This window comes from Ammospiza nelsoni, chromosome 25 (genome assembly GCF_027579445.1).
Source record: "Ammospiza nelsoni isolate bAmmNel1 chromosome 25, bAmmNel1.pri, whole genome shotgun sequence".
In the NCBI taxonomy this organism is placed as follows: Eukaryota; Metazoa; Chordata; class Aves; order Passeriformes; family Passerellidae; genus Ammospiza; species Ammospiza nelsoni.
In genome coordinates, this window is record NC_080657.1 from 4,871,097 (window position 1) to 5,014,053 (window position 142,957).

Consider the following 142,957-nt stretch of genomic DNA (forward strand, 5'->3'; position numbering starts at 1 on the left):
GCAAGAATGATGAGCAGGACTCCATGATAGAAGGATTATATTATATTATATTATATTATATTATATTATATTATATTATATTATATTATATTATATTATATTATATTATATTATATTATATTATATTATATTATATTATATTATATTATATTATATTATATTATATTATATTATATTATATTATATTATATTATATTATATTATATTATATTATATTATATTATATTCGCTTACAGAAGGCTAAAAGATATTAATGAATCTTGTGACTCTCTCCATAGTCTGACACAGCTTGCCCCAGTTGGCCAATAAATCAAAACAATTCACAGCAGAAACCAATGGAACAATCACCTGTTGGATAAACAATCTCCAACAACAAAGCAGCAAAACACAGTAGAAGCAAATGAGTTAATATTGTTTTCTTTTTTCTCTGAGGCTTCTCAGCTTCCCAGGAGAAGAATCCTGGGCAAAGGGATTTTTCCAGAAAATGTGACTGTGACCCCCTCCCAGCCTTTCTCCTGCCCCAGCAAGAGCTGTGATGTGTCCATGTTCACTTCTCTGCTCACTCCTCTGCTTCCACCCTGTACACTCTGCCCCACAAACACCACAATGGCCCCTGGCAAGCACAGGAGGGTCCTGCAAACACAAGTGGCAGGAATTGAGAAACTGAGACATCTGCCCAAAAGAACATGGAGAAATGCAAAACACGGGGATCCAGAGCCAAAACTCAAGTGGGTGTTTCAAGCATTCCTTGGGTTGCTCAACCTCTACCACAGCTTCCTATTGCACAGAGCAGCGGGTGCTGGGGCCATTTGCTGCTTTCTCAACGAGGAAATTGTAGGAAGATAAACTCACCAGCATGCTGAGATCTCCAGGAATGCCAAGCACTTATTGACATCTGATTCAGGGTTCATTCATCTGGGTGAAAAGAGATAATGAAGGGCTGCATGTTTGCATTGCTTGGTGGCACTGAGGTGATTCTGAGTCACAGGGACCTGTCCCTGCACAAGCTCTGTGCCATCCACTGCCAGGGACAGATGGGGAAGGAAACCTTGTGATGGTTAATGAAACCTTGTGGTGGTTAATGAAGCCAAGGCATGCCATAATTACATCTGTGGAGGTGCAATCCAAATCTGCCAGGCTGAAAGCTCTTTGTGGGATTTCTCTTCAGGAGCACACCTTGGCCAGGTGTGCTGCCATGAGTGCTGCACTGAGGGCTGTGATTACACACTTGTTTACAGCCAGGGGAACTGATTGCCAAGGCTCAGATCATGTCACTCCACCTCCAAATGAAGGTTTTATTAATTCCTTCTCCATAACTGGCCTATTTTCAGTGACCAGTTTGTGAGAATCACTGCCCTGCCCCTGGTCTTCAACTGAAAGTGGTGGGGCTGACCCCTGGAGAAATTGCCTGCTTGATTCAGACCATTTTGACTCACAAATGTGAACACTCTGTCCATAAATCTGCTTTAAAAGGAAGTTTTCCTTGGCTTTAATGGAAGTTTTCCATCACTCTTGATGGAAGTTTTTGGTCCTCACTGATGAAACCTCTAGGAACTGTGTGTGTGAAGTCATTCCTGCTGGCCCCAAACCTGGGCTGACGACTGGTTATGTAACTGTGGTGTTGCTCTCCATGACTTTTCCACTTTTTCCAAAATTTTTCTCAAAATTGTTCTCAAAATTTTTCCAAAATTTTCTCAAAGAGCCCTCAGGTGCTGTTTTTGAAGCACAGGCAAATAGGACACTCTAGGGGCCATTTCATGATGTGAGACCCATCAAATGTAGAGTAATTGGTACCTGGATAAGAAAAGAATATTTTCTGGACATCTGGAGCACTGAGCTGCTGTTCTGCAGCTCTTCCAGCCTCAGTGCACCCACAGTCAGCACATTTTGATCCCTGCACAGGGTTGTTCTTGAGGGCCTCAACATTTTCCCAGTGCCATCCCTGCACGCATCCAGCCACCATGGAGCAGCCATGGAACAATGCCATTCCCTCTGCATTTCAGTTCCTGCAAAACCTGATCTCTGCACAGGGTGGAGCACAGGCAGCTGCCTCATTGACTAAACAAATGTCTGAGAGCTGCCTGGCCTTCAATCTTCCCCATCCCCAAAGTGACCCCAGCTCAGAGCTGCTCTGGCTCTCATGGGGGGGTGGACAAGGTCGGTGCTTTGCTGAATTCCCAGCACATGGATGGTTGGGCTGGTGGTGAGTCACTGCCTCGTACATTCTGTGTGTTGTACAGTTACAGCAAAGTGAAATAAACTCATAAATGTGTAGCAGATGAGAGGATACTCAGGGAGCAGTAACTTCATCATCAATCCTGCTGTCAGCTGGCCTGGCTGGTTCCTGAGTCTGACACCCCTGGTCCAGGGGTTCAGAACCTTCCTACAAAATGGTTTCTCTAAGCAGGAGGAAGGTGTTGGGACAAGTCACCTTACAGGACACGTCCTCACTCCAAAAAACTGAAAATCTGCTCCCAGCATGGAGGACACACAGCTGCAGTTGTGCACCTTAATTCACAACAACAAATCACAAATCTCTTGCACAATCAGGAGATGAAACCACCATCAATAGGTGGGGGAAAGCAGTGGGTGGAAGCTGCAAATGGCACCATCAACCACATCTGTGAGGGACAACTTGCAGCATCAGCGTCCTCTGTAACCACCACCAGCTGCCTAGCCAGTTTGCCAGGGATCAGTCTGGGACAAGTGCTTCCTATTCCAGGGAAAAGGAGTAGAAATGCTTCTAATTGCAAATATCAAAATATTCTGATGAAGGCAGAGACGTGCATGAACATAGTGCAGGAGTTTGGGGGAGTTGTGCTACATAATTAATGAGAGCCATTCCATACATCCATTGACAGATGAGGGGAAACGACCTCAGGTTTTGCCACGGGAGGTGCAGGTTGGACATCAGTAGGAATTTCTTCACTGGAAAAGTGTTAAAGCATTGGAATGGCTGCCCAGGGAGGTGGTGGAGTCCCTACCTCTGGAGGTGCCAGAGCAATGTCTGGATATGGCTCTCAGTGCACTGGTCTGGTTGACAAGGTGGGGATTGCTCACAGGTTGGTCTTGATGTTCTTGGAGGTCTTTTCCAACCTTAATGATTCTATTCTATGATTCCATTGCAACAAGAGAAAGGAAATGCATTTGAAAAGGTTAAATCTGGCACCAAGACTCTCTATCTCTAAATCAAGTAACTTTCCAGTGACTGACACATTCCTTGTTAAATTGGTGCTCCCAAGTCCCATAACCTCCAGGTGAACATCCCAGCCTTTCACACTGGGAGCCACTCCAGTGGACAGAACAGCCCTTGTGGCTGTGCCTCAGGGGGCAGCAGGGAAGGAACCAGCATGGGAAGGCGTCTCAGGGTCTTGGTGGAGGGGCTTTCACTTTCTCTTCACACTCAGAAAAGTTTTGCACCTTTGCACCTTGAGAAAAGTCACCTTGGCTTTTGCTGTGATAGGGGTGGGTGCACAGATTTGCTCCTTCAAGCAGAGGGGACAGAGTTCTGAAGTCATGTCCTTTGCAGGGCACAGCAAACCCTTCCACCAGCATCTGTGACATTTGGGCCATCAGGGCTGACTTCAGGCAATCCTGCACTTGGCAGGGACTCCCCAGCTCAGGACACACAAGAAAGGACTCAACAAAGCCAGGACAAATGATTTCTCACTCCAGACCAGGAGAAGTTTCCAAATGCTCTGGCACAGCCACTGTACAACATCCTCTATTCTCAGGAAAACATGAACCATCCTAATTATCTGTGCTGCCTTCCAATTAAAAGGCTGTTGCTCCATCAGCCTCATTTCCTGCTCTTCCCCCTGCTCAGACCCTCAGCAGGGTCAGACCCTGACAGGCTGCTGTGTCCTGCTGGCAAGGAAAAGGGTGGCTGCTTATTTACTTTGCTGATGGCTCTGCCTAATGTCCTCTGGTCTGACTTCATGTCATGTGGTGAACAGAAATGGTGACTGGAGAGTGTGGGAGGATCCAAGGAACTCAGGCCCAGTTTAACTGGAATTTTATCCTTAAAATAGAAGGAGAGGGAGGAGGAGAATATCCTCCTGCTCCATAAGTTAGGGTAAATCTCCCAGGGCATCTCACTCATCATGGGTACAGAAAGCATGATGAAGAGATAATGTGAGACAAAGCCACTGAAGACATACATCTCCCACCTCAGAAAATCTGTGTTTCTACATATCTATTCCTATCCAGTTTCCCAGACTGGGTGCAAATCCTTCCCACTCCCTTTGGGATCCTTCAATTTGCCTCAGCAACATCCAACACATCTCAGACTGGAGAGGTGAGCTGCAGCAAAGTTACAGCCCAGGTAACACAGGGAAAAAAGCCAGGAACAAGTCATCATTTCATCGGGTGTTGTTTATTTTTTAATTATTATACTCTCTGCAACCTTCCTCCAAGCCATGGAGATGGCTGCCTGTTTGCTGCTCACTTCCCACAGCTGGAGGGTGCTGGACCTGGCCGGTCCTCACTCCACAGGGATGCTCAGGTTGCTGAGCCGGGTAATGCCGGTGAGCACCTGGCCAAGCTAATCACATCCCCCTGATTAAGGGGAGAGACACAATTACCCTTATTTGTCTTGTCAGAGCACGGATGTGATGTGTGGCTGATAGTAACCGGCAGCCACTTTGCCTCGGGGCTGCCCCGGGTAATGATTTACATAGAGCAGCCAAACCTGAAAATCCCACTAACATTCCCTTCTAATGAAGCTCCAGGTATCTTCCTCAAAGCCGCGGCAAGGCAGTATCCAGGCAACACAGGCGGCTGTCCCTCCACGAGGAAGCGCTTAGATGAGCACCTCCAAGGCTAATTAACCCTTGGGGCAGCGCTGAGCCCTCTGCTCCATAACAAGGGCTTTGCATCCCTGCGTCTCGTCGGGCTCTGCCTCAAACCTGTGCTCCGGATCCTCGTGGGGAGGGGCTGGCAGCTTGGTTCTTGGAGCAGCTATCTGCTGACACGTGGAAGGAGTTCATTCAACCTGCCTTGAGTTTCCAGCTCCTGAGCAGCTCCAGAGACTGAGGGAATTGCATGTGACGCTGTTCATGCAGGGCAGGAGGAGCAGGACTTCAGGGAGCAGGAGCAGCCCTGCCTCTCACTCCAGCTGTCCCACCAGGGGCTCCCTCAGAGGTCCATGGCACAAACTCCTGAAGCAGAGGAGCACCAGACTGTCAGGATTGTTAGCTGGTCAGAGTGACCCTGAGAAGAGTTTGAAACTCTCTTTTCCCAGCCTGGCACTTGAAGAAGGAGTCAGGGCTCTTCGTTTCTCGGTCTCAAGGTTGTTCATTGTTTTTTATCTATAAAATTCTTTCTCCTGCCCTGTCGAGGTCCGTCCAGCAGGACAGTTCCAGGCACTCTGCCTGCCCCCAGGGCAGTGTTATGTCTTTATACTACAAACTACCTGTACAATATTTACAGTTACTTCCCAATACCTATCACCTATGTTAGACAGTGAGCTTCTACTCTAAAACAATCTCTGAGTGCCAACATCACAGCAGAAGATGGAGGCCAAGAAGAAGAAGGAGAAATGCTGGACACACCCAGATCCCTCCATCTTGTCTCCTGAACCCCCATACCAAAAACCCCAAAATCTACTTTTCCACCCCATGATAACTTCACTATTATTCTACCTAAACTGTTGTGGCTTGCTGGTCTTCATCTAAGGTTGGTAATTTGTTCCACGGGTCATAATCAAACCCACAGGTGTTTTGGGCTCTCTGCCAGGGTCTCTGAGCCCTCTGGCAGGGATCCTGGCCATCCTGGACAGCCAGAGGGATGTTCTGGGTTCCCACACCAGACACCACGAAGTCTGACCTGCACAGTGGCTGTGCAGAGCTTGGGTTTGATTGAAACTTGGAGAGGCTCCAGCAGTAACCAAGCAATGACCAGTCAGGATGATCCCAGTGTGTGCCATGTGCTCTGGGAGGACCCTGCCTGAGCAAGGGAGGTAGGACCAGATGACCCTCTGTGGTGCCTTCCAACCTGGACCAGTCTGTGATTCTTCGTGCTGTTATCTACTGCTGGATGGAGGATTTCACACCCCAGATACATTTTGGATGTACTTGTGGTTTTTAGAGTAGGCAGTGGAAGATGGACATGTGTACAGGAAACCTTCAAGTTTTGCACCCCTGTTGGCCATCTCCAGGTGAAAGCCTATCCCTAATCTCAGTGGATTGTTTTTCCTTCCAGCACTGGAGGAGAACAGAAGCAGCTCAGGAATTATATCTGCAGTCCTGCCAAGTCTTCAGAGCTGGATTTCAGTCACAGGCACTTACTTAGACCTAAGATATTAAAAGTTTTTCCGTGCAATCAGATAATGTCTAGGTGAATCACAGATGGAGGCAGAGATGATGTGATGTGCAGTGATGATGAGATTAGGCTGTACAAGTGTAATGTAGAAGCCAAAGGGGCAAATGAAGCTTGAACAACTTTTCAGTCAACATCTCTACACTTTCCCTGCTTGACTTTGCAGCCCTGTTTTCTCAGCACAAACTTAATTTCTTAATTTGGACTCCACAGTGTAGACATAAGGTGCGTAGGTCCCAAGGAAAGATTCAGCATGTGAAGGTGAGAATTTATTAAGGTGCTCACAAGAACAATCCTGCCATGGGAGGTGTTCCAGTTACTGCATCCCCAGATTTCTCTTGGAGAGTGCCATCATTGAAGTGACTCCTGGCTTGCAAGGTGACTTATTAAAGGCATCAGTAAACTCCTCAGAGAGCCTTGGGGGAAATCACAAGCAGCAGTTCACTTTCTCACACCTGGAAATACCTCCAGAGCTCAGCAAACCTGCAGTTCAGCAGGACTGGGTTTGATGTCGGTTTTGGGAGCGGCAGCCTGGGGGCACCTCTGCACGATGGAAGCTTGTAGCTCTCTCTTTAATTGGAGGTGAATTTAATTTCGGTAATGAGCCTGGCACATTCCAGTTCCTGATTAGATTTGCACAGTGATTAACCCAGCAGATATTCACTTGGCAAACTGCCCGGTCCATTCCAGTTGCAGTGGACTGAAACCACTTCTGCTGCTCCTCTCATACTGGGAAGGAAGGTCATCTGAAGGTCATTGTGGCAAGAGAGATATGGCAGGGCTCAAGCCTGGTTTTCTAACATTCTCCTTGGGAAGGGCCTGTCCAGCTCCTCCTGTTGGATCCCACTTGGACTGAGACCTGCAGTGGGCAGTTTCTGGTGCTCCATGGGACAGGAGCAGCTCCTTGGAGGAGGTTCCCAAAGACAAAGTTGGGCTTGCTGAGCTCCTGGGGATGCTAAGCATCTCTCAGAAAGTGCTGCCAAGCACTTCCAGATCTATGTCCTTAGGGTGTGCAAGAGGATTCCTCTTGTTTTCTGTCCTCACTGAGAAGAACTGGAGCTGTGGGTACCTCCAAGGATGTTCACACCCTGCGCTGACCTGGCTCCTGGCCTTGGAACAGAGCTGGATGGAGAAAAGGGATGAGTTGTCCAACATGTTTTGCATGCAAAGAATCCCACCCCAGGACTTCCAGGAAAATGTTCTTTACCTTTACTAATTGACTCCCAGAAGGAGAATAAACCAGAAGCTACTTTAAGATGTAAAAGTCACTTTAAGATGTAAAAGTCACCTGTGAGTTGATCAGAGCTTCCAAGTGATTTCCCCATTCTCTCACACTGCCCCAGAGCAGGACAAGGTGGTGGTCAGTGCCCTCTCTGTGGTCACTGCCCAGTCCCTCTTGGATAGCAGGTCCAGCTCTGGGCAGGTCATAGGGCAAACTAAGAACCACACACAAAACATCAAAGCATTTTCTCTGTTGTGATTTAATTTACTGGTTATTGTGTGTCTTCACTATGACTATTATCAGAGCAGAGAGTGAAAATGGCCAAACCTACTAAATTTATTACAAAAATCCATAGTTGGTTCAGGAGAGACACTGGGTGATGGCTCCACCCTCCCTCACACGTGGTTTATAATTTTATTTTGCTGACAAAAGACATTTTTTTCCTTCTTCCATGGACTGTCTGAAAGGGAAATAAGCCAGAATCAAGAGATTAACATGTGTGGCTCATGTTTATAATTTGGCACTGATAGGATATTATAATATAGTCCAGATGCCTGGGAAGATGTTTAATGTAAGCCAGAATGATTGACGTGTCTCCATACAGGATCTGAAGGCTGTCAGATCTGAGGTTATTGAGTGCCCCACTTACAGACACATATATACACCAGCTAAGTAGGGCACAGAGCACCAGTCCATCCTGCTGAGCTCAGGCCCTTCTCCTGGAGCTGCTCTCACAGGAGCTGTGAGGTGCTGATGGCATTAGCAGAGGATATTGGCAATTCCTAAAACCATTAACAGCCCCAAACCTACAACTTCTGTTGTGCAAAGGAGGTTTGGAAAGGGCATTGAGTCAGGTAAATTCAGTAACTCCCGTTAATCCCTGACCTTGGGCTGCAGCACAAGTATAGGAGATATTTTCACCCCCGATGATCAGAAGGCTAATTAATTACTTTATTATACTATATTAGTCTATACTATATAACATTACAACTAAACAGGATCTGCTAAGCACTCAACCCTGCACACACTGCACAGAATCTCGTGACTGTCACCCAACAGTCCTGACACACACACACCTGGCCCTGACAGGCCAAGGAATTCCCAGTTCCTTGGGGGGAAAAAGCACTGAGCTTCTGCCAGTAATTAACAACTTAATATAATTAATATATAATTAATAGATTATACATATTAATACAATTAATATATAACAATATAATATAATTCTTCCCAATTCTTCTTGGGAAGAATTGTGCCTTGCCTTTCTCTGTGAGGAGAAATGTGGGGCTGCACACTTGGCCCTGACAGGCCAAGGAACCAGAACCATCATTTTGGGTAAAAAAATCTGCATATTGCATTCTGCTTTGGCACAAACACAGGCACAGCAAATGAGATAAGAATTGTTTTTCCTTTCTCTGAGCTTCAGAGAATGTGAATCTCAGAAATATTCTTGGGAAGTTGTGCCTTGTTTTTCTCTGTGAAGAAAGGACTTTGCCCCTCTGGCAGAGGCCTTGGCACAGCACCAGTCTCCTTGGGCAGGGGCAGCAGGGGTGACAGCAGGCTCAGGTCACACCAGGCTGCCTCCATCTCCCCTGGCCTGCAGGCAGTTTGTGTTGGCCAGGCTCTGCTCACATTTGGGGGGGCCCCTGGGGTGCATTGCCTGTGATTTCTGCCTTGGGAGCTGCTCCAGGTGGCTCAGGAGAGCAGTGGAGCTGGCACAGAGGGAGGGGAGCCCAGCACCCACTGACCCTTGAATGGTGGGGGGACCAGGAGGGGACAGTGACCCCTCAGCCACACAGGAGCTTCTCAGGTGCACCAAGACCGTGATGCTTTGGGAATATTTCTGCACCTGGGCATCAAAACATCTCTGTTAGTGATGCCTTATGAAGCTACCTAAAACACAAGCTAGAGACTGTTACAGGAATAAAAGGCATCCAAAGGATACAGCTTGGGCAGTGCAAGAGCCCAGCCATGGCTACACCCAAGATTCACCACGGGTCATGAGTTTTCACACTTCTATAAGTTTTGGTCCATTTACATATTGGAGTTAATTGTCCATAATAACAGCTTCAGGTTATGAACTCCCATTTTCCCAGTTTGCTCTCCTCAATTTGCTGTTGTTTACACTTTTTGGGCCTGAAGCTGCAATGGTGTCCTTAGCTGGAAAAGGATTGTTCTGTCTACTAAACTGTGAGGAGAACTTGCTAACACTTTATATGAAGTTCAGAGTTACACACTAATGCAGCACAGAATCTGGAAAATATGAAAGCTAAACCTTAAGGCATCATTAGCATTCACTCACTTTTCTTTACACAATAAAGGCCAAACTCTAGGATTTACATTGTCCTAGAGATGTTTTTGCCTGAATCAGCAAAGCTTGGATCCTGCTCCCTTTGAACCCAACCAGATATTTGGGCAAGAGACATCCAAACAGATTTGAGAGCCATGTCCTGAGGCTGATGAACTGACCAGTGCTTGGTGGCTTTAACAATTATTCCCAGGCTGACTTTGCCTTGCTGCAGCTCCCACTCAGTGGGTTTGCCTTGGGCAGCATCTTTGCTGTCAGTCTCTTGGGTTTGCAAGACACACAGCAGCACCCTGTGCTTTGGATCCAACTTAATGGGCTCAGGCAGCATTAACTGGGAAATGGCATCCTGGGGATAATGAACAGGTGTCAGCCCAGACTCAGGGTCTCGTGTTGAGGGAGGATTATTTTATTATAATTAATATTCTTATTTCTTATATTGTTAATTACTGGCAGAAGCTCAGTGCTTTGGGGAACATGCAGTAATGCCTCCATCCGTGCTCCAGATGATCCTGCGGGCTTGGAGAGGACTTGTCAGAGCTCATCAGGTTTTGCAGATGACTGGCCACTACATAGCAACCAGAGGTGAGTGGAAATATTACAGACACACAGGGAAATCTTCTTTCAGACTAATCCCCATGAATCATTTTGTTTGCATTCATGACCTCTTTTATATATGAGTATTTGGTAGGAAAACACTTCCGTCTAAAGAAGGACTCGTGAAAAACAAGCATGTCCTAATTACTTGTGCAAATATTCTCATTTGAGTATTTATGCAAATATACTTGCCCATGTGAGCTGGTATATCAAACTACCATGAATATGTATTTTCTTGAGGAAACACATAAGCTGAAAAAACCTTTTTGTCCAACTTCCCTAAAATTCACTTCAATATTACACACTTTTCTTGTTAGTATTGATAAAACATGGGGTAAATTATGACTATGTGAGTTTATGTCTGTTTAAATGATTGTGCAACTGCAAAGGATTAACAGGGACGTGCCAGGGAAAGATCACAGTACACTTTAGCCACAATTTGGTGCAGATTGTGCAGCTAGGAACCTCTTCTGAAGAAAGAATTCATTTTCTTGTGCAGGCCTGTTGGCATAGCTGAAGTGCACTGTACCATGCTGATCCCAGCCCAATGGCCCTGTCTGCCCTGGAAATGAGATTTTTGTCCTGGGTTGGCTTAAAGAGTTTCCTGGCCCACCTCACATGAAACTCTCCAGACCCAGTGGGCTTCATTGAATCATTTAGGTTGGAAAAGATTGTTAAGATCACCAAGTTCAACCCTGGACTTAAGACTGCCAAGTCCCACAAAGCCACATTCCTGGGTTACACATCTACACATCTTTTTAACCCTTCCAGGGATGCTGGCTCCACCTGTGCCGGGGCTTGACCACCTTTTCCATGGAGAAATTTTCCTTAATACACAATCTAAACATCCCCTGGTGCAACTTTGGGTCATTTCTTCTTATTTTATTCTCTTTCATCTGTGAGACCAACCCCCACCTGGGTACAACCTCTTTTCAGGGAATTGTAGGGAGAGAGAAGGTTCCTCCATCCATGTCTCTCTGTAGATGGGCACCACATTTGAAAATCTAAAGTCAGCTGGGACCTCCACAATGAGTCAGGAAAATAATAATATAACAGCTATTTTTTGACTTCTGGATGAATTTTCCTGGAAAATTCTGGCAATTTTCCTACTGGAAAACAGTAGAAAATTGTCAACTAATTGTTCTTTCATTAATTTAAAGTATTAATGAATGTCTGTTTGATCTGTAGCCTTTACTGGAGGAACACTGGTGGATACTCACCTCCTGCAGGTACAAATTTTCATGGAGGAATTTCACATTTTGGATTTTGACTTTGTGTAATGTGATCCATGTTAGCCAGATGTGTTTTGCCTCTGAAGAGCTGAGTTTTGGGTCTGAGACAATGCAGCTGAGACATCACCAGCCCTGTTCTCTCCCCTCTGTGGCAGATAGGAGAATTTGAGGCACGAGGTCAGCCCATGGACAGTGCACAGCCCTGCCTTGTCTGCCTGCAGGAGTCTGTCCAAGGGGAATTTGGAGCTGAGGGAGGATGTTAATCATCCTTAGAGGGTCAGGTTATCCTGCACAGCACATCCCTGCCATGGATGCTGCTGAGGGCACACCAAGCCCCCTGACCACACAAGCTCTGTGGTGCTGTGGGAGCCCACAGGGCCACTCTGCAGCCCCCCATTTGGGGACACTTGGTCTCCTGCTACACCTGGCACTGACCATGGGGCACACCTGGCACTGAGCTGTGCAAGGGGGAGAGCCTCAGACACCAGCCTGGCTAAGCCAAGCTCAGGCTCAGACACCAGCCTGGCTAAGCCAAGCTCCTCTCCCCCAGTTGCTCCCTCCCCCACGAGTCTCTGAGAGCTCTCCCTCCTCTCTCCTCTCTCCGAGCGCGTTCCTGCAGATTGCTTTGTGGTAATTAGCACATCGGTGGGGCTGGGAAGTGGAACAGGAGGAGAAGCTAACGAGGTCAGAAGACAGCATGTGGCATCCCCGCGAGGAGAGGGAAGAGGATTCAAAACCTGCTGCAATCAAAGATGCACCTGCCTGGGATGAATCCCCGGGGCCAGGAGAGCAAAAGGAGAGGGAGAGGATTTCATTCTGCAACATAAGGCAGCAAGTCTTTCTCTCCTGTTTGTTTCAGAGACTAATTAGGTCAATGTTGCCCTTGTAGATTCAGCCTGGAAACCTGAGGTCTGCCTGCTCTGCAGATTGCAGGTCCTGGCAGGCTGGAGGGGATGGGGTAGGAGCATTGAGGGGTGGGATGGTGGGGATGGACAGAGAGCAGAGAGCTGCCAGCCACAGCTCAGAGCAGGGACCAGAGAAGAGAGGGGTAGAGAGGATGAGAGGATAAGAGAGTAAGAGAGCAAAGTTCCCGTTACAATACAATAAATCTTCTTCTGTGCTGAATATTCTCATTCTCACTGACCGATCTAGATACAAATCCTACAGCATTTCCATACAGCCTAGAAGAATCGTTACATTCCCACACTGGGTTACATTTCAAACCCTAAAAACTCCTCTTTGGGCCCCTTCTGCCAAGCTGGCAGGGTCTGCTCTGAGCCTTGGGCCTGTCTGCAAGCAGAGGGGATTGTTTGATCCAAAGGGGATCACCTTCAGCTGGCCCTGCCATTGTTTTCCAGTTGTTCAGTAACTGAGGGATCTCAAAGCTTGCTTTCATTTCAATCTGGCTTAGAGTTTCCATATTCTCAAAATCTTTTGCCAGGCAATCATACGTATAAGGCTTTCCTGTTTCACCTTCCCCAACAGAGGGGCTGGACTGCAGGATGGGCACAGCTGGTTCTGGATGTGGATGGGACTTTTGGCCCCTTTGTACTTGGTCGGTTTCAGATGCTTTCCACCCCCAATAACATCCCTGAGCCTCACACATGGAGATTTACTGAAAGGTAAAACAGATCTGGCTTCAAACCCACATTACCATTCGCAAGGTACCTAATGTGCTGTTCCCACCTTGCTGCCAGCCCTGAGTCAGCTCACTGCCGGCTTTAGCCACAGCCTCGTCCACCTGTTCCGTGTTTCTTATATACCACAGACATTCTGGGAAAGTTCTTAGGGATCATCTCCAGAAACCTGAATTTTGGGAGCATTTTGCTTCTGTGTTTGCTCTTAGTGGTGGAATGCTGAGCTGCACAGTGCAACAGTGGGTCAAGGAATGCAGCAAAATCAGGAAGGCCAGAAAGGATCAGCATGGAAGAGAGAGAAAAAAGATCCATCACCTCTCACCTCACCAGGATTTCTGCAGAAAGAAAAAGATAAAATCAAGATGTTACATATCCTGAACATGTTTCATAATTTTATTTGACAGCAATATACAAATATAAACCCTAAATCCCTGGGCATGAAGGTAGGAAGCAGCTGCAGAGGGAAGAAAAGAGGAAATTCTTTCTTACAGGGGTTATTATTGCCCAGAGAAGCTGCTGATGCACCATCCCTGGAAGTGTCCAAGGCCAGGTTGGATAGGGGTTGGAGCAACTTGGTCCAGTGGAAAGTGTCCCTGTCCATGGCAGGGAAGTGGAACAGAATTCCTCTACAACGGCAGCCCTCTGCCAGCGCAGCTGAGGTGGGATTTCCAGGGATAGTTCATATCTCCAGGTAAACAGACACACATGGAGGGGCAAACCACAGTAGCTGTTGAAATGAAGCTCTCACCAAGCTCCCTGGAGCACTGGCTGGCACAGTGAGCCTGAGGGAGGGGGAAGCTCTTTCCCATCCCTGGTGGGTTCAAGCTCATGTGCTCACATGGGGCCCATCTCACATACACCCTCCTGCCCAGCCCAGGACTCAGGCTGAGCTCCAAGCCTCCCAACCAGCCGCCTCTCCATTTCACAAGCCCTGAAACCCCTCCAGGGCACAGACTCAGGACTCCAATACAGTTGTTTCAAATCTCATCCACTCAGCCATGCAGCTTTTCTTCTGGCATGGTTTGTTTAGCCTGTCCCTAACAAGTGACCCATGAGGAGCCTGGCAGTGTTTATGCTACTGCTGATTAGCAAACAGCCCTGGGACCCACTGGGAAAATCCCAGCCAAGTCCTTGTCTGGCTGCTGACCCATGTAAACAGCAAGAATTACTCCTGTGGCTGCAGTGCTGCAGGTCTGGGGTCAGGGGATTAAGCTGCAGGGAGTGAGAGCTGCTTTGCTGCTCAGTGACAGCATCTGCACAGAGCTTTGGTGCCTCACACTGACAGACACCACCTTCCCTGCTCTGCCTAACTCAGCTCTCCCAGCTTGGCAGGCAAAGCCCAGAGCACCCCTCTGTTTGATCTGCTCTCCTCATGGGTCTGGGAAACCAGCAAGGGATGCAAAGGAGAAAAAAGAGGTCACAGAAGAAGCAGAGAGAGACAGCACACACAAAGGAGTGAGGGTCTCTAGATGTCAGGTGTGGGACATCAGTGCTTTGGGCATTTCCCACCCTCAGTGGCTGTCCTGCAGCAGCTCTAGTGACCAGATCAGGGTGAGCATGGTGGGGTCACTGGGGCAGAGAGTGCAAAAGCAGCACGAGCTGGTGTGGTGGACTCTGTGTGACAATCCTGCCATCCCCACACAGCTGAGGCCACAAATGCTGACTCCACTCAGGGTTTCTGGTCAGGTCTCTTGAACACTTACTTCCTACAAGTTTGCAGCCATGCCTCTGGCTGTGCCTTCCATCCTTTGCATGCTTGGAAGGAATTATTCCAGCCAAGTGGCATTTGTGGTTTTTCACAGAGCCCAGGCAAAAACCAGAGCTGCACATGTGAACTGACAGCTCTCAGAGGGGATGCTGCACCAGGGACACAAAAGAATCAGTCTCTGCTCCTCCTGTGCCTGCTCCACTTATTCCACATGAGAGGCACAGGGGCAAGGAGAGCAGTGGAATGATACAGGGATGATGGTGAGGTGCAGTTTTACTCTTTATTTCTTATTCCCATCTCCCTGTCTGGAGCTGACTCGAGGCTCTGCCCTGGAGCTGTTGCCCAGTGGGGAGCTCACTTCACAGCCCCGAAGTCAACAGAAACTTTGGGACCTCCAAAACCAAAAAAGTCTTTTTTTTCAAGAAGATGTTTCCTCTGATGTTTGCCAACAGAAGGGAGAATGGGCACATGAAGGGCCAGGGTGACCCAAACTCTAAATACAGACCAGGAGCAAAGGGACAGCAGGTAAAGCCCTGGGCCATGGCTGATGGTGGGGTACCCTCTCCAGGATCTTTGTTGGATCCAGTGAAGCTGTGGTGTCCCTGCTGGGCTCCCTCCCTTTGTCATGAGGGTGATGGTGGTTGGTGCCTCACCAGACACAGTTTGGTAACACTGAACTTTAACCTGCCCAGGAGAGGTGACAGCATGGTTTATGCTCAGCTGGATTTCTGTGGTTACATCAAATGGGAGAAAGGAACACAAACCATGGGCTTGTCAGCTGAAATTCATGTTTGCTGGAGAAATTTCCTCACTTCCACATGATGGTACCAGGAATTGCAGGGGGAGCCAGCTGCTGCGACACAGCTGCTCCTGGCATGGTGCCTCAGACAGAGAGGATGGATTACGGGGACCTGGGGGACATTAATAAAAGATAGTTGTCCTGAAAGAGTTTTGTCTATCTCCAGGCTCCATGCAAAGAGAGCTCTCCCTTCCCAGGCAGTGTGTCTGTAACAGGGCTGGGAACAGCACACCTTCTCCTGTGCACCAGCCCCAGGCCCTGCTCGTGGTGGCTCTGTGCTGCCCTGGGTCCTTTTCCTTCTCACTTGAACTTCCAACACCTCCCCATACTCAGGGGATAATTAATAAGACATGTTTTCCTTCATCTTCACTGTAAACTGATAACCCACCAGTGTCTCTTACAGTGGAAAGCCATCCTTCACCTGCCCCAAGGGCTTATCTGATACCTGCTGCTCACCTTGGCTCAGCACAGGACCTGCCAGCAGGACTATTCAAGGACATGGTTTTCTGCTTTTTGCTGATCTGGGTCACTCATCAATTTAAATTTGAGTTAAAAGCCGTCAGCTGTTTTGCCTGATAAATACATGCACATGGGATTTGCTTCAGTTCAAGAGAAAGCAGGAATTTCTTTGACTAAAAGTTGCTTGGAAAAACTGTGGCTTACAGAAATTAGTCTTGCAACCTCCCAGCTTCGGAGACCTGCTTTCTGCCCTGGTATCGCATCGCTTTGTTATTCACCTCAGCACTCCGGAGTTAATTGCAGAGCTCACACTTTCTCTTGGCTCGTTCGCTTCCTGCTGTTTCATGATTCATTACTTGTAAATGAGTCCCTGCGGTTCCCACAAAGCTGATTCCCAGCCTCACAAAACCCTCAGATGTGTCCCTTGGCTGAGCTTTCCCTGCTCACGCCTGTGCCTGCTACTGGGGAAACTGTCGCTGAGTTACAGGTACATTTGAAGAATAGCTTCATCTTCTTGAAAAAAAGACTTTTTTTTTTTTTTGTTTTTGGAGGTCCCAAAGTTTCTGTTGACTTCGGGGCTGTGAAGTGAGCTCCCCACTGGGCAACAGCTCCAGGGCAAGCCTCGAGTCAGCTCCAGACAGGGAGATGGGAATAAGAAATAAAGAGTAAAATTGCATTTCACCATGATCCCCATATAATGCCATTGGTGTCCAGTGTGGATTCTGGCCACAACTGCTCCCCCTAACCAAAACAGCACCAGTGCCCAGGCACAACCCAATCCTGTCTCTGGGAAGAGGAATTTAATCACCTCTGCACTAGAGCAGTGATTGTTGTCACCTGAGATGGACAGACAATAACCAACCCAGACCAGAAAAATGGGTTTTGTTGCAGATTGCAATAATCCCCCCAAATTTCAGGGTGAAGCACCTGCTTCAGTGCATATGGTGAGTTCCTGTCCCCCAGGGCATCAGAGCAGGCTGGGATGGACAGGCCACTAAGAACTGGCTTCTTCTGGACCAGTCACCATGCTCTGAGTGGGGAAAGCCTCACCAGGATTTGTGTGATTTATCCACAGCAGGACAGGCACAGCCTCACCATGTGCCCCAAAGTGAACTCCTGTCTTGGAGCCCCTGTGGGTGTGGGCAGGCCCCTGAACACTGCAGCTCCTGGTCTCTAGGGCTCAATCCATCCCTTGATCCAGACCAGGACAACAGGGCAGGGTAGGAGTGACCTCAGTTTCCCAGCTGAGGGGTCAGGATTGCTCCTGACTATTCACCAGCAAAGGATGAAGGTTAAGGATCAGTCAGAAGCTTGCAACACAACCTGGCAGTCATTTGGGGCATCTCCCCACTTCCTGGGGGCACATTTTAAAACAACCTGCCTAACAGAGGGGTATGCACAGCTTTGACAGTGAGTACCATGGATCACTGAATCCTTTCTCCTGGGCTGATGGTGGGGGACGCAGCCCTTAGTGCTCACAGCCATGTCCTGTTCATGGACAGCTGTTTCCCCTCTGGAATGAGCCCCAAGCAGCAAGCTGGCATGACAGGAATCTTCATCTCTGGACCCCTTCTCCTTTGTATTCAGACAATGACAATGATTTCATTTTTGTTGCACTTTCTTCCTTGTCACCAACATTTCTTTTGTCCCTTTCTTTCTTTACAAATGTTAATTTCCGTCTTTGTCTCAGCCCGAGCTGTTTCAGTGCATTGTCTTCTGCCAACTGAAATGAAATCCTCCTCGATAGACAGATCTGAGAAAATTAACATCATGCTGCAATTTGGAACAAGCACAGCTGCAGCAGCTGCTCAGAGAGAAAGAGAAGAGAAAGAGGCACAAGAACAAGAGGAGTGAAAAGCACCTCCAACCCAGGAGAGCTTTGTGGCCATACTCTGCCTGTGTTCATCAGAGTGGCATTCCTTTATGATTTGAAATCAGTAAAAATGCCTAGGGACAACGTCAGGCAGGGTTTTACATTCCTGCTGAATTTGCATCAGCTGGGGCAAGAAGAGGACTGGGAACTCTGGGCCAGTCACCTGCCTATGCAAAGATAGATCTTGGAGCTCATCCTCTTGGGGTCCTCATTCAAATGTGTGCAGGATGGGGAAGTGACCACAAAGAGCTGGAACACATTTACTGAGGGCAAATTGGCTTTACAGAAAGGCTGGAGAGAAACTTTGGACAAGGGCCTGGAGGGACAGGACAAGGGGAAGTGGCTTCCCACTGCCAGAGGGTTAGATGGGATATTGGGAAGGAATTGTTCCCTGTGAGGGTGCTGAGGCCCTGGCACAGGGTGCCCAGAAAAGCAGTGGCTGCCCCATCCCTGGAAGTGTCCAAGACCAGCCTGGATGGGGCTCAGAGCAATCTGGGACAGTGGAAGGTGTCCATGGAATGAGAAAAGCTTTAAGGTCCCTTTCAACCCAAGCTGCTCTGTGATTCTGTTATTTTATGAAAACACAGAGCTGCCTCTGCCTCCTTGTCCCATGACATTCCCATTAGCTTATTCTCATTCACACCAATTTGAGTAAGACCAGAATGCGCCTCAAAGGGTTAGAAATGATCACATAAAGTTTTTTGGTTTAAAATGTTATAGTTCAGGAACTCAAATTTAACAGAAATGCTGTTATTACCTTCCAGATTACATCTTACATCTCCAATGTGCACAAATGCACTGAACAGAGGTGGAAGTCTCTCTGGGTATTGTATGATTTTGAGAACAAAAGCTGAACATCTTCCCAGACCACCAAGACAAATGCCAGAATCAGAGCTAATGAACAGCACAACCAGCTGCAGCTGCAGAACCAGGACACGAAGGAAAAAAGACTTTTCAGCACTTCTGCTTCCAAAGTGAACTTTCTTCCTTGAGCTGAGCAAAACAGCACTCAAAGAAAGGCTGGCAAAAAAGGATTTTGATCCCTCAAGTTTCCAGCAGCCACCACTCCAGGGATTTTGGAGGAGGTTAATGGTATTTAGTTATTTACAGGACTGAGTCCAAACGAACTGGAAAGCTCCAACTCTGGGAAGCTGACTGCTAATGTTGTGGTAACCAGCAGAATGCCTCAATTAATTCCTCAATTAAATCCTCAATTAACTTATCAGATGCAGGACAGGCTGAGCTGGACAAGGCAGTTGATGCCTCAGCAGAATCCTTTGCCAGGATGGAAGGAATGTGGAAATCATTCAGGATTAAAATTCCTCTGGCCCATCCAGTTGCCCCTGTGCAAGCACAGCAGGAAGGCAGCCCCAGGGTGATGGCAGGGACAAAAGCTTCCCTGATCTGCCCTCATGGCACATCCCCTCCTGCTGCTGGACTCTTGAGGACATGCTCAGCCTTATACTAAAGAGATCAAGAGGGAGACTGTGGTGGTATTTGCAGGGTTCCAAGGATGAGATGAGAGATGAAAATATTGACTCCATGTTTCAGAAGGCTGATTATTATATTATATTATATTATATTATATTATATTATATTATATTATATTATATTATATTATATTATATTATATTATATTGCTATATTAAAGAAAAGAGAAAGGAGACATCAGAAGGCTAGAAAAGAAAGGAATAGAATGAATAATAAAATCTTGTGACTGACCAGAGTCCCAACACAGCTGGACCTGTGATTGGCCATCAAGTAGAAACAACCCACATGGACCAATCAAAGATGCACCTGTTGCATTCCACAGCAGTAGATAACCATTGTTTTTCTTTTCCTCTGAGGCTTCTCAGCTTCTCAGGAGAAAAAAATCCATGCAAAAGGATTTTGCAGAAAATATGTCTGTGACAGGAGACAACAAATAAAAATGGCAAATGCTTCCCTGTGGGGTGGGTATTGCTGATTTTACACTCCCAGAGTGATTTTACACTCCCAGGGCTGTTCACTGCTCCCTCTCTCAAACACAGGCAATGGATGGCACTTGTTATACCTGCAAACAACCCAGATGCCCTTCTGCAGAGCTTCCTTCTCTTCCTGACCCACCTTGGGTCAGGGTTGTATAATTTGTACTGCCCCTGCCTGCAGGGACTGCCTCTCTCTTCACACCTTCAGCCCCTTTGAGCTCTTCATGCTTTTGTGCCTTTCACTATGTTGGGCCTCTTCTCTGCAAGGATTTGGGTTTACAACCAGCTCACACCTCACAAGATCCCGTCTGTGTGTGCAGGAATGTTCAATAAAGGAGCTGGAAGCTTTAGCTTGGCTGCAGCACAGCAGGAGAGAGCACTCAAGCCCTTTGACTTGAGGGTTTCTTCTGTACTTGAGGGTTTCTTCTGTAATGACTCTCTTTGTGCAAGGAAATGTTATAAATGGAGGCAGGAATTTGTAGCACAAGTGTGTGAGTATTTCTTTATTGTCAGTTAAGCAAATCCAGTATAAAAATGAGCTGTGAAGTGGCCTCTCATCACATCTCCATCAGCCCAGCAGAAGCAGAGTGCAAATGGGTTTGTGTCAAGAATACAAATGGTTTTATTTCAGGAGTTTTGATTAAATGAAATAGAAGTTGAAATTATCCTGCAATTGAATTAACTGAATGTCACTGTATTTCTCACACATTTCATAGATTTTAAAGAGCACTTAGAGCAGGGTTTTGTGTCCCAGGGCTGCATGAACAATGAGTGATTTGTCCTTTTCCATGAAGTGCCTTTTGAGATATCTCACACCGGTTGTGTGACACTCTCACTACCAACCAACAAAGCATGTATGCACTCAAAAAAGGGCTGAAATCCCTCAAGTTTTTGCCTCTTCAAAATTAGAAACTAAATGACACACCAGGAGGAAGAGGCCACCTGCAGAATCAGGTTCAAAGTGCAGGAGTCCAAGAAAATCAGTGGAAGGGAGTAAAAGACCTTTTGGACTGTTGTCCCTGCACTGTGGAGCTGCTGTGTCCCTTTGGGTGGATTCAGGGATGTCACTGGTGGTGACAGGCTGTCCTCAGGGGCTGTGCTGCTCAGTCATACCCTGTGTTGTGCTACACCTGCAGTGCACACACCCAAATGTTTTACCCAGGGCTTTATGTGTTTGATCTGGTGGCTCAAAGCCCATCCAGCTCCTGAAACAACCCCCCAGTTCTGCTGGCACCCTGCTCCTGTCACCTGCTGCAGCCAGAGGCTGCTTGTTTAGAGGCAATGCTTTTTGTTGGATTTCTTTGACTGTGGACAGTGACAAAAACTCCCAACTGGATGCTGGGGTGCCCATGGAAATGCCATCTCCCCCTTGGCATGTGACCTGCATGTGGCTGGGGCAGAGCATGAGCTCAGCTGCTCTGTGAGGTTTCCTTGCCAGCTTAGCTTCACCTTTATAGGAGTCCATCCAGGAACCCCCCAGGGCATTCCTCCTCTCTCAGGGCTTTGTGTCATCCTGCATTTCCTTCATCCTCTCTCTGGAGCCTTTGTGTCTTTCCCCCTCTCACCCAGCTTGCCAGGAAGAGACTCAGAGGAGTGACACTGTGGGACCTCATCTTTCTCAGCCAGCAATGCTGCCCTGGAAACTCTTCTGCCTGCATGTTTGCTCCATGCTTCTCCACCTCTCTGCTCATGCTGCTTTCCTCACCCCAGTTCCTCTGTTTGCTTAGCACTTTGTCAGTGGAGCTCCTTCTGCCTGTGCTGAGCTGTGCTTTGCTGCTCTCAGGCCAAGGCTGGGTCCCACAGCTCCCACACATCACTGTGCTGGTGGCACACTCTCTCCTGCTGGTGGTCACATATGCTCTGCTCCTAAAATAGGATTCCACCTTTTTTTACAGACAAAAAAGCCCCAAAAATGAGGGAAAGGGACACTGGGTGTGAGTCTGTGTCAGCTGTTCTGTGCACGAGAGTGATCTTGTCAGATTTGTGTTGCAGAGTGAAACACGGAGATCAGTTCTCACCCCTTAACTCTGTCAGAAATTGTGACAGTGTTCACAGGGGTCCGAGGATGAGGGAAGAGACAAGGATCTGACTCCACGTTTCAGAAGGCTGATTTATTATTTTATTATATATATTATATTAAAACTATCCTAAAAGAATAGAAAAAAGGATTTCCTCAGAAGGATAGCTAAGAATAGAAAAAAAAGGAATCAATAACAAAGGTTTCTGTCTTGGCCAGAGAGTCTGAGTCAGATGGACTGTGATTGGCAATTAATTAGAAACAACCACATGAGACCAATCACAGATGCACCTGTTGCATTCCACATCAGCAGATAATCAATGCTTACATTTTGTCCTTGAGGCCTCTCAGCTTCTCAGGAGGAAAAATCCTAAGGAAAGGATTTTTCATAAAAGTTGTCTGTGACAAGAAATCCTACGGGACCTCCAGCAAACACTGAGTGCCTTCATTCCTAGATCACAGAATTACAGAGCCATGGAATAGTTTGGATAGAAAGGGACCTGAAAGCTCATCCTGCTCCACCCTCTGCCATGGGCAGGGGCACCTTCCACTGTCCCAGGTGCCCCAAGCTCCATCCAACCTGGCCTTGGACACTTCCAGAGATGGAGCAGCCACAGCTTCTCTGGGTACCATGTGCCAGGGCCTCACCACCCTTACAGGGAAGAATTTATTCCTGATATCTCATCTAACCTTTCCCTCTGTCAATTTAAAACCATTTCCCCTTTTCCTGTCACTACTTGCCTGTATAAAAAAAAAGTCTTCTTCTCTCTTTTTTCAGAGGCATCTACAAACTTTTGGGAGAATCTAACATTTTCTGAGAGCTTCCTGGCTGATCCTAGTCCCTAAAATTTACTTTTTGCACCCTGTTACCTGTTTGCAGCTCCAAACCTTCCTGTGTAGTATTGGGAAAAAGCAGCTCCCTTATGCCTTGAACAGAGCTGAGTCCCACACTGAGGTGAGACTGTTCCCAGAAAATGGGAAGACTCAGATATTCTCTGGTTATGCAGAATTCACCTTTGCTGCAAGGCAAATGTTGAGGTGAAAGCAGAGTTCAATCATTACAATGCAAATATTGTCAGTACAGATTTAAAGACAGAAAAATGAAGCACTTGAGCAGAGCTTTAAATGAACTCCAGCTGGGCTGTTTTGTGTGGTCAGTGAGCTGATGGGACACTCACAGTTGTGGCAGAGAAACAGTATTTTAAAAAATTCCAGTCTTTGACACATCCATAAAAGCATCTTGGATTAGGGACAGGTATAATGTCACACCCCCAAAGCTCCTCTGGGATCCTGGTGCTCCCTCACAGTGTTTTGCTGTGACACACAGGTCTCCTATGGATGGTCCCAGCTGATTTTCTAGCCATGGTGGCCTCTGTGTGTGATAACCTGGACTTGACCAGATGGTTCATAGTCCATGTGTGAGGAGAGGGCTCAGCTCTGTCCTGGACTTTTTCATATGTTACCTGAAAATGTCCTTCATGGATCAATTTTAAGATGTGCTGAGAGCCAAAAAGGTGCTGGGGGAACAATGGCCCTGGTGTGTGGGTGCATTTCTCTTCACAGAGAAAAGCAAGGCACAACTTCCCAAGGATTTTCTGGGATTCACATTCTGTAAACCTCAGAGAAAGGAAAAAACAATTCTTATCTCATTTACTGCTCCTGTGATTTAGAACAAGTAGGATACATTGTAAAAATTGTTTACCTAAAAGAAATTAGTAATTAAATTCTACGGTAAGTGTTTTAAATCATTAACCAATTAAATCCATGTATGTGTGTCAGGACTGTCAGCTGACAGTCACAAAATTCTGTACAGTAAAGTACTTAGCAAATTCAGTGTAATATAGAATAATATAGTATAATAAAGTAATTATTTAACCTTCTGATATCAATGGAGTCAGATGCATCATTTCTCCCTTCGTCAGGGTTGCCCTGCTTTTACTACACTGGTGTGTATTTTAATTCAAGGAAAATGCTATAGAAAATCACATTTATTCTTTTCCCTGACTTTTCTGTTGAGAATATGAACTCTGGGACAGATGAGACTCCTCCCTGTGTGTCTGTGCAGTGCCTCCCCTCCTGCCCTGGGCCTGGCACACTTGGTTGGCATTAATGTAAACCTTGGCCACACTCTGTTTATGTGTGGTACGTGGCAAATAGTGAGGCCAAAACCTGTTTTGCCTCTTGGCACCTCAGTGCTTTGCTGAGTGTTCCTGCCCTGCAGAGCCCTCCAGGTTTGCTGAACCTGTCCCTGCCTGGGTGAGTGCATTGTTTTTCTAAGCACTGACACCGTGTTCTGTGCCTGGCAGTGACATTCCTGCCCCCATGCAGGTCCCACCACAGCAATTCTGCCCATTTACCAAATGCCCAGACAGGCAACCTGTCCTGCACTTTATCACAACATCAAAACAGGTGTGACTGACAAGGTCACAAGCAGCAGGGATGGCTTGGGTTTGTTTGTGAACCTACAGGCACACCCTGACATCCCAGGGTGAGGTCACCTCAACAAATCTTCCTGCACATCTCTCACCCCATCCCTTCAGCTCTCTGGACCAAGCCTTTTCTTCAACACTTGGTTCATTACCACAACCATGACTGAAGAGCAGCTCTGTGAGATAATTTTATGATGGCTCCTTGCTGCTGCTAGAAAGACAGGGAACAATTAGTCTCCTTGGCCAATAAGAACAGAAGGTGCTACTTGACAGCAGATAAAATGTAAGACTTGAAAATACAAACTTAAGACCTGAAAATACAAACACAAGACTTGAAAATACAAACACAACAGTCAGTGAATGAAGATTTGAGTACCAGAGAAAACCCACAGAAAGTCAAGCTCACAGCATCAAAGAGGCAGATGAAAATGGACCTATGGAAATATGACAGGCTAAAAACATTAAAGGCAGATGATTGAATGGAAAAGCCAACCAGCATGCTTCCTGTGGGTAACAGGTCTCTTTTCCCCACACTATTCTTCTTCTTGGATGACTCACTACAGAGTCCTTGTCCCAGCTTCCCCTGGTCTCTACTAGAGGCACCCTACAGGCTGCAGGGCTCCCAGACCTGTCACAGCACTGCAAATCGTTACAAACCTTAATCTCATGGTTCATGTACAAGGGCCAGGCAGCTCTCCTGAGAGCAGAGGTAATTAAATTTTGCTCAGTCATGCAGGTAGAGAGAAGCAGCTCTTGATAACCCTGCCTCTTGTCCTTGCATGTCTTTGTAACACACTCTGTGGCAGCTGGCTTGGCCTCTCCAGAATGCATGAGCTGGAAATGCACTCCTGCAGAGCACTGGGGGAACTGAGGGCACTCCTTAGGCTTCAGATGGTCTGTGAGGCTTCTGTCCTCAGAAAAAAGGTGTTACAGAATCACAGAATTACAGGATGGTTTGGGTTGGAGGGAACTTTAAAGGACATCTTGTTCCAAACTTCTGGGCAGGGACACTTCCTCCTGGAAAGGGGGCAAAACCACCACCAGTACAGTCCCCTCAGAGAAGGAAACTTCATTTGTTAAAGGAAAACATTCTGTTTAATTAATTAATTAATTAATTAATCTCATTCTGTTTCTACAGCTTCTCCACTCATCAAATCTGCATGAATCTTTCTGCAGACATGAAGGTTCTGCAGAGCCTACACCCCCCAGCAGGCTGGCCAAACAGTGACAGCAGCTCAAGCAGCTCCTGTCACCCCTTCAGCAGCAGCTGGCTCTGGCACATGTCCCTTTGCTGTGTGCAGGACATGCAGCTCTAACTGAAATGAGGGAACCAGGAGAGTGCAGGCTCAACCCCCTGCTCTGGACAGTGCCATGAGTGGAATTAAAGCCTCAACTCCCCAGCTCCAGGTACAGAGGGCACAATCCCACCAGTCAGTAATGAAAACAGAGAGCTCTGACACCCAGTTCATTGTAGATAACAAAAGACTGTTCCCAAAAGGTCAGAATCCTTGACTCCATCTTACACAGGAGAAACTGAGGCACAGAACTGTGACATGACATCTCAGGGCTGAGGGCTGAGAGCTGATTTCAGTTCAGCACTGTGTCTAAGGCCAGCACTGCTCCATCACACAGACTTGAGAGCTTTAATCCCCATCACACATCTTCTGCACCTGCAGAACTTTTCCTCCCCACCCCTCCCTTTGGTGACATGCTGTCCTATTCACAGTCCTCCAGCCAAAACATTCCCTTCCTGGCACGGATGAGCTCTGCAGCACACCAGAGGGTTCACTCCTTGCCCCCTAGGAAAAAGGCAGCTCTTCTCCGTGGAGAAAAGGAAGTGGAGAGGAAGAGGCCTGAAGGTGAAATCTCCCTTTCTGAAAGAATCAAGACCTGTGGAAGGATCACAATTTTTTAGTCCCAGCGGCTTTGGGATGGCACCGCAGAGACTGATGGAGAGGGGTGCTCCCAAATGCCCCCCAACACGCAGGGCACGTGTGGTGCTCCAGGATCTGGTCCTGAGAGCAGCTCTGAGATCCCCACGGGTGCCATCACAGCCTCATGGTGTCCCTTTGTTACTGCACAAACTCTTTTACTGGCGCATTCCACCATCTAGTGGAGATCTCGGAGAGGACAGAGTGCAGCAGGGCAATAGCTGCCACAAGACACAAAACCACAAGACAACTAAAAATGGAAACGACCTCCAAGATCATCAAGTGCTACCTCTTCCCACCCTGTTCACAAACCATATCACGAAGTGGCACAGTTAATAATTTTTTGAACACTTCCAAGGGATGGTGTCTCCACTACTGCCCTGGGTGCCCTGTGCCAATGCCTGACCACTCTTTCAGTAAGAAATTTTCCCTAATATCCAACCTGAATCTCTGGCACAACTTGAGACCATTTTCCCTTGTTCTGTCACTCATCCTCTCAGCTGCTCCTCATCAGATTTGTGCTTCTGTACATGTAGTAACAGCTCTTGTTCCTACATAATTTTCTATCTTATTCAAGATCCTTTGGTTGCTCAGGATAACAGATGTGTTTACTTTGCACTTAGATGAAAACTTGATCCAGTTCAGAGCACAACTGTAGACTAGTAAAAGGATTTGAACATTTTCCACAAACCCTGATTAATCCTGCAAATGGAGACTTCAAGGAGCCATACAGAAGGCTCACAGGGAGCATCCTGCTGTGTGCAAGTGGGACTGGACAGTGCTTGACAGTGATTCCACATCACCCCTGTGAAGTTTATATTAATCACGAGGTGAAACCCAGTGATCAGCACACAGTGGAAACCAAACACAGAACAGCTTTCCCAGTGTGTTCAAGCACTGGATCCTGGCTTTGAACCATGTGCTGATGGGAGCTGCTTAGGAGAACCTAAAAATGGGGAGTTTTACAGTCACCTCTACAGAAGGAAGTCCCCTATCCTATCTCAGACAGTACACACCAGCATTGCTAAGAAAGAACTTCCACCCCAAACCCCTGAAGAAGCCTTTCAGAAGGCTTTGGGTCACAGCAGGAACTATTTCATCACCACTTCAGCAGTCACAGAGGGTGAATATGGTGATATGACAATCACCCCCACGCCTTGATTTTTAGCTGTTTGCAATATTCTGTACTTAAAAATCAGCCAAGATTTTGCAGCTTTTCACAGGTACTCAGAGACAGAAATGCCCAGCACATGAGATGCTCTGCCTGGAGGTGTTCAAGACCAGGCTGGACAGAGCTTGGATCAACACGGGATAGTGGAAGGTGTCCCTACCCATGGCAGGGGATGGAACAAGAGGACCTTTAAGGTCCCTTCCCACCCAAACCATCCTGGGATTCTGTGATTCCAAGTGTGCTGTCTGTCCTTGGTGATACCAGAGTTCTGCAAAGCCCTCTGCTGCTAACAAGGGATGGGGTCAGCATGGATGGAGATGGTGACAGGGATGTCCTCACCCACACTGCTGCCACCTGGGGCATGTGCAGGGCATTTGGAGTAGGAATCAGTCAGAAGAGCATGAGCTGACACCCACGCACCATGATATGAGTGTTAAATGTACACATCAGACACCTGTGGTGATAAGCAACACTGGTAACAATAAGGACAAAGTGTTTTCTCTGCAGTGCTGCCCAGTGGTGGGGTGGCAGCCCCACAGGGGTCTGCAAGCTCCTGGATATTCTGTCAGGAACATTCCAGTGCAGGAGTGCCACTTCTTTCACAGGTCACAGAAAGGAGTCACTGCCTGACAATGGTATTTCAGTCTCAAAATCTTGTTGCAACAGGTCACCCTGTCACCTTCAGGAGGGACCATGTAAGGGGAGGCTGTCCTGACTGTCATATATAATATATAATTTATTATTATCACTGTCATTAATGTTATATTAATGTAACATCACAATAAGCCTTTCCTTACAAATAGGCCCCTAAACTGCAAGGAAGTACAAGTGAGTGTTTGAGGATTCCAGTCTATTCATTCCTTGCATAATCCCAGTAACATATTAACATTCCCCCCAGCTATGCCAGTCCTCCCAGCAATGTTTTCCAGTTAAGTTGTTTTGTTGTGAATCAAATCCTGTTAAATAAACAGAGCAGATCCATTTCATCTCATTTCACATTTCTGAAAGGGAAATATTCAGTCTGTATTTTGCTGAGAGCTGAGAACAAGGCACTGCGAGGGCAAAACTTACTGAGGGAAAAATTAAGGGTGAAACACATCCACGTACACTTTCACCCACTTCAGCAAAAAGCAGATGTAATTTTGCATAACTTGAGATATTTGTGATCTGACTTTTCTGGGTCACTGTTATTCCACACCATTTAATGTTCACAATAGCTCCCACTGAGTGCAGTTCTCTCCTGAGCACCACGGGATGTCCAAGCCCTGAGGCCTTTAATGAGGCACTGAGAAGAGGATTTGTGTGTGCTGAAGTTAATGCTCCCATCGAGGTTACACACATCTCCACAAGAATGGACTTCCCTTCAGCTACAAGACACTTATCTTGTGCCTCACTCATGAAATGGGAAAAGCTGGGATGTCTAAAGGGAGAGCTCAGCCTCCCTGTGCCTTATCAGGATGTGCCACCAGGCAGTGACAGTGACAGCCCAAGCACACACAGCCCTTGCTGCTGTCACCCATCTCACTGCCACCAAACCTGTGGCCACCATTCTGCAGAAAAGGTGCTGGAAATGTTGTTTTGTTTTTTAATTTCCCACTTAGGAGCTACTTGTGGGACAGCAGAAAACAGGAAGAGTGCTTTGTGGAGGAACAAATGAGCATGGCCAGGTAATTCTGAAAGCAAACGCTTCCTCCAAGGGGGCAGCAGGCACTGCACTCCTGTGCAGGGTCACCAAGTGCCAGCATTGAGGGGACAGCCCCAGCAAGCAAAGAGACATCTCTGCCCACAGAGCTATCAACACCCAGGGGACATGTCCTTGGGGAAATGTGCTGGCAGGACACATGGACAGCAGAAAATGTGGCCAACAGTGACAGAATCCACCTCCGGCACAGCTGAGGGAGCTGGAAGGGTCTGGAGCCCCAGGAGGGGCTGAGGGAGCTGGGCAGGGGCTCAGCCTGGAGCAAAGGAGGCTCAGGGGGCCCTTGTGGCTCTGCACAGCTCCTGACAGGAGGGCACAGCCGGGGGGGTCGGGCTGTGCCCCAGGGAACAGGGACAGGAGCAGAGGGAACGGCCTCAGGCTGGGCCAGGGCAGCTCAGGGTGGATATCGGGAATTTCATTGCTGAAAGATTGTCCTGGCCTAGACTGTCAGGGCAGCGGTGGAGCCCCCATCCCTGGAAGCGTTCAAGAAAGGTGTGGATGTGGCACTTGGGGACATGATGAGGAGGTGTTAGCTCATAGGTCGGACTGGATGATGGTAAAGGTTTTCTCCACCCCACTTCATCCCGAGATCCCACGGCCGTGCCGGCCCTCCATGAGGCGCAGAGGGGGCCGGGGCGGGGCTATCCCGGCTCCGGCAACGCCCCCGCCCTCAGGCTCTGGACCCGCCCCCTGCCCGCCCCGCCCCGCGCATGCGTAGAGGCGCAGCTGGGCCTCATGCGGTTCCCAGTCGAGCCGGCCGGGACGCGCACCGCGCGCGTTCCGCACCTCCCGCCCGCTCCCCCCGCGCGCGCGCTGTCCGTGCGCCCGGCGGCCCCAGGTGAGAGCGGCGGGCGGGACCATCCGGGCAGCGCTGAGGGGGGGGACACGACCAGGGCGGGCGGCAGAGCGGGACTACGCGGACCCCGCGGGCCTGGCGGCGGGGCCACGCGGGCGGCGGTGGCGGGAATTTATGGCGGGAGGAGCGGGCAGCGCGCCGGCCCTCAGCGGCGGGCGGGACACGGCCTGGGCGTCGCTGTCAGGAGTGTCAGCGGGCAGGGCACCGGCCCTCAGCACGGCCCGGGGGTCGCTGTCAGCGATGTCAGCGGGCAGGGCACCGGCCCTCAGCACGGCCCGGGGGTCGCTGTCAGCGATGTCAGCGGGCAGGGCACTGGCCCTCAGCACGGCCCGGGGGTCGCTGTCAGCGATGTCAGCGGGCAGGGCACCGGCCCTCAGCGGCGGGCAGGACGCGGCCCAGGGGTCGCTGTCAGAGATATCAGCGGGCAGCGCACCGGCCCGGGGGCCGCTGTCAGCAATGTCAGCGCCCAGAGCGCGTTCCCCCGGCAGAGCCCGCGCTGAGGCGGTGCCGGTCGGTGTCTGTCGTGTTCAGGCTCGGGGCAGATGAAGTACATCCTGGTCACGGGCGGCGTGATCTCGGGCATCGGCAAGGGCATCATCGCCAGCAGCATCGGCACCATCCTCAAGTCCTGCGGGCTGCATGTCACCTCCATCAAGATCGACCCCTACATCAACATCGACGCCGGCACCTTCTCTCCGTACGAGCACGGTGGGTGCCCCGCGGGCTCGGTGTCGGCTGGTGCCGGGGCTGCCTTTCCTTGCCGTGAATCGTTTCCTTTGTACGAGCCTTTGTGCCTGCTCCTGAGCCTGCCAGCACTGCGGGCCGGCTGCTGTGCCCACAGCACAGATGTGCTCTGCCTGTTCTTGCTGCTGCCTGAAGGGGTTCGGTCCCCAGAGCTGCTCCTCTCGGTTATAAAGGCTTTCACTTCTGTTCGCTACTCCTGAACTTGTGGCAATCACGGAAGGAGTTTCCTTATGTTCCCGACACGTGTGCCTGTTTCTGTGCCTGCAGGGGAGGTGTTTGTGCTGGATGATGGAGGGGAGGTGGACCTGGACCTCGGCAACTACGAGCGCTTCCTCGATATCCGACTCACCAAAGACAACAACCTGACCACGGGGAAGATCTACCAGTATGTCATTAACAAGGAGAGGAAGGGAGATTATCTTGGCAAAACGGTCCAAGGTGATGCAAAACTTCTTTCCTGGTGCCTAGAAGTGCATTCTGTATATTTCAACCCTGGCTGGATGCTTTTGCCTTTCATCTTTGCTTGAGGCTCTGCACCATCCTGCCTGTGTTTGGACTGTGCTGGACTTGGGTCCAGCTGTCTAATGTACCCAGTGATAAATGTGAACAGACTTCAGACCAATACTGGGGTTGTTTTTTAGCTGGTTAAAATGGTAAATGCTTTTGTTAACTCATGTCATTAGAAAACCCAAAGGATTTCTGAGTATCAGATCAGTCCCTTTCCTTTTTAATCACTCTCCACAGCTGGTTGACATCAGGACTTTTACAAACAGTTAAAAAGAGAGTTACTTTATTTAGGGCAAAGAACAGTTTGTGCTTGACTCTTTCAGCTTAAAGGAAACGTTGCTTACGTGTGTTTAAATTAAGGCAGGGTTCAATTTCCTGCCAAGGCCCTTGAAAATCACAGCCAAGAATAATCACTTCAAAAATGCACAGTTCTTTAAAGACAAAAATTCCTGCTCAAGCCCTATGGGGAGCACTGGCCAGTGATAGTCAGTAATTTGCTCTTTAATGAGTTAAGAGGGAGAAACGTGTGGGGACTTTAACCCTTGCCTGGGTTTCTTTTCCAGTTGTTCCCCACATCACAGATGCCATACAGGAATGGGTAATGAGGCAGGCACGGATTCCTGTGGATGAAGATGGCATTGAACCCCAAGTTTGTGTGATTGAGGTTTGTAACTTTTTAAAAGTAGATAGTTTTGTTTCTTGTTTGCAGTAAGCTGATCTATATGCATATTTTGCATTTTTTCTTTACAGAAATGTTCAACTTTGTGTGTTATTGAATGGGTTAAAAATTTCCCTTGTTAATTTCAATTATTAATCTTTTGAATTGCTGCCTCATGAGGGGCAGCCCCAGAGGACCCCAGGGAACAGCTGGAGCTGTGTCAGGGGAGATTTAGACTGGAGATCAGGGCAAGGTTCTTTCCTCAGAGGGTGCTGGGCACTGCCCAGGCTGCCCAGGGAATGGGCACAGCCCTGAGGCTGCCAGAGCTCCAGGAGTGTTGCTCAGGGTGGGGTTGCTGGGGGCTCTGTGCAGGGTTTTAGACTGGACTCATTGGTCCCTTCCAGCTCAGGATATTCTATGAATTAACCTACAGAATGAATTTTTTAGCTCAGTGTTCCAGTCTGAGTTAATTGTGCTGTGCCCTCTTCTCCCTTGGTGGATGGAGGGAGGGGAGGTAAATGCCCCTCTGGGCTCAGTTGTCTTTCCTCCTCCCAGTGACCAGTTCAAGCACAGACACGCAGCAGGAATTGGCACAAGGTAGTGGTGGCACTTCTCAGGGTGTTTGTGGAACATTCTGCTGCCAGAAGGACACAGAGCAGGGTGAGGGCTGTGACAGTGCTGAGCTGGCTGCTGGGATGTGCTAACACAGGAGAGGGAGCTTGTCACAGAGCCCAGGTCAGGGTGACTTGGACTCTGCCTGCAGCCAATTTGTGTGCCAGGATCACAGATCTCAGGTACCCAGGAGGCACTGTCTGTCTTGCATCTGTTCCTGCACGTGTCCACTCTGTATAGTCCTAAAACTTAACAGAAATTTTGCTTCTCAGTGCCACCTAATGTTCATAAACCATAATTTTCACATCTAAGTCTTTTCTCTGACTAGAAAATAGAAGTCAAGCCGATGCCTCTGAGGTGCTGCCCATAGCAGAAGCTGTTTTTCTTGTGGCTTTTTGATTTGTGGGGAAATGATGACAGTAGAATAGCACCTGGAGTAGATGATGTGTATTTTCATGTCTCTAGTGTGCACCTTGGGCAGGTTTTGGCAGTAACTGCCAGTGTGTGTGTGTTGCCAGCTCGGGGGCACCGTGGGTGACATCGAGAGCATGCCGTTCATCGAGGCCTTCCGCCAGTTCCAGTTCAAGGCCAAAAGAGAGAATTTCTGCAACATTCATGTCAGCCTGGTTCCCCAGGTAAGGACCTGAAACATACTGGTGGGCAGAACCTTCCTCAGTCCAAAATTTCCTAAATAGGTATTTCTGAAATGCTTAAGTGCTGTTACTTCTGTATTTCTGTGTACATATAAACTTCTGGAAGAAATGCAGAGATTATATGCTGATGTATTTAAACAGTCTCACAGGAATTTAAAAAGAACTTTTCAAAGGGTGTAAATGTGTAATAAAGGTTTGGGATTTGCAGAAATGCAGCATGAGCATTTCTTGTGTCAGATTTGGATGTGACAGAGCAGATTGATAATTATGGAGTGCAGATCAATCTTTGTTCTCTTGTCCCTTTTCCCCCTTCTGTCCAGGCCAGGTGATTTATAAAGAAAAATCAGAAATACGAAAATTAGGTATTTGGAAGAAGCAGTGGATAAACCTTAGGGTCCTGTCCCTCTCCTTCCTGCACTCCAGTGGGCAGATTGGAATTTGGGTTCCTGCTGTTGCTCTCAGTCCTGGGGATTAAATGGTTCAAGTGAATTGTCCAAGAACTGAGTCAAAGTTTTTATGAGATGTCTGAGATATTAACCTGCTGAATCATTGCTGCTTATCACAATCTGATGCACCCACTGCTCTTCTCTGGCCAGCCAAGCTCGACAGGGGAGCAGAAGACCAAACCCACCCAGAACAGTGTTCGTGAGCTCAGAGGTCTCGGGCTCTCTCCAGATCTGGTAAGGTTTGTGCAACTTTAAAGTTTGTGGCTTTGAATGTAAAAACCTGGCATGTGGCAGCAGCAGTTTTGTCTAAGTAATTCTATGAGAACTCTTCTATAGTGGTGATAAATAAGGAAAAGAAACTGAATTGTGGTTTTTTTTTTTTTTTTCTCAAATCAGAGGCTGCACAAAGACAGCTCTTTCTAGAGGTTTGTTTTATGAATGCCTGAGTGTTTCTGTTTGCATCACAACCCTGATGTTGCTGCTGTGTTAGATTGTTTGCAGGTGCTCCACTCCACTGGATACCTCAGTAAAAGAAAAGATTTCCATGTTCTGTCATGTTGAACCAGAACAGGTGAGGATTGCTGTCTGTGCTTCCTTGCAGTAAATACTGGAGCTGCTTGTCAGATGCTGAGGGAGTTTTGTCTAGTGCAGCAGTTCTAGCTCTGTGTTTTGGTAGCTGCATAATTCATTTGCTGCTTTGTCTTGCCTCCCTTCCTGACACATGAACCTGCTGCTAAACCAATTCTTTGTTGTACCAGCACCCAGGTTTTCTTGTAAGGTGATTGGTATAAGATTCTATGGAATCCACGATGATTTCTGAATCACTGTTTTAACCTTAATTATAGTTCCACTTTCCTTCTGTGAACATAGAACAAGATTTTCCAGTATTTAGAGGTGAAAAGATTACCCAAAATCAGTTTTAAAGGATATATGACTGTACTTCTGCTCTTTTCACAATATTATTGTTCTGCCCAAGAATTCTGGAAGAGAGATTTCTCAGAGAGGTTGGAATGGTGTTTGGGAGAAGCAGTGCTTCACTTGAAGGTTGTGATATACACAAATTCCGTGTTTGCACGATTCTTTCTATACTGAGACTTGTAACACTCTAAGGTAGACCTTGGAAAATAGTCAGAAGTGTGTAGACTGAGTTTTAGCACTTTGCAATCCAGCTGGAGCTTGAAAAATGTTGTCTTTTTGTGAAAGACTGAGTATAAAACTTCACAATCCCATGTTCTGTCAAGTAATTTTCATTAATCTGCTCTATAGCAAGACCAAACTTGAGTCCTGCAATTTCAAGCACTGCACTGCTGGCAATAATGTTGATGTGTCATCAGTAAAATATCTACCTCTTGTTGGCCAGGAATTCAGAATCAGTTGGCTCTTGTCCCTTTCCAGGAAGTTTAATGCAGTTCTGTGTAGTTCTTGCTCTGACTGCTGTTGCACTTGGATTGAGAATTGAGCAGTAAAAGAGGAAAATGTGCAGCCAGAGAGGTTTGACTGGTGCAGAACTGAACTCTGCTTTCATTTGAGTCAGTAGAAATGAGGATTTTAAAACTGAGGATTTTGCCAAAATGAGGATTTAAAGAAGTTCTGCCAGTCTGGATTGGATCCTCAAAGTACAGGTTCATTATTAATGTACAGGTGACATTTGTCCTGAGCCATCTTTTCCCATTTCAGTGCACTAGAACTGTTGATGTAGATTTTCCTCATTGACCTAAGAATTCTTTGCTCATAATTGTGTAATCCCAAATTGGATGAGGGGCACTCTTTAAAGTGTACTGGGGTCACAGATTGCCCTGGGTTTCACTCAGACTGGGAGCCCTGGTTAGGAAGGACAGTGAGGGAAGGGGGAAGCTGTGCCTGTGGCAGTTTGTCTGGAGCTTCATTTGTGATTCTGCATCACAGGAGCCTCTCTGGGCTGTTCTTTGAACTTTGCTGAGTGCTGCTCACTTGAAGTGCTAGGCAGCTGACTCTCCTGCTGGGTTACTGTGTTCTACCCCTTCCAAGGGGCTCCAGGGAGCAGCAATGCCTTGGAAGTGCTGAAGAAATGGCTTTTTCAAGCATAAGCAAACCAGTATTAAACTACTGATAGTTATATTGTGGTGGTGTTCACAGGGGTCTTAGGGTGAGGGAAGAGATGAGGATCTGACTCCATGTTTCAGAAGGCTGATTTATTATTTTATGATATATATTATATTAAAACTATGCTAAAAGAATAGAAGAAAGGATTTCATCAGAAGGCTGGCTAAGAATAGAAAAAGAAAGAATGATAACAAAGGCTTGTGGCTCAGAGAGTCTGAGCCAGCTGACTGTGATTGGCCATTAATTAGAAACAACCAACATGGGCCAATCACAGATGCACCTGTTGCATCCCACAGCAGCAGATAATCAATGTTTACATTTTGTTCCTGAGGCCTCTCAGCTTCTCAGGAGGAAAAATCCTAAGGAAAGGATTTTTCAGAAAATATCATGGCTACATTATATTATTCAAAATGTTATTATCTGGAAGTTTAGGTGGTCATATGGTTTTCTGCTAGAGGAACTCTCTGACTATCTGAATAAAAATGATTGTACAGGCACTGGATGGCTGTTGTAATGATATCCTTATTTTCTGAACAGGTCATTTGTGTCCATGATGTCTCCTCCATCTACCGGGTTCCTCTGCTGCTGGAGGAGCAGGGGGTTGTGGATTACTTCAGGCACAGGCTGGACCTGCCCATCGAGAGGCAGCCCAGGAGGATGCTCATGAAGTGGAAGGAGATGGCAGACAGGTGAGCTGCACTGCTGGGCACACTGCAGCACACTTCAGGATTTATTTCTGTTCTTGGTTGTTGATTGTTTGAGATAATGTGTGTCCTTTCCTGTTCCTCAAGTCTACATGCTCGCATTGGTTTTTTACTTTTGCTCAGAGCCCCATCTGCACTTTGAATGTTTCCACAGCTGCTGTGGGAGGTTCTTCCCAAAGCATTCATGTTGAACCAGCAAAATTTTATTAATGCTTTCAAATGGAAATGAAAATTATGTGTTATCTCAGAGATGTCAGGCTGGATGAAACCAAAAATCCTACAGCTCCAATTTCTGTTCCTCCTGCTTTGTTTAGCTGAGCCTTAATGCAGTGATGATCCTGCAGACCCTTGGAGGTGAAGACAGAAACCCTGACTGGATTAGAACGTGGAACTTTTATTCCAACTGGGTTTCTTTTGCTTGCAAGAGCTGCTCTGAACTTCATTCATTATTGTGCTGCTAAAACAACTGAATGGGTTTCAGACAACCTGTGCCCGTGCCTCACCCCTCTCATTGTACAAAACTTCATCCTTATATCTGCCTAAATCTCTCCTCTTTTAGATTAAAACCATCACCACTTGTCCAGGCACAACAGACCCTACTAAAAAGTTTCTCATAAATCCTCTTACTGGAAGGCTTCCATAATGTCTCCCTCTCCCTGGGGCTTTTTCTTCTTCAGGCTGAACCACCCCACTTCCCTCAGCCTTCTCTCCATAAAATCCTGTGAGATAAACTTAGTGAGATCCTTATCTTCTGTTGGAAGTTTACTGTCTGAGTCAAACCCAGCTTGCAGTTATTAAAAGCTCTTGAAGTTATTAACAGCTGGACAGCTCTGCCCTCCCTTTTTATTAAAAAAAAACCCCAAACTCTCAGTAACATTACAAAGTGTTGAAATCCTTTTGTAGCTATATGGAGATGTCAGGAGTGTCAAAGAATATCTTTGAGAGTGCTTTCAGGCAAGTGAGACAAGTTTGGTACCTGTTCTGAGACTCCTTGGACACTGGAGTCTGAAACTGAGGAACTGAATTGTGGGGTTTTTTTTCTTGTGAGGAATAGACTCACAGTTCATGGGGAAATAGTGAATACAGTCTTTTCAGAAAGTGCTTGAATGTCAGCTGAAGCCTTAAATATGTTTTTTCTTAAAATAAATTAATTTTCAAGATGTAGATGCTTTCCTTGATTTCCTTGACATAAGCCAGCCCTGCCAATAACATTTCTTGTTGATGGAAAATGCCCTTGTCACCGGCTGGGCTGAAGTTATTTAGCAATTCTGAGAGAAACTTCAAACAAACTCTTGGCTGTGGCCAGGAATTCTGTGTGAATCCTGTGCTGCCAGGTGCTGGGGGTTGAGAGTGGAGGCAGCACAGCCTCAGGGCTGCAGAAATGCTTTCTGTGTGTGGAGCTGCTGATAGGAGCTCAGCAGCAGCGTGGGAAGATGCTGTGCAGTACAAACATACACCAAGCTGTGCTTTCATCCTCTCCTAGGAGTTCACTGCAGCCTTTGAATCTAATACAGCTTCCTGAAAAGGCAGCTTGGATCTGCTCAGAGTGGCTTTTCATCATCAGGAGAGGGGAGTTAATTTATGTGTGGCTTTCTGCAAGTGTTTTCCTCAGTCATTGTTCTGGGTTTGATCTCGCTTTGATGTTTCTAAATCATAATTATTGTAAAAGGTCACTCTTGCAAGGACGTCAGCTCTGCTGGACACACTGAGGAGAGCAGGAAAAGTTTGTTTGTTCCTTGGAAAGCTGAAGAGAATGGAAGATTCCACCCCTGTCCTGTTGCTGCTGGAATAACCCGTGTGCTCTGGTGTCCTGCAGGTACGACCGTCTGCTTGAAACGTGCTCCATTGCCCTGGTGGGCAAATACACCAAATTTTCTGACTCCTATGCATCTGTCATCAAAGCCCTGGAGCACTCTGCCCTGGCCATCAACCACAAACTTGACATCAAGGTAGGGCTGGGTCCGTGTGTGGGGAAAAACTCCAACCCATCCTGCTTCCACCTACAGTGCTGCCCATCCTAACTCGGATTTTCACAAAGCTGTAGACAGAAAGGGAGAAGTGATTCAGCCACTGAACATCCAAATTATCCTTGCATCAAAACAGTTGTTTTGATTATAAGAGCTTTAAAACAGCTGTTATCAGGCCTAAAGCAGCTTCAGAGCAAAGCAGCCTGTCCTCCTGTGAGCTGGAATGGATGGAAACTCCACTGTGACAGTGGTGGATGGATTGGAGGTGGCACTCTGCTCTCATTTCTCTGACACTTGTTATAAGTGATCCTTTTTGTTGTTTTATCCTTTTTGTTGTTTTATCCTTTTTGTTGTTTTATCCTTTTTGTTGTTTTATCCTTTTTGTTGTTTTATCCTTTTTGTTGTTTTATCCTTTTTGTTGTTTTATCCTTTTTGTTGTTTTATCCTTTTTGTTGTTTTATCTTTTTTGTTGTTGTTAACCTTGTGGTACTCAGGTTTTATGATGCCCCTGCCTCAGGCTTTACTAAGGTTTTCGTGCTGGTTTGGATGCACAGATGCTTTCAGGGGTCTTGGTCATAGCTGGATGCTCTGAAGAGGTGAAATATGAATTCTACCTGTTGCTAGAAATTGAATTTTCATTTCAATAGATTTCTAAATGCCCAGCAGTTCCATGATGTCAGTGAGTGATGGAAATAGGTGATTGCTTTTTAACAGTGCTGATCTAGGTCAGGGTTTCCTTTCAACTTCCAAAATCAGTAGAGGTGAAAATAAGCAAAACAAGATTGGTAAAGTGCAAACCCTGCACGTGGATCTGTGGGTATTCCCTGGCACAGCTGTGTCTGAGTGGCTCAGGAGTGAAGTGAGCTCTGTGAGCCTTGTGCAGGGAGAACTGAGTAACTGTAGTTACTTCAAGAACTGATTGGTAGTTTTGCAACTTCCAAAAAACAAACAAAAAAGGAGGACAAAATTGTTCTTTTAAAGGGTTAGCGGCCTGCCAGACCATCCAGAAGTTCAGAGGTACTGGAATGCTGGAGATGAGAAAATGGAAAAATTGCAGGGTTTTTTCCATTGTCATAACACCCTTTAATTACAGCAGCCTGTTTCACCATAGCCTATTTCCTCTGCAGTGCCTCTTGAAGGAGATGTTTATTTGATAAGAGAGGGATAGGTTTTTTCCTCTTTGTGTGGTGGTTTGTGTCTGCACAGCCCCATGCTCCCACCTTCCTCACATTGACCATCACAGGCTGGGGCTCAGGGGCTTGGTGTGAGTCCCAGCAGGGCTGCAGAGAGGGGAGGACACACAAACCATGGGTTCTGCTTGTGCACCAGGAACAGGGGGGTGAGGAAAGGAGTTTTGTTGGCTAACAGATGGGAAATCAGCCCAGAAAAAAAACTAAAGGATCCATTAGGAAACAAACCCAGAGGTTTCCTGGAGGAATGATGCTGTCTCAATATCTCATCATCTTTTTTTTTTTGGATTTCTTCCCAGTACATTGATTCTGCTGACTTGGAGCCAGACACTCTGCAGGAGGAGCCTGTCAGGTACCACGAGGCCTGGCAGAAGCTCTGTGGTGCTGAGTAAGTTCTGCTGTGGCCCTTTCCTTGGAAAATGTCTGATAAATCTGTTTTCAGCAGAATGTCTGATAAATCTGTTTTCAGCACACTCTGACAAGGCCCCAGACACCTCTCAGGGACATTTAGGAGAAGGTGTTAAATGGAGAATTGTTAAATAAGTGAGGGAGGTCGGGGGAATGGTCCTGCTGGTGAGGATATGCACACCTGCATGATCAAGTGGAAACAGAGGAAATCAGGAGGAAGGAAAGGTACTGGTGAAGCCAGAGTGAGGATGGAAGATGTAAATGGGGTAACAAGTTCTTCAGAAATAGTGTGAGAGGGGGAAAAGCATTGGTATGCAGAGGAGTGCCAAGAATTAGCACAAAAACAAGAACAAGTGGGGCCTGTAACCCCTCAGGACTGGAGTGAGAGCAGAACAAAGAATCTCCTGCAGTTTGGTGTTGGGACAACCTCACACTGGGCTTTCCTCAGCATGGGCCTGGCTGGGTGATGTGTTTGCAAACACGTTTGAGGCAGGGTGTGTGAGTCCCACAGCACGAACCATTTCTGCATGGGAACCTGTGAGATATTTGGGATCTCTCTTTGGGAAGGTAAAATTGGCATTTATGAAATATTTCCCCCTCTTTATGTGACAGCTCATGTGGAAACTGCTGCAGCCTGGCCTTGCCACGTGGCTATTTCAGAGCCCTTTTCAGGGCAGAGAGGCCTTGCAAGGCCAGGATTTTATGGGAGGGAGGTGATTTGTGGGTTTGTGGTTTGGGGCAGCCATGCTGAATGGAATCTCTTCATCCTCATGCAGTGGAGTTCTGGTTCCTGGTGGATTTGGTGTTCGAGGGACAGAAGGCAAAATCCAAGCTATTTCCTGGGCAAGGAAACAGAAAAAACCCTTTTTAGGTGAGAATAATGTTTCATCCATAAGAAATAAAGGAAAGGAAGTTGAAGGTGTCTGTACTGCTCTGCAGCAGGAGCTGCCCTGATCTTCACTGGTGTGTGGGATGAGCAGGCAGTGCAGCCTCACCCCTGCTTAGCTCTGAAGTGGTCACAGTTGGCTGGGCTGGCTGACAGGGAGTGTGTAATGAGGGGATTGCAGTCTGGGGATGTTTCATATCAGGCTGTGGTGATCTTGGCACCAGGAAATCCAAGGCTGCATTTCAGTGAAGTGTCTGTGGTGAGAAACTGGAGTTTGAGCAGAGGGGTGGGAAAGGGAGGGAAGTGAAGCTTGTCAGGACTACAGAGCCCTAAATCCCAAAGATCTGCCTCATCCAGGTTTTCCTCTGGCTCAGGATCCTCTGTGAGGGTGTGTGTGCTTGCAGCAAGGGCTCAGAGGTCCCTGTCCTGACCTGATCCATGTCCTGTCTGTCCTTCCACAGGAGTCTGTCTGGGAATGCAGCTGGCAGTGGTGGAGTTTGCTCGCAGTGTCCTTGGTTGGAGAGGTAATGGCACAAAACCCTTCCTGCCTTTGGTCATTTCTTGGGTTGCTGTGACTTTTTTAGATACTTTTTAGACTTTTTTAGATACCTGTGATTTGAAGTTTTTCATAGGTCAGTTTAATTTTTTACCTAGACCTGTAAAAATCCCTATGTCTTTTGCTAATTCAACTTAAAAAGAGCAATTTCCTTGCCCTATTTAAATAAAAATCAAAGGAGTAAGTCATGCTGAAAATGACAGAAAACTTCCTATTGCTCAACATGAGGTTCTTAGCTCCTGAAAATGAAACACCATGGCAAATTCCCACTGCAGCCAGTGGCAATGAAGCCCAAAAAGCAATTCAGGCAGTCAGCAGCTGCAGCTCCTTCAGTGAGTGGAGTTGTCTTCTGAGCCCCTCTGCTTGGATTGTTAACACAGCTCCCTTCAGAGAGTGCTAAATTGAGTTCTCAGCCTCTTTGATTCTCTGCAGTAATGAGGGTGAGGAAAAAGGAATTCCTCAGACCACTGTGCTCCTTTCCCCCTCTCTGCCTTTATTTCTGTATTTGTGGGTGAGTTTTTCCTGAATGAGGGTGGGTTATCCTACAACTGCAGCCTTTGAAATTGGTACTGAACAGTGCTGGCAGCCCTGTTCCTGCTGCCTGGGCTGTTCTGGGGATGAGGAGCAGCAGCTCCTGGAGGTGATGCCATGGTTTGAGCCACTCTGTGCTCCTGACTGCTGAATGTTACCTTGCAGATGCCAACTCAACAGAGTTTGACCCCAAAACTTCTCATCCAGTGGTGAGTTTATGGTGATTTATTTGTGATAGCCTTACCTGACTTTCCTGCACATCCCTGGGCATGATGGCCAGGAGAAGCTGTGGCTGCCCCTGGATCCCTCAGGGTTGGACAGGGCTGGGAGCAGCCTGGGACAGTGGGAGGTGTCCCTGCCATGGCAGGGGTGGCACTGGATGGGATTTAAGGTCCCTTCCAACTCTAACTGTTGTATAATAGCTGCAGACAGACCTGAATTCCTGGGAACAATTGTGGAAGCTCTGTGTTTCTGCTCCAGGGTCTGCCACAATGATTGACTTCCTCAAAGTTGAGGAAGTTACCAAAAACAGCTTATGGTGTTATTTATCAAAGAGTGAGCAAGTCTGATTTCATTTTTTCCCCCATAAATTTGCTTGTTTGTTTAAAATGCAGTTCAATAAACAGCCCAGTATTGGTGTGTGCAATCTGTGTAAACTCTGACTGAGGCAATTTCCTCTGTGAAAGTTCTCTGAATATCCAGAAACCTCCCATAGGTACTGAACAACTCGGCAGCTACCCCAGTTCTCTTAGTCTGCCTTGTCAGGACAGTGTTCTTGGGCTGGTTTCCTTGGTTTTTTGCATGAATGTTGGTGGGATTTTTTTTCCTTTTATGTGTCAGAGTCTGCCTGTTATTGTTAATTCTCCCTGATTCTCACCTCCCTCTGAATTCTTTCCACAGGTCATAGACATGCCAGAACATAATCCTGGGCAAATGGGTGGGACAATGAGGCTTGGCAAGAGGAGGACACTCTTCCAAACCAAGAATTCAATCATGAGTAAGGCCCTTCTTGCCTCTTCTGGAAATGTTTCCTTGGGGAAGTGAGGCCTGGGGATGTTCAAGCATCCCTGAATGGCAGCTGTTCACAGACTGTTCTGCTGGGGAATGGGGATCAGGGAATTTAATCCCCTCCAGAAGTGGCAGATTCTGAAGGATGCTGATCAAATGGATGTGTTAAAAGCTGTGATCACTGCTCTAAGGAACATTTTACTTCTGCAGGGAAGCTCTATGGAGATCATGATTTCTTGGAAGAGAGACACAGACACAGATTTGAGGTAAAAATTCTCATGTGGGTATTGAGCTATCCTGTGTAATCCAGACACAAGAGATCATGGCTTGTCTTGCTTCTGATTGTCTAGGTCAATCCAGAACTGAAAAAGTGTTTTGAAGAGCAAGGTCTGAAGTTTGTGGGGCAGGATGAGGAGGGAGAGAGGATGGAAGTGGTTGAGCTGGAAGGTGAGTCCTTAACCAGCTGGTTTGTGTGTGTGGGATGGACAAGGGAAAGCGTTTGGAGGGGAATGGAGCAGCTTTTCTTTCACGTGAGACCATTCAGACTGTCTTGATTCCATCCATAAATGATGGTAAAATAAAATCCCATGTGTCTCTCCATTTATGGACAGCATAAAGAGGATTTCACCTGCAGCTCAGCCCCAAGTTTGAGAGCCTTGACCTGAATGTTTTGTTTGTTTTCAGACCATCCTTTCTTCGTTGGTGTTCAGTATCACCCCGAGTTCCTCTCCAGGCCCATCAAGCCATCACCCCCATACTTTGGGCTCCTCCTGGCATCTGCAGGGAGGCTCACCCACTACCTGCAGAAGGGCTGCAGGCTCTCCCCCAGGTGGGTTTCACACAGACCCCAGTGAGAGCTGGCACAGGACAGTGCTGCTTCCTGCAGGATAGCCCAGAGCATCCTCTTGGCACAGAGCTCCTGGGGATAACTTGGTATTGCACCCTCTTCTTTCCACTTCTGTTCTCAAAGCTCACATCTGATGTGTTGGGGCTGATTGTGGGGCCACAGAGAGGCCCTGGCTTCAGGGAGAGGATCTGCAGCCTTGTGCTATATCAGTCAGGCTCTGGGGAAACTGAGCTTGGGCCTGCTCTTTTACATGACTGGAGACCTCATGGGCTTTTCCCTGCATTCCTCACAGTCCCATGTACAGGCTGGTCCATGAGAAACCTTTGATGGTTTAAAGAACAAGCCCTGGTCCATGAGAAACTTGTTCCTGTTTAAAGAACAGGCCCTGGTGGTTGCAGCCTCTTATTATTTTTTTTTTTTCCTGCTGACTTCAGCTTTCTTTGTTCCAGTTTGCAAAGCAAGTGGTGTTTTGGGTGGATTTAATGGTGCTGCTGTTCCCCAGTGCCTGCAATTCCCTTTGGCACTCAGGACTGTGCAAGAAATAACAAGCATTTGGTACTGACCTGTTCTCCTCCTCACACTGAGGGCTTGCTGAGTGCTGACAGGCACTAAACAAAAACCAGACCAAATGCTGAGGAGAGTTAGCAGTGTCTGTATCAAACCCAGGCAAATGCAATGCTAAAAATCAGGTGTGGGCTTTGTGGGCTGAGCTGCAGAGCAGCTGCACCACAGGATTCCTGTGTTGGTTCAACATCACAGTGCTCAGGTGTGGTCCAGGGGAGTTTCATGTGTGAGCACTCTCATTTCAGTGCCTCCAAGGCTGGAGGGATATTTTAACTCTGCTTTTGCACATTTGAGTTTGAAATGGCTCCTTGCAGCAGAGGAGCTGAAGTTTTCCCCGTGCTGCAGCATCCCACATTAATTAATTAATTAATCTGTCCTTAAAGCACTTGTGCTTCCTGACCCCAAATCCTTTACTCCTGCAGGGACACCTACAGTGACAGGAGTGGCAGCAGCTCCCCTGACCTGGAGATAACAGAGCTGAAGTTCCCTTCAGCAAACCACGACTGATTCCTGGTAATGTTTCATTATCTCAGCCTCTTCCTTTGGGAAAAAAAAAATTTCTTGGCCAATCTTTGCTCCTGACAACTGATTCCCACATTATTTGGTAGAAATAATGGAGACCATGAGATGTGCTGGTGCTCACAGTTGAGATGTGTTAGCACAGTTTAGATCTGTTCCAGCTGTGCTGAGGGCTGGGTGCTGCCTCTCTGGAACAGCTGGGGATGGGTGTCCCCTTAGCAAAGTGACACACAATAAAATAGAAATACACACAGAGGAATTTGGGGTTAGATTTGGATAAAAGCACCAGTGGAGCACTCCTGGAAACGGGGGCAGAGCTGCATAAGGGGTTCCTGGGTTTAGAAAATTCAGTATTTTGCAGTCCCTCACCATAGTAAAAGAACATCTTGGAAGTATCCATTGTGTCCATCTTGTGGGACAGGAGGTCTGTCAGATCTAGGGCTCAAGCTCTGCTCTGTAAGGGCTGCAGGTGTTACAGGGATGTGAAAACTGGATGTAAACAGTCCTGGGAAGGAGAAGACACTAAAACCTGGCACTCAGACTGCACCAGCAAAACAGAGTTTACATTTGCATCCTCCCTCTGTGCAGTGGGTATCATGGATGTGACACCTGCCCCTGCTCTGGCTGCTTTGTGAGGGGATTTTGCAGGAGCTGAGCAGCATCCGCACACCCAGTGGGTGTGTGGGCTCCACTGCTGAGTGCCAGGGCCCTGGAGAGCTCCAGGCCTTCCCTCCTCCCCTTCCAGGGTGACCTGCAGGGGGAAGCAGGGTCAGCCCCAGTCTGGCACAGCAGTGCTCCCCATCCCTGGGCACAGCACTGGGACCAGATGTGACTGCTGGGTGTTGGGCTGCTCCGCAACACCAACAGCTGAAGGATTAATTCTCCCTGTAAATGTTGATCCTAAAGATACTCTGAGCCTTGGTCTCACTGAAGTATCCCCTGGGATTTGTGTCACCCAAATCGGGGCTGCAGCACAGTGAAAACGCTGCTTTGGTGGTGGCTGGGGCTGAGCTGTGCTCACTCCCTGTGCTCTGTGTGGAAGGAGCCATGGCCAGGGCAGCAGTTCAGTGCCTTTGGAGGTGCCCCTGTGTCACACTCTGCCTCCAGTGCTCTGCAGTTCCAGCTGTGGCTCTTCCCTGTCAGTAATTCCTGCTCCTTTTCTCTCCCCAGGTGTGTCCTTGCTGCACAGAGGAGTCTCCATTAGGCTTTCCAGGTGTTCTTACAGCAGCAGCTTCAACACCCTCAGCTTTGGGCTTTCCTAACTTATGGGTTTATAATTTTTGTTCTGAGATCCTGTCCCTTTTTTCCTCAGCTCTTCTGTCCTTCCTTTATTTTCTCTATAGATCTTGGTTATTTGTGGAGGAGAGTTCACAAAGGCAGAGTTCCTTCAGTTTTTTCAGTTGCAGCAGCTTGGAGGTCAAGGCAAGCTGGGTGTGGGATTTGCTGTGTTGAGGGGAATCCCATGGCACAAGTCCTTCCCAGGGCAGGCAGTGCCTGGCACCAGGGTGCCTTGGACACTGACAGTGGAGCTGCTTTCTCCAGTGTTCCTGCTCCCTCCTCAGTCTTTACTTACTGGTGAAATTATGGATGGCACAAGATTTTGGGGCTGAGCTGGGCTGTGCTGCAGCTTCATGCAGCCTTTTTGGTTTGGTTTTTCTTTTTTTTATTTTTCAGGGAAAGGGGGAAGGGGATGATTTTTTTGTTTATTTTTTTTTTTTCAGTAGCATTTGCAAACCTGGTGCTCTTGGTGCATTCATTGTCACTATGAATTTGTAACCAGGAGGATCCTCCTGGAACAGTGTTAGTGTGGAACATGCTCAGCTCTGGCTGAGGTGTCACTGCAGGGATGTGATGAGCTGGGATCAGGCTGGGGGGCAGGAGAACAAAGCTGCCAGGGAAACCCAGACCTGAGGGGTCCCTGTGAGCCCTCCCTGTGCTCCTGGGGCTGGGAAACTCCAACCCCTTGCATCAAGGGGGAGGTGAGCACAGAGTGAGCCACTGAACCACTTCCACTGCTGCCTTCAACTGTGTCCCTGGCCTGGGGCACAGCAGCTCCTGGTGCTTTTTCATGGATTGCAGTGGAGCCTTTTTGTTGCCTTTTTGTCCTCACTGCAGTCATGTCCTGGGCTTCTGCAGCAGGAGCCCTTCTCCTCCAAGGGCTGTTCCTGAGGGAGGGGATCACCACCCCTGCCTGGGTGTTGCTGTCCAGCTGTGTGGGGCTGAGCTGCCTTGGTTCCCTGCCCTGTGTGGCCCTTGACTGAGGAGAAAGGAACAAAGAAAGGAAGGAAAGTGTGTCCCTTGTCTGATGTTGCACACTCAGACTGCAGCAGCTGCACGGTCAGACCTGGCTGAGCCACCAAACCAAGCCCTGTCCTGTCCCTCCCAGTGATCTCCCTGCTTTAATCCTCATTTGTTTTAAATATTCCTGTAAAGCTGCTGTGAGCCTGGAGAGCTTGGAGCATTCCTCGTGTGCCAGTTCCAGCTGTTGGGCAGGAATCCTCAGCTGCAGTGCTCTGCTGCTGCCCACTCCTCCCTGGCCTGGCCATCCTGGGGCAGGGTCAGATCCTCCCTCAGCTGCAGCACATCTCTGTGGGGTTTTTTTTCTCCTGAAATGTTTGTTTTGGCCAAAACTGTGCAACTGACTCGGTCATTAAATGCTCATTTGTAACAAACTGAGTGAGGAGCCTGCTCTGTTCTGCCTGCTTGGAGGGAGGGAAGGAAAGGATTGAAGCAAAAAACCTCCCAGTCTTGAATAAGCTAGCAAAGACTTGTGAGCTGTATTGACAGTGGGTTTAGACGTGGAGCTCCAAAGTCTGAAGTTACTGAGCTTCCTTCCAGCCCTGGAGAAACCTGGGGAGCCTGGGCTGAGCCTGCAGGCTCTGCAGGGCAGGAAAATGTTTCCAGAGCCTTGGAGCTGCCCCAGGAGGGTTTGTCCCACTGTGTCCTCCACACCTGGGAGTGCTGCCCAGTGCAGGACATGCAGGGCTGTGCACAACATCCATGGGGTGATGTGGGGCTCTCGCTGCCACCACTCTGCTGTCCCCAGAGCAGCCTCAGCCCTGGCTCTGGGGTCAGGAACAAGTTCAGGAACAGGACTGGGATAAGACCTGTGGTTCAGGGGGGACAGGATGTGCTTCCCTGGCCTCACAATCACCCCCAGCCCCACCCTGGCCCCGCTCTCCCTCCCTACCCAGGGCAGCCAGGGCTCAGTCCTGGGTTCATTCCCTGGGGCTCAGTTCCTGGGACTCAGTCCTTGGGTTCAGTCCCTGGGCTCAGTCCCTGGGTTCATTCCCTGGGTTTCAGTCCCTGAGGTTCAGTCCCTGGGTTCATTCCCTGGGTTTCAGTCCCTGGGCTCAGTCCCTGGTTTCATTCCCTGGGTTCATTCCCTGAGGCTCAGTCCTGGGCTCAGTCCCTGGGGTTCATTCCCTGGATTCGGTCCCTGGGGCTCAGTCCCTGGGCTCAGTCCTGGGCTCAGTCCCTGGGCTCATTCCCTGGGTTCAATCCTGGGATTGGGATCAGTCCCGGGGCTCAGCCTGGTGCTGCCATCAGTGCACAAATCACGGGGAGGAACTTGGTATCCTTTTATTTATAAACAAATCAAGGTAAAATAAGTGCAGAGGAAAGCACAGGCTGCCCTGGAGCAGGGACACACCAAGGGCCCTGCATGCACAGGCTGTAGCAGCACAGGCTGCGCTACAGGACAAAAGCCATTTTGCCTTTTTATTACTTTGGGGTTTGGGGGATTTTTTTTTGCAACTTTGCCCCTTAGGGGTAAACCTGACTCAGTGCAAGAGCCTGGAGGGTTGGTCACCACCACAGGGGCTGGTCCTGCTGCTGGCCAGGCCCTGGAGGCTGCAGGGGAGGTGTGAGCTGTGGCTCCCATGCAGAGGCTGGGGACAGGAGAGGGAAGTGCTTGGAGTGGAGATTCTGTCCCAGCCCCTGGGTCACTGCAGAGGGAGCGTGCTGAGCTGTGTGCCCTGGCACCATCAGCCCTGTCCTGCCAGGCTGGTGCCAGGGGTGCTCCAGGGTCTGGGCAGCCCCCAGCTGGCAGCTGCTGTCCAGGGGACACTGCGGTGGCTCCACTCTGACACTCCTCGTGCAGCTGCAGAAACCTGTCTGGGACCATGGGAAGCACTCAAGTGCCATCAAAAATAAATACATTAAACTGCCTGAGACCAATAGGTGCCTCGGGAAGGGCAAAGCCCTCACAGCCCTCACAAAGCCCTCTTCTGAGAGATGCCAGGACAGGTCACCATCCTGGGATGCTCTGGCCAGACCCAAAACCCTCACACACGCTGAGCTGGGACAGACCAAAACTCTATAGAGGAGCAGCAGTGCCCCTGGGAAGACAAACCTTAGCAGCTCTGGCTAAAAACCACCAAGAGCTGCGAGTTCAACACAGGTAGAAAAATCATCTCATCGTTTGAAACAGACAACTCCTTAGTAGAAAAAAAATTCCAAATTAAAAAAAAAATTAAAAAAAGGCGAGAAGGATCAGCTGAGTCCTGCAGCATCCAGGCAGCCTCCAACACCAGCCCAGGCCCATCTGTGCCAGGGGCACGCCAGGCCCAGCCCTCTCCATGCTCCCACACGGCCTCCCCAGTCTGGAATAAATACAAAGGCCTGCACCCCCAGCCCAGTGTGCCCAGCTGGAGCCCGCTCAGGAGCTGGGGGCAGGCAGAGCTGAGTGGATGGGCTCCCCCAGTTTGGAGACAGGGCTCTGAGCTCTCTGTGGTGGCACAGGGCTGGGGGCAGGCTGGGGGCAGGCTCACTGCCCAGGGGCTGCCCCAGCGGGCACAGCGAGGGGCTGAGGCAAACCCCGGGTCCTGGGAGCCCTGCTGGAGCTGCTCCATCCAGGGAAGCAGAACTGGGAGCTCATGGAGAAATGCTGGCTGGGCAGCAGGGAGAGACCTCGGCTTCCAACGCCCACAGCCCGAGTGTGGTGCAGAGCTGGCTGTGCCAGTGCCCACAGCCCGAGTGTGGTGCAGAGCCCGGCTGTGCCAGTGCCCACAGCTCAGCCTGGTGCAGAGCTGGCTGTGCCAGTGCCCACAGCTCAGCCTGGTGCAGAGCCCAGCTGTGCCAGTGCCCACAGCTCAGCCTGGTGCAGAGCCAGCTGTGCCAGTGCCCACAGCTCAGCCTGGTGCAGAGCCAGCTGTGCCAGTGCCCACAGCTCAGCCTGGTGCAGAGCTGGCTGTGCCAGGCCCCTCCTGAGCGCTGTCGGGGGCCCGGCTGGCGTCGGGAGTGTCCGTCTGTCCGTCTGTCTGTCTGTCTGCTGCGGCGGAAGGGGTGTGTGCATGCGAACCTGTGGCAGGTGAGCGCGGGTGGGGCGGCCGGGAGCGGAGCTTCCAGGGTCCATCCTGCCAGGAGTCCTCTCAGAACTTGCCTTGCTTTAGCTTGTCGATGTGGTAGGTGAGCTTCAGGGCTGGCCCCAGCTTCAGCCCCATGTATTTCATCATCATGTCACTGCGCAGCAGCAGCAGGGCCTTCCCGTCGATCTCCTGCAAGGATCGACCACAGAGCTCCTGATGGCACCTGGGAGCCACAGCCCTGCCTGAGCCAGGCCCAAAATGCAACAGCAGGGCTGGGTGAGAGAGCCCTGCTCAGCAGCATCCCAGTATGGATGTCCCAATATGGACATCCCAGCAGGGACATCCCAGTATGGACACCACAGCATAGACATCCCAGAATGGACATCCTAGTGAGGAGATCCCATTATGGACATCCCAGTATGGAGACCCCAGCATGGACACCCTAGTATTGACATCCCAGCTTGGACACTCCAGTATGGACACCCCAATATGGACATCCCAGCCTGGAGACATCAGTATGGAGACTCCAGTATGGACATTCCCGTAGGGACATCCCAGTATGCCCAGTAAGGAGACCCCAGACACACAGAGCTCTGCACATGAACCCCAAACACACCCAGCTCTGTACATGAACCCCAAATACACACAGAGCTTTGTACATGAGCCCCAAACACACCCAGCTCTGTACATGAACCCCAAATACACACAGAGCTCTGTACACAAACCCCAAACACACCCAGAGCTCTGTACATGAACCCCAAACACACACAGCTCTGCACATGAACCCCAAACACACCCAGAGCTCTGTACATGAACCCCAAACACCCACACAGAACTCTGTACACAAACCCCAAACACCCACACAGAACTCTGTACACAAACCCCAAACACACCCAGAGCTCTGTACATGAACCCCAAACACCCACACAGAACTCTGTACACGAACCCCAAACACACCCAGAGCTCTGCACATGAACCCCAAACACACCCAGAGCTCTGCACATGAACCCCAAACACACACAGCTCTGCACACAAACCCCAGACACACAGAACTCTGTACACAAACCCCAAACACACAGAACTCTGTACACAAACCCCAAACACACAAGCTCTGTACACAAACCCCAAACACACACAGCTCTGCACACAAACCCCAAACACACCCCCAGAGTTCTGCCCACTCACGTGTTTTCGGAAGAGGTCGGCGTGGGGGCCCAGCTGCGGGTCGGCCTCGCGGATGAACTGCATCACCTCCTCCACCGTCCAGGCCGAGGGGTCGCGGCTGCTGAGGCGGGAGCTGTCCCTGGAGCTGTCCCTGGAGCCCGGGTACCTGTCCGAGCCTGGGGAAGGCACAGCTCTGTCACTGGGGCTCCCTGGCACCGCCCCAGCCGCTGCCCCTCAGCCCCCCACTCAGCTCCTCTCCACAGCACGGCAGAGACACAGCAAGGGATGCCCCAGATTCCTCTGGCACAGGTCTGGCACCCAAACCTTACTCCCCCTCTTTAGGTCTGACTTTTCAGGGCAGCCTTCTATACTGAGCCCCACTCCCCTTGTTTGGCCCCAACTCCCTCTCCTCCCTGTCCATGGGCAGACACTTCCCACCTCAGCAGAACATCCCGTGCCATTCCCACATCTCTCCCAACACCTTTAGCACATTTAACGTGGCAAAACTGGTTTATGTTTTCACTGGCTGCATCTTCTGACGGACTGAACCCACAGGTGACCTCCCAGCCTGAACTTCACCATGCACAGTCCCTTGTCTTAGCTCTGCCTGAAAATCTGTGGGAGGCAGCAGCGGCCTGAGCTTTTCAGAGGCTTTTACTGATGCCATGCACCTAATATGACATTATTTGCAACCCCACTTTCTACAATGAGCAGTTCAGCTCTCCTGCCCCTCTTCCCCCATACAGAGAGGTGCCATTCGTGCATCTGCCCATCCTCCCAGCCCCACCAGGCAACTTTCGACTCCCCAGCCATTCCCAATCCATCCTTGTGGACTCAGACACCCATTTATCACTTGGACACAGTTCAGCTCCCGCCTGTTCCTTTCTCCCCACTGCCAAAGCAGAAATGTCACCTGTCCACACTGCCAGGTGCCATCACACCTAACAGACTCTGTTGGCTGTGCAGAGCCCAGCCTGTGGTACTGGCCGAAGTCAGGAAGGTGTGACTGGAGTTAGCCCAGCCCTTCACTGCCCCACGCACAGCTCAGGGCTGTGTGAGCTCTTACCCCCAGAGCTCAGCCTGCGCAGGGCAGAGCTGCTGCCCTGGCTGAGGCTGCAGGGCTGCTGCAGGTGCCTGTATCCTGGCAGGCGAAAGTCTCTGGAGCTCCTGCTGTGGCTGGATGAACTGACAGAGTTCAAGGCAGAGTCCATGGGGTCCAGGCGAGGCTCTAAGGGCCCTGGGAGGCCATCTCCCAGGACAAAGGTTTCACCTGGAATGCAGCAAGCTGCAGTTAGTGCACCTGAACGCCACAGCCATGCTCCTCTGCTGGGCTCACCCCAGCATAGGGATCAAACCAGGCCCTGCCACAGCCCTGGCATTCACCAGCTGCCAATGGTGTCACCATCTGCCAGTGCCAGTCTAACTAGTGTCATGACAATGGTCCCAGACTGGAGCAGCAGCTCCTTTTTCAGCTACTCTGCTCATGCCACCACCAGCCTGACTGCCCTGGGCCCCTCTGGACACCCCAGCAGGGACATTCCTGGGATGGGCAGGGCTGTCCCCTCTGGATGCCAATTGTCCTAGGGTGATGTTCTGATGCTGTATCCCCAGTTCTGTGCTCTGTTCATGCTGGATATCATGTTCTGTGCCTTCAAGACTGGCTCTGAAGAGCGAATGTTTTGTTTTGGTTTTGCTCTCAGCCACTCCCCCACGGCTGGTGGCGCACACAGACAGGGCAGTGCATGGTGCTGCTTTTGCTTTTTGCTTTGCTTTTCCCTTTGCTTTTCGCTTTGCTCTTGCTTCTGCTTTGCTCCTGCTCATTAGTTAGCTTAGCTAAGCAGTCCAAATTTTCCCTGGACTGTTTCTCCTTTCCCTTTTTTGGACCCACTCAAACCTGCTCCAGACTGGGACCTGGGAACACCGAGAGTTTGCACCTTGTGGCTGCAGCAGCTGCCCCAGCACAGGAGGGACTGAGAACAGAGAGACCATCCCCAAGAGAGACTTTCTGAATTTGTCATCTTTGTCAGAGCGGTGACAGAGTGGTGTCACCTGGTATTGTTCATTCTGTGTGCTGGGGGTGCTGTGCCTGTTAAATAAACAGGTTCTTTCCACTTCTCTCCAAGGAATCCTTCCCGACCCAGCTGGGGGCAGGGGCTGTGTGGGTTTGCTTTCTGGAGAGACCCCTTTGGAGATTCTCTCCCAAATTTGCCCAAAACCTGGACACCAATGGACACAGGACTCACAGCCAGGCTTGAACAGAAGGGGAGGGGATGCTCCCCGAGGAGTCACACACCAAGGGCACGGCCCTGCTGCTTGGCATGCGGTGGCAGACACACGCAGAGCAGGAGGGAGCTGTGCCATCAGGGCCAGGCAATGCTCCCACACCCTGCTGCTCCTCTGGCCCCAAAAGCAACCATGAGCTGCCCCAAAAGCCAGTGATGAGCTGCTCATCCATCCTGGGCTCCTGCTGGGTTCTTTTCCAGCCTAACCGCATCAGAGGCCAATTCCCTGTACTGGAACATGCACAGGAGGGCCTGGGCCTCTAATACCCTCCCCAGAGCAATGGTGGCTTCCTCATCTTCCCCAGAAATGCCCTGAATTTGCAGCTGTCTGTGTGGCACTGCTGGGATGGAGGGGCTGAGGAGGCTGTCCAGGGTGACAGGCTGCACTGGCTGAGGCAGCAAGATCTGCTGTCACAGACATCTTTTATGGAAAATCCTTTCCTTAGGATTTTTCCTCCTGAGAAGCTGAGAGGCCTCAGGAACAAAATGTAAACAATGGTTATCTGCTGCTGTGGAATGCAACAGGTGCATCTGTGATTGGTCTCATAGAGTTGTTTCTAATCAATGGCCAATCACAGTCAGCTGGCTTGGACTCTCTGTCCGAGACAGAAGCTTTTGTTACCATTCTTTGCTATTCTATTCTTAGCCAGCCTTCTGATGAAACCTTTTCTTCTATTCTTTTAGTATCGTTTTAATGTAATATATATCATAAAATAATAAATCAGCCTTCTGAACCATGGAGTCAGATCCTCATCTCTTCCCTCATCCTGTGAACACCATCACACAGCCCTGACCTGCCAGGGCTTCACACTGTAAGGACATGAAATGGGAACACCCTTGTGTGCCTGCTGGCCAGCCTGGTGTGGGGTTATCACTGGGAAAGTGCTGCTCCCACCCCAGGGCTTTGCCACTCTGCACTTGAGGCACTGCTGCCTTTGTTTGCTTCTGGGTCTCTGGGATGTGCCCAGGAACAGCAGCACAGCCTTAAAATCTCCTCTACAAACTGATGTGGACTGTTACCCTTGTGACCTGTGCTGTGCTGGCCCTCTTGTCACTCTCCCCCTGCATGGACAGCTGTGTTCTCACCTGCTCTGCATGCATAAAGAATGGTTTGCTGACTCATGGCTGTTCCTGAATAACCTCAAACCCCTCCTGCACTCTCCCCATTGCATTTCAGCCCCAGACTGGACACAAAGCAGAGCTTGGCTGCCCTGGCCTGGCCTAGTGGAGATCCCTGCCCAGTCACTTACACCAGTGGGGTTCCACTGCAGCTGCTTCAAACTACATTTGGTCTCCTCCTTGTGAAAAATGCATGTATTTTATGATTGGTTTTTTGAAAATATTAAAATGAATATTATATGTGTTGTGTCAGACAGTAATGCTGTATTAATTCTCTTAAGTAGTGTGGTAAATATAGTTTTAGCTTATAAAAATGTTAAAATAGAAACTATGCTATGTAGGATACTTTTTTTTTTAAAGAAAGGACCAACAGCAAGGTAGCAGCCACAGGACACCTGAATCTTTCAGAGAAAAAGAATTTACTGCCCTCTTATCAGAAGAAATGAACTTCTTCCCATCTCAAAGGCGCTGTTAGGATTCAGAGGAAGAAGTTGACACTGCCCAGACAGAATCCTGTGTTTGAATGGAATTTATGCATCATGTATGAGATGTATGAATATGCAACAACCTGTTGTTTTTAAGGGTTAATCCTTTGTTAACTGTGTCCTTTTTCGGGCTTATTTTGCCCAGAAAGAGGTACCTGGACTGTCCATAACTCTTTGTTTCTATTGTCTCATATTGTCCTAATTCAAATTGTCCAAATTATTATTACTCTAATTGTATTACTATTTTAGAACCATTTCATTACTATTAAACTTTTAAAATTTTAAAAACAAGTGATTAAAATTTTTCACACTCCTCAACAGGACAGTTCTGTTTAAACCCCAAAACTTTTCCCATGAAACATCTGGGGGAGGGTTCTGACTGCCAGGGAAGGACAGGGCAGGAGAGGGGTCAGTGGGCACAGCCCCCAGGGGCTGTGGGCATGGGAACAGGTCCAAGCTGTGCATCTCAGCCCTCCAAGGACTCCCAGCACCTTCTGGGGTGACACAGAGCTGCAGCTGGCCAGGAGGTCCTGCGACACTCACCCAGATGTGCTGGGTCACACAAACACACGTCTGAGTGCTCCCAAAAACCCCAGAGCTCTCAGCAGGGATTGGCGTCAGCAGAAGGAATTTCAGGGCCCAGTTTGGGAGAGCACATGCACAGATTCCCGAGGATCCAAAATTCACCCTCAGAAATGACTTCACTCAACAATGAGCACTGTCATGACAGGAATGTGCTGTGTGATGCATTCTGCAAACACAAAAATGTGATCCTGTTCTCACAGCTGTGATCACACCCTGAGGGCCACAGGTGAAGCCCTGGGGGCACGATGTGCTTTTGCCCAGCAGCTAAAACTGAAGGCACACAGTGATCCCCAGGTTCCCTCACCCTGCACAGGGCAGTGCCTGCTTGGGCTGTAACTCTGCAGCAGGCTCAGTGCAAGAGGGAGAGAGGGTTTTCCTAAAAATACAAGTACACAGGGAACTGCTGAATGAACGATACCTCCAGGGAGGGAAGAAGGACAAGAGGGGAATGATTGCTGCTCTGGGAATCATCTGTAGATGAGACACTCCTGCACAACTGCACTCAGACAACACCCAGGATCCTTCACCTTTGATAAGCAGTGGGAGGAGGAGGTGGCTGATCCTCAGGCAGAGCTCCTTACACACACTGTTAGATTTAACTGAAGGCTGGCAGTTGGCACATTGTAGGGAAACATGCCACAATTAGTGGCTGAGAGGCAGGGAGCAGATAATTAAAGTTTAATTAAACAAATAGTGCTATAGACTCAACAGTGTCACTTTACTGCTAAAACATGGGAGTTTGGCCACAAGCACAAATGTGATTTGCACTACTCCTGAACACCCACTGCTTCCAGCAAGTGATGGGCTGTGAAGGCAGGTCCCCACTGTGCTGGGTTTCAGCAAAAAGCCACACAAACTCCACTGGATGCAAGAGGAAAAACAATGTAATATGTGAGATCCCTTCCTCCTGTCTCTGCTTCTTGCCAAATGCAGAGTGAATGGAGATGTCCCACTGCTGCTCACAGCCTTCCACATGGCAAAGTGGGATGTGCTCAGGAGCTGCTGTGTGAGACAGAGTTCATTCCCATGAGAAGATGTGCCTTGTTCAAAAATACTCAATATCTGAGTATTTCAGGTGCATATTCTTAAAATATATCCTCTGAAATGCAAATATTCCTGCCTGAACTTCAATTTCATGGTGGAGGAGGATGTATTCATTCCAGCTTTTAGCTGTGGGATAATAATGAATTTCTAGATGGAATTTGCACCTCATTTCTCCCTGCCTGGATGAAGAACTGAACAAGACCAAGCTGCTGCAGGAAGGATAAGGATCCCCCCTCACATGCAGCCACACTTCCTGCCCACTTGTCAGGGTTTTTTGGAAGAGGCTGGAGCATTCTGGCATCCAGATGGCCACAACCCACTCAAAGGCCAAGGAATAACTGAATAGACTTCGCAGCAGACTAAGAATCAATCTTGTGGGAACCTAATGAAAGCTCCTCCTTGGAATTACCCATTATGGAAGCCTTCTCTCTTCACTGACAACACAGAGTGGGCAACAATCACCACCCAACCAAGGCATCTGAACCTTTGGAGCAATCCATTTCTCCAAGATCAGGCTGAACACTGCCTGTCCCACCTGCTGGGGGAGAAGAAGGGGCTGGGCAGTGCCAGCAGTTACCCAAATTCAATGGCTGATGCATCAGAGGGGAACCAAGGAGAACAGCACCCATTTGGAGGTGAGGAACAGAAGCGGACTCTGGGGACAGTTTCTGACCTGTCTAGATGCTGGAATAGATGAAGTGGTGTGTGGCACTGCTGTGACAAATGTACAGTTTTAATCACTGCAGATAAGGAGGCCAGTAGAAACTGTTCACCAGAGAGCCAGGGAATGGTTTGGGTTGGGAAGGACCTTAAAGTCCATCCAGTGCCACCCCTGCCATGGCAGGGACACCTCCCACTGTCCCAGCTTGCTCCAAGCCCCGATGTTCACCTGGCACTGGAAACTTCCAGAGATCCTGGGGCAGCCCCAGCTGCTCTGGGCAAGTTCAGTGTTAGAGGCAGGGTCAGAGATCCTGCAGAGCACAGGACACAGTGATGGACACAGACAAAAATCACCCAGCCAAACCAGGGAAATGGGCATTCTAAAGGGACACAGCAACAGAGCATGAAGCCACTGAACTGGGAGCCTGCCCAGGAGTCTCCAGCAATTTTTCAGGGATTTCAGTCACAAAGAATTGTGACTAACACTGGCAGATTTCATGAGCCATTAATTAAAGGCCCCAGTCAGATTAAATCTTCAGTCTGCATTAGGAAGGGTTTGCAGTTCAGTACAAAGTGGGAGGGTATTTATTGAGGATTACTCAGTTCAGGGTGTCCTCCAGCTGCCTGGATCTCCTGGAAATCTCCCACCTGTGCATGCAAGGGTCACCTATGGATCCCACAGCTAAAATAACTGAGTTCATGAAAAATGAACTGGGCAAACTTTGCCTCTTCCTGGGAAGATGAATTCTGCTGCTGATTTGCATCCCAGCTGTGAAGGGGTTTAAGTGTCCTGTGCTTAGTAAGGAATAAAAGTGGCAATTCCTGCTTCTGCACCAGTGGCATCCAAGGGACTCTGGGAAGGAGCAGCAGCGTGGGATGGGAATGGTGTGGCTGAGCTGGGGGAGCCAGTGACACCCCACAGCTGTTTCAGTGAGGAACAAGATGAAATCCTGGGAAAGGGCAGCAAGTTCCTGCACATCAGCATCTGTACAACAGGCTGCAGCAAACCCTCAGGGAAAAATCCACAAATCAGATTGAGGCAGCTGGGCAGTCTGAGCACTGTTAATCCCATGCACAGTGAGGGAAACTAAACCAGATTACATAGTGAGAGATGATGCCTGTCAAGCTTAGAAGGAACTCCTGCTGCATTCCACATGCCTGACACATCAGTGTGGGGAACCAGGCTCACCACAGAGCAGCTCATCTGTCAGGACCCAGGACATCCCTCTGGCTGTCCTGAGCAGCCAGGACCTCTGCCAGGGGGCTCAGAGACCCTGGCACAGAGCCCAACACACCTGTGGGTTTGATTATGACCCGTGGAGCAAATTACCAACCTTAGATGAGGATCTGCAAGCCACAACAGTTTAGGTAGAATAACAGTGAATTTATCATGGGGTGGAAAAGTCGATTTTGGGATTTTGGTATGGGGGTTCAGGGAGCAAGATGGAGGGAACTGGGTGTGTCCAGCATTTCTCCTTCTTCTTCTTGGCCTCCATCTTCTGCTGTGATGTTGGCACTTTTGCATTGGTTTAGAGTAGAAGCTCACCGTCTAACCAAGGTGATAGGTATTGGGAAGTGATTGTAAACATTGTACAGGTAGTTTGTAGTATAAAGACATAACACTGCCCTGGGGCAGGCAGAGTGCCTGGAACTGTCCTGCTGCATGGACCTCGGCAGGGCAGGAGAAAATTTTTTATAGATAAGACACAATAAACAACCTTGAGACCGAGAAATGAAGAGCCCTGACTCTTTCTTCAAGTGCTGGGCTGGGGAAAGGGATTTTTAAACTCTTCTTGGGGTCACTGTGAGCAGCTAAAGCCCCAACACTCACCCACTCCCCTCTGGAACACCAAGCACTACCCACGGCAGGGATGGGCAAAGCAGCTCCCTGCAGCCAGGGCAGTGTGAGCCTGCAGCAGCCAGGACAGGCTCTGGAACAGCTCTGGGAACAGACACGCTGTGCTCACCTTCCAAAGGGTGACGGTCATTCTTTGGTACCTTGGGGGAGAGAGGAGCACTGTATGGAGGGGGGTCTTGGGAAAAGCGCTTTGTACCCCGGCCTGGTCCCTGCAGAGAGCCGTCTAGGGAACTGCTTCTGTCTAGGAAAAGAGAACAAGGCCTCTTTAGTCACACCTCTGACTCTGGTTAGTTTATCTTTAAGTGCTGCAAACACTCTGAATCAGAGTTCAGGATGGGCAGGTCTCAGCATTGTGGCACATCTGGTGCTCTGCATTTCCCTGAATTCTGATTTCTGTTTTTCCACTCTGCCCAGCAGCCCAACTCTTGGCACTGACCTCTCATGGAGGCTGGAAACTCTGTGTGTGAGCTGATCCATGCCCAGAGCTGGGTGCTTTCCCTCTCACTCAGGTTTTGCCCTCTCTCATGATGACATGGGTGTAGCCATGATATTTTATAAAAAATCATTTTGCTAGGATTTTTCTCCTGAGAAGCTGAGAGGCCTCAGAAACAAAATGTAAACAATAATTATCTACTGCTGTGGAATGCAATGGGTAGATCTTTGATTGGTCTCATGTGGTTGTTTTTAATTAATGGCCAATCACAGTCAGCTGGCTCAGACTCTCTGAGAGTCAAGCTTTTGTTATCATTCCTTTTCATTCCCTGCCAGCCTTCTTATGAAATCTTTTCTTCTATTCTTTTAGTATAATTTTAATATAATACATATCATAAAATAATTAATCAGCCTTCTGAAACATGGAGTCAAGATTGTCATCTCTTCCCTCATCCCTGTTAACACCACCACACAAGGGGATTTCTTTAGGAGTGCAGACATCCTGGGAAATGCAGTCTTGCCAGAGTCCCCTGAGCCCTGTGTGCATCACCAGCCTGGGCACCCACCACCTGCTCAAGCTGCAACCCAGCACATCTGGCAGGGCTCAACAGAGCAGAGTTTGCAGGTTTTACCAGAGAAAAAGGGTGGTGACAAAACTAACACAGAATCCTAGCCATGTTTTGCCACATTTCAACCAAATTATTGGCTTAATTCCATTTCTCCTCACGGCTCATCCCACACAATTCCTGCTGATCCCACTGTCACCTTGGACAACTGGCAAACAAACCTTGGATGATTTGCAACTCCTCTGTGTTGCTGGATTAAACCTTACTCCCATTTTCAATCTCCCCCTTCCATGAAGCCCCCAGGCACTGTCGTGTCTGCACTGGCAAACAAACCTTGGATGATTTGCAAGCCCTCTGCCATACCCAGTGCTGGATTAAACCTTACTCCCATTTTTAATCTTCCCCTTCCATGGATCCCCCAGGCACTGCACTGGCAAACAAACCTTGGATGATTTGCAACTCCTCTGTGTTGCTGGATTAAACCTTACTCCCATTTTCAATCTCCCCCTTCCATGGATCCCCCAGGCACTGCACTGGCAAACAAACCTTGGATGATTTGCAAGCCCTCTGCCATACCCAGTGCTGGATTAAACCTTACTCCCATTTTTAATCTTCCCCCTCCATGGAGCCCCCAGGCACTGTCACTGCTGCTCCTCTCCAAACTCATCATCCCAAGGATGGGACTGTGAGCAGAGCAGACAGGACACTGCCATGGCACTGTCCCTGCACTGTCACTGCTGCTCCTCTCCAAACTGATGCCAAGGATGGGATTGTGCCCATCCTGCCCACCAGACAGGACTGCCATGGGCTGGGACAGCTCTGCACACACAGCATCAGTGGTGGATGGACAAGGGATGGAAGCACTGACACTGATGGGGACAGCAGCCAGGTGAGTGACACAGGGGTGGCAGAGCCTGTCCCAGCTCAGGTGATCCTCCTGCTGCCCCACACTGCCCAGCAAGTGCCAGCTAGGCCCTCCAGCCACCCCGAGAGCTCTGGGGTGGGCACAGAGGGTGAATGCTCTGCACAAATGCCAGGAGCCACCAGCAGCCCTGAGAGCTGGCACAGGGCAGCAGGTGTGACAGGGACAGCAGGGAGTGACACCAGGGAGATGCACAATGCCCAGCAAAGGGAGGCACAGGTGGGGGGAGCACCAGATGGGCACGACTGAGGTGATTAAGGAGAAACACAAAGGTGGAGAAGGTTCCTGTTCAATCAATATCCTTCAGGGAAATGAAAGAGCTGCTTGCACTGAGGATTCCAAATCACCAAAAATCACTGTGACATTGCCAGAAAAACAAATTCCATCCTCAGAACCAGTCCCTGTAAGAAATACTCACTGCCCAGAGGGGGAAAACATGCTCTTGGTAATGTCTCTGTGTCAAACTGCACAACCTTCTTCACCCAACAGCCACAGAACCACAACACAAGGTGATGCTTTACAAAGGTTTTTCCATCAGGTTTTGGTATTTCAGCTTGTTTTTTTAAGTGGTTGATGTTGAAATACTGCAAACACAACAGGTCAGGTTATAGAAGTTAGTCCTAGGAATGAGAAGTGAGGTTGGTGTAAATTAATGAGAGGATAAACCAAAAAGAGAATTGTTTTTAAATGACAAGTTTTAAGAAAATAAAAAGATGGAGTAACAGACAGAGCTGTACTCAGATTATCAGGAATAAAAGGAAAATGTCTTCAGTCCAAAAATTACATAAACCTCATGAATGTGCTCATCAAAGAGGAAATAATCTGAGAGGGAAGGACCCCAGATTTCAGTGGATAAATGCTCACTTTGAGAAGGATGCTGAGAACAAGCAGATCATTTCCTTGGATAAAAGCAGACTGTGCACCTCAGGATGGGGGGTGCAGGATGAAGGGAGGTTTTCAACTCATTCTGTGTTTTGAGACAGTGCAAAGGCAAAGATGGGTCTGTGTTTCAGCTCCAGAGGAACAGAGTGAGGGGACACTGTGCAGAAAGGTGAAAAGGGCTGTCTCCAAATGACAGCACAGCTGGGAGGGATATTCCACCTGCCTTGCCTTGGGGGGAAGAGCAGCTCAGCTGCTGTGCCTGGGTGGTGCTGTGGCCACCCCAGGGCCATTAGCATGGACACCTTAATGAGCAGTGACAGCCACTCACCTCATCTTGTCAGCCCACTCCTAATTAGGGCTTCTCATTTAGGACAATGCACCTTGCACTGAGTGCACTGGCACCTCCTCCCTGGCTGCAGAGCACACCTGGCTCAGGTGTTGATGCATCCACCTGCACTCAGTGCACTTGTATGCTGAGAGATGGCAGATTTACACTGGATTTATGGAAGAAAAGTCTTCCCTGAGGGTGGGCAGGCCCTGGCACAGGGTGCCCAGAGCAGCTGTGGCTGCCCCTGCATCCCTGGCAGTGCCCAAGGCCAGGCTGGATGGAGCTGGGAGCACCTGGGACAGTGGAAGGTGTCCCTGCCATAGCAGGGGTGGAACGAGATGAGTTTTAAGGTTTCTTCCAACCCAAACCATTCTGGGATTCACTTCCAGCTGCAGCCATGCTGAGCACTGGGGCAGGGCTCTAAGGATAAAAGAAACAGGACAGGAACTAAAATATCCACCACTAAGTCACACAACTGAATGCCCTCAAATTGGAGACTTAAGGGTGCAGAGGAAGCCAAGAATGCCAGTGCACCTGAAACTCTGGGTCTGCTGCAGTAAATTCTAACAGAACTCAGCACTTAATTACTGAGACTCACTTGAAATGTGGTGCTAATATTTGAGAAAATAAGTGGAAAAAAAGATTTTTACAATAAAATGCCTATGTCTGACCTCAGCAGCACCACAAGGTTTGTGGCAGGCTCTGAAGGAAAGGGCAGGAAACACACAGGGCACATTTTATGGCAGGTGTTCATCAGAGGAGGCCATCCCAACATCCTCCCTGTGATGGGAAATCCTGATATCACATGAGGGAAGAGACATCAACCTCACACACCTGGAATTCAGCAAGATGCTACACACAGAGCCAGCTGAGACAGAACATGAATTACCGGGAGCCTTGCTCTATGCACAGAAACCTGATTTGAGAGGAAAAGCTGTTGGCAGCACACTGAGAAGGAACATGAGACTGGCAGTGAATCTGCCTGAGGATCACCTTGAGCCCAGGCTCATTTAATAACTGCAATTATCTTGGCAGAAATTTAAGAGATTTACCAATGAAATCTGCTGATGCCTTCCCGTGTCAGGTGAGACAAAGCAGCATTTAAAATCAGGCAGGAAGGATAAATATATACATATATAAAAATATATATAACCAAGAATCAGCAAAGAGGAAAATCCAGCAGCCAAATCCAGATGTGCACTTGCAGCACTGTCCCATGTGACCTGCAGGTGACACCACTGATGAGAAGAACAGTTTATGTGACCAAGACAGGCTGATCACCACCTGGTACAAGGACACAGAGGCTCAAAGTGACTGCAGAGACATCTCCTGTCACCATGGTGGTGCCAGTGCTGTGGCACCAGGTCCCCATGAGCTCCTCCCCAGAGTGCTGGGTGGCACTCTGAACACCCCATGAAGGTTAAGTCAAACCAACACTGTCTGAGGAGAGCAAAAAGCAGAAAAGATGAACTCCTCTGAGGGCTACAACTGCTCTGCAACTACTTCCAGAAGAAAGAGAACCAAGTTAAGCTAAAAGACAATATTAAGATCAGGAGACACAGACACCAAGTTGCCCAAGAATAAATCGGGGCTGGAAATTACAACATAGTTTCTAAAATCTCAGCGTAAAACCCTGGAGCAGTGGAAAAGCAAAATCCACAGCTGCAGAGTAAAGCCAAGAAACTCCATGTGCTGTGGTGCTGCAGCAGCAGGAGCCAGGGCTCTGTGGCCCAGAGGGTCCCTCCAGTCCTGAGCTTTCGGACAGCTCCAGGTCCCATCATGTTCACGGAGCTGTGAACAGCAATCAGGGCTGCTCCTGATGCACAACCCAATCTGCTCCTCCTTATTTCCATTTACTCAGCCAGAGCGGCAGCACAGTGCTGAGCTAAGGGGCACTGCAGACCTCTCCCGTGCCCCAAGCACACACCCCAACTCTCCATGGCACCCCCAGGGTGCTCCTGCAGAGCCACTTTGCTCTGGGAACTCAGAGCAGCTCCCAGTCCCAACCAGTGGCTGTTCACTGGGAGAACCAGCCCCACACAACACATTCCTGTCCTGCAGAGGGAACAAGGCAGGACATGCAGAGCTCAGTGTGAGACCACAGCAGCCTTGACACCTGGTGTGATTGAAGGATGTACACCTCCATCCTCATTCCTCCATGACCAGCTCAAACCTCCCAAAATCACCTGCACTGATTCCCTGCCCTCACCAGGAGCACTGTGATGTGTAGATCATCACCTTCTTTCAGGTGAGAAAGGTGTTCCATGAGCAGATGCCCAAGAAGCTCACAGATCAGCATGAACTGCAGGATTAGGTGCTGTCAAACCTCTGACTGTGGTTAGTTTTTCTTTAAATGCTGCAAACTGAATCAGAGTTCAGGATGGGCAGGTCTCAGCATTGTGGCACATCTGGTGCTCTGCCTGAGTTGCCCTGAATTCTGATTTCTATTTTTCCACTCTGCCCAGCAGCCCAAATCTTGGCATTGATCTCTCATGGAGGCTGGAAACTCTTTGTGTGAGCTGATCCATGCCCAGAGCTGGGTGCTTTCCCTCCCTCATGCTCTCTCTCATGATGAGAGGGCACCTCCACACTGAAACATGGGGATTTCTTCTATTTGAGGGTTCCTCAGGGGAAAGCCTCCAGTCCCAGTAACCAGTCATGGTGCTCCTGTCCCTGCATATCCTACAGCTCCTCTGCTCCTGGCCCTGCTGGCTCCAGCCAGGAGGAAGCAGAGGATGGGAAGATCCTCTTGCTCTCCAGACTCTGCCTAAGGTGCTTTGTGAGGTGCAATGAATCTTTGTGAGGTGAAATGAATCTTTGTGAGGTGCACTGAAAAGCACTGTGGCCTTTGGCTGTTGCTCCTTCACCTCTTGCTTAGCAATTTCTCTTTAACCAATTCTTCCTAAGTGCTCATCCTTTTACATTCATACAACTTTTGCTTTTCTTGCCAGAACCATAATTATGCAAAGGATTAACTTTGGAAAGACCTCAAACAACACAACAGCTACTTGCTGACTATAGGGGGAAGAAAGCAAGACAGGAGAGGAGATCAGCACTTGTCAGCCACCAAAGAGGGTGCAGACAGCTTTGATCCTCTCCACAATTGACATTCCTGGAGCAGGAGCTCCTCAGTACCCCCAGACAGCCTGTGGGCAGCCATCACCCCCGGCCTGCTGCCACTGCCCAGCACTGTGGGGGAACTGCTGGGTTTGTTTTCCACTGCTTTTACTTCAGAGCAGTTTTGCAGCCTGACAATCTGCACCGTGGCATGCGCTGTCTTGCTGGGGTGAGCTGGAGCTGCTTCAATGCCATGCCAAGGAAAACAAAACCACCTCTGCCCCGGATTGAGCCTGAACATCACCCCTGAACAGGAACCCCACGTTGTTACCAGGGCTATGCCAAGGAAAACAAAACCACCTCTGCCTCAGATTGAGCATGAGCATCACCCCTGAACAGGAATCCCATGTTGTTACCAGGGCTGGATGCCCTGGCTGATGCCAGCAGATCCACGACCAGTGTGGGAACCACTCTGCTTTAATTAATTTCTAATTACAGTTTACTTGCTGCACGTTATCACTGTCCCTTCTCTTGCAATCTTTCACCTGAATTCCTAGCTGGATGAAGTCACCACAATCAGACCACAGGAAGTGGGAAGGACTGGGGGACGAGGGGAGGAGGGAAGACAAGGAGACAGCATGGATGAGCGGAAACCTCCAGCTGAGATGGAAACCAAACTGACAGGCAGAAAATGCAACTGGAACCCTACACAACAAGAGTGTGTACACGACACTGGGTGTGATGTAATGAACCCTGGGAGAGGGCTCTGGAACAGAAGCCTGCCTTCTGAGATAAGAGACAAAACCTGCGTCCCTACAGTGCCACCCCCCCCAGCTCCTACCTGGTAGATACCTGTCGTGGTCGTACTGGTGAGAGCGCTGCATGTGGCTGTGCTGAGTGAAAGGCTGGTTCCCAAAGAGGTTGTCACTGCGCAGATTGTGGCACAGCTTCTCCAGGAAGCGGAGGACGTAGGTGATACTGTTAACTGCTGGCAGGTTCAGAGTGTGCTGTTCCCGATCAAACACAGCTGGAGACAGAAACAAACAGAGCCCAACACGTGAACCCCCCGCCAGGGGCTACGCGCAGGCAGCTCCTGGATCTCAGCATCTTTGGGCTCTCAGAGCCAACAAAGCCTTCCTCTGCCAGGGCAGGCCAGGACCAGCCTGCTGCACCCAGCGCGGGGCTGGGGCAGCCACGTCCGAGCGAACGGAAAAGATTCCAGGAGGGGCAGATCCAGCTAGGCATAGGCTTAAAGGAGATATAAAACTCGGGGTATTTCTCGTCTTTCCGTGAGGAGCTGTGCAATCCCCCCTGGTGTGGCTCTGGGATTGCTGCCCAGGCTGGTGCCAGCACTGAGCTGTGCCCGCGGGCCATGGGGACTGCTCCGCTCTGAGTCAGCCGCCAGCTGTTGCTTCACTGACACACACGTGCGGCAAGAAAGAGAAGACAGAACTCTTGTGTCTGCCCCTGGCCTGTGGCTGCAGTGAGCTTCAGGACAGACATCTTCCAACGAGAGAATTCTTGCAACAACCTCTCTGGAGGAGACCAAGTGCTGCGGGCCCGTTCTCACCTGAGATCACCTCTCCCCCGTGGCCTTGTTTTAAGAAGGAGAAGACTGTTTTCTGATGATAAGCACAATCAATGCAGGCCTGTACTGCTTGCTGCAGGACAACAGAAGCTCGAGCTGGTCCAAAATGGTCTGGCAGCTGCTGAACTTTCTTCTTGTCTAGGTGGGGCCCAGTGCTGCCGTTCTTGTTCAAGTAAATGCAAACTGCCAAGATGAGAAATGTGTTTGCTGTTAACCCACTCAAGAAAGCAAGAAACAGATGCCTAAAATCCAACCTGAGAGATGCTGAGATATTAAGACTGTGCAATCACTGACAAAGTGAAATCCACCATGACTGCCTGACTGCATCCTCACAGTGGAGCCGCTTCTAGAGGGGAAGGAATCCCCTCCAAAATCTTCCTGCCTCAAGCTCACCTTCCAAACTGCTGCTGTTTCTCCCATGCTCTCCCCTGCAGTCAGGCTGTAAAGTGCTTTCCATGCCAGCCAGGTAAGGTGGCTGTGATGTTCAGAGGGGAAGAAGGAATGCAGGTTCCCACAGTGTTTCCTTTTTAGGGAAATTGGCTTCTTTAGGTTCCTCTGAAAACTGGCCAATTACATTCTGGGGAAACAGAGGGCTCAGCCCATATCCAGTGCTTGACTCAACATGTCAAAAGCAGCTTCGCATTAGACTTTCCTGAGCAGATTCACCCTGTAGCACTGCATACGCTTCACTGCTACTCCTTCTCCTCCCCTATTCCCTCCTGTCCCTGTGTGCCTTGATATCCTGGCTGGAGCTGGGCAGATCACAGACCTTCAGCACCTCCTCTGCCCCTTGCGCAGTTCCAGCAGCTGTGCCTCGCGTGGTATGGAACTCACAAGGGGGGCTGCACACCCGACTGCCCCAGGGCACAATGGACCACAAATGTATCTGGAGAGCTGTGGAGTCACCAGCATGCAGGGGAAGGGGGTCCTTGCACTCAACAGGTGGGCTTGCAACCTTCCTACTTCATTATTTCCAATAGAAAGATAAATGAACAGCTGCTCTGGCCTCCCTCAGGCCAGCCTTTCTGGAGTGGTAAGGATTGCTGGTTTACAGGCTTAGGCAGAAATGGGACTCTCAGGGTGTTGCTGCCTGCCTGCTGCAGCTCCTAACTGTGCAATCCTGTCAAGAACGTGGTCCAAGACCCTCCTTACCTGTGGGAGCCTGCATGGCAGAGCTGGGGATTGTAGCAGCGTCCTGGGGCACAGTGCTTGTGTCTGGCTCTGGGGTACTGGTTGTTGGAGAGGTGGGTGCTGGGTTCAGCAATGTCCTAGGTTTCCTCTGCAGAAAAAGAGGAGATATTTCTCCTTTTACCCCTGCTCTCCTTTACCACCCATGATCACTACACTCTCTCCTCTGCATCCAACAGACAAGGCACTGTGGAACATGACACATTTCTGATGGTGATGATGGGGTGTCTCAAGAACCTAGCAATCAACATGTGTGTATTTTACAAACCACAAGCCTGGGATCTGCCACCTCTGTTTGACTCAGACTAGCCACACACAAAGGACAGGAGAGCTTACTCTACCCTTTGGCCATCCTGGCATGCTCCCAGCATCTGCCATGCTACTCCACAGCCAACGCACTTCCAAAGCCACGGATTCTTGATGGAAATGATCTTTAGGACACAGACATTCTCTACAGCTCTGGGGCTGGGCTCTGAGGACGCTCCCAGCCCACACACCCCTCTGCTCTCCTACTTGCTGCAGTCACCCAGCCAGAGGCTGAGCCAGACGTGCACAAACACACGCATGCACCAACCCATGGCAGGACCTGCAGCACCCGCCTGCATCAGCATCAGCTTTTACCTTACTGCCAGGCTTGGGGCCTCTCTTTCTGGGGAATTTCAAAGGCTCCACTGACTTGGAGGGTGTAGGCATGGGGTGGTGGATTAGTGTTTTGGTCGTTCGACCACGCTTCTTCCCTGTTTTGCGACGCCTTTGCCCTTGTTGATGCCCCAAACCAGTCTTTGTGCTACTGTGCATGCTAGGTTTCTCCGAGTTTACTTCGGAGGCAGGTAAAGGGCTCTTTGGAATCACAACTGAAATAAAAAGAGAGAAAGCAAATGTAATTAAATCAGGTGAGAATCAAAACAAGAGCAGCCTCCATCTTTATACACATGGAAAAACCTGGAGAACTCGCAGACCCCTGCGTGGGGGGACTGCTCTCCATGCCAGAGTTAAAATCAAACATACAGACCCCCAGCTCAGAACTCGAGCTGGGGGACACTGGGGCTTAACTTGGATGGGCTGAACTCCAGAAGGATCATGCCTGCAGCCATACCTTCCTTCCTGAAAATAACTGGCACCTACATCTCTTCCTTCTGCAAGCAGTGACCTGCCAGTGGCCAAGGAAAAGGCTCTGAGAGCATTCCTAGGAAGGATCAGCCAAGATCTGTCTGACACTCACAGAGCCAGTGCTGCAAACACTGGAAATCCCCTCTCTCAAGGCTGATGTCAAATCTGTCCCTAAATTCCCAGCAAACTGCAGTGGAAGGGACCAGCTCCATCCTTGCTGCCTGCAGGGATTGCTGCTCCTGGTCCTGAGCAACAGCTCATCTCTGCTGGACCAGCTGCCCTGCTCATCCACAAACCAGAGCCAGGTCTGTTCCTTCTTATCTTCTCACTCTTTCCATCACAAAATCAGGTTTCTGCTATACTTGCCCACACATCCCCTAAATTTGTTCAGCCATCTTCCCCAAGCCTGCTAAAGGCCAGAGATGTGCTGGCCCAGCCTAGCAGACCAGTATTTCCTTCTGTTTTAAATTTCTGCTAAAAACAAACAAACCAAAATCCTGCTGCACTTTGAAAACTGCAGCGTGATCTTTAGGATGTCTTGTTTCTCACACCTGGAAACCTCAACATAGGGGCAAGGAATTAGGAAAAAACACAGGCAAACACTCTTGAAATCAGGGGCTTTGTAGTGAAGGAAAAAAGTCTTAGCCAAGGAAAAAAAGTGCAATCAGATTGATACCAGGATGGCACAACTGTGGGTTTATACAGAGATTTTTAAGGTTTCTGTAATGAGGTTTTAGAAGCAGTTGCTGTGAGCAAGGATTTATTCCCTTGGCTCCCCCTGGATCCCTGGCAGTGCCCAAGGCCAGGTTGGACAGGGCTTGGAGCACCCTGGGATAGTGGAAGGTGTCCCTGCCATGGCAAGGGTTGGAATGAGATGAGCTTTAAGGTCCTTTCCAATCCAAATCACAGAGTGCATCTAGGATCCAGCCCCATTCTGCTTGCCATGGGGGCATGTTTAGTTTCAATTCTATTTCCTTGCTTTTGTGCATTCTGTATCAGAAGCTGGGAAGAAGTACAATCATCAGGATGTATCTGACTTCCTGAATAAAGACTTTTTTGTTTCAGGCAGACACAGGGAATGTGGCAGAAACAGGGTTTTACTACTTTTTGCCTGAGCTGATAGTGTTAAAAGCAAGATTATTTTGCTGTTAAGAAAATGAGTGTGATAGCTCAGGTGCTTCTTAGAGCTGATGGTACTGCAGAAGTGTCACCTGCTCCAGGTGACAGCTGGCACTGAGCTGCAGGAAGAATGGCACAGGTAAGGCAGGTGCTGATCCTGGCATCGTGGGGCCTCTGGCTTCAGGTGTGCAGTGACTGATCTCAGCAGAGAAATGTTTGTATCAAACCATTTATTAGAAACCCACAAGTTGACAGAACAAGGATAAAGGTTGAATGGAACAGGGTGCCCAGAGCAGCTGTGGCTGCCCCCGAATCCCTGGCAGTGCCCAAGGCCAGGCTGGCAGCACCTGGGACAGTGGGAGGTGTCACTGCCATGGCAGGGGTGGGATGGGATGGGATTTAAGGTCCCTTCCAACCTACATCAATCCAAGATTTCATGATTCTAAAACTCTCCATACTTCAAAGAAACTTAAATATCAAAAGGATGTGGAAGCCAGGGCAGGGAGCATTTCATCTGAGATCAGCACAACACTCAGTGTCTAAACCACGCTGTGCCATAATGAGGTTTCTCTAATGTGGAGAAAAATTGAGAATTCTACAGACAAGCTGTGAGGCAAACATGTTTTCTCAGTTTTACTAGTAACAAACCCAGAGAAATGGTGCATTTGGGAAGCTGGCATGCAGCAGGCAGAGCAGCTGGACTGCACCCTTTGCTCCCAGGCTGGGACCACATCTCTGCCAGGAAAAAGGAGACTGCAGTCAGATTAAGTCCTGGTGAAAGCTTTCACTGTATAATCTTATGTTAATAAGTGATTTTAATATGTGATTTCATCTTTCGGTGAAATAAATGCAAGAAAAATCTGTCACCCACTTCAGCTGTAAAGACAGTACACATAACAGTAATTTACCAGGCTTGAAGAACTGGTTGTGGGATTTGGACAATAAAATCCCATAACTGGGTGCATGCAGATCCCCTGATGGGACACCTCATGTCATTCAGCCACCCTGAGGAGTTCCCACTGTGCCTGTGCCCCTGGCAGCACATCCCTGGTCCCTCTACAGCCACAGCTCCTGCAGGGATGGAGGAGCTGCCACAGCAAGGGAGGCTGTTCACTCAAACAGGCTAAATTACATCTAAATGTGCAGCCAGCTCAGGCCAGAGAGACACAGACTGTGACCCAGATTGGTGCTGTGTGCCCAGCAGGGCTGCAGAGCACAGCCCTGAGCACAGCCCTGAGCACAGCCCTGCACAGGCACTGATGTTTTCCCTAGGGCTGACTCCATCACACTGATGCAATGCACAGACATTTTTCTGACCTGCAGTGATTTAATGAAATGAGCTCTTATCCTCCCACGATCCAGCAGACTTGCCTGGCTTTTTGTTGGATTTGAACCAGAATCTGAGCACACACCAGGCTGTGCTAACACATTTCTGCTGCCCTAGCAGATGCACTGAGCAGAGTCCTGCCACCAGCTGTACCTGCACATCAATGGTGCAGCCCCCAAAGCACAGGGTTACAGCTGGCCACACTCTGCCTCACCCCCAAGGCACCACTTCTGTCACAGACATCTTTTGTGGAAAATCCTTTCTTTAGGATTTTTCCCCCTTCTGGGAAGCTGAGGCCCCAGAAGAAGAATGTAAACAATGATTATCTGCTGCTGTGGAATGCAACAGGTGCATCTGTGATTGGCCCATGTTGGATGTTTACAATTAAGGGCCAGTTAAAGACCAAGCTTTCTCTGGGACAGTATCAGAGAGGGCTCCTTTGTTGATTCATTCCTATTCTATTCTTAGCATAGCAAGTTTCTGAACTTCTCTCTCTATTCCTATTAGCATAGTCATAATGTAATATATATCATAAAATTAATAAATCCAGCCTTCTGATCATGGAGTCAAGATTCTCGTCTCTCTCTTCACCCTTGAGGAACCCTTGCAAGCTCGGTAACACATTTCCAGTGTTTCCAGTGACTGCATGCTCCCTAAAGGAGCCTGTAGCTCCTTTTCAGGTGCCTGTTATTTTCCTGCAGGATTTCAGCCCCTGCTGTCATGCAGATGTGGTCCAGAAACACAGGACTGCTATGGAGGGATCAGTGCCCAGCACTCAGCCCTGCCTGCACCCATTGAGCTCCAGAGGTGGAAACAGCTGTGCCCAGCAAGCAGGATTATCTCACAGCTCCAAGCACTGCCAAAGTCTCCTTTAACTGCCAAAAGCTTCATTTTACTGCATCTTATTCTTACTATTCTTACATCTTAATTATTAAGGATCTAAAGATATCAAAGAGTGTCCAAAGAGGTACCACAGAAGGAGCAGCTGAGGGCCCTTGGTGTGTGCAGCTGGAGCAGGGCACACTGAGGGCAGAGCTCAGGGATCTGCAGCTCCTCCCGAGGGGCAGCTCCCATCCCTGCTCTGGGACAGGGACAGCAGCCAGGGCACGGCTGGGGCTGGGCCAGGGCAGGCTTGATGCTTTGTGGAGGCTGAGCTAGAGCAGAGACTGGATGGAGTTAAAGAATAAAGCAGGGATTTATTAAAAGTCCTCATTGGATCCACCTTGGGCAGCACAAGAGCCCAGCCAGGGCTGCACCCCAGATGAACCAAAATGGTCCCAAAATGCACAACCAGTCATGGGGTCTCTCACTGTGATCAGCTCTGCTCCATTTGCATCTTGCAGTTCATTGTCCCATTCCAGCTTTAGCCCAGGCAGTCCCACCCTGCTTGTTTTTCTCTCTCCAGCCCATGGTGTTTGTGCTCTTGGGCTGAGATTTGGATCATTTGTCCTTGGTGCCCAGCTGGAGCAGGAATTGCTTTATCTCCCTACTCTGTGAAGAGAGCTCAGCATCCCATAATATGAAACCCAGACCCACACACTAAAGCAGCACAGAATGTGAAAAATAGAAAAGCGAAACCTGAGACATCAGGCTCAGGCTGGAGCTCAGGGCAAGGTTCTTCCCCCAGAGGGTGCTGGCACTGCCCAGGCTGCCCAGGCAATGGGCACGGCCCCGAGGCTGCCAGAGCTCCAGGGATGCCCAGGCTGGGCTTGCTGGGGGCTCTGGGCAGGGTTTGGGGTTGGGATTGATCATCCCTGTGGGTCCCTTCCAGCTCAGCACATTCCATGATTGTGTGAGAGTGAGGGATGGGGGAGATGAAGGATGGGGGAGAAATTTGGGCAGCGCTGCAGGGATGGCCAGGGTGGGGCTGTTGGGGGTCTGGGCAGGGTTTGGGGTGGGACTGGGTGATCCTGTGGGTCCCTTCCAGCCCAGGGTGGGGATGTTGGGGGGTCTGGGCAGGGTTTGGGGCTGCACTGGATCATCCTTGGGTTCCCTCCAGCTCAGGATATTCTGTCATTCTATGATTCAGCTGGTGACAGAGGCAGCCCAACAATGAGCAGCTGCCAGAGACATTCTCACTTTCTTCTTCCTTGTACAAGCCACTGAGAGGAGCCACATTTTTAGAAAATCAAGTGAAGCCTCTCTTACAAAAAAAATCAACTCTTCCTGAGTAAAGCAGCATCTCTGTGCCACAGCTTTGTTGATCACCTGAGCTCTGAGCAGTCTAACCATCCAAAGCTGGCCTTGCTTTGTAGGAGTTGAGCCATGCAACCCTGAGCTCCTTTCTGACCTGAATCTGAACTCATGGCTATTTCAGCTCATTAAGGGGACAGAAAACTAATCACTGGGAATTTTCTGCTGGCTGAACTGTCTTGTTTTGGGTCACACAGGCATGCAGGACAATGGCAGACATGGAGGAGGAGGAGGCTGGCTGCCACTGCATCCATTTGGCACAGTGAGAAACATCAGCCTGAAAATGCAGCTCAAACACAGCTGAGCTCAGAGCCAAAGAGAAGCTGGGCACCACTGATGATGTTATTCACCACTGAAAGATTAGTTTAAACAACAAAGAGACTGGACAGAGAATTCCTGATTCCAGGCTCTACTTCCTAATGCCAAAATATTCCATCAGCTGATACAGACACTTGTAGCTGCCCACCACCCTGGGACTGAAACCTTTGCTTACAGAGACTCTGCACAGTTGCCATCCACACCCTGAGGGTTGGTCAATGCTAGGAAGCAGTATTTGTCACCCATCAGGTTATCTGAGACTTGTCACAGCTTGAAGAAGACAAAATTATGTCCTTGGGACAAGAATTACAAAGTCAAAACATAGAAAAATATGGAAGAGAAAAGTTTGAAGTTGCAGAAATGTTTCCTGCCTTTCTCTCCTATTTACAAGGTTCATTTACCAAGAACTGCAGGAGCACAAATCCCAAATTCCCATTTTCTGTGCCAAGGGCTCTGTACTCTCATTTGCAGCTGTAGCTCATGTGCTTCTGCCTGGAGATGTCCTGTCCACAGTGGCCCCTGCAGTGTCCTGAAGTGCAGGGGGAGATTTCTGAGCACAGCACTCATGCCCACTCTGACACATATCCTGCAGGCCACCCTCATGTGTCCTTGGTGCTCACTGCCCCTTGTCCATCTTCAGCACTTCCCAGGCAGAAGCAGCACTCAGAGATGTTAAACAGACCCATTTAAGATAAGCAAATTTGCCAGAGCAGAAATCTAGTTGAGATCTGGCTGAATCCTTCCCTGCATGAGGCATTTCAATCCCAGACATCCTGAAGGTTGGAGCTGGACAGGAACCAGAGCTCATTGCCTGTCCCAGAGCAAAATGTGAAAGCTTCCAAGCCCTGTGATTCCTCCCAAAGCAGAGACAATCATCACTGGCCACCATGAGCACAACTGGGACAGAAATAGAGGCCCTGGGAAGGCACCAGGCTTGGACTGGGCTGAGCTCTCAGCAGACACAGCACAGGACCAAGGGTGTGAGACAAAGGCTCCCTGCAAAGACAGGGATTAAGAACAAGACTCCAAATCCTGGAATTTAAAGGGTGACCAAGCTCCTGTCACCGAGGCTGGAATATGGTGACAAACAGAAACAAGGTGAGGAGTGTGAACTCCTTGAAATGTTTTGTAAAACTGAGTGTTTAAACCCTTCCATCCTGATGGGAAATTCTGCTCTCCTTGTGGAGAGCAGAGCCAGCATCCATCCCTGGCCCGTGGCTGATGTGGAGAGAGGACCAGCACCCCCACCACAGGCACAGGCACTCCCAGAGCTCCATTTTCCCACGTGGTGTGTTGGTTTGGATCCCCCAGCAGCAATTCTTACACAAACTTCCACCCTGGGCACACTTCAGGCTGACTACACTCTGCTCCCAAACCAGCAGAGGATGGCTGGGAAGAGCCACCAGCCCTGCCTGCAATCAGAGCTCAGGCACTTTTAGACCCCTATAAATAACAGCCCTGGAGCACCCTTCTTCCTTGAGGTTGTGCAATTCCATCCTGAAAGCACTCAGACCTGCACCATGTCCCAGTGAACAGGAGTGTTGTTACTGGTCAGAGATCCTGCAGAAACAAAGTGATGGCCCCGGTGCTGTTCAACCAAAGAGAGGGAGGTTCCAGCACCAAGAACCTCCTGCCAAGGCTCAGGAACACCCTGAGATATTGAAACTCTGTTTTGGGTTAGAAGCAAGGTGGAAAAGGGAAGGAAACATCCTAAACAAAACCCAGATTCTCTGGGATATGAAATATTTCAAAATAAAACATGAGGAAAAGTCAGGTTGAGAGGAAGGTCTAGACACTGAGAGTAAGGACAGGCTGGAGAGCAGAGGAAACTGCTTCTGCCAGGTCAGTTCTTCTCAGAGGCTCCTCCAGCCTCAGGACATCACTCAGCACCCTCAGGACTGTGACATGCCATGGTTCCCATCTGCTGTTTGCTGAGCCACAGGCACTGTCAGCACCCCAGAGCCTCTGGCAGTGTTGGGCTCCCCTACCAAGTCCCCAGACCCCACATCTGTATTCCAGGACACCATCCAAGCTGAGCCAGGGTCACTGCTAAGAGCCTTGGCTCTGTGCTCCAAATAACTCAAGAGATTTTCTTGGGATCTTCCAAGAGCAGCCTCAGAGGCAGCACCCCCAGGCTCCAGGGCTGTTTGTGTGTTACACTCATGGATAAACACCTGAAGTGCTCTGTGTACCCTCCTTTCTCCTGCTGTTGGTGCATAAACTCGACCTGTGTGGTCCACCAAACCAGCCATGCCAGTGCAAAGCAATGTCACCCAGCTTAATGTGTGAGCTCAGTCCTGAAGAGACAGGAATTAATTAATATTTTCCCATCTCCTCCAAGCAGGAAGGCACAGGAGCTCACCTGAGCTCTTACCCTGCCAACTACTCCTGATGAGGCTCCTCTTCCCACCACTATGTTCTCACCCTGAAGAAGGAAGAGAAACCAGGCAATGTCCAAAATAAAATAATAAAATCCACATTACCTTTGCCCCTGGGCAGGAAACCTAGCAGCTGATCATCATCTTCCTTTGAGGAGACAAAGCAGTTAAACAACAAATCACATGGCAGCAGTGGTGGTGAGAAATGAAGAACTTGATGAACTTTCTGTCCAGGATCAGCATCTTGGAGTCACAGCAGGCAGCTCTGGTCTCAGGGTAACACAGAGCTGTGAGCCCAGGGTGGATGGAGCTCCCCTTCAGCCCATCCCCATGGTAAATACCTAAAACTGCTCACATGGGCTTGCTCTGCAAGCAGAGGGAGCAGGGTCTGAGGGCACACACAAAGCTGTGCAGGCACTGAGCAGTGCCCCCAGGGGCCTCCCCCAGCTCCCACCAGCCCTGGCACACTGGCACAGGATGAGCTCTGTGTTAGCTCTGCCCTGCCTGGGCCTGGGGCTCTCTGCCAGCTGGGCTGCAGCCAAGGCAGCAATTCCAGTGCTCCAAATTCCAGAGCTGGAGCAGCTTCCAGCTCTGCCTGCCAACCTTAACCCTTTCAGCACTGCCCCTCTCCCACAGCACAGTCACCCCTCTCTGTGTCCCAGAGCATCCAGAAGGGTGGAACAGGGGGTAGCAAACCCATCAGGAATCCAGAGCAACTTGGCATCAGGAAGGATGAAGGAATAGCACAGGCACCTTCTGAGATACAGACAGTGAGGGCTTTACCTGTGTCCCTGCTTCCCTGGGTTCAAGGTGACAGCATTCCCCTGCCCTCCACAGTACCACATGAAATATTGGTGACACTGGTGTCTGTGTGTGTGTGTGGGCAAGGTCCCTTCAGGCTGCTTTGATTGTGGCTGTCCTGTACTGGGCCAGGAGCTGGGTTTGAGGATCCTTGTGGGTCCCTTCTATCCCAGGATGTTCTCTGACTCTAAACCCTCTGAGCAGAGCTCCCAGCCAGCACTCAGCTGAACAGAAAGTCCACTTCACCATATATTCCTAAAAGGTATGTACAGATGTGTATTTAAGGTACAGATATGTATTTAAGGGTAAAAAAGTACATGTATAAGAGGCATGAAAAGACATGTAAGGTGCTATACACCACATAGGAGGAGTGGAGTAGGGATTCCTGGCCAATGGACATCCCTGGGAGCACCCCAGGTGTGGGTGGGGTGCTGAGGGAAGTTTGCTGCACACACACAGAACTCCCCTCCTTTGGGACAGCCACTGGGACCTGCCTCCCCCAGCAGCTGGAGAAGCTGTGGGTGCACAGGATGAACTCCCCCACATTCTGCCTTGCTCTGTAGCCCAGCAGAGCCAACATCCATCCCTGGCCCATGGAGAGAGGACAAGGATCCACCATAGGCACTCCCAGAGCTCCATTTCCCCTGTGTGATGTGTTGATTTGGATCCCTCAGCTCCAAGGTGTGCAGCATGCAGACAGGAGCACCAGGAGATGCCCAGGAGCCCACAGCCACTGCACAGGCAGCATGCAGCACTGGAATTACCAAGCAGGCATGCAGCCTGCTCCTCCTTGCTGTCTGACCTCCCTTTCCTCCTTGAACACACCTAATGAAAGCTTCATGGAGTGGCTGGGCCCCAGCTCCAGCAGCTCCACTCAGCAAACACTGCTGGGACTGGGAGGCCCTGGAGATGGAGAAGGACCTTGGGAGATAGAGAAGGACCATGGGAGATGGAGAAGAACCATGGGAGATGGAGAAGGACCATGGCTGGGAGAAGCCCTGCACTCCTCCACCTCTGCTGGCAGCCAGCAGCAGAGCCAGATTGGAGCTCACTGGAGTTACCAGCATTAAATAAACATGCCTGCCCTCTTTGAAGTTGTGCTTCCCTTGAACATGAGCTCATTCCACGAGGCCTCTTTTTGCTACTCATTCTCCATGGAGTTAACTCTTCACAGGATTCCCCACCTTCCACAAGGGCCAAAGTCAGCCCAGTAAATGAGCACAGAGCAGTTTCCCACAGCAGCAGCTACTGCCTGCATGTCTCTCCAGTTCTCTTTAAGAGGAATTCCCACCAGGAAAGGGAAACTGCCTGACTCCACCACATGGTTCTGCAGGCTGGCACATGGAGAAGGTTTATTGGAGCTCAAGGAAAAGGCAATTCCTCTGTGGTGATGCATCCTCTCACCCTGCCAAGAACACTCTCAGGCCTGGGAGGGCTGTGCTCAACCCTCCACCACAGCAGAGCTGAGGAAACACAGGAGGAATTTCATTAGAGAAAGCTCCCAGCACTCTGTTCTTTTGGTTTAATCCCAAAACGTGCAAGTCAGAAATTCTCGGTCAGGGGAGGGAGCAGACAGTCACAGAGGGAGAAGCAAAAGCACAAAGACAAGGCTGATCTCAACTCCCTGGCATTTGTGCATGGCTCATGCAACCCCTGCCAACCCCTGCTCTTGTCCCAGGAGTTGCAAAAAAAGGACAAAGAGAGGAGAAATTTGCCTGAGGGTGAGTGGGGAGATGTGACTTCTTGGGGGTCACTGTTTTTGTACACGAGCAGGAAGTGCAGAGTGACTGCACATGGAGCCAGTGGGAAAGGGAGAAGCCATCCCAGCCACCTGCCAAGGGGTGGCACAAGGGGATCTTGGTTCTGGATTACTGACTGGGCCCTGCTCACTCACAGCTTCAGCCCCTGGCAGATGAAGTGAGGAGGAGGCTGGGGAGGAACAGAGCTGCCTGTGCTGGGGCTGAGGGTCAGACAGGTTCTCACTTCTCCTGAGGAAGCTTCCACCATTCTCCTGCAACCTTCCACCCCCTGATTATTGCCAGGAAAGCTCCCACCAAACACAAACATGTCTTGAGCCACTCGTGCAGTACTGAGAGACACCCTGGAGATGCCTGTGAGAGCACCAGGGCACCACTGGAGCAGTCAGCCACTGCCTGAGAGGGCCCTGGTGCTCAGCCGGGACACAACAAGCAGCAAGAAGAGAGAGAGAGGCTGGGAACAGCAAGGCAAAATGTAGAAATCCAAGATAAAGAGGAATCCTCCTCAGCCAAGGGGAGCTGAGAGCTTGGCTTGCACACAGATCACCTCAGGCAATGCAATGAGACCAGCCCTGCAGCCCTGAGCACTGACCTGGCCCATGCCAGGGACACAGGGCAGCACCAGCCTGACAGGGCAGCATGAGCTGACCCAGGACTTCCAAAAGGACTGTCAGAGAAATGCCCTTCCTAAGCAATCCTTCAGCTCTGGTAGACAGGCTGTTCTCCTGCCCCTCATTTCATTGACCAGCCATGAGCAGGGCTTGCCAGCCAGAGGGATGTGCTTGGGGACAGTGACAGCCCCCTGAGCCCAAACACAACTGTGATGTGAGAGAGCTTGAGACAGGTCTTGAGTCTCAAACCAGCCCAAACACAACTGTGATGTGAGAGAGCTTGAGACAGGTCTTGAGTCTCAAACCAGCCCAAACACAACTGTGATGTGAGAGAGCTTGAGACAGGTCTTGAGTCTCAAACCAGCCCAAACACAACTGTGATGTGAGAGAGCTTGAGACAGGTCTTGAGAATCAAACCAGCCATTGCTCAGGGCTTTGCAAGGCAGCAAGTTCCCCAGCACTGCTCCCACCCAACAATCACAGCCCCAGGAACAAGGCAGGCACAACCTGCTCCACACCTGCTTTGTCCACGTTCACAGCAAAGAAAACTGCTCAAAGCACAAAGAGGAGCAGTCCTGCAGCTTCACACTTCTCATTATTCCCCGAGAAAAGCTGCACAGCAAAATGTGGTTCAAAGGCGCAGGAAACACTTCAAGGGAATTCCTGGAGAGGAGCAGACCTCAGCAATGTTGTATACAGCACGATCCCTCCCCAGAGCCACCATCCTGCCCAGCTTTATGGACAGCCACTCCTCAGCACCCTGGTGCCAGTGCTATAGCTCTGATCACCTTTACCATGCACAAAAACCACACAGAGCACCTAGGTGTCCTTGCTGCCAGTCTCTGCCTGCTTTGCTGCTCTTTGAGAGCTGAGTGGAGGAGCCAAGCCAGCTAAAAACCAACGTGGGCCTTACCTTTTGTACCAGGGGGCTGCAGATTATCTCCAGTCAGCGAACACCAGCCTACGGGAAAGATGTCCCGGGAATCATATCGGCACCAGTAATCGAAGGCACCTCTCCAGCCATCAAATGTTATCAGGACCTCAGAACCTCTCACCTCCCCAATGGTGGCCGGGCAGATGAAGTGAGGGTTCTTCCTGTCCACTGCCTCCAGCTTCATACCTGTCTTGAAGAAGTTTTGGGAAGGAGATGGTGGTTCCTACAAGAAGAAGTGGAACATGTGCTCAAAGGGGATATGGCAGTGCCTCCCCACACCAGGGCTGTGCCCTCACCAGCAAATTCACCTCCACAAGGAGCTGAAGGGAGTTAGGGGGCTGGATTTGAACCCCAATAGGCTACACAGCCACTGACCTTTGATCAAGAGGCAGCAAAGTCCACCACTCACTGCTGGACTGAACCCAGGAGTGGGACATTCCACAGAGGTGCTGATGTTCCCACCCTGCATTCCCCACTTTGAGCAGCACCTGCACCCCAGTGAAAAACCAGCTCCTGCCTCAAGCCTGAGCCCTGAAGCCCAAACACTTCCTTGGCAGACCTCTGGCTACATCCTAACACTGCTGTGACACAGAGGACACAGCTCTGTCCTAGAGCAGCCCTGAGCTGTGCAGTGTCTCCTCCTATGGGACCAGCACACCTGTGATGAGACAGCAGCCCTGAGTCTGCTGCTCTGCCAGAAGGGTCTGCACAAACAGGGAAATACCTTGTGAAAAATCCGGACAGGAGCCATCTCTGCTCCATTCAGAGTCTTCAGAAGGAACATGGGCCAGGAGGAGGCATTGAGGCGGAAGCCTGAGGGGAGGGAAGAGGAGATGGACACTGTTAGACTCTGGGGGTTGATGGATCTGGCAGCACATGCCTGCTCTGATGGCAACTCACACAACTGTGATCCCACACCACCCTCCTCCCATGCTGGAGTCAGATGGGACTTTAGCCTGTTATTCTGAATGCAAAGCATTTGTGTTATTGAAAAGAAACATCTGGAAACAGCTGTCTGACTGCAATATTCACTTATCACAACAATCCCACTGACCATCCAGACTGAGCACTTTGTGCAGCATCAGTGCTGCCAGCTCCTGCTGCAGGGGAGACATGAATCAGCAAGTGCACACTCAGGCTATGGAATTTCTGCCTCAACAGGGAATCACAGCTTCTGGGTGGCCTCCTCCACCTCTAGTGTGAGCTGCAGGCAGGCTAATCTGGAGAAATAGAGGCTGTGATTTGGCTGGAACACATTACAGGGAAGGATGGCAGGTTTTGGCTTGACACCTGCTGTGAAAAAAGTGGAGAAATAACAAGAGAGGGCTTATGTGAAGAAAAAAGCAATTTCACATGCTCTCAAGTATGTGGCACTGACTATGACTATACAACCAACAGAAGGCTCTGGATATCACAGAGTATCTTTGCTAAACATGCATCTTCCTGTACAGGCAATTTCTGCTGCTCAGCTGTGTTTGGGGAGTTTTGAAGGTAATCCTGGCTCTGCACCTGGACCAAGAACATGGCAGAACCTTGCCAAGGTTGCAGTGCTCAGCACAGGTCACTGTGCCAGCCCTGAGCTCTGTCAGATCAGCTTGGAAACCAACCCAAGTAGCCACAACCACAGGGGATAGGAGAGCTCAGCTCCCACAGTGGCAAAGAAGACATTTTATGTGAATCACAAAATATCCTGGGCTGGAAGGGACCCACAGGATCACCCAGTCCAGCCCCGTCCCTGCCCAGACCCCCCAACAACCCCACCCTGGCCATCCCTGCAGCGCTGCCCAAATTTCTCCCCCATCCTTCATCTCCCCCATCCCTCACTCTCACACAATCATGGAATGTGCTGAGCTGGAAGGGACCCACAGGGATGATCAATCCCAAAGCCAAACCCTGCCCAGAGCCCCCAGCAAGCCCAGCCTGGGCATCCCTGGAGCTCTGGCAGCCTCGGGGCCGTGCCCATTGCCTGGGCAGCCTGGGCAGTGCCAGCACCCTCTGGGGGAAGAGCCTTGCCCTGATCTCCAGCCTGAGCTGCCCTGGCCCAGCTCCAGCCGTTCCCTGGCTGCTGTCCTGGAATTATCTGTGTAAAGAAAGAGCAGCAGCAGATGTGTGCACATGGAATATACTACAGTAAAGAGAAAACCCTTACAGAGTTTTCTAGACCCTTGAACTCTGCAGCAGAAGGACACCTGCAGCACTAGCTCAGTCTTCATGCTGGGTGCAAAATCATCCAGTTCCACTCCCTGGCTATGGGCAGGCACACCTTCCCTGATCCCACTATGCCAGGGCCTCCCCACGCTCACAGGGAAGAATTTTTCCCTAACATCCCAGCTAACTGTGGCCTCTCCCCTGGCACAAGGTTAAGCAGGTAACGGAGCAGAGCTGGGCACACGGGGCAGCACTCCCGGACCTGTTCCCGAGCACAGCCAGGGCTGCTCCACCTGCACCCCGTGCCCTCTGCTGGCCACACCAGGCACAGGAGGGACCCACCGGCCCACAGGGCTTTGGAAGAGATGGGCAGCAGAATCACTGAATGGTTTGGCGTGGAAGGGCTCAGATGACCAATGACAGCCGCCTGTGCTGAGGCTGTGAGCAGTCACAAGATTTTAGTATCATTCCTTTTCATTCCTTGCTAGCCTTCTGCTGAAATCCTTTCTGCTATTCTTTTAGTATAGTTTTAATATATAATTTTCTTTTTTATAATATATATAATAAATAATAAATCAGCCTTCTGGAACATGGAGTGAAGATTCTCATCTCTTCTGCCCATCCATGTCATCAGCTGATTAGTAGGACGGACATGATTCCAACTCCTTCTCAGCCAATGAACAGGATAAATAGATTATTGGCAATGATTAGGATGAGTATGGTGATTAGGAAGAATAGTAGGTAGGTGAAAAATTTTGAAATGTAGGGGTCTGAGGCCATATATCATGTTGCAAATTGTAGGATAGATCATGATACAAAGAGTGCAATGGGGAAGAAGGTAAGGGAGTAGAAATCTATTTTCAGGCTGACGGGACTTTGAAGTTTATAATGAATTTTCATTCTCAGAAGCTGGTGAGGCTTTGTGTTCTGCTGTGGATGCCCCCTCATCCTGGGGCCCCTGTGAACACCACCACATTTGCTGAGCCCCGAGTGAGGAACATTCCCACATCCCACACCCCAACTTTCCCCACCATCAACTCCACCCTTGTTGGACAGCTGAACTCCAGCTCACCCAGAGGAGGCTGCAGCATCCCTCCATTCTTCTCACAGTTGCCAATGGGCTGGATCTCAGCAGAGTCCACCAGCCTCCAGAAGTCGTTCTTGTTGTCGCTGCCGTCGAGGCGCAGGCGCAGGCGGGCGCCCGTCAGCCCCACCACGGTGGCGATGCACGTGGACGTGGTGTTCCGGGGGTCCTGGGCCTCCAGCTTCATGCTGATCTTGAACTCGTTTGCAGGTGGAGTGTAGGACTGAAAAGAGTGGAATAAAGGCTGTGGTGTTATGTTTTAGTTCAATGGTTTGCTCTGTATCACCCTTGGAAAATGTAGGGTTTGTTCCAAGCCTGTGATCCTCCCCTGAAGCATCATGGATCTGTAAATTCCATTGGCCCAAGGATTATTCTGCACCCACTTTGAATCTCCCTGTTAAGCCACAGAGTCTCTCTTGGCCCTTCTCTCTCCCTAGGCTCTCCCTCTCTCCCCCTTCTCCCTCAAACCATGCTGTGCCAGAGGTGGGACCCCCAATCAACCCTCATCTAATCAGCACCCTCAGAAGCCATGTGGATAGAAATTTTCCAGGGTAGAAATCCATTTTGTTATAGGTGAAATGTACATTTTTGAGTTGAGTCTGTGATTAGAAAATATAGCTATTTAGCCTGACTGCAAAGCCTAGGCTCAGAGAAACTGCTTCAGTGAAGGACAGAGATAAGGGGGGGGAGACAGAGGGTGACAGAGAGAGACAGAGACTGCTGTGAGAGCAGGTCAGCCTGACCTAAGAAGTCTTTCTGATAAAGAAGAACTAGCGGCAAATGTCACATGAAATTCATAAAAATGAATATGTATGAATCTATTGTGAAATTGTGTGCATATGTATCTGAGAGGGGGATAAAAAGGGACCTGAAGTTCCCAGAAGTACACATGTCATTTTAGGGGAATGATTCCCACGTGTGTCCAGCGCTGTAATAAACATACCAGCTTTACAACTTTCACAAAAGTTGTGGAGTTTTGATTATCTCTGCAAAACATCTCCTTGCCTGCCTGCTGCTACCAGCAAACACACAGCTCAGGGGGCTCCCTGGGGTCCCTCCAAACCAACAGCAACAAGGGCCAGTCAGACCAGGATTACCAATACATGCATGCACCAGCTCAGGCACAAAGCTTCCAGCAGCAGGAGCACCCAAAGGGGTCTGCTGAAGGCTGAGGCACCACTGAGAACTCAGCCAGCCCTGGCAGGTCTGTAACAGACCCCCATCCTTCCATCCTGCATCATCCAGGCAACTAGTCAGTTCTCTTGGAATCATCATTAACGCTGCAAAACACCTCTAACATCATCAACTTCAGTACTGCCAAGCCCACCACTTACCCAGTACCCCTGAGCACCACAACTACATGTCTTTTGAACACTTCCAGGGATGGGGACTCCACCAGTGTCCTGGGCAGACATTTCCTTGGCCTGATCACCCTTTCAGTGAAGAAATTTTCCTGATATACAACCTGACCCTCCCCTGGCACAAGTTGAAGCTGTTTCCTCTTATCCTGTCTCTCGTTCCCTGAGAGCAGAGCCTGACCCCCACCTGGCTCCATCCTCTTGTCAGGGAGTTGTGCAGAGCCACAAGGTCCCCCCTGAGCCTCCTTTTCTACAGCCTGAGCCCCTTCCCAGCTCCCTCAGCCCCTCCTGGGGCTCCAGATCCTTCCCCAGCTCTGTTCCATTCTCTGCACATGCTCCAGCCCAAAACTGTTGTGAGGGACCCAAAACTGATCTCAGGATCTGAGGTGCAGCCCCACCAGTGCCCAGTGTAGGGGATTAACCCTCTCCTGGGAAGATCACCCAGCCAAACCCAGGCCCACACAGACACTGATGCTCCCTCCTGCCCAGACCCAGGTGTCCCACGCTGATTCACTCCTGTACCTGCTACCCAGGGGCTGCTATTCTCTCCACAATTCACAACAATTGGGTGAATTCTGCTGAAAATCTCCTGATTGAGCAGGATCCACCAAAAGCTGGATCCCAGCCTACTCAGGACACTTTCTCCAAGGGCTTGGCAGAGTTAGTAGCACACTCATGCTCACAACATGCACATTTGAGAGGAAAATCTTATGCGCTGCTCTAAATGCATCTTTTTAATCTTTGCTTCAGCACTTGGATTTCTATTAATTCTCCAATATTCTTAAGTATCTTCCTTTCCAAGCCAGGGGTCTATCCCAGGCACAGAACTCCATGGCCCCCAGTGGACCACAGCCCTTGACTTTTCTTGTTTTCACCCTCTTACCTGCTTGAAGCAATGGGCAGGAGCTGGGATGGCACATGTCTCTTTCAGGTACTTCTCCCACGTGAAGTGACCTAAGAAGTAAAAACAAAAGGATTCAAATAGGAACAGATGAGCAAAATTCTCAGAAAAAGAACTGGCCAGACTCCTGAGCTGGCAGTTCTGCACTTCTCACAGAGGAGGTGCTCACAGGACACGTGTTTTCACCAAGAAGCTCTGATGTTTGTGAGCACAGAAGATTTACAACTGCAACTGACAGGCAGAACAAAGCACAGCTCTGCCTTGGGCATCCTCCTGCCTCGGTGCTGCTGAGAAGGGGCTGCACAGAGCCAGGATAACAACCTGCAACTTAATGGAAACCACCCAGCACAGATGGGAATCTGCTGAGTCCTCCAGACAACTGTCCCTTCAAAACCATTCATTAAACACATCACTCAGTCTGGGGACTGCAAACAGTCACTGTGGGCTGTGAGCAGCACAGCTTGGGGGCTGGAATGAGATTATCTTGAAGGTTATTTCCAATCCAAGCCATTCTGTGATGCCATGATTGTAAATCATGGATTTAGAACAGGAATCTGCTTTGTGGTGACTGGATGGTCCCCCTGGTCCAGCACAGACCAGGGATCAGCCCAACCCCAGCAATAAGTGGACAGCACAAAAATTAACTTCCTAAGTGCCATGAAGTCCACAGGATGGGAGCAGGGATCCTCCAAACAGGGATTTACTGAGCTCAATACCTCACACACAACCTCAAGCCCCCTTCTACCGATGTTGCTGCCAGGGGAAATGCATTTAATCCTTGCCTGCCCCTTCCTCATGTACAGCAGGAAGGGTAAAAGCAATATGCCACCCAGGGAAACCTGTTATTAAATGAGGAATTAAAAGCTCCTGTGATCTGAGCAAATCATGACTTTTGCCATTTAAACTGAGCAGCTGGGAGAGGAACCTTGCAGCATGACATTCACTTGCATTCATCCAAACAGCTCCCGGGAGACCACTGTTTTCAAGGCATTTCAAGAGCAGTGGTGGCAGCACAATTAAAGTCAGCCACTGCTTCCCCGAGTCAGGCAAGTTCTTAATCAGTCTATTTTCAAAACAAAAGCTACATAAAGAGCCATTTTAGCTACTGCAGCACACACCACACCTCTGAAAACCGAGGCAGTAAGGTCAGCACACATTGCTTCAGTGCTGCCTTGTGCACAGAGGAGCCTTCAGAATCTACAAGCTTCAAATAAATACAAGGAATGCTGCTTTCTCACCACCTCCCATGGAGATGACTAGTACACTGTTAAAAATGGGGAAAATGAACAGAAAAAATACAGTTTCATTGCCACACTGGCTGAATATTGCTGTTTGCAGACTGACAGCACTCTCCATGCCACAGAGTACTCAGTATCCATCCACTGGCACATATTTTCATTTCAGCCACAGCCTCACACTGGGTGAATGAAGAAATTCAGTGAGTTACTGCAAAGATGCTCTCACAAAATCAAAATTCTTTTGCTTTAATTGAAGATATGATTTTATACTTGGTTCTGTCAATGAAACTCTTTGTATGAATAATGTGGAATAAACACCCAGGCAAAGCAAAGCTGGGCACTCCTGGCCTGGAAATGCCTTAACTCCTTAACTCTGGTGGCTGATCTGGGCTCATCTCAGACTGGGGTGGCCCTTCTTGTCCCCAGAGCACAGAGGACACCCAGGTGACAGTACTGGGTGAGCAGTGCCAGTCTGAGCCCCAGGCCCTGAGCCAGCAGCCTGAACAGGATCAGCTGTGCTTGATAATTTTATTTAAAAAAACCAAACAGACTCCCCTCAGCTGGTTTCAATCCATCACTATTAAAAGTTGTCATGGTTTTAATCTTCCCACTTTCCACTCCCTCCACACCAAGCCAGGCCATCCTGCTCCCTGCAGCAGCTCAGCCCACAGCCCAGATCCATGCTGCACAACCCCAGTGGGAGCAGAGAATTTCTGACACAGCTGCAGGCCTCTAAAAATAGTGTTTGGACATGGAACTTATTTGAGATTAATTCTAAAGCCTGCTGGGATTGAACCACTGTATGGAGACACACAGCACTAGAACTGCAGCTTCTCCAGGACCTGAGGGAACAGCTGGGGCTGGGCCAGGGCAGCTCAGGCTGGAGATCAGGGCAAGGCTCTTCCCCCAGAGGGTGCTGGCACTGCCCAGGCTGCCCAGGCAATGGGCACGGCCCCGAGGCTGCCAGAGCTCCAGGGATGCCCAGGCTGGGCTTGCTGGGGGCTCTGGGCAGGGTTTGGCTTTGGCATTGATCATCCCTGTGGGTCCCTTCCAGCTCAGCACATTCCATGATTGTGTGAGAGTGAGGGATGGGGGAGATGAAGGATGGGGGAGAAATTTGGGCAGCGCTGCAGGGATGGCCAGGGTGGGGTTGGTGGGGGGTCTGGGCAGGGTTTGGGGTGGGACTGGGTGATCCTGTGGGTCCCTTCCAGCCCAGGATATTCTGTGATTCTCTCCTTCCTATCACTAATGGTTCTGGTGATTTATTTTGCAAAGAAAAGCAGGAGCAGCAGAAAGACTTCTAAGAAAAGACAGAGCTGATACAGCAGTGTCACTACCATCCCCTTACACACAGGTGGCAGGGCAAGCACAGGTAGAACCTGCACATCTTCTTCAAGATTACCCTCAGACCAAGGTAAAACTGCAAACTGCACTTGGAAGCTGCCACAACACCCTTAGTATGAGAGGAAACCCTGCACTTCAGACCCTTGTCCCAGGTCCCTCTCTGCTTCTCTCCAGCACACTGGATCTTCTTCACAGGACGAAACGAGAGAAAGACCCTTAAATGAGAAACACCCTCTTTGCAATTCCATCTGTGAGCCAAACCAAAGCCAAGGATTGGGAACCTGTGAGACTCCCTGTGCCTTGGCTGTGGAAATGCCACTGGGGTGACTGTCTGTCACTTGTGCTTGCCTTGGGAAAGCTCCCTGTCCTGTGCTCATGCCAAAGGCAGATATTACTTCCAGGCAGAGAGTCACATTTGGGCTCTGATGTCTTAACCTCCAGAAATATTTACTCCAAACAAAACACTCCACAAACCCAAGGGGTCGAACTGCAGTAGCTGTGAACAATGCAGCTCTGCACCCTCATGTTTTGATTTTCTTTATGTTGCACTTAACATTGATCCTTTGCCCAGAATTTAAATGAAGATGGAGTTTGTGTTTGTATCTTTAACTGAAGTCTGCTTTGGGCTCCATTAGCATTTTGGCTCCCGAGGGGTCATCAATCCAACTGAAACAATACATGTGTGTTTCAGGTCACATCTGTGAAGGAGAACGTGCCCTAGCCAGATCAAGGCATCCCATTAAAGTCTGCAGCCCATATGTGTGGCTGCTCAGGAGCACCAAGGCAGCACATGAAAGCAGCAGCACAGTTTGAAAATGAGCAGAGCATGCTCTGGGCTGGCAGATCCCAGTGACAGTGGCTGTCCCTCATGTCTGAGCATGGCTTCCTGAGGGTCAGCTCTCCCACAGGCTGTCCCACCCTATAGGAGGGTGCTTTTTGATGACAGAGTGACAAAACTCTCCTCTGTCCCCTCAAAAAGGAAAGAAGCCCAGAAGGTTCTCTCCTCCATTAGGTGAAAAATCCACCTCATAGGACTGGGGGACTTCACCTCAAACTTAAGGAGCCAAAAAGTCTCACCTGGGCAATTTACTAGAAAAAGAAGTGAACAAAGAAAATAATCACTTTTGTAAGGTGTGTTACCAGGAGCAAGGACCTCCTGCACCTAGCTCAGTTTTTCTCTGTTTGTTATTTTGCCTTTTATTAAAACTTTTTGTTTCCAACACTGCAACAGAAGCCATCCTGCTGATTTTTATGGCTCCAAAGGTAGCTGAGCTATCTTGAATGTGTTATAGGCCTCTGAGAGCTTATGAGACCTGGGTTGAGGAGGCTCCTGCAACACAATCCTGCCCCATCCCAGGCCCTTTGCTCAGCCATCAATCCAGCTGCACTGGTAACATGACCCCATTGCTCTGTCCTGCCCAGTAAAATGTGACAATCTGTGAGTCAAAACTATCAGCTCTGAAACACCAGGGTGCTGTCTGCTCTGTCCTGTTCTCCTCAGAGGTGTCCCAATGCAGCTTTGACCCAAAATCCTTCCAGCCTGGATTACAGGGCGCCAGATGCTGCAGTTTTACCCTCTCACTGTGCAGAATCACAGAATGGTTTGGAAGGGACATTAAAGCCCATTCCTTTCCACCTGCCATGGGCAGGGACACATTCCACTGTCCCAGGTTGTTCCAAACCCTGTCCAACCTGGCCTTGGACACTTCTAGGGATGGGACAGCCACAGCTTCTCTGGGCACCCTGTGCCAAGGCCTGCCCAGCAGGGTAACAAGAATTTATTCGTAATATCCCATCTAACCCTGACAAAATCTAACAAGAATTTGTTCTAAATATCCCGTCTAACCCTAACAAGAATTTATTCTCAATAATAAATAGAAGAATTTAACAAAAATTTATTCTCAATATCCCATCTAACCCTGCTCTCTGACAGTATGATGCTGTTCCCATTGTCCTGTCACTTCAGACACTTGTCCAAAGTCCCTCTTCAGCTCTCCTGGAGCCCCCTGAGGCACTGGAAGGGGCTCCATGGTCTCCTCAGACCTTTCTCTTCTCCAGGCCCAAACCCTGTAAGGATGTGCCCACACTTTGGGCAGTGATGAGCTGCTCAGAGTTTCACAGAATCACAGAAGTTCAAGACTGGAAGAGACCTATAAGATCATCAAGTCCAGCCGATGTTCTAACTGTTCACTAGATCATGGCAGCAAGTGCCACATCCAGTCTTTTTTTGAATTCTTCAAGGGATGATGACTCCACCACCTCACTGGGTAAATGATTCCAGTATCTGACCACTCTTACTGTGAAATATTTGCTTCTTAATTCTAACTTACATCTAGCTTGACGCAACTTGAGACTGTGTCCTCTTGTTCTATCTGTTATCGCCCGGAGAAAGAGACCGACCCCCAGCTCACCACAGCCACCCTTCAGGAAGTTGTAGAGAGCGATGAGGTTGCCCCTTAGTCTCCTTTTCTCCAGGCTGAACAACCCCAGCTCCCTCAGTCGCTCTTCGTATGGCTTGTGCTCCAAGCCCCTTATTAGTCTCGTTGTCCTCCTCTGGACACGCTCAAGTAACTCGATGTCCCTCCTAAAGTGAGGGGCCCAGAACTGGATGCAATACTCCAAGTGAGGCCTCACCAGTGCCGAGTACAGGGGAAGAATGACCTCTCTGCTCCTGCTGGCCACTCCATTTCTGATACTGGCCAGGATGGCATTGGCCCTCTTGGCTATCTGGGCACACTGCTGGCTCATATTTAATCGACTGTCAACCAGCACCCCCAGGTCCCTTTCCACCTGGGCACTATCCAGCCATTCTGTCCCCAGCTTATATCTTACAGGTGATCACCAATATTCATTGCTGCACCATGCACTTGTCAAAAAAACCCTTCAGAAATCACAAAAGGCAGAAGGGAAGGCTAAAAGAAGCAGGGAGGAAGAAGGGAGCTCTCTTACCTTGGTACTGGGAGGGAGACTCTGACGGGCGGCTGTACTTGTGCTTTTTACCATCTTTCCAGTCTATGGCTGAGACAAGAAACAGAGCATTTGTGTCAGGGAAAGGAGGCAGGCATTGCACCCTTCTGCACTGTCTGTGGGGAGCAGTGACCTCTCTATCCTGACCCCAGTGATGTGGATAATTTGCTTCCATCTCTGGGTGTGCTCCCTTCCTCTCCACAGGTACCTGACAGGAGGGATCCACACCTGCACCTCAGTCCCTGTTCAGTTCCCACCAGCCACTGTTCTCCTTTAGTGACGAGCAATAAAGAACAGCAAACCCCATCATTTTAGCTGTGAGAAGAAGGGCCTGAGAGGAACAAACATAACAGCCACTAAAAATGGCTCATGTGGATCTTTGGTGCAGAATGGCTCCTTGTGTATCAACTCCAGGTTATTCCACACAAGCAACGTCAGCCCTTTGTGGTGACTTCTCTGAAAATCTGCACAAGTGCCCTCTCCACACACAACAGCAGTTTCCTTGTGTCCCTTGCAGCTCAGAGGAGAGCACAGCAAAGCAGCACCAGCTCTGCAGAGCAGCTCACATGAACTGTTTTTGCACATGACAACTTTGGGTCTCAGAGGCCCAAAAAAGTTGAAGTTCTCAAGACAGTTCTGGAAAGTGATAGAGCAAAAAGTGGGGAATGCTCATCCTGGCCTCCAGCCCTGTGCCATGGCAGAGCTCACCCTGAGCCAGCTCCTCAACCTGCTGCTGCCAGGTTGGCACCCTGGGTTTGCTGCTGCACTCCAGCTCCTTTATTTTACAGTTCATTTTTAGGGTTATTGTAGACAGCAGCTTGGTAGTGCCCTGTGAAATGTGCCTTGGCCCCATGAAAAACAGTTCCTTGTGAAAGGAAAAGGTTTGAAATCTGAGCAGTAGCTGGAAGAGGCAGGCTAAGAGCTGCCTCTAAAGTGGCCTGGGGTGTCTTGACATGTCTGGAATTGCTTTGGGACAATTATTTTTACAATCTTCTTTTCAGCACAATGGACAGGACAGCATGTAGGTTTTATGGCTCTGGAAAGTGATAGAACAAGAAGTGGGGGATGCCCACCCTGCCTCCAACAGCCTCCAGCCCAACAGAGGGATGCCAGATCAGCATCCCTTAAATGAACACGAGGGACATATGGAGTGTGGCCACAGATTCATTCCCTAGACATGGGCCAGACAAAGAGCCTCCTTGGAGAGACATAAATGAATGAAAAGGATTGAAGGACACCCTTCCTAATAAATGCATTACCACGAGGTACAGCATTGTGCCATGTCCCTAAGAAAGCAAGAATAAAGGACATAAAGTATTTAAGGCAGAAGCAAAAGAGTCCCCTGGGTGGGTAAGGCTCCCCTCAGTGCTGCAGGACATCTCTAACAGCATCCACGCACTCAAAGGAGCTTCTCACCACACTCTGCAGGTGAAGGTACATTTTGTTCTTAACCTTTAACATGCAAAAATCCTCATTAAGCAGGATACAAAAGCAGCAGAAAAGAGAGCGAAACAAGAATTTCAGCAGACAAATAAAGAAACAGAGCAAGTTCAATGCATTATTAAAAAAGCAGGTAAGTAGGACAGAAACCCACATGTGCACAGTGCAGGTGCTGCCTCTGCAGCCCACAGGCTGGCACTGTGAGCCCAGGTCACAGAGGCAGGCTGGCTGCAGGCTCCAGGAGCACAGAGAACAAGCTGTGAGTGAGGCTGAACCCAGCCAGCCTGGCCTGGGCCATGCTGCTGACTAATCAACCAGGCTCCTTTATTGCCAAGCCCTCCAGCTGCCTCACAGCAGGGTCTCCCCATTCCCTGCTTTCCTTCATTTATTTTCACTTCATTAAAGGACAAGCAGTGTTAGGAAGAGGATAATGCCGCTGTAAGATGAACCACGACAGAAGCAAAGGAGACATTAAAAAAAAAATAAAAAATAAAGGGAGCAGAGAAATCGAGCATAGAAATCTCCTGCAATAAACCTTAGGAGTGTGGAGCAGATGTGAACAAAGAGCTGTGGAGGATGCTCCATCCTCTCCCTTCTCCCTTCCCCCCTCCTCCCTGATGAGATCACTCCAGTCAGACGCACATGCATGGCACAGCACTAAAGGAAATCAATATTTCTGTTCAGCACAAGAAGCCAGAGCAGCTCAGCCTGCTTGGCTTCACCCTTTTTGTTGGGGATGCAGGACCCAGGAAGCACGTGCTGTGTGAGGGGCCAAGGGACTGGGTGGCAGGGGAACCTCCTGACAGATTTCCTCTCCACAAGGCAGGCTGGTTTCTGGTTTCATGCCTCATTAGAGGGGGAGGCTGTGCCAGCTCAGGCAGTTTGCCTCATGCTGGGAGCTCTGCCAGATGGTGCCCTGGGTTCTGCAGGGCACCCTCCATGAGCTGCAGGGATGCCCCTAAAAAGGACTCTTCTCTTCCTGTCACAGAGGGGATTGATGAACTGCTCTCTGCACATGGATTGAGAAACACAACTCAGTTTTGGGCTTCCAGCCACATCCCCTCAGCTCCCACCCCACTGAGGCACTGAGGCCATGCCAGCTCACTGCAGGGCCCTTGGCTGTGCCAAATCACTGCTCACCTTTCTGAGGGCCTGGTTTCCGCATTCTACCACCTGCTGCTGTCCTTATCCTGGGACTGGGCTGCTCTTACAGGACTGAAGATGTCTAGGACAAAAGAAATAAAGATGAGAAAATTCCCCATGCTGGAGCACACAGTTATCTGCAGCATTAACTCATCACACAGTAGGGGGAAACACACATTCTGTCACCTGGGGTAGCACAGAACACACAAAACTCATTTCACCCCCTCAAACTTTCTCCAATTTGCGGACAACACCAAATTCATGGCAGCAGGAGCAGCATGAATAAGCACAAGGAACACATGGCTGTCTCTGTGCTAACCCTACAGCGGGCCCAGAGCGTGTGTGTGGAAGGAGGGGCTGCTCCCACTCACTAACAAAGGGAGGCAGAGCTGGAATTTATGAAAGAAAACACATGGAAACATAACATTAACTCTGGCAAAGCAGCACAGCAATCCCCAGCTTGCCACTTACAATTCAAATTGCTCACAGCAGTTCTGGGGAATAAGGATGAGAAATTGGACAATGACCCAGGAAATACTTTTGCTGTTAGTACTGCCACGAGTGTCCAAGATGTGCTGCAATTTTTGTTCTCCTGGTTGGAGAAAAACTGGCTGGACTTTGCCTAAAAATCAAAGGCATTTGCATTCTTGTTATAAAGAAATATTCCTGAAAAATCAGAGCTCCTGGGAGATGTGTACAGGGATCCAGTGCTCCAGCACAAGCACTCTCACAGGGCAGGGCTGCCACACCCACACAGCCCTGCCAAGCCCTGCCACAAAACACCCAAATGAATGGCTGAGCCACAAACCAGCCCTTGGGAAAGCCACGAATAGCATGTTTTGACACTCCACTAACTAATGAAAGATTAATTGTATCAATATAATTCCATTTTGTTCACAGTGGGGCAGTCAGGAGAAGGAGGAAGCTGTCTCAGGACGCAGCACTGAGTGGCTGCTTAAAGGTTATTTACAGATCCAACTTGGCAAGAGTTTGGGGTTTTGAAAACCAGGCTTTTTCTACATGTAAGAGAAATAGAGTTTAATTTTCTGTAACAGCTCTACAAACTACAGCCTCTTTACATGCAACACTGAGCAATACTCTGAGAAGAAAAATACTGAAAGAATATTAAATACTGGTTGTTTTTTAATCCAAATCAAAAGGTGCACAGTAGTCACTTATTGCCTCTCTCCTAAATAGTGTGTGTGTCTGTACACACTTGTGAAAGGAGTAAGGTTGGTTTCCCTTTCAATAGCAAAAGGTAACCTACATGTGAAAGGTTATTTACAACTTTTAAGGCTTCTTTTCATAATTTTCTTCAGTCATTTTTATTAAAGGCTAGCAGTCCTGGCAGAAAAAGTGCCCTAGACATAAAAACCCAGGCTGAAATGTGTTTATGTATAAAGGCAGCAGACAAGCACTCTCCATCTCTGGCTCTGCCCCTCTGCTCTCTGTGGGACTTTCTCAAGGACCCACACACATAAATCTCATGGCACAGGAGTTTCTGTGCCCCTCTGAGGGCTTCTGAAAAGCTGCTTTAGCCTGAGCACCTCAGAACCCTGCTGGCAGGCATGTGTGACCTGTTCCTTTCAGAAGTATTGGAAGAAAAAACATTGTGACTGTGTTTGAGCTGCTCAGACAGGGCTTGTGAAAGGTTATGGCCCAATAACCCTAATGAGGTTAATAATAACTCTAATGTGTCACCCTCCACAACTCCCTGATGGGAGGGGCAGGCAGGTGAGGGTCTTCAAGGGAACAAGGGACAGTTCAAGAGGAAACAGCCTCAAGATGTGCCAGGAGAGGTTCAGGTTGCACATCAGGAAGAATTTCTTCACAGAAAGGGGTGTAAAGCATGGGAACGGGCTGCTCAGGGAGGTGGTGGTTGCTGAAGACGTGTCTGGATGTGGCACTAGAGCTCTGGTGTAGTGGACATGGTGGTGTTCAGTCTTGAGTTATCTTCCAACCTTAATGATTCTATAATTCTGTGATAAAGCACAGAGCTGACTGCTGGTATCCCTCAGCCAACACTGCAGCAGGCTCTCAGCAAGATCTTGTGTCATGGAAGAGAATCAGATGTTGTAAATGTCCAATTTAAATAAATAAATAAATAAACAAATGGTGACTCTTCCCCAAAGGAGGAAACTTAAGCTGCATGGGGATCCCACTTTGCTGAGAGCCACATGAGTGCCAGCTCAAGGACACTGCACTCTAAAATATGCTTCCAACAAACTGCCCAAATGTGACAGCCCCAGCCTGACTCCTGCCAGCCTCCATGAGCCTCTGACACAGCTCTGCACCACCCAGATCCCTCCTATATCTCACATCACAGGATAGCAACACGTGGGTTAACCCTGCAAAATCATAACTCAAGGGGAAAAAAAAAAGCAAAATAATTGGAGTGCTCAGAGCCATGTAATGCCTAGAGAAGAGGCAGAGCCAAACTCCATGATGCAAACTCCAGGGGCAGCTGGACCTACACAGCCAGGAGCCACCAGCCTCACTGCATCCCAGGGACAGGGACAGGGACAGGGACAGCTCCTGCCCTAGGATGCAGGGATGCCCTTCTTCAGCCATGGAGACAGACCCTGTACAATCCCAGCTGGGAGGGATCCACAAGGATCACCAAATCCAGCTCCTGGCCTGTCACAGAAGCCCCAGCAGGGGTGTGTGACAGTGTTGTCCAAATGCTCCTGGAGTTCTGGCAGGCTGAGGGTCATGACCATTTCCTGGGGAAAGAACCTTTTCCTTACATCCAGCCTGACCCTGCCCTGACACAGCTCCAGCCACTCCCTTGTCACAGGGAGCACAGACAGGAGCTGCCCCTGGGCTTTACTAACTCAGGGCTTGGGAATTGATCATTTCCACTGACTGTAATTTATAGCTGCCCAGTGGAGCTGTAAAATCTCCACCCTTGGAGATACTCCGAACATCAGCAGCTCCTTCCCCTGCCAGCCTGATCTCACCTTGTACCTGACTCTGACTTCAAAGTCAGCCCATCTCTGCATGCAGCACTGGACCAGACAAACTCTGAAAGCTCCTTCCAGCCTGAAACACCCAGGGACTTTATCTCACTGCATGGCAAGGGGAATCACTCTACAGGTTTTGACAAGGCTGAAATGCCCCAATGAGGAGAATTCAGTGTAGAGAGAAGAAAGTCAAAGGCAGAACAGACAAGCCCACAGGCACCTGTGGACAGGAGAACCATGGATGTGACCTTTACTCCATTCAGGGACTGAAGATTGAAAAAATGTGAAGGTAATAAATAGCAGAAGGTACAGACAAGGAGGAAAACCAGGCTGCCCACAGAGACAGATCTTCCAGATCATCTCAGGCACAAACATGCCCCTGATGAGGACCTGCTGGCTGGATCCATGGCACAGAGGACACAATCTTACTGTTGCATCAAATAAAGCCTTTGAGATTTCCAGAGCCCAGCACACGCTGCAATGCTCCATCTCCAGAGCCTGACACTTGCACAGAGCTGCACACCAGAGTTCAAACTCCCCTTGTTTTCAAAAGCTCTGTTTCTCCTGCTTGTGGAGATCAAGATAATCTCCCAAGGATGAACTACAGGATTACAGAGTGCTGGTTTCCAGAATTTATAACCTGAAAGGACAGATCAATGTGCAAATTCACTTCAGCAGGATGTTACCTTAAAAACATAAAAAAGACCAACTAATTTGCTGCCTTTAGTAGCAGATGAAGTTCCTCTCCCAGAATTTCAAACAACTTTCACTCACCAAGATATCAAAAGTGCCAAGGGCTCCACTGAACTGTCATGGGCTCTAGTTCCCCATCACTCCTACAAGACAGCAGAGTCAGTACAAACACTGCGGCATAGCAAAACCTGAAAGCACAGAGACAAAATGAAAAAGTTTGCATTTAATTGCAGAAAGGCTAAGTTACCAGCTGCATTATTCATGTTCATATTTAATTCATTTAAAACATCCAAATTTAAATTTAAAGACAGCTGTAACAAACATTCCCACTTGCACTCACAAAGCAGCACAGAACTTGACACAATTTAAGTTGAGCTTGCAGTGAGTACACGGGACTGCGGCTGTTAAACACCTTTGATATGAGTAAGATCACATCAACTGAGCTGATAGAAACTAGTTCAGCTTTTGTAAAATGAAACTATCGCACAAAGGAGGATTGAAAAGACTAGACCTGATTAGTAATGAAAAGGAGAGAGACCACAGGAGAGGCATATAAAATAATGAGTAGCATGACGAGAGAGAACTGGGGACTCCAAATTATCCCTTCCCAGTGCAGCAGAGCAAACCTACAAAAGTAAAAAACTCCCAAGTATATACCAGGGAGAAGGAACAGTTCATTGGAAATTAATAGACATGCAACTTCCTTGTGGAGGAAGTTATCAAGAGAAGTAAATGAGTAACCTTAGAAATGACAGACATTGAAAAGCAAAGCAGCATTTGTAGGAGTATCAAAGTATGAGACCCCTGGGCCATCAGTACCCAGGCCCCAAGAGCTGAATGAAGGCTGGTGCCCAGCCAAACCCTGCCCACCACATCACTGCCTCAGCTGCTGTGCTGGGGCAAGGGAAAGCTGAGCCTTGCCCTGCTGCCAGGCTGCTGACCCCACTCACAGCCAGGGGCAGGACACAGCTCAGGACATGGTTTGTTCACTGCCTGGTGAGTTACACTGAGATTCACACCTCTGACGCATTTTCCTTTTTCTCAGGCAGGAAGGCAGGGCTGGAAGAGCATCCCAGGGCATCCCCAGCTCCTCCAGCACTGCACAGCCCGCAGCAACACTGTGGAAATGCATCTTAATCTAATTAAGTTCTCCCCCCACTGCTCTTGCCAACAGGCTCTTCCAACAGCTCATCCCTAAGGGCAGTCAGATTCAATTTACCTGTGCCAGATTGGAAGGCAACTGCAGGGTTACAGAGGAGCCTACTCTGCAATATTCTTCCACAAAATGTGGCAACTGCAATATCAGTAAAACAAAAATGAGAAAATGTGGATGGAAGATGCTGTCCCATCTTTCCAGACCTCATGAGATGCATGTAATCCCTTTATCTCCAAAGCCTCTGCTCCTTCAGAGTGCATAATTATCAAAGGAGTTAGAGCTGAGGCTCTTAATGTCTCTTCCAGGCACTTCTTTGTTCCACTCAAGGCACCAGTCACATCTGAATTATTTCCTGGGGTTGTCTGGACTTCCTATTATACAAGGATGATTATGGTGAACCTTGGGATGGAGTCCAAGTGGGATCTCAGCACTCCCATGTTTGATTGAAAGGGAACCTGAAGGTTTGCTGACAGAGTGCCAAGCTTCAAACCTCGCTGGACAATGGCACTGCCAGCAGGCCAGAGGCTTTCAGAGACAAGAGGAAGAAAACCACCAGCAGTGAGGCTGGAAAATGGTTTTATTAGGTCAGATACATACCCACAGATTAGGATTCAGGGGAAATAAAAGGGAAACTCTGCATATTGACAGAGGACTGTGAGAATGACGCTCCTTGGAAATCCCATGGGGCTGCCACAAGAGAATCCTGACAGTTTCTCATGATGCAAAGTGCCTGCAGTCATTGATTTGTTCCCCACAAAAGCACAGGGCTGGAGCACCACGATCACTGCAGCCACTAAAAATCCCTCCCAGGTAACCTCTGCTTCAGCTGAGGTTTTCTCCACAGTGATGTTTCCATCAAACCCCATCAATGTTTGCAGCAGTAAAGAGCTGTCCCTTACAAATTCCCTCAGGAAATGTGAGGGCAGCCCTGTAAGCTCCTGCCTGTCACGGGTGATGGCAGTGCTGCCATTCCAGCCTCCCTGCTGGAACGTTTCAGCTCCATTCTGGAAGCCCCTGTGTGATACAGGCACATCCAGTGCAGAAAATCAGGCACATGATGAGCAGATAATGGGAATTACAGAATATCCTGAGCTGGGAGGGATCTATAAGGAGCATCAATTCCAACTCCTGATCCCACACAGGATACCCCAACAATCCCACCCTGTCCCTGAGAGCATTTTCCAGACTGAGCTTTGGCAGCCTTGGAACCATGACCATTCCCTGGAAGCCTGTTCAGTGCTCCATGACCCTCTAGGGGAAGAACCTTTTCCAAACTCAGCCTGCTTGCTCATTTAACACCTTCTTTGCCATTTTAAATATCTATGGTGCAGAAAGAAAAGCACTTTCAGCCTACCCGAGAAATCAGAGGAATGTCAGTGCACGATCTGACTCCTCTTTTAGTTTTCACACCAGACTTGGCTCCTCTGATTTCTGCCTGACCTGTGGACACCAGAACTTTTGCTGGTCTAAACCCCAGTTTTTGCTGTCAAGGCATGCTTTGATGAGCCAATTTACTGACCCCTTTCCTGGGCAGAAGCCAAAGACCAGCTCCCAGGACTGAGCTCCAGCCTTCTTGGAGCCAGACGTGCAGACAAGGAGTCCTAACCAAAATGCCAAATGAATGCTTATGTGGGACCTGGAGCAAACTCTCAGGAGTGATCAGCTTCCAAGTCTGAAAAGGTGAGTCAGAATTTATCTTAAACAATGATTTGAGTTCCTTCCACCTCCCTGTTCCCATCCTCCTGAGCAAGACTGGAGTTTTATTTCTCCTAGTCTGCGCAAAGTCACATTTTGGCAGCTCCGAACAAAGGCTGATGAACATACAGCACCTCTGGAAGCATATCCCCTCATGAGATCAGGGGAGCCCTTACATTCACACCAGGGACTATCTCTAAGTAACACTGTACAATGAATGCTGTATTTCCATCTGCAGCACTGATCCCCTTGTGTGATCTGAAATACCTGATGGCTGTAAACCATTACTCCTCTTTCTACCAGAAGGATTTTTTGTTATTTCCAACCTCTCTCATTCTCTGGAATTAATTTTATCTTTCTATCATGTAAGAAGCGGACTGATGAACTCCAGACTTCATGACAGGCTCCTCACAAACACATTCTTGTGTTAACACACTGAGGTGTCTCGAAGATGTGATCACAAGGAAAACACTTCCTCAGCCCCTGAGCCAAGTCTCGTGGGATTACATATTTTAAAAGACAAAAACACGTGAAAAACTTGGATAGACGATGTTTCTACAATGAAAATATTGATTTTATGACTTCCTTTTGAACACCTTCAGGTTGGTGGGGAGAGGAAATAGGTCAGCCCCCCAGGAAATGGCATCTGGACCACCAGACACTGCTGAGTTGGGCTCAAGAGATCACCCTCAAGGTGAGTACAAAAACCAGGGAGAGGAACCACTACTGTGAGCAAAGCTACAACAGCTACCACTGCTCATAGCTGTGGAAGAAATTAAATAAAACCATGCAAGATTTCAATAAAAATTTCCTTCCTATGCAAAAATAAACCCAAAAAACCAACCCACACACACACAAAAAAAAAACCCAAACCAAAAAACAAAACTAAAATAAACCAAACAAAACCAGCATGGGCCTTGGATCAAACCAAAAACATTCTGACATGTATCACTGTGAGCAGACCTAGCTCTCCACAAAGACTGAAGAGGCCGCAATAAAGACAACATATTTGGCACACTCCAGGAACAGGATACCAGGCTGAGAGAAATGGAGAGATGAAAGGGCTTCAAATAAAAGACAAATAAGATAATCTGACTTGAGTCTGCTAAAGGAAGCCCCTTAACAGGATGAATTTTCTCAGCACAGACATGTTTACTGATGAGCTGGGAGTTACAGCTCTGTGGCTGCCATTTCTGCAGTGAGGGGGGTGAGCACTCCAGCCCTGCTTGGAAAAATCCTCCTTGGAAAGATGGGGATCTGTAGGAGAGATGGGGGTAGGACGGTGGGGATGGACAGAGAGCAGAGATCTCTGCAGCCAGGGCTGGGAACTTGTGGGTTATTGCAAAGGGCCTGGGTGCAGGGCCCTGCTGGGAGCTGCCAAACACAGCTCAGAGCAGGCTGAGAGAAGAGAGGGGGAGAGAGGGTGAGAGAGGTAAAGAGAGCAAAAGGGTAAGAGAATGAGGTTCCTGTTACAATATCATAAATCTTCTTCTGTGTTACAATATTCTAATTCTGAGAATTAGAATATTCTCATTCTCACTTAACCAATCTAGTACAAGATACAAATCCTACAGCATTTACATACAGCCTAGAAGAATCATTACATTCCCACACTGGGTTACATTTTAAACCCTAAAAACTCCTCTTTGGGCCCTTCTGCCAAGCTGGCAGGGTCTGCTCTGAGCCTTGGGCCTGTCTGCAAGCAGAGGGGATTGTTTGATCCAAAGGGGATCACCTTCAGCTGGCCATGCCATTGTTTTCCAGTTGTTCAGTAACTGAGAGATCTCAAAGCTTGCTTTCATTTCAATCTCACTTAGAGTTTCCATATTCTCAAAATCTTTTGCCAGACAATCATATTTATAAGGCTTTCCTGTTTCATCTTCCCCACAGGGCTCGACTGCTCTGAGAAGTCCACACACTGCTGAAAAATCAGAGCTGCTTTTAAGAGTGGTATTGGTTTCCCACCCACTCCAATGGAAAGAAACCAGTGCAAAACCTAATGCAGGGAACAGGGAGTCATGGAGTGGTTTGGGTCAGAAGGGAGCTCAAACATCTTCCTGTTCCAACCCCATGGACATGGGCAGGGATTCGCAGCACTCACAGCATCCTGTGCTGCTCCTCCCCAGACAGGACCATGTCCAAGGCTTGGAGCCAAGGCCTGGGCTGCCTCCCCCACTGGACAGGCCCACCTTGAACTCATGCTGATGTGGCACAGACCTTATCTAATCACACAAATCCCCTGTGGTAACAGCTGGGGATGAGGAAGCTTCAGTGTGCTTCAGAATTATTTCAGCAAATCCTTCATGGCTGGTCCTACTGCTGAAGTCACTTTGAGGTTCTCCCTCTGAGCTGAGCAATGCCCATGTCCCACATCCCAGTGTGAAAGATGCCACCAACACTCTCCATGACTCTTCTGGAGTTTTGGGAAAAGCTGCAGATCTCTGTTTCTGGGTGTTAAGCAGAGATATTTCTGACTGTACTGCCACAGAGCTCTCCCAAATGCACTGTAACAAAACTCAACACAGAGATCTGCTTTTTGAGCAGGTAAAGTGCCTGTTACACATAGAAAAGCAAAGCACTGCTGGACTTCAGTGCCGTATGGGAAGAACATACCAAAACAAGGAACTGAATCTGTGTGCCCAAGGCTGCTCTTTCTAACACTGAACCATCTGTGTCACAGCTATATTGTGTCAGCAGGACTCCCATAGATAGCTAAAAGTTAAAGTCTCCTGACTTTAGAAGAGGAATGGCCTGGGTTATAGACTGGCACAGCAGTGTACCCAAACCACTGAGGACAACTTGAAGTAGAGAAGATTTATCACACATGGGGCTCTGGCATATTCTGCCCATCCCCTGACACCCAGGTGACTGGGAACCAGCCCACAGGCCGGGTTTGCAGTACCTGAGTTTCCTTTCATGGCAATCCCAGAACATGGAGAGGTGCAGGACATGGTGCACCCCACACTCCTGTGCTGGGTCATGCCCCCCTTGCCTGGGGACAACCTGGAGGGTGAACCTGGTGCTGCAGGGCACCCTGAGGGTGCACCAGCCTGTGCAGGCATAGTGGGAAGCCTAAACTGATGCAGGCAGTATAGGAAGTTTTGCAGCACTGTGGCAATTTCAGCCTGCACCGAGCCACATGCCAAAGCTAAGAGCTATTACTGAAAGCAGATGGCTTCCAGGAGACCTTGAAATGGGATTCTGCCCAGGGCACTTACAAAGTCACCCCTCACAAAAGCACACAATAGGATGCTTCAAAGTCTTTAAATAAGAATTAAAACAGGAGTACATTAAAAACCAGTGCATGGTTTCCATATCAGCCCCAGACAGACCAGTGCAGACCCCCTTGCACAGTCAGCTGTGGCTGCTTTCCCAGACAGCAGTTACAGGGTGATGGATGTGGCCCCAGAAAGGGCTACAGGGTGTAAACTCTTCACAGGTCTCTGCTTGACACCCAGTAGATATATGTATGTATAACATGTTTAATCAACCTTATCCTTAATTCTCTACTGGACTCTATTCAAAAATAAGTCCTCTTATTATCTTATTATTATCTTCCATCTCTATGGGATGGAAGATATAGGAGGACAATGTATTCCTATGGAAGGAGAAAGAGGAAGCAATCCAGAAGGAAAGGACCAATTTCCAGTTGTGTCTCCATTGGAAATGTCAAGACAGACTGTGCAGTGATGCTGCAAGCAGGATGTGAGAATTCCTCAAAGAAAATGCTGCATTAACTATTTCTAGTCATGTAAGTTTGATAAAGTTTCAGCAGAACATCCTCAGGAGACCATAAGCAGGGAAAGGCAGCTTGAGGGGGAATAAAAAAGCAAAGGGATGGTAATTAGGGGACACAACAGAAATGTAAATGAGGAAAACTGCAAAGAGAGGGGAAGGAGATGACCCAGTCCCTTAAAGTACCCTGTATCTCACAAGCATGAGGGAGGAGGGTGATCCTCAGGGAGACACAGGGGGAAAGGGTTTCCACTGAAATGGCAGGGAGGGAAATAAGAGCTCAGGGAGAACAAACCAGCCCTGAAGAGAAGGTGAGGGAAAAAATCACCACTCTCTAATGAGCTAAACACTGAGGCATGGGGGATGATGATGGTTACATACACCTACAATTACATTTTCCTTCTCCTTTCCTCCTATAACCAACCCCAACAATTAAATGGAATGCTTAGCAATATCCCTTGGGAAAATACAGGGACGAAAACTCATCCTCAAGCCTCACATGGCATCAAAGCAATTGCTGAGGATGTTACTGGAGTGCCTGAAGTGCTCTCTTTCCTCATCCAGCACAAAGGAATGACCTTCCATGGAGTTAAGCATTTCTTACCTTCCTGAGGTCCAGCACCAACACAAACACGTCCTTAATGACAAAGGGGAGGAGGGAGAGGGGCACAACTCCAGTCACACTCAAGGCTGAATCCTCCACAGATCCACATACAAATCCCTGTCCCTGACTCAACAACCAACCTGCCCAAACCTTCCAAATGCAACTCCCTCCACCCTCCTGAACCTGCTCTCTCAGAAAAAAACCCCTTTAATGTGTGTGTGTATATATATATATATATATATATATATATATATATATAAATTTACCCTTAGACAAAACTCAGGGTCTCCCTGGCAGGAAGCACAGCCAGACTCCCCTCCAACCCTTCCAGCAGCTGATTCTTCTTATGCAAACAAAGGACAGATGAGAAATAGTTCCTACTGATCTGCCCCATCTGCTAAAGAAATGAAAAAGATAAAATCTCCAAACCCTCAGGGTATGGAGCAGAGCCACAAAACCTGGATTTACCCTTGTTGGATCGGAAGGGGAGTCAGTCTCTGCTGCTTGGAGCACTGAGACAGAGATAATCCAGCCCTGAGAGAGGGAAAGGAGGATGTCTGGGGAGGGAAGGATGTGAAAGGATCATTCCTCCCAGTGCCTGGTCTGCTCCAGCCAAATCAAGGCAAAGGGCTGCCCAGGAGAAAAGTTCCTCAAACTCACTGTACCCCGAGGGAATGGTGTGCCAGGGCAGGAAACAAACATCTTTATTTTATTTTCTCACTCATGTAGAGAGATATTAATTCATCTATTCTTAGGAAAAAGAAAGGAAATTGTTACAGTGCAACATGTCAAGAGAAACCAGCACAGCCAGGCTCACTGAGGATGGGTATTAATTACTGCTTGCTATTTTTAATCTGTGTATAACTCTGGTCTCGTATGTGACTTAAGAAGATAAAATCCCAGTATTCAAAACTATGTATCTACTCAAATTGAAATATCCTCTACTGGGTACAAAGTCTGGATACAGAAAAAGTATAACATGCCCATCAAAATTACACTCAATTTTAATAACAAAAGAAAGAACAATCTAGACGTAGACAGAAATATTAGCTCAGGAGAATTACTCCCAAAGAGGAAAAATCACTAGCCAGCTCCTGCAGGAAACCCTGAACAGACTGCTGTTAATTGTGTAATGAAAAAGTTGTTAGGCTGCTTTACATTCCTGAAGGGCCAAGAGTTTGGACAACTAAAAAATATCCTGTGAGGCCCTTTTTTAAAAAACCCAAATCATGACCACAAGCAACCAAAAGTCCATCCTGCAGCTCTGCAAGTATGTTCAGTGTCTGCCAAGGAGCTAATGAAAACAAGGCACTCTTACAGACTCTATCTGCTCGGCATTCAAGTACCTGCTGGACATTTTGTACAGCTTATAAAGCCATAAAATATCACAGGGCATTTACAGATTTTCCAGCTGACAACAATATGAAATAAGTGAGCAGCCCCAGAACACACTGAGTGCTCTGGTCAGGCACAGGATAATGCTGAACAGATACCACCACACACATACATATATATATATATAGCTGGAGACTCTGAGAGCAGTGTGCAAGATGTGACCAAAGCTCATGGTGATGGAAAAGGAGCCAAGATTCAAAACCCCCCCATAATGCTGGAACAACAGTGGCACTGCCCAGATTCACAGTGCAGGGCTTGGAAATGGCCAAGGGAAACAAAGCCCTCCTGCCCTCTGCAGGCACAGCAATTCACCATCAAGTGAGCTGCTACCTTCTGCCATGCTGGAGGAGATGTGGCACTGTAAAAACCTCCAGTGAGGGGCTGTGGCAATGACAAATGACCTCAGGAGCCAAGTGACAAGCCAGGTCAGCCAGTTTACCCCACTTGTGGTAAGAGTTAAGGGCTCCAGGTGAGCAGCAAGGTAATGGAACTGACACCTGCTGCTCACCACTGGCCAATATCCTCTGGAAAATGTCAACTGTACATAACAAGCACTACAGCATTTTTCTTCTCTTGGTAGCTTGCCAGAAGAGAATGTGAAATATCAAAATGATTGGGTTAAAGTACAGCAATACCAGCCTGAAATCAAGCAAAGCTCCTTAATCTCAGAATAGTCAGGCACTGGAGTGAATTGCTGAGGAAAGTAGGAATCACCATCACTGGAAATCTTAGAACACCCTAGAGAAACCTCCAGGAAACATTAGGTATGGGTGATCCTTCAAGGTCACTTCTAGAAACACTGAAACCACAAGACTTTCTGCATAGGTACCTCCCTGATCACACAGCCACTGCACAATTTTAATGGACTGCAGCATCTAAGATTTGCTGTAAAAAGACCAAAAAAAAAAAAAAAGCAACCACAGTGAGCATACAGAGAGCAGCAGTCTCTGGGCTGTGTGAACAGCCACTCAATTTATTTTTAGAAAGCAGAATTGGTACAACTTCCTCCTCAGTCCACATCACACTCCATCAGCTCTTCTGCTTGCTCTCTACTCCTTCACTTAACTAACGAGTATAGAGCAGAAATTTCTCCTACCTTATGTGTTGCAGCTGGGCAGGAAAGGCACAAATGGGGAGCGAGGGGCCCTGCAGCAGTGAGTGAGCAGTGCTGGGAGATGCCAGCACTCTGCAGAGCTCCCCCAGTGCATTCAGCCTGAGCTCAGGTAGCCACCCTCACCTTGAGCCATCACCTCTGCAGTCCAGATGGTATCAGGACATTCAACTGCACTGTGGGGACCTTTTGTGCCACCCAGAGCCAAGCCTGGGTTCCTGCCCCAAAGTCCCTCCCCACTGAGAGTACTGATTGTCTATGAAGAAGACAATCCACTAGTGATTGTCTATGAAGAAGACAACTCCAGAAGTTAATAAATTCCTTCTAACTATCATAGGAGTGGCTGGAAGTGAAATGCAAGTCCAGCATAACTCAGCATAAATCCTGACTTTTACTAAGGAGCCTAAATACTAGCTGTAGACAGGTCAGAATTCAGTGATTATATGTGGGTTGCTTTTGAAAACTCTCTGAATATTTAAGATGGATATACACATGTAAGGTTGTCAATGACAATGAGCCATCCTAAAGTTGCTGCTCATCCGTGTCCCCCACGGTGTGTGTAGCCCCTGGCTTGGCTTGGCTTGGCTTGCCCACAGCTGCAGGGACACAGGGAGGGCAGGCAGGCCCTGGCAGCAGCCCAGGGAGGCTCCCCCAGCCAGGAGGGAGCGAGGGGGAGCAGGGAGCACAGGCTGCCCGCCCGCTCACCGCACACACAGCTGGACACGCATCCCACCGCTGAGCGCTCAGCACGGGGGAGGAGGCAGGGGCTGCTCCAAAGGGGAAGGGAGGGAGGCCAGGAGCAGGGACACCCTGTACAGGGGAGGGCAGAGCAGATGGAAGCTGGGCAGGCACTGGCAGCAAGTGTTCCAGCATGAGGTGACTGCAAGCAGCAGCGGACCGGACTGTGGCTCACTCGGTGGAGCACAGATGGGCTTCACCCTGTGCAGCCTCTGCCAACACTGAACTCAAACACTCTAAGTGTCCCCCAGCTCTTCCCAGGCACAAAACCCATTTTTCCTGGCAGGATCTTTTCCTGTGGTCAAACATCAGCGGCACCCTGAGCAATCAGAAGGATGCACCCACTTCCCTCCACCCCCAAGCAAACCGCAGCAGATGTCACTCCAGAAATGGGTGAACCAAACTTGTTCCCTTGCCACAATATCGAGGAGAAAGGACCTGGAAGGGCCAGGAGAGAGGAAGAATTTCAGGAAATTCAATGGGTTTGCAAATTTCCACTGCCATCTACTCCTACAGTTTCTGTTGTTGAAAACAAACCCCAGCCACAGGGAGGTTTCTGGGCTGTTCCCACTGTGGCAGTCTGGAAAATGTACAAGCTAACTGGAGCTGGGTAACTCTGAGCACATTGGCTGGGAGGAGGCACCTCCAGCAGGAGTTTCTTTTCTGACTGGTGATAACACCATTCAATTTATAAAACAAACAGAAAAAAACTTCTGAGCAAGAAATGGAGAGCGGCAGCAGCACAAACTCGCGCCAGGGAAAAACAGCCCTGCCTGAATTCCCACGTCAGCTCCCTTGTGCTGGCAATGACCACACGGACTGTGCTCTGCTTCCTCATCTCCAGTGACATATTACCAACCAGCCTGTGGAGCTGCAGGGGCCACTTCCCTCTGCTGATCAAGGCAGCTCTGAGGAAGCCAAGTGTTTTAGATTCATTCCCCAGACATCACCTGTCCATCTGGCCTGTTGGACGAGGCTGCCACGCAAACAGCAGAGGCAGCAAAACAGACATTCATCTTTTCCTTCAGCTCTCAGCCAAATTCTTGATTTTTTTGCTCAGGATGAGTCTGCATAAAAGTGTGAGATTCAGCCCAGTGAGAGCAGAGGCACACACAAACTCTGCTTAAATCCCTGCTAGAGACGCAGAAACATTTGGTAGTGAAGACTGCAAACTGTGTATCACTGTGTCTAAATCTATTAGAGGTGGTGTGTGTAAGAAACCTGGGTAAAAGAGGTAAATATTACTCTGTTTTTAAAGGGAATTGAATGAAAATAGAGATCTCTGGGAATTAAGTGCTTTCAGCACCAGCCAGGCTGCAGTGATGTCCCTGTACTGATCTCTCCTGCTCACAATTGAAACCACCTCTGAAATGTCCTGCTAAAGGAGATTGCCACCCAGGACGAGCACAGCGTTGCAAAGAGGAGGAGGTGCTGATCTCCAGGGCTCAGGTGTCCCCACCACTCTGACACCACTGTTCAGGTCACTGGATTTGCTCACTCCAAGCCCAGTGAGACCTGGTGATACACAGGGAAGATCTCTTTGCTTCCTGCTGCTCTCAGACTTGCACTATCTGGTTAAACATAGTGCAAATGTTTTATAACAGCTTCCACTGGTAGATATTTAAGCTGGGTAAGAAAGGGATTTTTTACAACTGTATTAAAGCCAGAAAAAGCATTTCCTTTAGGATTAGGCTGTGCTATCTTGTAAATGAAGTGGGATGAAGCATTTATGTCCTGGCTTGGAGTGCAGGTGCTACACCCGGACGTAGTGCTGGGGTGAAGGAGGGGTCAGAGCTACAGTTCTGCTACACTGAGAGTTCAATTGTGGAGATAATTTTTACCTTGGCATGTCTCTGAATTATATATATGCAGGAGATTAACTACCTCACAAGAGAAGCTGGCAGGCAGAGTTGCTGCTCTGTCCTCAATGCATCTTCCCTCACTTCTCAGGGATCCCTCCTTGTCAGGAAACTTCTCACAATGCACAAATGGATGCATAAAGGACTCAAAATCTTTTTGTCTCATTGCAAAAACTGAATTGCAGTAGCAGGCAAGGAAAAGGAGAAAAGGCAGGGTGGAAGATGCAAACATTACAGCTCAAACAAGAGCCCCAAACACACCAAGGTTTAACTCAGCACAGCTCTGAGCTCACGTTGATAGCACGCTACTCCAGATTTGCAAACAGGAGCTCACCGAGCACACCAAGCCCTGTCACAAACACACAGTTAATGGCACAAACAGGCAAACATGTGATGTGCATTCCTTGTCATGTAACAGCACTGAGATGTACCCAAAACAGGGTCATTTGGGCCCAGCTTATTACAACTGCTCTGCAGAGTTCTGCTCTGACTGACCACGGTACTTTGGGTGAAGTGTGAATAGGAGCAGAACCCAAATCAGAGACAGAGGTCAGCAAGGCTGACATGCCCATGTGAGAAGAAGTGAGAAACTGATCTTGCTCAGCTCAGGGAGAGGGTAAAGAAATCTTCAAATGCTTCTAACTGAGATGCAGACGTAGGAAGTGGAGTGATGTGCTCTTCATGAGCTCTGTACATCAGAAAAAGAACAGGTTTAAAGTGCAAGACAAAGATTTAGATTAAAACCCTGAAAAATCTCTGTAATGATGGGGAGGCCTAAGTGTTGGCATACACTACCTGTACAGGATATGGAATTGCCAGCATGAAGAGCTTAAAAGAAGAATCATGACTCAGGAAGGGTTTAGAAGCCTACCTGACCTTACTCAGGGTTGGGAAACAACCAGGACATCTCTGGAGGTACCTGATGTCTGAGTCTACCAAACAGTTTCAGACATTCCTTTAAATTAGACATAGGGCAGGGACACAACTCCCACAGCACTCCTGTCTAGACTGAAGCAAAGCTACTTGATGAATAAGATCGTCATTTAATACCTTAACAGAATCTTTTATTTACAGGCACCATATTGTCCTGCAAAATTCATCAGGTTTCCACAGAAGTGCCCCAAGAAAAGCAGATAATCAAGATGCAGAATTGTTGAATGCTAAGATGTAAATACCAAATCAGGAGCGCCAAGACTCAGCATATCTCTCACAAACAGAACACACTCAACCTTTTAATTAAATAAATACTTTAAATAGCACAGAAATACCTGCATTTCCCTGGTGCCCATTGTAAAGGACTCCCTGATTTCCATCTGCATTTTCATACCATCTACTGGGCACATCCTGAACTACCCACCAGCACATGCAGGGCTGCATACCACGGCAGCTTGTCCCAAGCTGAGACCCCCATGAGCCGAGTTTTGTTCCCCATATTAACACCAAGCCACATACCAGTGCCTGAAATAAAGCACAAGGAACGACACCACCATCCCACGCTCCCAATATTCCCAGCAAACACATATGGACAGCACAGCCTGGCCAGCAGAAGCTGAGAGTAAGAGAGGAAGGCGACAGGAGGAGGCCCAGCCCGCAGCGAACCGAGGTGGGAGAACATTTTCCCCCAATATTACTGGCTGCGAACTGCAGCGACCACATGGCTGTTCCCAGCCACTCAGTGCACGCTGTTTACTATAAACAACAACAGTAAACACAAACTCAGCCAAAAAATCCAAGCCGGAGACCCCAGAGCTGGGTCTGCACATCCCGACGCTCCCCATGGAAATAGTTTCATGTTCAGCTGCTGAACCTAAACCACCCGAGGCCCAAGGGAGCCAAGCTGCTCAGCGCATCCCAAACTCAGGCTGCCTGCTCGGATTTGCCAGCTCTACCTTCAGTCATCCACACTCCAAAGTGCTGCCACAGTTTTACACGGGAGCTTCAAAGAGCTGGCGGATTAAACCTGCGCGGCAGGAGCCAGCCGTCACCGGGGTTATTTTTAAACATCTCGCTGTGCACGAAATGCTCAAATCTTGTCTCGCTCCCAGCTCTATCCCAGCGCTGGGCTCGGGGCGGCTGCGAAGGAGGCGCAGCTTCTCCCCAGGCACGGTGGTGATGAGATTTCTCCCTGGGGTCACCAATGCCACGTCCAGCAGCAGGATCTGCTCCAGCACCGGGCACTAGCTCCACACACACACTGGGGTGATAGCACGGTGTCACCGAGCCCCGAAGGGCTCACGGGGGAGGAAGGGCACAAACCCCCGCGGGCACAGCTCGCAGACAGGGCCACCTCCTGCACCTCGGTCCCGCTTTCCCTTCCCTGCCGGGAGCGCCCGGCCGGTACCGAAACACGCCGGGGAAGGGGCAGCTCCGGCCGGCCCCAGAACCGCTCCGAGGCCTCGGGGCGAGGCGGTACCGCGGCTGCCCGAGGCCCTGCCCGGGGACACCCGGCACAACAACAAAGCCCTGGAAGAGGCTTCCCCGGGAGGCACAGCCCGGCCGGGCAGCCGCGGGGCCGGGGAGCCCCGAGGCGCTGCCCGGCCGCCGGGAGGGCCGGTCCTGGACGGGCACCAGCAGGTGCGGCCGGTGACAGCCGCCCCCGGCCCGGGCACCGCGCGGAAGCGGCGGCCGGGCCGCGCTGACAGGAGGGATGAGATCCGGGCCGGGCTGCGGGCCCGATTCCCGCCCGAGCCCCGTCGCGCTTCCCCGGCCGGGCCGGACCGGACCGAGCCCGGCCGAGCCGCCCGCCCCGGGCCGCCCGCTCACCTGCGCGGCCGCCGAGCGCTGGCGCTGCTCAGTCCCTCGCCGCCGCCGCCATGTTCGCGCTGCGCAGGGAGGCGGGGAGGGAACGGGAGGGAACGGGAAGGAGCGAAGGGGGAGCGGCGGGGGATCGGGGAGGAGGGACCGGCGGCCCGACCCGGCCCGGTCCCGCGCCGCCCCCGCCGCCGGGACGGCTCCGGCCAGCGCCGGCGCTTCGGCAGCTGATCGGCCGAGGCTCGGAGAGGCTCCGCTGGGTCCGTGCGGCTCCACTCGGCTCGGCTCGGTTGGGTTCAGCTGCGTTCGGTTCGGCTCGGTTTGTCTCGGCACGGCTCCTCTCTGGCTCGGCTCGGGCTCGGGCTCGGGCTCGGGCTCGGCTCGGGCTCGGGCTCGGCTCGGGCAAGGCTCGGCTCAGCTCAGCTCGGCTCGGTTCGGCTCGGCTCGGCTCGCCTCCGCTCGGCTCCGCTCGGTCTCGGCTGGGTTCGGCCCGTCCTGGCTCGACTCCAGTCGGCTCGGCTCAGCTCGGCCCGTCTCGGCTCGGTTCGGCTCCGCTCGGCCCGGCCCTCACAAACCCCTCCACTGTAGCTGAGCCCCGCGGGCCGCCCCGGCCATGCCCGCTCGGGACCGTGCTCAGGCAGGGACAGACCCCGGTCCCTACCTGCACTCTGGGCACGGGGTAGACCCGCGGTGTCCTCACCGTGCCGGGGGGGAACCTCTGTGCTCTCAAGGGACCCCCAGGCACAGGGCAGACCCCCACCGTGATCTTCAGCCTGGGCACAGCCCTCTCCAGCCCTCCCCAGGACCCTTGGGACAGCACAGATTTGTTCCTCCCCTGAGCCCCAGCCTTGGGGTAGACTCCCCTGCCTAGCCAGGACACATGGGCACAGGGCAGACCCCTGCCATGATCTCCAGACTTGGGAGTGGGTGCCCCAGTGCCCCAGTCCCTATTTGAGGACTCAGTATCCCCAAATTCCCCCCAGACAAAGACCCCTGTGACTCCCTAAAGCTAAAAGGATCCCTTGTGCCTCTGTTGTACCATGTACCATCTCCAGGTTCCATGTGGAGGGAACCGTGTGCGAGCTGACCCCATGAGCATCCTTGGTGCTGTCCCCTGACCAGAGATGGACCTCACTGGGGACCTTCTCTGTCCTGTAGAGCCACCAAAGCCAACACATGGTACCCCAAAACCATGCTCTGCCACCCCTTAGCTTGGGAACTCCCAGGTAACGAGAGGAAACAGCCTCAAGTTGTGCCAGGCGAGGTTTAGATTGGATATTGAGAAAAATTTCTCCATGGGAAGGGTTGTCCAGCCCTGGCACAGGCTGCCCAGGGCAGTGGTGGAGTCATTGGAGGGATTTAAGACACATAGATGTGACACTTGGGGACATGGGTTAGTGGTGGCCTTGGCAGTGCCAGGGTAACTGTTGGATTTGATTTTAGAGGGCTTTTCCAACCCAAGCAATCAGTGATTCTTGTGGTCTGGAGATTCAGTTCACATCTTTTATTATCCTCAAGTGAGTGGTCAGTGAGGCTAAAGGACTCTGGGAATAGGTATTCCAGTGGGGCAGTGGAAACACCATAGAATCTCAGAATGGTTTGGGTTGGAAGAGGAAAAAATATCCCAGTGCCACCTCTGCCATTGCAGGGACACCTTCCACTGTCCCAGGTTGCTCCAAATCCTGTCCAACCTTGGACACTTCCAGGGGGTTGCCCGCTCTGGGCAACCTGTGTTAGGGCCTGACCACCCTCACAGGGAAGAGTTTTTTCCTAATATATTTTCCTATATATTCTCCTACCTACCTTTGGAGTGACACAGACATGTGTGACACGTCTTCTCAGGGAGAAAGCACTGAACAATTTCCAAAGCACAGCTGATGTAGGAGTCTCCCCTGAATGATTTTTTGTTCTGGGAGATTCCATGGAGGCTTGAGTGCTTTAGGTCAAAAGAAGATCAGAAGGAAAACACCCCTGGTGTGGACAGGGCTTGATGGAGTCTGGAAAGCTCTGTGATATGTGTGGCTTCCTGCATGACTGGTTTGTTATCTGTGACAGAGAGAAGGCCAAGCTGTGGTTTATCTGCACCCTGCCATGCCTGGTGCCAGCCAGGGAGGCACAGGGTGGGCAAAGGCTCCAGGGTGGGACCTTCCCACCAGTACCCAGCATTTCAGGAAGGGTTGGAACCACCCCAGCCCATTCCTGTGTTCCTCCCTTTTCCTCTGGGGGAGTGAATGGCATTGCTCTGATGGGCTGAGGGCTGCAGTGCTCCCCAGGGAACAACTGCACTGAAGGCCAGGGACACCCTGTAGGTGCTCACGCTGTCCTGGTTCAGATGCTGGACTTGGTTCAGTCTGTGCAAGGCTGAAAGTCCTACCCAAGGCCAAAGGAGCTTCTGCCTGATCAGCAGCTAACTTCTGGGGTCCACCAATTTGTTCACAGCTCTTTGATTCCCTTCTCAAGGGGAGAAAAGAGGGATCAGTACTCTGAGAGCAAAAGAAACCTGCATTTGCCTGTCTCTCACCACAAAAAAATTATAAATAAAAGCATATACTTCATCAAACAGGGTGGGATTTCTAATAGTGTGTGTGTGGGGGAAACTCTTTGAAACTGTTCCAGAGCTGCTGTTTGGAGATTTCTCATGTTTTCTTCTGAATGGTGACACTGACCACTGCTGAGGGCTAACACTGGCCTGGAAAACCTCTTGTTCTGAAATACATTGAGGGATGGACAGTTTGAAATGCTGGTGAGGGCTTCTATTTTAAGATGTGGAGCAGTCCTACCTTGACTGAAGTAGGACATGGAAGTGTGTTTGCTTCAGCCTTGCACCTGAGCACCTTCTCTATAAATTCACAAGTATTACCAACACTTCTCATGGGTGTCATCAACTCTGGTATTCCCTCATGTCCACGGTGATCAGGATTTCTTGAATGGAATAAATGCACAAGAGCTGCAGGATGGGGACAGGAGTGAAATTTCTCCATTGGCTTCAATTCGGAATGAGCAGTGGATTTACATATGACATCCATATGAGCACCACAGGACTTCAGTTTGATTAATATTCCAATGGAAACGAGCTGCAGAAATGGTTTGCCATTTATTCTGAAGTGTTGCCAGGAAAGCTCAGCACATTTCCAGCCTGCTTTGGGCCAGCTCCTGGGGATGAACAGCCAGGGGGGAACCCTCAGAGGGGCACTGATGGTCAGGGTGTTGGACACACTGGAGCAGCACTGCAGGAGGAGAGGGTGCAGTGGGATATGAGGCAATGTGGCTGGGAAGAAAACCTCCTGCTGTCTTCCCTTCTTCTCCCTCATTAGTGCCTTGCAGCAATCTGGCATTGAATGTCCTCCTAGGCTGGTTCCCACTATTTGCAGTGCTCCCATTAATGAACTTTGTTTTCTGCCACAGATTGATCCTCAGTCTGGCATGGATGAAAATATAGAGCATGTTCTGCTTGAAAGAAAAAGCCTAATATCCCCTGGTCCGTGACCTTTTTATCCTGAATCTGATACTTCATAAAAAGGTGAATAAGAGGGCACAGGGATGGATGTAGAGGAGGAAGATCTAAAGGAACATGTGCACCCAGTATTCCTGCTTCTCTCATAGATATGTTCTTTGACCTGACGTCTTTATTGGAGAGGGGAGATGGGAATCTTCTCCCCATGCCTCAAAAAGGCAGAGGAAAAGGTTATTTACAGAGATTAAAGCCCCAACAATCAGCAGATCACTTTGCAGGGCCTGCCATAAGTTTCCTTTCCCAAAGCAATCTCATATTGAGACCAGCTGTTGAATTTGCCCAAAAGAGTCCATTTTTGTTCTGAAGACTTCATGGCCTGGAAAATCACCTTTGTGAATACCAGAATGCTCTCTTGGTAGTGGGAAATCTCAGCCTCATGTCCCAGACATTTGCAGGCAGCTCTGCCTTTCCCTGTCCAATTGCACAGAGACCCTCTGACAAAGGCTGCCCTCTGAAAGCCCCTGTGAACCCCAAATATCCTCCTGAGGCAAAAGAACACATTTTCTCATTTATTTGTTTATTTCTATATTTATTTCACTATTTATTTCTCCTGTTTCTCATGGCTCTTTGCAACTATTTCTATCTTTTCCACATGCCAGATTGATGCCGAGCCTGGGTCCAAAGTGCCAGGGTGTCACTGTGCCATGTCCAGGGCTTGCACCCCCTGTCGTGGTTAAATGTACCCATTCCTGTCAGTATATACACCCAAATTTAAGCTAAAACCCCTCTGTTACAGAGGCACCCCTTGCAGTTCAGCTGTGCTTTGCTCACCCTGAATTTCTCCCCAGAGTTGCTGCTTTTTTGATCCTTCCCCACCTTTGCTGCTTAACACCTCACCAAGCTTAAGTATATATTTATAATCCTTCTGTTATTCTAATATGAAATTATTATCTAATTATTACTTAATATCAATATACAACCCATAATTATCTGATTTCAGGCTGTCACAATAGCTCAACTCAGCTGTTGTCTGGTATTTCCAAAGCTTGCTTTACACCTCTGTCAACACTTCAAGCATGATAGTGTTTGGGTTATCTGGCTGTAGGTGTAAAATATCAGTTTATTTTGGGGTATGTGGTTTAAATTTCTTGGCTAATAGCAGTCTTGCAAGTCCTTCATCAGCTTTAAGAAAAGCGATCTGGTTTCTCTGCAAAGTCAGAATTTAGGAAGTTATTGAACACTTGATTTGTTGCCACTGTTAATAAATTTCCTCTGTCTATTAATAGGCTCATATGGGTTTGAATTCCCTTTGTTCCCAGCGCCTTCTAAACATTTCCTACTGCTGCTCTTTGATCCTGCCAGCCACGAATCCTTCCCCTAATAGCTCATTTCTTCTGTTCCTACCCTTCACAAATTACTGCACGCCTTAATCCCAGCCGACCCCTCGTCCTCCCGCAGGGATTCGCGGCTCCAGAGCCCTCTTTGATCCCATATCAGAAAGAGAAGCCATTCCCAGGCCAGCCCAAGCTGCTCTGCTGGGTCATTAGCAGGGGGCTGCAGGGAAGGGGCAGGGGCACAGGGACAGGGGCACAGGGACATGGGGCACTCCCTGCTCCGTGCCCGGTGTCTGCGCCTCGCTGGTGCCATCCCAAGGGATGTGGGAGAGTGTAAATCACCTCCCCAAATCCTGTCCTGGATACCCGGCAAAGCTGAGCTGGGTGAAAATTTTTATCAGTTTTTGACCTTTCCACTCCCACCCAAACTTTAAAACTGTTTTCGGTATTGTATTTAATTTAATTTAATTTAATTTACGAGTTCTCATGTTCAACCCCCCTCCTGCACTTTCTCCCCTCTTTCCTTTTTGCCGTTTTCCCCAACACAGCACCTGCCCAACTTCTCGAATTACTGTAAAATATTTCAAGCAAGGGATATTTCAGAAGCATAATAAACTGCTGGACAAAGGAAGCAGCTCAAGGTATTGATTCAATTTGAGTCATCTTTTCTCAAGCCTCCCATTGAATTTCTGGCATTGCTTAGATTCAGGGTCATCTTGTACTCACTGATCAATATAAAATGTTATTATTTATGTTGCTATTTGTTTGCCCTTACTGCTCTTTGACACATACATATCAATTTAGGATCATCAATTTACTATTTGTTCCTCTCATTTTCCAGTGAAATAGGATGGATTCCAGCTGTTCTTCTCCTTGCAATGATGTGACCATTTTGATTATCCAAGACCAAAGTTTCACTGGGAAGTCTCCATCTTAATTTAATTTTTCTGACTAAATTTTTCTCCTTAATAAATAAAGCTAATAGTTTGCAGCTCCTTCCTTGACTGCTGGCTGGGATCACCCTCCAGAGGTGACATGCAGTACAAAATATCCCTTTAGAATGCAAAATCATATTAATTATTTTAGCTTATTGGAGGAATACATAATCAACAAACCAGGATGTAGAGTCCACCTGTGACTGAAGGTTGGATGTGACAGGACAAGGGAGAATGGCTGCCAGTGCCAGAGGGCAGGGCTGGATGGGATCTTGGCAATTGGGAATTGTTCCCTGGCAGGGTGGGCAGGGGCTGGGCTGTAATTGCCAGAGCAGCTGTGGCTGCCCCTGGAGCCCTGGCAGTGCCCAAGGCCAGGCTGGACATTGGGGCTGGCAGCACCTGGCACAGTGGCAGGTGTCCCTGGGCTGCAATCAGCTGCCATTGAAGATCCCTTCCCACCCAAACCACTCTGGCATTCACATTCCTCAATCAAGGATGGAAACCAGCACCAAAACCCATTGCAGCAAATGGAGAAAGGAAAGGAAAGAATGATTGCCTGGCTGGTTCCAGGTGCCCCCAGTGCCATTTGCCACAGGGGGTTTGTAGGCTGGCAAGGCCTGGTTAGAGAGGTTTGGGCTGTGCCAGGGTGCCCAGAGCAGCTGTGGCTGCCCCTGGAGCCCTGGCAGTGCCCAAGGCCAGGCTGGAGCACCTGGCACAGTGGGAGGTGTCCCTGCCATGGCAGGGGGTGCAGCCAGAGGGTGTTTAAGGTCCCTTCTAACCCAGCTGATCTGTGGTTCTGTGATTCTATGGAATATTGCTACAGCTCAGCTGGTTTTCCTTGGACAATCTGGCATGTTGCGCTAAGGAGGGTGCAAGCCCTGGGATATCCAACGTTTTCAGGTTGATGCTGTGGAAAGTCTAAACCTGGGATGCACAAAGGTGTCAGCTGGGAAATTTGAGTTGTGAACCAAGAGGTTTAGCAAGTCTTGAAAACTTGGAGAATCCCAAGGGTCTGGGGATTTACAAAGTTATGATGGTTTGAGAAAGGAAGCCATGAACCCAGATCTGGTGTTAGGAGGGATAATTGAGTTCCTGCAGCTACACACTGGCAAAATTAATGGCTTTTGGTATGGAAAGTGGCTCTGGCTGGACAGACCCATGGTGAAAACATCCAGACCATGTCCCAGCAGTTCTGAGTAACCCCCTGGCAGCACTGTGGGTAGGGAAGCTGGACACAAATCCCCGAGGAACCACCACCAGCAAGGACATCATTAATGCTGTAAAGTGGGCATGCCAAATGTCAGCTGTGCCCAGCTTTGTGCCAGAGCCTTGCCCAATGCCAACCCTGAGTTGAAGGAGAGGTGCTGCCCCTATAGAGACTGGAAATTAGAAAGACAGAGCTGTGAAGTAATTTTAGTAAGGATGATAACAATCATAAAATTGACAGTAAGGTTTGCAGGGGACAAAAATCCTGAGCAGGGCAGATTGTGGCTGCCAAACCCTCAGGAACATTAAACAGCCCCAGTCCAGCTGCTGAATTTGAAGAGCCATCCACAAATCCACACCTGAGAGCCTGGAAAACACATTCTCCAAGATGAGAGACTCAGTCTCACAAAGCATCATTCAGGGCAGCTTCAGAGTCATTCTGTGGATCTGCCTGACACTGGGTTTATAAAAAGGGGAACAGCAAAGAGTCAGGAGTGACCTAAATCCTTCACACGGCGTTGGAAAAGCTATTCCAGGAACAACACAGCAGCTCTGCTGTCAGCTCTGACAGGGCTGCAGGAGCACAAAGAGGGCTGCAAGAAAAGCTACAAAAGTCTTCTGGGGGCTAGAAAACCTCCTTGACTCGAGGTCAAGGAGCTCTTCATGCTTGGCACAGGAAGCTGGAGGATCTTTGCCATGGATGGGTGCCCTGCTGGTGTGGAAGTTGCTGCAAGATGCAGTGAGATGGAGGGGCTGAAATGAAAATGGGGGTGATGCAGAGAGGGGAGAGATGTCAGTGCCAGGGCCAGGGAATTTGAGCATCTCACTCTGGGGCTCTACCCCTTCACATTGATCCTGTCTGAAGAGAGAAATTCCTGCCCCAGAGCAGGGATTGCATTTAAATAGCACATACTGAGCTTCTCTTTGGATCTGCAGAAACACTTCTGTTGGGGAACGTGAAACAGGAAAGCCTTATAAATATGATTGCCTGGCAAAAGATTTTGAGAATATGGAAACTCTAAGTGAGATTGAAATGAAAGCAAGCTTTGAGATCTCTCAGTTACTGAACAACTGGAAAACAATGGCATGGCCAGCTGAAGGTGATCCCCTTTGGATCAAACAATCCCCTCTGCTTGCAGACAGGCCCAAGGCTCAGAGCAGACCCTGCCAGCTTGGCAGAAGGGCCCAAAGAGGAGTTTTTAGGGTTTAAAATGTAACCCAGTGTGGGAATGTAATGATTCTTCTAGGCTGTATGTAAATGCTGTAGGATTTGTATCTTGTACGTGATTGGTTAGTGAGAATGAGAATATTCAGCACAGAAGAAGATTTATGGTATTGTAATGGGAACCTCACGGTCTCATCCACTTTACCACTCTTTTAAGTTTTGCAGTCCTTCTGTGTTTTTTTTTTTTTTAATAGAAATAGCCATACAGTCCATTCATATCTTCCAAATTTCCAAATTAAATATAGTTATTTCCCATTTGCATGTGTTGGGCTGCTCCCAGGTCAAGAGAAATCAGCCATTTTCTCTGGGGGGGTGAATCCTGCACTCAGGGGTGGTGGGAAAGCAGGGCCAGCCCTTGCTCATTCCTGTGGGGCTGGAAGTTCTTGGATTCCCCTGCAGGCTCCTTGCTCCAGCAGCATCACAGGGATGTTCCACCAAGCTTGTCCACTCCCTGGATCCACAGCTGGAACCATTTCCACCTTGTCTTTGCCTTTTCCTCATCACCACTTGCAGCAGATCCTTGACTGTGGGCTCAGCTCAAAGCTGTCGCAGACAACTTTTATGGAAAATCCTTTCCTTAGGATTTTTCATCCTGAGAAGCTGAGAGGCCTCAGGAACAGAATGTAAACAATGGTTATCTGCTGCTGTGGGATGCAACAGGTGCATCTGTGATTGGTCTCATGTGGTTGTTTTTAATTAATGGCAAATCACAGTCCAGCTGGCTCAGACTCTGTCTGAGACACAAGCCTTTGTTATCATTCCTTCTTTTCTATTCTTAGCTAGACTTCTGATGAAACCATTTCTTCTATTCTTTTAGTGTAGTTTTAATGTAATATATGTAATAAAATAATAAATCGGCCTTCTGAAACATGGAGTCAGATCCTCATCTCCTCCCTCATCCTCACACCCCTATGAACACAGTCACACAAAGCCTGTCACAATAGGCCACAAAATAAAACAATGTAGACATTGGAACTCCAAGGTAAGAAGAAAATTAAGAATGGAAGTTTAATTTCTGACTCCAATATTTATAGATTTTCAAAAGTGACAGTGGATTGGAGGATGACAGTGCCACCTCTCCAATGACACTGGACAAACCAGCAGTCCATCAAATTTCTCCTCCTCCAGAAAAGAATGTAAAGCAATAATTATTTACATAAAAGTGCGTGAGAAACTCCATTACAAGAATGTAAACTTCAGAAGGCTTAGAAGAACTTAGAAGAACAGGGCAACAGAAGCCAGTTGGAAATTCATTTTGGTGAATGAATTTATGAGTTGTTCATTGGGATTATTCACAGGTGGCCGGGCTCTGTGGGGACACAGCTCCCACACAAGGGGGCCATGGGCAGGTCCTGGGCTTGGAGCACTTTCCAGGGCATCCTGTGCTTTCCTGCAGATGTGTCCTGGGTTATTCACTGCCCATCAATACAGATGAAAACACAGAGGCTGTGCTGGAGAGAGGGGGAGGTTCCTGTGCAATCCTGCTGGGAAATGGCTCCGGGGCTATTTCAGGACACGAACTCAGAGGGGCTGTTCAGGATGGAAGTGGAGCTGTTTGCTTTCAAAGTGCTTTTCCAAGGAACTCTCTGCTCTCCTCGGGACGCTGCCAGCATGCTGAGGACACTTACACGAGGAGTTTTTTAATTTCCAGGGCTTTGCCTCTGCCCAAAGCCCTGCCTGCAGTGGGTTGTGCTGGGCAGGGGTTTTGAAGGGAAGTGGGGTTGTCCTATTTTCTACACTTTGGCACTGCCAAGGCTGCTACTAAAACACATCCCAGGTGCCACATCCACACATTTTTTGAACACTGACTCCACCAGTGCAGCCTGTCCTAATGCCCAGCCACCCTTTCACTCTTTTTCCTATTATCCACTTTAAACCTCCCTTAGCACAACTTGAGGCAGTGTCCTCACAAGTCTCAGAACGGGCTCTGATTATTTTTTAAGACCAGCTCCCCTGTTCCACTTAAATTAAAATTGCAGCATCCTGCTGCTGCCAGGAGCATAAAACCCACTGGATGCACACACAGCTGAGTGACATCATCTGATCTGATTCATGTTTTTAAATCTGTAGACTTCAAAGTTGATGCTCTTATTAGCAGGCAGATTTATAAGTGAAGTATCATGTACTTCTGCACCAACTTCAGGAGGGGTTAAGCGCTGTTTTATGGCACAAAAGGTGTTTCAGGGCATGTCTGAAGCCACCCCCTGGTTATTTAGGGGATCTCTGTGTGTTTGGGGTCCTGCCCTGATCGACTTTGAGCCCCTGAGAGAGGCAGTGCCAGACTCCTCTCTCTCCATGGGAACTTGCTTTTCTGAGACAGGAGGGACCTGGGGATGCTAATTTGCCTCTCCCAGAACATTAATTGAATTGCAGATATAAATTGATATTAGGGTAGTCTGGAAATAAGATATAAAAAGATTTCCTGGCATGGTGCTGCAGATTTTTCTCTATTAACATTTTGCAGAGAACAAAACATGGCTCACAAATACCTGCTATTAGTTTCAGTGTTTATTACAGTGTCACCAACTGTGCCAGAGACACGAGAGCTGCAGGATGCTGAACACAGAGCTGTGCTGGCCTATGGGAGGCAGGAGAATGGGCACTGCCAGAGCCTTGAGTTCCTGTCCCTGCTTGCCAAAAATTAGGGAAATAAGCAGGATGAGCAGGAAGTGAGGGATGCTGTTATGTGAAGGAAGAAAAAACTCCCTTGGTTCTGTTTGACCCAAATTTTGTGGTGGAGAAGACACTGGAGTAGTGTTCATACAGTGGCTGAAAATAAAAATAAAATTGTTCTTTTTTAAAAGAGTTCTGTCTCCTCCTTAAGGATCAGCTCTTGTTTTAGGGGCAAAATAGTGCTGAGCTGAGCTTGTGTGTGCTCATGGCATGGTGGAGTGTGCCCAGCAGTGATTTCCCACTGATAATCCAGAATAATGTGATGTGGCTGTGCAGGAAGGGCAGGATGGGATGAGCTCCAGGAGGGGCTCAGAGATCAGGGCAGAATCTCCAGGAGGGGCTCAGAGATCAGACACTCTCCAAGGGACTGGCTGGGAGCAGCTGTGAGAGGGAAGAGAAGCACTGTGAGCAGTGTGGAGCTAAAAACCTGGGGGAATTTTGGTAAGGCAGTAGCAAAAAGCCCATTAAAAAAAAAAAAAAATCCTAGACAGAATGATCTGCTGATGTGTAAGTTCAATCAGGATATGGGAAAAATGGAAGAGCTAAAATTGGGAAAAACACGGGGCAGCTCCGGCGGGACTTGTGGGTGTGAAAGGGGGAAAGGCAAAACATGGGGCAAATCCAGTGGGACTTATGAGTGTGAAAAGGGGAATAAACACATGGAAAAGAGAGAGAACAGATAGGAGATGAAAGCCTCACAGGTGCCATGGGCCTCCATCTGCTCCCACAGGTAGGAGACACTGTGAGCAGCCTGGAAGCACAGCTGCTCACAGGGATGTTCCCCTGCCACAGAGCCTTCAGTTAAATGAGGGGGAAAAATGCCTGGAGAAGCTTGTCTTTCACATTTCCAATCTGACAAAATTGGCAGGGAAGAAAAGGCAGCTTTGGGGTCTTGCTTTCATCCTTTCCACAGTACAGTGTTTCACAGGGTGGTGAAAGGGGGATAAAACGCTTAGAAAAGGGAAACAAAAATTCCAGTCCTGGACCTCTTCTCTGCCCTCCAGCTGTGGGTGTTGTAAGGCCAGAACTGTCAGCTCAGTGACAGAGAGGAACTGAAGGCTTTGCCTTGGGTCTGTCTGTTCTGGATGTCCCCAACAGGCTTTTCTGCCATAAAAGATGCATCAGGAAGAAAATGACAGCACCACATAGAGCCTGGAGTGCATATGGAGAGCCTGGTTCAGCTGCTGCCTCAGTTTCCTCCCTTGTACAATAAAAATAGTCCAGTCCCTCATTTAAGTGAAGGCTCTGTGGCAGGTGAACATCCCTCTGAGCAGCCTTGAGCTCTTCCCAGCCTTGAGCTCCTGGCCCCTGTGTGCCTTCCAGGAGGATGGGCAGGCTGGAACAGAAGGACTCAGGGGTCCCAGGGGTTTTGGCTGTGTGGTCCCTCCTGGTCAGCTCATGTCCCCCATGGTGCTGTTCACTCCCTGAGAGGAAGAGATGAGGCTGTGTGAGCCCAAACCCAGCTCTTCGCTCCCCACAAATCTCCAGCAAGAAGTGGAAGCAGCATCCTGCCATAGGGGGTAAAAGATGCAGGTTGCTGAGGGAGAGAAAAACAGCCCATAATAACAGCAAACATCCAGCTTGTGTGTTGGGGAAGTTGAAACAGGAAAGCCTTGTAAATATGATTGTCTGGCAAAAGATTTTCAGAATATGGAAACTATAAGCGAGATTGAAATGAAAGCAAGCTTTGAGATCCCTCAATTACTGAACAACTGGAAAACAATGGCAGGGCCAGCTGAAGGTGATCCCCTTTGGATCAAACAATCCCCTCTGCTTGCAGACAGGCCCAAGGCTCAGAGCAGACCCTGCCAGCTTGGCAGAAGGGCCCAAAGAGGAGTTGTTAGGGTTTAAAATGTAACCCAGTGTGGGAATGTAATGATTCTTCTAGGCTGTATGGAAATGCTGTAGGATTTGTATCTTGTACGGGATTGGTTAGTGAGAATGAGAATATTCAGCACAGAAGAAGATTTATGGCATTGTCATGGGAACCTTGCTCTCTTACCCCTTTTACTCTCTCACTCTCTCACCCTCTCTCCCCCTCTCTTCTCTCAGCCTGCTCTGAGCTGTGGCTGGCAGCTCCCAGCAGGGCCCTGCACCCAGGCCCTTTGCAATAACCCACAAGTTCCCAGCCCTGGCTGCAGAGATCTCTGCTCTCTGTCCATCTCCACCACCCTACCCCCAATGCTCCTACGCTCCTGCCCCTTTATAGAGGCCATAAATCCTGCCAGACCTTCCCCAGGTGATTCCTGCTTGGTGTAAGGGGAGAGCTGAGCTCTGGCTACCCAGTCCAGCACATTCAGGAGGTGAAATAGCTCCAAATTGCACAGCTGATGGTGGCACGAATTATCAGCAACTGCTGTTGGGAAGTGTGGCCCAGGCATGGATCAGATGGTCCTCCCTCTCCTCATTACAGGCATCCTTGCAGCAGCTGAAGCCACCAGAAGCATGGGCAGGGATTCAGGCTGTTGGAGGTGGAAAGAGACACAGTTCCCAAGAATTGATTAAAAAAAAAAAGCTCAAAAAAAATAGCTTACAGTGTGTGTTGTTTCAAACCCAGTTGGAAGCAAAGGGATGGTTGTGCAGCATGCCAGCGTTGTCCTTCACTGCTCAGCATGGCTTTCCTGCTGGAAAACCTTAAATCTGATCCCCTGGCCCCAAGGTCTGAGGGGGTTTCATCTCTCAGAGAGCCTTGAGGTGTTCAGGGCAGGCAGAATTGTCTCTGAAGCAGAGGGACATCACCTCAGGAGATGCTGTACAGCAGAGCTGAGGTCACCTGGCTGGGGAAGTACTTCCAGGATTGTTGGGGAAGATGAAACAGGAAAGCCTCATAAATATGATTGCCTGGCAAAAGATTTTGAGAATATAGAAACTATAAGCCAGATTGAAATGAAAGCAAGCTTTGAGATCCCTCAGTTACTGAACAACTGGAAAACAATGGCATGGCCAGCTGAAGGTGATCCCCTTTGGATCAAACAATCCCCTCTGCTTGCAGACAGGCCCAAGGCTCAGAGCAGACCCTGCCAGCTTGGCAGAAGGGCCCAAAGAGGAGTTTTTAGGGTTTAAAATGTAACCCAGTGTGGGAATGTAATGATTCTTCTAGGCTGTATGGAAATGCTGTAGGATTTGTATCTTGTACTAGATTGGTTAAGTGAGAATGAGAATATTCAGCACAGAAGAAGATTTATGGTATTGTCATGGGAACTTTGCACTCTTACCCCTTTTACTCTCTTACCCTCTCACCCTCTCTCCCCCTCTCTTCTCTCAGCCTGCTCTGAGCTGTGTTTGGCGGCTCCCAGCAGGGCCCTACACCCAGGCCCTTTGCAATAACCCACAAGTTCCCAGCCCTGGCTGCAGAGATCTCTGCTCTCTGTCCATCCTGACCCTCCTACCCCCTGACACTCCTGCACAGGATAACTTTGGAATCACAGTCTGGAGAATTGTGATCTCCTGATGGGCAAGGGAGCTCCCTCCCTACACTGATTTCCTGAAATGTGAGAGTGACTGAGAGTGGTGGGGGCTCTCCAGCCCCTGCCAAGCCTGCTGAGGCTCCTGGCAGTGCCTGCAGGATGCTCTCCTGCCTCCCAGCTCCACCCTGCTGGTGCTGGGAGCTGGGGCTCCTGCACTGCCTGCCACTTGCCAGGCTGGCAGATGGGCACCGGTGCCTTCCAGGCTCGCTGGGTGCCCAGCAGCTTGCCAGGCAGGTTGCTGCAGAGCGGGGATTGCCAGCCTGCTCCACGGCGTGCCAGATGGACCGCGGGGCTGGCAGGGATCCCCTGCTCCCTGCTGGCTCCCTGCAGGCTCTCAGCATCCCCAGGCTGGCCTGCTCCCCGAGGCTCCTGGCCCAGCACTGGGGTGGTGCTGTGCAGTGAGCTCAGTACCTGCAGGTGCTGCCTGGCCAGGTGTGGCGCAGCAGGGAAGCTGTGAGCTGGAGGAACCCCAAACTAAATCCTATTTTCTCAGGATCTCTGCTGGTCAGAGTGACTCTGAGATATGTACAAGCCTCTTTTCCCAGCCTGACTGTTGAAGAAGGAGTCAGGATTCTTCTATTCTCGTTCTCAAGGTTGTTTATTATTTCTTATCTATAATATTCTTTCTCTGACCTGCTGAGGTCTGTCTGGCAGGTCAGGAAACATGTTCATCCCAAACCTGTGGCTGAGTCAGAATTAGGTCTGTACCCCTGACACCTGGAGCTATAATATAATATAATATAATATAATATAATATAATATAATATAATATAATATAATATAATATAATATAATATAATATAATATAATATAATATAATATAATATAATATAATATAATATAATATAATATATATAATAAATATAATAAATATAATTAATATAATATAATATAATATAATATAATATAGTATAATATAATAATAGAATAGAATTAATATAATTCTATATAGGATAATGTATATAATGATTATATGTATATATATAATATAATATATAATGTATAATGTATAATATATAATATATAATATATAATATATAATATATAATATATAATATATAATATATAATATATAATATATAATATATATATAGAATAATAAATATTATAATATATGTTATATTATAGTGTATAATATATATAATATATATAATATATTATATATATTATATAATATAACATATGATCATTCTGTGATTATGTGTTCCTGGACACTTATATCCTCACCCACTGTCAGGCTGGGAGGCAGCTCAGGCCTCCTGCAGAGCTTCTGGAAGGATCTGGGCCTTATGGGGATGTGTAAGGTGCTGAGCAGGGGGTGCTGGTTCCTCCAGAGCTCAGGGACGATCCCCCTGGTGCCCTGCTGAGGGGTCACCCTGTGTGTGCTCACTCTGTGCCATCCCTCCTCTGGCTCTGATGGCACAGCCAGTGTGCTCTGGGGGCTGCTGGAAGGGATTCTCAGGGCTTTCTCCACACTCCCCTCACCCCCAGCAGTCTGCCAGGCAATTCCATGCAGGAACATAAGTGAGTTATTGAAAGCCTTGCTGGCAGAAACATCGGGATCTAATTTCAGCGTGTGAGTGAAAATATTATTCTCCAGTGTGAGGGGAGAAGTGATGAAAGAACAAGAGGCTTTTTGAGATGAGTCGGGAACATCGAGTAACACCAGGACAAAAACTGAGCAAAGAGATTTCCCAAGCCCCAGACTTCCTGCAGAAAGGATTTGGTTGTGATTAAAGCATTGTTAGGAGCTTCCCTTTGCTCCAGGGTGTGATTTCTGCTCCTGGGGGAATGCAGAGGAGTCTGGAGCAGGAGCTGCAGGGTAATTGCTGGTTTAGAGCTGGGTCATGCATGGCCTGGGGTGTGATGGTGTTCACAGGGGGTCTTGGATGAGGGAAGAGACGAGGATCTGACTCCATGTTTCAGAAGGCTGATTTATTATTTTATGATATATATTACATTAAAGCTATACTAAAAGAATAGAAGAAAATGTTTCATAAGAAGGCTGGCTAAGAATAGAATAAGAAGGAATGATAACAAAGGTTTGTGGCTCAGCTCTCTGTCTGAGCCAGCTGACCGTGATTGACCATTAATTAGAAACAACCAACATGAGACCAATCACAGATGCACCTGTTGCATTCCACAGCAGCAGATAACCATTGTTTACATTTTGTTCCTGAGGCGTCTCAGCTTCTCAGGAGGAGAAATCCTAAGGAAAGGATTTTCCATAAAAGATGTCTGTGACAGCCTGGGGCAGTCCCTGGGAGCTGGCCTGGGCTGCTGTGGGGGCAGCAGGAGGAGGATGCCCTGTGCCAGGGGGCTGCTGGAGCATGGTCGGGGCAGAGGTTGGATCAGTGGCTCCATCAGAGCCTCAGGGGTGGGACATGCACAGCCCTGCCCTCATCTGCTCTGGTGCCAGCCTCACATGGCAGAGGGTGTCCTGCTTTTCTCTGGGGTACAGCTAATTTCCTTCCCAGTAGCTGGTACAGTTCTGGGTTTTGGAATGAGAATGATGGTGATGAAGTGATGGTTTAGCTGCTGCTGAGTGCTTCCTCTAAATCAATGATTTTTCAGTACCCAATTCTCTGCTGATGGGCAGGGGATCTGGCCCAAACTGGCCAGAGGACATTCCACACCACAGCAATATTGGCCAGGAGATATATATTCCGCACTACAGAAATATTGGCCAGAGGATATTCCACAGAAATATTCCACAGAACAGAAACTGGGGGGAGTCACCTGGGGGCTGTTGGTGGAAGCTGGGCAGTGGGTGGTGAACATTTGTATTGGGCATCACTTGTTTCTCTCAGGTTTTTCTCCTCTCTCTCCTCTTGCTATCTCCCTTTTCATTTTCATTATTATTATTACTACTATTATGATGTGTTACTTCATTTCAGTTATTAACCTGTTCTTACCTCAACCTATGGGTGGTTCCTTCATTGCAGGCTGGGCTTGAATCCCATCAGAGGGACAGGAGCAGCAACCAGGGAGCACAGGAGGAGCTGCTGCTGTTTCCAGCTGCTGGTCCCTCTAAAGACCAGGACAGTGGTGGAGGTGTTGGGACAATGGGCAGGGGACAGCTGTGCTGGCCATGGAGATGTCACTGGTTTGTGCATGGAAGCAGCAGCCTGGGGGAATGACAAGGGACATCCAGGGGGTGTCCACAGCGTGGCAAGAACAAGGATTAGCTCAGTGCCCCTTGCTGCTGGAGGAAGGTGATTCTTGGCAGCAGGAAAAACACAGCCCTGCCTTGGCAGTGACTGGAGGAACCCTGGCTGCCACCAGGACCATCCAAATGCTGTACATGCATGGGTGCTCCCAAAACAAGCAGGAACAGCTGAGAAGGACTGATGTCCTGAGGATCAGGGCCATTCCCCCAAACTGAAGAGGCAAAATTGCCCAGAGCAGCTGTGGCTGGTCCTGATCCCTGGCAGTGCCCAAGGCCAGACTGGACAGGGCTTGGAGCAGCCTGGGACAGTGTGAAGGGTCCCTGCCATGGCAGGGGTGGCACTGGGAGAGCTTTCATGTCCCTGCCAAGCCAAACCAAGCCCATTTCTGCTGCTGAGCCTCCTGCACTGGGGGTTCGCGGTGGGCAGAGCAGCCGTGCCCTCGGCCTCGGGAGCAGCCCCGCACCGTGCCCAGAGCAGCCGGGCGTGCCCCGGGCCCCTCCGGGCCTCGCTGTCCCCAAGGGCTCGGGGTGACAGGGATGGAGCCAACATCCCGTTCCCATGGCAACCGCGGGGCCGCGCGTCCCCACCAGGGGGCAGTGCCCGCGCGCGGATCGCGGCTGGCCGGGAGGGGCCGGGACGGGGACACGGGGACAGGGGATGGGGATGGGGACAGGGACAGGGGATGGGGACACCGGGATAGGGACAGGGACGGGGACACCGGGATAGGGACAGGGGACGGGGACACCGGGATAGGGACAGGGGACGGGGACACCGGGATAGGGACAGGGGACGGGGATAGGGGACACTGGGACAGGGGGACAGGGGATGGGGACACCGGGATAGGGACAGGGACGGGGACAGGGGATAGGGACAGGGGGACAGAGGATGGGGACACCGGGATAGGGACAGGGACGAGGACACAGGGGATAGGGACAGGGATGGGGACGCCGGGATAGAGACAGGGACGGGGACACAGGGGATAGGGACAGGGACACCGGGATAGGGACAGGGACGGGGACAGAGGTTGGGAACAGGGACAAGGGATGGGGATGGGGACAGGGACAGGGGATGGGGACACCGGGATAGGGACAGGGACGGGGACAGGGGATGGGAACAGGGACAGGGGATGGGGATGGGATGGGGATGAGGACAGGGACGGGGACAGCGGGACAGGGGATAGGGAGGGGGACAGGGGGCAGGGGATGGGGACAGGGGACAGGGACACTGAGACAGGGACAGGGGATAGGGGATAGGGACAGGGGATGGGGACAGGGACACCGGGATGGAGGATAGGGACACTGGGACAGGGGATAGGGATGGGGACAGGGACAGGGGATGGGGACGGGGACAGGGGATGGGGACAGGGACAGGGGATGGGGACTGGGACAGGGATAGGGATAGGGACAGGGACACCGTGAGAGGGGATAGGGACAGGGATGGGGACAGGGACAGGAACAGCGAGACAGGGGCACGGGGACAGGGGACAGGGAACAGGGGCACCGGGACACCAGGACAGGGACACCAGGAGAGGGGATAGGGACAGGGCATAGGAACAAGGCCACCAGGACAGGTGAGCTGGAGGTGGGACAGGGGGTGTCCCTGCAGCCATCCCAGACAGGGAGCCCGGCCCTACAGCCAGTCTGGCACGGACCCTGAGGTCAGCCCAGCACGGGGTGACCCGGCCCTGTGCACTTGGGGACAGGGATCCAGGCCTGGTGCCCTGGGGATGGAGAACTGTCCCTGCTCATCCTCAGGGCACCCAGAGCCATCCCCCGTGGTGACCCCACCGGGACACGGAGCTGCTGGGGGTGACCAAGGCCAGTTCAGCCAGTGGCAGGTGTTGGTGGTGTCACCTCCAGGGCTGTGCCACCTTCACTCACCCTCTGTGCCATCGGCTCCTTGGGTCTCCCTTGGGCTCCTCCTGTTGCTCTGAGCCCCACTGCCTCCCCTGGACCATCCCTGGAGCTCCCGATATCCAAGGTTACCAAACTGTTCTTCCAAGTGATACCAAAGCAGGTCAGAGTCTGGGCAGAGCCATGGAATTTTTCAGGTTGGGAGAGACCTTTGAGATTGAGATCAGCGGTTCTCCAGCACTGCCATGTCCCATCTCTAACCCAGGTTAGCTGCCACATCCAGACTCCCTAAATCCCTCCAGGGATGGGGACTCCATCACTGCCCTGGGCTGCTGTGCCAGGGCTTGATCAGTGAAGGAATTTTTTGTAATATTCAGTCTCACCCTCACCCAGCAGAACCTGAGGCCGTTCCCTCTGCTCCTGTCCCTGTTCCCTGGAGCAGAGCCCAACACAGCTCTGACCTGAGCTCTGCCCCAGAGAGGACAGGCAGGGTGGGTGTCATGTCAGGGAACCTTCCAGATCAGATTCCCCTGCCATGGACAGGGATTTTCTCTCACATTCAACACAAACCTCTCCTGGCCCAGCCTGAGGCCGTTCCCTCTGCTCCTGTCCCTGTTCCCTGGGGCACAGCCCGACCCCCCCGGCTGTGCCCTCCTGGCAGGAGCTGTGCAGAGCCACAAGGGCCCCCTGAGCCTCCTTTGCTCCAGGCTGAGCCCCTGCCCAGCTCCCTCAGGAGTTCTCCAGACCCTTCCCAGCTCCATTCCTTTCCCTGGACATGTTCCAGGCCCTTCATATCATGATGAGCCCAGACTGACCCCAGGACTGGGGGTGCGCCAGCAGTGCCAGCACAGGGGGAAGGTCACTGCCCTGGCCCTGCTGTCACACCATGGCTGGCACAGGGCAGGTGTCACTGGCCTTCTTGGCCACCTGGGTACACCTGGGCCCATGTTCACCCAGCAGATCTCAGCTCTCTCTCGTTCCATTTTGTGCCAGGCAGTTTCACACCCCCCTGCCCCAAACCTGCTGGGAGCTCTTGGTCCTGATGCTCACAAACAGGAATGTGCCCTAAGGGCTGCCCAGGGAGCAGCTCAGGCCATCCCAGCGAGCCGGGCCGTGCTGGGGAGGGGCTGATTGCTGCCATGCAGGGACAAGACCCCTGCTCAGCTCCCTGAGTGCATCTCTGGCTCCATCCCGCCTCGGCACCGGGGCCAGCTGAACCGCTGCCAGCAGCACATCACCACCATCAGTAACATCGCTAAGACAAGCCTCTATTTGCATATTTCATAGCATTAAACATGCACTGCAGCCCACAGAACACACCACAGGGGCTTTGTGTCCCCTCAACAGCCTCTCCTCAGCCTGCTGGGGACACCAGCTGGCTCTCCCCATGGGTGACCAGCCTTTCTCAAGGAAAACCTCAGCAGGATCCCCCAGCCCAGCTCCTGCAAGGGAGGATGGTGACTGGGAAAGTCCCCTCTATCAGAGAAAAGCTGTTTTGCTCTGGCAGCAGGGTGACCAGGAGCTTTCCCTGACTTCAGCCCTGTGCATTTATAGATGCTCTGCTCATAATTTCAGCTCTGTGGGAACCCAGGACATCCCTCTGGCTGGCCAGGACCCCTGTCAGGGGGCTCAGAGACCCTGGCACAGAGCCCAAAACACCTGCGGGTTTGATTATGACCCATGGAGCAAATTACCAACCTTAGATGAAGATCAGCAAGCCACAACAGTTTAGGTAGAATAATAGTGAAGTTATCACGGGGTGGAAAAGTAGATTTTGGGGTGTTTGGTGTGGGGGTTCAGGGGGCAAGATGGACGAATCTGGGCATGTCCAGCCTTTCTCCTTCTCCTTCTTGGCCTCCATTTTCTGCTGTGATGGTGGCACTTTGGGATTGGTTTAGAGTAGAAGCTCACTGTCTAACATAGGTGATAGGTATTGGGAAGTAATTGTAAATATTGTACACGTAGTTTTTAGTATAAAGACATAACACCACCCTGAGGGCAGGCAGAGTGCCTGGAACTGTCCTGCTGGATGGAGCTCGGCAGGGCTGGAGAAAATTTTTTATAGATAAGAAACAATGAACAACCTTGAGACCGAGAAATGAAGAATTCTGACTCATTCTTCAAGCGCCCGGGCTGGGAAAAGAGACTTTTAACAATCTTGGGGTTGCAGCAACCCAGAAAGGCCCCCAGGCCTCACCTGCTCCTCCAGCCCCATCGTGTCCCAGAGCCTCACTGGGATGGCTGCACCACTGGGGTGTGGAGAGAAGCTCTGCAGCTCCTGGTGGCCTTTGCCAGAGCAGCCCTGCATGGACATCCCTGCCTGCATGGGGGGAGTGAGGAAATCGGTGATTTTGCCACATCTGGGTGGGTTTGAAGGAATCAGAGCAAAGTGTGTGTGTGGGTTTCAGCCCTCATTTGGATGCAGCTCGGTGCCACAGCGTTCCCAGGGCTCAGAAGGAGTTTTCCCTGGTCTCTCGCGTGGCTCCGTAGCCTCAGGCACACGAGCACAACCAGAAACATCTGTCCTTCTTTCATGCAATCAGGTTCAATCACTAATAATTATCTCTCCTCTTCCCTTTCCCTCCTCTGCTGGCTGCTGTCCTAGTGCAGCGTGGCACTGCTGGGCACCAGGTACCCGCCTGCTCTGTGCCAGGGCTCCTGGGCATGGGCACACCAAGCTCTGCTGCTTTAGCTGGCCACATCTGGCCAGGGCTTAGCCTTGCTTGCTAAAAAACACCCCCAATTTTTACCCCTGTAAAAACCCCATTTTTATCCCCCAAGAAAACCATTTTCACCCTTAAAAACCCCATTTTTACCCCCAAAAAAACCCCCATTCCCACCCTAAAAACACCTCCATTTTCACCCCCCAAAGCCCCCATTCTGCCCCAAAAAAACACTTTTTACCACCCAAAAACCCCATTTTCACATCAAAAAAACCATTTTCACCCTAACCGGCCTATTTTACCCCCAAAACCGCCCATTTTCACCCTAAAAACCACCCCATTTTTACCCCAAAAAACTCATTTTCACCTTAAAAAACCCCCCATTTTTACTCCCCCAAAACCCCATTTCCACCCCACCAATTTTACCCCATAAAAAACCCATTTCCACCCCCCATTTTTATACCTTAAAACACCATTTTCACCCCTCATTTTTTACTACAAAAACCTCCAGTTTTACCCCAAAACCCCTCCATTTTTACCCCAACCTCCCCCATTTTTACCCCAAAGAACCGCCATTTTCACCATAAACAAACCCATTTTTACCCCAAAGAACCCCTATTTTCACTGTAAAAAAAACCCCATTTTTACTCCAAAAAACCCCATTTCACCCTCCTATTATTACCCCAAAAAACCCCATTTTCACCCCAACCTCCTCCCACTTCTACCTAAAACGCCTCCCAATTTTACCCCAAAAAACCCTATTTTTACCCCCCCAAAATCCCATTTTTACCACCAAAAACCCCAAACCGTGCATCCCTGGGGATTTTATTGAAAACCCAGCCCTTGGGCACAGGTGATGGATAAAAGCACTTTCCTGTGAGTGCAGACTGACAAGGCAAAGACACTGAGGTTCCTCACCCTTTTACACAGAGATTTCTGGGCAATTTCCGGGTTTTGGGTGCCTTGGAACCCTCATTTTTCTTCTCCCTCTGGAGCAGGCAGGAAAGTGAGGATGGTTTATTGACTCTGCAAGAAAACAAAGCCCCCAAAATTCATTGTTCTTGTGGCAGGAGGGTTTGGGACAGCACTCAGCTGCAGGTGTCACCTCAATGGAGGTGTCACCCTTTAGTTTGTGGGCGCATTTTGGTGTCACCTGTGTGGGGAAGCTCTGCAGCCCCAGCCTGGGAGCTGGGGGTCAGCTTAGAGCTGGATTTACAATCAGTTTATCAAGTTAGCTCGGGGCTTGTTTTAAACATTGGCAAATGGTTGAGCTCCTGGCTCCGAGTACCTGTGAAGATGAGACATATATATATATTTACACATCTGTTATTAACCTAAAAATACAACCAAGTGGCAGATCACCTGTCTTGGTTTCGCACAGAAATGCAGGGCTTGGAGTCCTTGCAGGGAATAGAGAAGGGCTGATCCACCCTGAAGGTTTCCAGAGCTGCCCATGCCCAGCTGGTTGGTGCCAGTGCACCCTGTGAGGGTGCCCTTCTTATCCTGAGAGGCTCAAAACTGACCCCAGGATCAGAGACCGCATCAGTGCCAGCACAGGGGACAGCCCCTGCCCTGCTCCTGCTGTCACACCGTGGCTGGCACAGGACAGAATCCACTGGCCTCCCTTATCTAGGGAGGAGTTTTATGGAGACTTGAAGAGGAGTCGGTGCTCACCTCAGTGACTCTGCTTTGGTCATTAAACCAGCACATCCTGGCCCTGACAGCCTTGGCCTGGTGGGGAGAAGCTCCCCAGGTGCTGTGAGCTCTGTGGGGGCAGTGGTACCTGGGCACTGATACCTGGGCATTGGATCCTGGGCACTGATACCTGGGCATTGGCACCTGGGCACTGATACCTGGGCAGTGATACCCAGGCAGTGGTACCTGGGCATTGGCACCTGGGCACTGATACCTGTGCACTGATACCTGGGAACTGATACCTGGGTAGTGATACCTGGGCAGGGGTACTTGGGCAGTGATACCTGGGCACTGATACCTGGGGTAGTGATACCTGGGCACTGATACCTGGGCAGTGGTTCCTGGGCACTGATACCTGGGCAGTGGTTCCTGGGCAGGGATACCTGGGCAGTGATATCTGGGCAGGGGTACTTGGGCAGTGATACCTGGGCACTGATACCTGGGGTAGTGATACCTGGGCACTGATACCTGGGCAGTGGTTCCTGGGCAGTGATATCTGGGCAGGGGTACCTGGGCACTGATACTTGGGCACTGATACCTGGGCAGTGATACCTGGGCATTGATACCTGGGCAGTGGTACCTGGGCACTGATACCTGGGCAGTGGTACCTGGGCATTGATACCTGGGCAGTGGTACCTGGGCACTGATACCTGGGCAGTGATACCTGGGCATTGATACCTGGGTAGTCATACCTGGGCAGTGGTACCTGGGCACTGATACCTGGGCACTGATACCTGGGCACTGATACCTGGGTAGTCATACCTGGCAGTGGTACCTGGGCACTGATACCCAGGCACTGATACCTGGGCAGTGGTACCTGGGCAGTGATACCTGGGCACTGATACCTGGGCACTGATACCTGGCAGTGATACCTGGGCACTGATACCTGGGTAGTCATACCTGGGCAGTGGTACCTGGGCACTGATACCTGGGCACTGATACCTGGCAGTGGTACCTGGGCACTGATACCCAGGCACTGATACCTGGGCACTGAGCTCAGGGGCTGCTGCTCCCCCAGCCCCATGGCTGTGCTGTGGCACCCTGTGCCCCCATCAGCTCGCACACACGCCCAGGATCTCTGCAGCTGTGGCACCAACTGGGGAGCTGCTCTGTCAGCTGGAAACTCAGCAGAGCATGAGCTGCACGGGGGGCTGAGCGTGAGAGCTGTGCAGGGGCCTCGGGGCTGCTCACATGCTCTGGGTTTTTATAGCCGGGATTTTGCACTCACATCCTGAGGGAAGGCCCTGACTCACGCAGGATGAGCTGCTGGCCCTGCTGCTGCCATGGGGGACAGTGAGCATTGGGTATCCCACAGCTCTTCAAACAACTTCAGGGCACAGCAGAGTTCAGGAGAACAATGGAGGGATCTACTGAACCCTCAGAGCAAGACCTGCTCCAAACCTACTCATCCTTGCCTCTGTAAGAACCCTTGAGCAATGCAGCCTCTCCTGCTCATGGCCAAGCTGTGCCAAACTGGGTTCATTCCACCCATCTGTGACCGTGTTCACAGGGGTCCCAGGATGAGGGAAGACGTGTTGACTCCGTGTTTCAGAAGGCTGATTTATTATTTTATGATATATATTACATTAAAACTATACTAAAATAATAGAAGAAAGGATTTCATCAGAAGGCTGGCTAAGAATAGAATAGGAATGATAACAAAGTCTTGAGACAGTCTGGACAGCTGGACTGTGATTGGCCATTAATTACAAACAAACACACGAGACCAATCACAGATGCACCTGTTGCATTCCACAGCAGCAGATAATCAATGTTTACATTTTGTTCCTGAGGCCTCCCAGCTTCTCAGGAGGAAAAATCCTAAGGAAAGGATTTTCATAAAACAAGTCTGTGACACCCATCAGCATCCCAACGTGGTGCATGCAGTGGGAGCATCTCCTGCTCCTGCAGCCTCTCCTGCTCGTGGCCAAGCTGTGCCAAACTGGGGTTCATTCCACCCATCAACATCCCAATGTGGTGCATGCAGTGGGAGACAACCCTGTGGAGAGCAAAAGGCATCTGTGAAGTTCCAATGGTCCATTTCATCTTACACACTGTCCTGGCCCTCTCAGAGACCCTGCCTTGCCCCTCCACTGGGCTGAAATCTCTCTGATTTTAGGAGACCATGACAAGATGAATCCCATCCCAACGCCGAGAGTGTCCAGATGGAGAATTAGCGTAGAATATCAGATGCTCCTCACGTCTTTCCAGAGAAACCTTTGAGTCATTTGCTCTGAGTCTGTGTGGGTGGGTGGGTATTTGTGCTCGTGCACGTGGGCTTGCACCTGGCTACTTGTGCAGACAGATCCCTCCTGTGCCCATGAGAGCAGCCTGGGCATTCCCTGGGCTGTGCCCTGCACACTGGGCAGTGCCCTCAGGGAGGGGTTTCTGCACACCCTGAGCTGTGCCCTATACACTGGGGGAGCTGGCAGTGCCCTCAGGGAGGGGTTTCTGCAATCCCTGAGCTGTGCCCTGCACACTTAGGCAGCTGGCAGAGCCCTCAGGGAGGGGATTTGGAGCCCCCCATGCAGTCCCTGAGCTGTGCCCTCCACACTGGGATGGCTGTGCCCTCAGGGAGGGGTTTCTGAATCCCTCCATGCAGTTCCTGAGCTGTGCCCTGCACACTGGGGCAACTGGTAGTGCCTGCAGAGAGGGATTTCTGCATCGCCCCATGCTGTCCCTGAGCTGTGCTCTGCACACTGGGCTGGCAGTGCTCTCAGCGAGGGGATTTGGAGCCGCCCCCGGGCACACCCTGAGTGTGCCCTGCATCCTGGGGCACTGTCAATGCCCTCAGGGAGGGGATTTTTGCAGCCCCCCATGCAGAGGGATCTGCTGCAGGCAGAGCAGATGAGGGGAGGCTCTGGCATGGCCAGCACAGCTCGGTGCTCTCACAGCATCTCTGGCTGAGCAGAGCAGGCTGGCAGAGACAAGATAACATGCCATGGGGAGCAAAGCTGCTTGGATCACCTCTAAAATGCCTTATGCCATCAGACACTTATCAACTCCAATCCCTGCCTTGTCCCAGGTCACGTACCACAAGCTCTCTATTACTAATATCATTAAGATCCCTTTGCTGGCTTCTAAATAATAAGCATAGGCGGGGACACTGTGATTAATGGAGGGCTGATGGATGAAACCCCCTGTCACCATTTAATACCTGTAACAATAGATTCATTAACTAGGATTAGTTTCAGACATAAGCTTTCTATACCCATGGCTATTACTCACTCAGTTCATTAACAGGACAGCATTAGTTCTGGTACCTTTGAGCTGCAACACATCCTGCATACCAATGATGCCCCAGTGCCGTAACTTTCAGGAAATCCGAAGACTGTTTATAAAAAATTGGAATCTCTTAATTCCAACCTGTCAGCCAAGGCATTTCTGCTCTCATTTTCTGCACGCTTCGTTTGTGAAGGTGAAGGATGGAGGTGATGCCACAACACAGCTCTCCACTGCCCCAGATCCTGCTAGGGGCTGTTCAGGGCCACTTATTTAAAAAATAAACACTCTGAGCTCACCCAGTGAGCTCTGTGCCACCAGGCTCATCGTGTCATTTCCCAGGAATTAGCTCCAGAGAGTTTGACACCGTGGTTATTTCCCTGTGCCACCAAATGTGCTTCAAGGGACAGGCTGGCCAGCTGGCAGTGGGCTGCTGCCTCCTCAGCATTTGTCCCCACGCAGCATCCTCCCAGGTTTGGCCAATCTGTGTGAAGAGGAAAACACTTTTGTTCCCAGTCTGGTGTGTTTATAAGCTTGTTTCTGTCCGTGGGCCCTGGAGATGGGTGGTTGCACACTGCTGGGTGGGGATGTGATGGATCTCAGGTGATTTCAGGAGAAATGTGTCACCAGGCGTCTGCAAAGGTCAGGGGGTGAGGTCAAAGGGGAGGAGTGCTTGCTGTCCCCATGGATTGTCCCACAGGGAAATGCTCCAGCTGTTGTTGCCAGATGTTTGCTTAGCTTGGGATTTTGCTGTGGTGGAGGAGTGGGTGGATGGGACTTCTTGTCTCATCCTGCTTAGCAAGAGAGCAGAGCCACGGGGATCCATGCCTGGTTGCATTTTCCAGAGGCTCTCCCAGAGAGAGATCCCTGTTGGGATCACAGGGACAGTGCTCAAGATGGGGATGGCTTCTGCCTTGCTCTTCAGTGGGTGGTAGCACACGTTGGGTGGGACATCCTAGAGGTCCCTGTGCCTTGAGTGGTCGCAGTGTTGGGTGTTGGGATGGTTAGCTGGTCAGAGTGACACTGAGAAAAGTTAGAAAGTCTTTTTTCCCAGCCCGGTGCTTGAAGAAGGAGTCAGGGCTCTTCATTTCTCGGTCTCAAGGTTGTTTATTTTATGTTATATATAAAAAATTTTCTCTTGCCCTGCCGAGGTCCGTCCAGCAGGACAGTTCCAGGCACTCTGCCTGTCCCCAGGGTGGTGTTATGTCTTTATACTAAAAACTACCTGTACAATATTTACAATAACTTCCCAATACCTATCACCTATGTTAGACAGTGAGCTTCTACTCTAAACCAATCCCAAAGTGCCAACATCACTGCAGAAGATGGAGGCCAAGAAGGAGAAGGAGAAAGGCTGGACACACCCAGATCCCTCCATCTTGCCTCTTGAACCCCCATACTAAAAACCCTAAAATCGACTTTTCCACCCCGTGATAACTTCACTATTATTCCACCTAAAGTGTTGTGGCTTGCTGATCTTCATCTAAGGTTGGTAATTTTTTCCATGGGTCATAATCAATCCCACAGGTGCTTTGGGCTCTGTGCCAGGGTCTCTGAGCCTCCTGACAGGGGTTTGGGGAATCCAGGACAGCCAGAGGGATGTCCTGGGTCCTGACAGTTGGGCTGGGCTTACTGTGGAGTGACAAAATGAATACTTTCCAGTGTGTCCAGATGAGTCCAAGGCAGGGAAAGCAATGCCCTGGCACTTCCCAGGGAGCAAGGACACGGTGCCAGCTGCTCCCTCCTAAGGAGGAGCAGCAGGAGCTCCCATTGCCTGGAGATCAGCTGTGCTCACACGAGCACTGGCTGCAGTCATGATATTCCCCTTATTGGAACACCCATGGAAAAATGTGAGTGTATCCAAAAATAATTGAGAGTTGAAGTCAATCTGCAGGATTTTTGTCTCCTGTGGGAAGTGCCTTCTCAGTTTATCGTAATAAGTGTGATAAGTTCATTGTTACAGAAAATGCACAATATGTTTGGCCCAAAAAGCAAAATAAGGCTTTGGAGGATGCAAAAGGAAAGCTGAATTCTTGCATTTTGATACATTTAAATCTCAGCCTCCTCCCCATTAATATGCAGTGACAAGCCGGGGGGTAGGAGCTGCGATTCTGCACATATGGAAAGATAGGAGAGATAACTCATTTCCTCCAGGAGCAGCAACAAGGGCTGCAAGAAACCACTCTGGGGTTGAGAGAGAGGAACTGGGGCAGGAGAGGGAAGGAGAAGAGGTGGTTACGTTTCTTAGATAACGATGTAGGTGCTGTGAACAGAATGTGAGCTCTGGCAGGAGGGTGCAGGAACATCCCCATGATCAGTCAGCTGTGGGGATGCTCCTGGTCCACCTGTGAATGCTCAGATCCTGGACAATGCCTTGATTTTAATGCCACGTGCTGATATCCCAGCTTGGGCACAGCAGCCAGGCAAGCACCACGTCCCTGGTCTGAACCTGCTGTGGGATTTCAGCACAGCTCAGTGATGCTCCTGCTCCCTCTGCTCAGGTTAAAGGAGCCCCTGCTCCATCCCATGTGAGGCAACTCCTCAGTTAATCAAGGGATTTTTCTGTATGGAAGATTTCAATAAAAAAGGAGAGGAAGGATGGGAAAGGATGGAGGGAAATA

The 142,957-nt window shown here is 49.6% G+C and overlaps 2 protein-coding genes across 3 annotated transcripts; one reads left to right on the forward strand and one right to left on the reverse strand.

Moving 5' to 3' along the window:
• The first annotated feature begins 30,101 nt into the window (after positions 1-30,101).
• LOC132083858 (CTP synthase 1) lies at positions 30,102-47,771 on the forward strand. The gene is made up of 19 exons (XM_059488786.1): positions 30,102-30,199; positions 30,749-30,925; positions 31,229-31,399; positions 32,032-32,132; positions 33,257-33,373; positions 33,988-34,071; positions 34,328-34,408; positions 36,457-36,608; positions 38,440-38,572; positions 40,080-40,168; positions 40,965-41,059; positions 41,536-41,598; positions 42,327-42,370; positions 43,062-43,158; positions 43,380-43,435; positions 43,520-43,616; positions 43,854-43,998; positions 45,003-45,093; positions 46,270-47,771. The coding sequence occupies exons 2-18, from the start codon at positions 30,760-30,762 to the stop codon at positions 45,085-45,087; spliced, it is 1,776 nt and encodes a 591-aa protein (XP_059344769.1). The 5' UTR covers positions 30,102-30,199; positions 30,749-30,759; the 3' UTR covers positions 45,088-45,093; positions 46,270-47,771.
• Positions 47,772-48,809: 1,038 nt separating this feature from the next.
• Positions 48,810-113,550, reverse strand: SCMH1 (Scm polycomb group protein homolog 1). 2 transcript variants are annotated; one of them, XM_059488634.1, is made up of 16 exons: positions 113,452-113,550; positions 98,477-98,583; positions 94,737-94,821; positions 92,139-92,207; positions 86,590-86,660; positions 84,337-84,571; positions 81,841-81,929; positions 81,096-81,339; positions 69,190-69,422; positions 68,533-68,659; positions 67,363-67,563; positions 66,634-66,819; positions 59,715-59,846; positions 52,639-52,842; positions 51,594-51,748; positions 48,810-50,597 (listed from the first exon to the last, which is right to left on the reverse strand). In XM_059488634.1, exons 3-16 carry the CDS (start codon positions 94,759-94,761, stop codon positions 50,472-50,474), a joined length of 2,097 nt encoding a protein of 698 aa, XP_059344617.1. In that variant the 5' UTR covers positions 94,762-94,821; positions 98,477-98,583; positions 113,452-113,550; the 3' UTR covers positions 48,810-50,471. The 2 variants fall into 2 exon arrangements, with proteins under 2 accessions (XP_059344617.1, XP_059344618.1); XM_059488635.1 differs by lacking the exon at positions 59,715-59,846.
• Between the last annotated feature and the right edge of the window lie 29,407 nt (positions 113,551-142,957).

Bases quoted from the DNA above. Each gene is read 5' to 3' on its own strand.
- LOC132083858 (XM_059488786.1), top strand. From the start codon at position 30,760: ATGAAGTACATCCTGGTCACGGGCGGCGTGATCTCGGGCATCGGCAAG. The intron at 33,374-33,987 runs GTAAGGACCTGA...TTCTCTGGCCAG, and splicing joins ATGTCAGCCTGGTTCCCCAG to CCAAGCTCGACAGGGGAGCA. The intron at 40,169-40,964 runs GTAAGTTCTGCT...ATCCTCATGCAG, and splicing joins CAGAAGCTCTGTGGTGCTGA to TGGAGTTCTGGTTCCTGGTG.
- SCMH1 (XM_059488634.1), bottom strand. From the start codon at position 94,761: ATGCGGAAACCAGGCCCTCAGAAAG. The intron at 92,208-94,736 runs GTGAGCAGTGAT...TTCTTGTCTCAG, and splicing joins GAAACCAGGCCCTCAGAAAG to CCATAGACTGGAAAGATGGT. The intron at 68,660-69,189 runs GTAAAAGCTGAT...CTTTTTCTGCAG, and splicing joins GCCCCAAGCCTGGCAGTAAG to AGGAAACCTAGGACATTGCT.